Source organism: Hippocampus zosterae, chromosome 6 (assembly GCF_025434085.1).
Source record: "Hippocampus zosterae strain Florida chromosome 6, ASM2543408v3, whole genome shotgun sequence".
Lineage (NCBI taxonomy): Eukaryota > Metazoa > Chordata > Actinopteri > Syngnathiformes > Syngnathidae > Hippocampus > Hippocampus zosterae.
The window spans coordinates 16,422,202-16,544,097 of record NC_067456.1 but is presented as its reverse complement, the minus strand read 5'-3'; the positions used below and the strand labels follow the sequence as shown (position 1 = coordinate 16,544,097).

The 121,896-nt window shown below is 41.5% G+C and overlaps 10 protein-coding genes across 16 annotated transcripts; 6 read left to right on the top strand and 4 right to left on the bottom strand.

The window, feature by feature from the left end:
• The first annotated feature begins 1,088 nt into the window (after window positions 1-1,088).
• star (steroidogenic acute regulatory protein) lies at window positions 1,089-4,147 on the top strand. Its single transcript, XM_052068123.1, has 7 exons — window positions 1,089-1,509; window positions 1,629-1,736; window positions 1,869-1,999; window positions 2,834-2,992; window positions 3,075-3,259; window positions 3,330-3,423; window positions 3,519-4,147. Exons 1-7 carry the CDS (start codon window positions 1,446-1,448, stop codon window positions 3,636-3,638), a joined length of 861 nt encoding a protein of 286 aa, XP_051924083.1. The 5' UTR covers window positions 1,089-1,445; the 3' UTR covers window positions 3,639-4,147.
• Window positions 4,148-5,166: 1,019 nt separating this feature from the next.
• Window positions 5,167-18,043, top strand: elmod3 (ELMO/CED-12 domain containing 3). Its single transcript, XM_052068120.1, has 13 exons — window positions 5,167-5,290; window positions 7,262-7,973; window positions 8,459-8,530; window positions 8,627-8,701; window positions 9,169-9,238; window positions 9,492-9,554; window positions 9,666-9,754; window positions 11,350-11,473; window positions 11,554-11,676; window positions 11,780-11,910; window positions 12,521-12,597; window positions 12,699-12,826; window positions 14,590-18,043. Exons 2-13 carry the CDS (start codon window positions 7,938-7,940, stop codon window positions 14,838-14,840), a joined length of 1,239 nt encoding a protein of 412 aa, XP_051924080.1. The 5' UTR covers window positions 5,167-5,290; window positions 7,262-7,937; the 3' UTR covers window positions 14,841-18,043.
• A 4,409-nt stretch (window positions 18,044-22,452) lies between these two features.
• aebp1b (AE binding protein 1b) lies at window positions 22,453-38,475 on the top strand. The gene is made up of 22 exons (XM_052068108.1): window positions 22,453-22,831; window positions 24,884-25,060; window positions 25,140-25,202; window positions 25,604-26,236; window positions 27,934-28,008; window positions 28,532-28,597; window positions 28,823-28,906; window positions 30,947-31,018; window positions 31,106-31,215; window positions 31,709-31,848; window positions 31,937-32,021; window positions 32,114-32,258; window positions 32,390-32,478; window positions 33,943-34,066; window positions 34,255-34,451; window positions 34,552-34,728; window positions 35,008-35,168; window positions 35,246-35,724; window positions 35,828-35,967; window positions 37,087-37,186; window positions 37,268-37,434; window positions 37,518-38,475. The coding sequence occupies exons 1-22, from the start codon at window positions 22,627-22,629 to the stop codon at window positions 37,899-37,901; spliced, it is 3,873 nt and encodes a 1,290-aa protein (XP_051924068.1). The 5' UTR covers window positions 22,453-22,626; the 3' UTR covers window positions 37,902-38,475.
• Window positions 38,214-48,318, bottom strand: pold2 (polymerase (DNA directed), delta 2, regulatory subunit). The gene is made up of 11 exons (XM_052068118.1): window positions 48,168-48,318; window positions 47,761-47,990; window positions 47,277-47,398; window positions 46,263-46,386; window positions 45,832-45,946; window positions 43,916-44,114; window positions 41,847-41,927; window positions 41,528-41,685; window positions 39,407-39,534; window positions 39,219-39,320; window positions 38,214-38,826 (listed from the first exon to the last, which is right to left on the bottom strand). The coding sequence occupies exons 2-11, from the start codon at window positions 47,981-47,983 to the stop codon at window positions 38,666-38,668; spliced, it is 1,413 nt and encodes a 470-aa protein (XP_051924078.1). The 5' UTR covers window positions 47,984-47,990; window positions 48,168-48,318; the 3' UTR covers window positions 38,214-38,665.
• Window positions 48,319-48,763: 445 nt separating this feature from the next.
• Window positions 48,764-50,893, top strand: nono (non-POU domain containing, octamer-binding). Its single transcript, XM_052068119.1, has one exon. It carries the CDS (start codon window positions 48,890-48,892, stop codon window positions 50,156-50,158), a length of 1,269 nt encoding a protein of 422 aa, XP_051924079.1. The 5' UTR covers window positions 48,764-48,889; the 3' UTR covers window positions 50,159-50,893.
• Window positions 50,894-51,047: 154 nt separating this feature from the next.
• Window positions 51,048-68,610, top strand: npc1l1 (NPC1-like 1). Its single transcript, XM_052067963.1, has 21 exons — window positions 51,048-54,381; window positions 56,073-56,237; window positions 56,318-57,226; window positions 58,637-58,930; window positions 59,003-59,226; window positions 59,315-59,415; window positions 60,008-60,180; window positions 60,359-60,487; window positions 62,340-62,522; window positions 62,610-62,724; window positions 64,595-64,860; window positions 64,947-65,036; window positions 65,152-65,342; window positions 66,250-66,377; window positions 66,479-66,608; window positions 66,694-66,749; window positions 66,845-66,995; window positions 67,399-67,630; window positions 67,779-67,892; window positions 67,982-68,144; window positions 68,381-68,610. Exons 1-21 carry the CDS (start codon window positions 54,340-54,342, stop codon window positions 68,608-68,610), a joined length of 4,086 nt encoding a protein of 1,361 aa, XP_051923923.1. The 5' UTR covers window positions 51,048-54,339.
• A 1,102-nt stretch (window positions 68,611-69,712) lies between these two features.
• Window positions 69,713-93,241, bottom strand: LOC127602181 (rapamycin-insensitive companion of mTOR-like). 4 transcript variants are annotated; one of them, XM_052068104.1, is made up of 38 exons: window positions 93,108-93,241; window positions 92,935-92,982; window positions 89,806-89,903; window positions 88,161-88,225; window positions 87,806-87,937; window positions 87,621-87,684; window positions 85,544-85,670; window positions 84,975-85,144; window positions 84,142-84,209; window positions 83,689-83,756; window positions 83,529-83,611; window positions 83,135-83,222; window positions 82,906-82,996; window positions 82,715-82,781; window positions 82,116-82,196; window positions 81,424-81,524; window positions 81,166-81,331; window positions 80,776-80,877; window positions 80,562-80,608; window positions 80,332-80,467; window positions 80,007-80,206; window positions 79,797-79,923; window positions 79,171-79,335; window positions 78,835-78,911; window positions 78,676-78,754; window positions 78,459-78,568; window positions 78,296-78,383; window positions 78,114-78,206; window positions 77,678-77,784; window positions 77,110-77,339; window positions 75,940-77,029; window positions 75,385-75,465; window positions 73,859-74,118; window positions 73,559-73,765; window positions 72,482-72,634; window positions 72,249-72,372; window positions 71,519-71,657; window positions 69,713-71,428 (listed from the first exon to the last, which is right to left on the bottom strand). In XM_052068104.1, exons 1-38 carry the CDS (start codon window positions 93,154-93,156, stop codon window positions 71,348-71,350), a joined length of 5,262 nt encoding a protein of 1,753 aa, XP_051924064.1. In that variant the 5' UTR covers window positions 93,157-93,241; the 3' UTR covers window positions 69,713-71,347. The 4 variants fall into 4 exon arrangements, with proteins under 4 accessions (XP_051924064.1, XP_051924065.1, XP_051924066.1 ...); XM_052068105.1 differs by lacking the exon at window positions 75,385-75,465 and having other exon boundaries at window positions 73,859-74,166; XM_052068106.1 differs by lacking the exon at window positions 75,385-75,465.
• A 347-nt stretch (window positions 93,242-93,588) lies between these two features.
• On the bottom strand, window positions 93,589-98,640 carry c6h5orf34 (chromosome 6 C5orf34 homolog). The gene is made up of 11 exons (XM_052068117.1): window positions 98,309-98,640; window positions 98,102-98,191; window positions 97,666-98,028; window positions 95,343-95,602; window positions 95,152-95,247; window positions 94,592-94,718; window positions 94,406-94,497; window positions 94,264-94,330; window positions 94,096-94,193; window positions 93,958-94,004; window positions 93,589-93,835 (listed from the first exon to the last, which is right to left on the bottom strand). Exons 1-11 carry the CDS (start codon window positions 98,513-98,515, stop codon window positions 93,636-93,638), a joined length of 1,647 nt encoding a protein of 548 aa, XP_051924077.1. The 5' UTR covers window positions 98,516-98,640; the 3' UTR covers window positions 93,589-93,635.
• Window positions 98,641-99,927: 1,287 nt separating this feature from the next.
• On the top strand, window positions 99,928-107,064 carry rnf34a (ring finger protein 34a). 2 transcript variants are annotated; one of them, XM_052069186.1, is made up of 8 exons: window positions 99,928-100,111; window positions 100,521-100,739; window positions 101,684-102,100; window positions 102,783-102,845; window positions 103,012-103,213; window positions 104,267-104,296; window positions 104,440-104,481; window positions 105,570-107,064. In XM_052069186.1, the coding sequence occupies exons 1-8, from the start codon at window positions 100,106-100,108 to the stop codon at window positions 105,755-105,757; spliced, it is 1,167 nt and encodes a 388-aa protein (XP_051925146.1). In that variant the 5' UTR covers window positions 99,928-100,105; the 3' UTR covers window positions 105,758-107,064. The 2 variants fall into 2 exon arrangements, with proteins under 2 accessions (XP_051925146.1, XP_051925147.1); XM_052069187.1 differs by lacking the exon at window positions 104,440-104,481 and having other exon boundaries at window positions 99,935-100,111.
• Window positions 107,065-107,461: 397 nt separating this feature from the next.
• Window positions 107,462-120,598, bottom strand: kdm2ba (lysine (K)-specific demethylase 2Ba). 3 transcript variants are annotated; one of them, XM_052069183.1, is made up of 10 exons: window positions 120,431-120,598; window positions 117,154-117,378; window positions 116,794-116,937; window positions 116,072-116,158; window positions 114,761-115,048; window positions 113,743-114,554; window positions 112,128-112,291; window positions 111,854-112,015; window positions 110,631-110,849; window positions 107,462-109,587 (listed from the first exon to the last, which is right to left on the bottom strand). In XM_052069183.1, the coding sequence occupies exons 1-10, from the start codon at window positions 120,482-120,484 to the stop codon at window positions 109,406-109,408; spliced, it is 2,337 nt and encodes a 778-aa protein (XP_051925143.1). In that variant the 5' UTR covers window positions 120,485-120,598; the 3' UTR covers window positions 107,462-109,405. The 3 variants fall into 3 exon arrangements, with proteins under 3 accessions (XP_051925143.1, XP_051925145.1, XP_051925144.1); XM_052069185.1 differs by having other exon boundaries at window positions 114,761-115,039; XM_052069184.1 differs by having other exon boundaries at window positions 117,154-117,375; window positions 120,431-120,595.
• Window positions 120,599-121,896: the final 1,298 nt, after the last annotated feature.

Below are 121,896 nucleotides of genomic sequence, written 5' to 3'. Positions count from 1 at the left end.
GTGACCGAACCTGATTAGATGGATGTAATTTCCATGCTGTCCTACTGCAGCACCCATTTCAAGGTTAGTGTTTATTTACAGGTATTAAGAGGAATCAAAACAAAAGACATTTTTCATTGAACAAAAGAAAAAATTGGAACACACATTTCGTCAATCAGACTTCATATGTAACATTTGTACATCATCAATGAAAATTGGTGGCAAATCTAAACCCAAGCCATGACATTGCCTCTACTGTGTTTTGCAGATGAGCTTGCATCCAGACCATTTCTTTCTCCGAGCTCGAATTTTTCCATCAGGTTAATATTGGTCACAACGGGTGTCACTTTTCCCCATTTTTCTAATTAATGAGTGGCTAGGATCTTCACATTTTTCTTTTCAACATCATGGTATCTTTTTTCTTTCTTCCATTTGGTTTGTTTTTATTAGTATTATTCATGGGATTTTACAGTTTTAAAAGGTGTATTCAATCCAGAGATAAATACCCAGGGGGAAATAAAAACATCCATTTTTATTGATGTAAAACCTAAATGTTTCCAGTACCGGTAATGTATATTCCCCCAAAAATTAAGGAATTGGCCTCACCGTTCCAATACTGTTGGAAGAGAATGTCCAAAGTGAGCAGAATAGGATCTTATGCAAACTGTTCCCAGATTGTTATTGTCAATGGTTTATTGTATGTGTTCTGTTTTTTTGTTTTTAATATTAAATGTTCTGGAAAGTGCTTTGTTACATCTGTTGTGAAAGTGCTATATAAATAAAAATGTATGGTATTATATTGTATAAGGTTGGATTGCCCAGTAACATTGGGAAGAAATGAGCATGGCCAAACTTGTGAATTATTGGTTGTTAGGATAATTTGAGGTGTGTCCCAAGACTTTTGTCCATATAGTCTTTCAAGGCAATCAAGCATTAGATAACACAGAGTCTGCAGACCACCCAAACAGAACATCAGGGTTAATGGCCCACCATCAATTACAAATGTCATGCGATTTAAGCCTGTGGAAACATATCAGTTGTAATGAAGGTTAGCCGGGAAGGAGCCAAACCGAACAGATACCGGTACATTTTTTTGACCAAAGGTTTGAAATGTTTCAGACTATGAAGGGATGAATGATTTGAGTCACTCTCAACCTGACCTTTTTTGAGCAATACCGTGGGCTTTGGGCACTTGATGTTAACTGACAACATGTGAAAATCAGAGAAATGCTTGTCTCGTACATGAAGTAACCTTGGCGACATGGACCTCGGTAGGCGGTGGTGTGTGTGTGTGTGTTTTTTTATCAACGCGGAGATAGCACGGTGGCCTTGGGGGCATATCATGTATATATACGCAGGCCCACTCAGACTTCCACAGTCAGAATTGAACGTCATCGCGAGAGCACCGACATCCTAATAGTTTCTCAATACCGTGATTTAATCTTTGTTCTCCCCGTATCAACAAAATGCTGCCTGCAACTTTCAAACTGTGTGCTGGAATCTCCTACCGACATATGAGAAACGTGAGAGGTGAGTGAAAGATGAACATTAAGAGATTCACTAATCTCCATTAATGCTTAAAATTGCTTGATTTGTGTCTTAGCTGAAAGATATTTGCTCCTTTTGTGCCTTTTGTCTCTATCGTCAAGGTTTAAGAAAGAATGCAATTGTGGCGCTACACCATGAGCTGGACCGACTTGCAGGTCCGGAACCCAGTAACTGGATCAGCCAAGTCCGGAGAAGAAGCTCCCTCCTCAGTGAGTGATGAAATCTTTTCCCTCAAACAAAGACGTGCAATCATGTAATCACTTTTAGGTTACGAGGCTGACAAATAAGTTAAAATTGTTAACCTGAAATTTTAAATTCTTTACCCACCTGATTGTTGGAAGGTTCTCCGATTAAGGAGGAGGATGGATACAGCGAGGAGGAAATGTCGTATGTAAAGCAAGGTGAAGATGCGCTGCAGAGAGCGATTGGCATCCTCAGCGAGCAGGAGGGCTGGATTGTTGAAACTGTCGCTGTGAGTATCAAGAGAGGAACCATTGTATTGATAAATAAGGATTTTGTCAAGTACTACATTATAGCTGGTGTGAATAAAATGTGAGGGTTAAAAAGCTAAACCCCCCCACCACCATCACCACCTTTTCTTGACTACCAGTAACCTTTTTTCCTTCAACAATCATGAGAAATCACAGAAAAATATATTCTCTATAATATACGTCCCTGAATGTAAAAAGGACAATTGTACCCTTTTTTTAAACTTGGTCGAAATATTAAATCATGATATTCAATTACAATACCTATCTTTCAGTGTATTTAATTACAACTCACTCATCATCATTACAACTTAAAGGGGAAGTCAAGTCAAAAATGGTCTTTGTTCTATATGCGCCCCCACTCGTCTAAACATTTGCAAACACTTGTGAATGTCACATGACCAAACGCAGAAACATGTGAGCCATGATTTTTGTCACCTGAGCCTTTTGGCAAAATGGCCATTGCCAGAGATGAATGAAAATGGGTGGATTTTTCTGCTTATTTCATATTCCACAAACGCAATATTAATCAGATTGCATTGGGTGCATAGAGAATATTATTGGAAAGGATTTTTTTGATTTGACTTCCCCTTTAAGAAGAAATTGCAATTTAATCGCCTAGTGGTAGTCAGGCAACAGATTTTTATTCAGCTGATATGAGATCAATTCCCCTCATTGCCCTAATTCACAGCTGTGTGATGGATTGACCACCATTCCAAGGTATCGCCTGTGTCGGATGGGCTTCAGTCCCTACTGTGACCCTGAGCAGAATATGAAGTATGCTTTATGGATGAAGTGATGTTTGTGATGCTCCTCAGGCAAATGGAGACAAAGTTTTGAGTAAGGTGTTGCCTGGCATCGGAAAGGTGTTCAGGCTCGAGGTTCTGTTGGAGCAACATCCTGACAGCCTTTATGGAGAGTTGGTGGGTAACATGGAGCAGATGAGTGAATGGAACCCAAATGTGAAACAGGTCAAGGTGAGGCAGCATCATGTGGATGCAATTACTATGGTACTCCTCACCGAGAACGAGGGTTTGTGAAAATTTCACATCCCTACAGATTCTTCAAAAGATCGGCAAGGACACGATGGTGACACATGAGGTCTCAGGAGATACACCTGGCAACGTAGTGGGACCTCGGGACTTTGTCAGTGTTCGCTGTGCAAAGCGACGCGGCTCCACCTGCTTCCTGGCTGGAACGTCCACTAATCACCCAAAGATGCCTGAGCAGAGGGGTGTGGTCCGGTAAGGGATGACTCTAACGAATGAGTGAACCGCACGACTTTACAATGTTAAAAGTGATTATGTTTGACAGGGCACAGAATGGCCCCACCTGTATAGTCATGAAGCCCAGCAGTGAAGACCCGAATAAGACTAAGTTCACCTGGTTACTAAATATAGATTTAAAGGTACACTAGACTCTTCTCCGTGATTCGTTTTTCATGCAATGGATTCTACTCCATTGAGCGTATTGGAAAATAAACGCGGCCTTTGTTGTTTGCAGGGCTGGATCCCAAAGACTATCATTAACAAAGTACTGTCCCAGACGCAGGTGGACTTTGCCAACCATCTCAGGCAAAGGATGGCCAGTCAGGTTTCCGAGGAGATGGCTCACACCTGCTGACGCAACATCCATCCTGTGCTCAGTCATGGCAGAGCAGAGACTAATGCACCATCAACCTTCGCAAATACGCTATGATCCGCAAAGAAAAGATAATTATTAGGGAAATTAGAGGAATATATTGCTTGACGTAACATGGGGGCAACCTGAGCACACCTGTTGTTTTCATTTGACAAAAGTGATTTTCTCACACCTCCTAATAGCCAATCTTTAACACCAATCCTATGTTCATTCACATTTAGCCACGCCGCCTTGAGCTTGTCTGAGCAGTAAAACAGCTAATGAACTGCACATTGTTTCAGAGTGATAACACCTTGGGTATCATCTATCGTTCTGCTGTGAAATTGCACATTTTATTGCTGTGCTTTATTTATTGATTTTGTGCTGTTGCAATAGCTGCTATGTGAATAAACAATTTCTATGCCATTGATATTTATGATTGTATGCAAAAAGACACTAAGGACACTTGTCTCCTGATGCTTGAAAACTCAAATAAATGCTACAAGACAGTCCATAGTCTTGCCTGACTATACAGTTGTGTTATAGACAATATTCTGGGGAACATACACATGCACAGTAAGACAGTGCACCTGCAATTTTTAGCAGCATTCTTCAAACTGGAGAGGAAAGATCCCAGTACACACGATGAGCAACCATCTTTCAAATTCTGGTAGCTTGGTTCACTGACAACTTGCCAGGGAGCAAATCATCAGTCCGTCTTGTAGTGGCACAGATGCCAGCGGCACATTTCATAACAAGTAACAATAGCTTTCAGTGCTGAAAAGAAATCAGTGGACTCTTGTCAACTTTGCACCTTTTTATATTTTTGCAAATCCAAATTAATGCAAAATGTCTTCAGCTAGACACCTTTCAGTCCAGGCTACAGTACCTGTTATGCCATAACGCATCCTAAAATCGAAATAGTGCTCGGCATCGTCTCTGCTGAGTCTCGTGACTTTCTACAGTATTTGTACAGCATTTTTGGATCAGAATTTTTCATAAAGTCTCACACATTTGATTCATTTTATTGTGATCTTTTACCAAGATGTTAGGCCTTTTGTACATTTTCAACATTTTAAAATAAACATAACACACATTGAATTGCCTGTAATTGTTGCTATGCTATGCAAATACACTTCCCTCCTCAAACAATTCTTTTGTGCATTTGTTAAATTTGAAACTCATTTGAATGCTTTTCTGTAAGGTACCATAAATGCAACTTCTGTATTTTTTGATATACAGTATTAGATAGGATAGATGCATGATGCTATCATATATTAAACAATAGCAACCCCGCAGGGGCAAATATGAAAGTATGGCTCATATTTGCATTCATTTGACAAAATGTGTTAAAATGATGGAAATATGAATGCTATATATATATATAAATATATATACAGTATATATTATGAATATTATCGGATATGTATTTAACTGATTCGGGGATGGGAAATGTTATGGAAATTATGATGTCTGTACATAAGATAATGTGTGCAAAGAAACACGCCATTAATACCTTTGAGCCAGAGAAAAATGACGTAATGAATTCAGATCGCGGCAGAAAACGACAATTCCCATGATGCATTTGTACTACAGTGTATCCTGGACGGGGGAAGGGAAGCTGAGATTGGAGGGAGAAACAATCAGAAACTGAGGTACTTTTAAATTCGTCTAATCGCACAACACGCTCAGGCGGGTGGGCATCGCGTTAAATTGCTGTGTTGTTTGAAGTGGTGCCCAAGCAAAATTTGTTTGAGTTGCATACGTTTTTGGACTCGGACTTCATCCTCGTTACAGTTGAATAGAGGTACAGTTAGCCCGTTAGTTAGCGCTGACAGCTGGCTTTTCTTGCGAGAACGAGCCGCTGTCAGCCACGCAACAGGACATATTTTTCATGACATGGTGTCCCTCTTCCGTGCACTGCGAAAATAGACGGCCCTTTTCGGAGACATTGCTCAAATTGCATTCGTTGTTTGAGCAGAAGCCGTACCTGCGTCTTTGTGCCTGCGGGGTTGCTAGCTGACATAATGCTAAATTGCTGGTTGCTAGCTGCCCTGACAGCTCCTGTACTGTGGTGACGTTACAGCTATCTATTTAGGATTGCCAAAAAAGTCATTCTATTTTTTTTTCAATCACATAAGCAAATGTACAGGTTAATCAGACATAGTCAGAATGGCATTTTGTGATGTATTCTTCATTTTGTTTTTTTTAGCAGTTATGTTGTGTGTACAGTATTCTATCCAGTATTGGATTATAAGTGGAAACCTTTACGGACGGAATTGAAATATGAGTACACGTACTGAAATTAATTTTTTTACACGTGTGTGTCATAATGCATTTTTCATTGCTTTTCATTGTTTGCAATGCCTCCTCAGTGCTTCTCAATTATTTTATGTTATCAGTTATTATGTGATCAAGCAGAAGAAACTCTGCGCCACGTACATAAATGGAAAAATTTATCTGTAAAATTGTTGTAAGTGCATAACATTGTATCCTTATTCACAGCAAAGAAAACAAACGAAAAAGAGACAGAGATCAACTAACAACAAAGAATACATTTATTAACATTGTTTTTAGTCTCTCTCTCTCTCTCTCTCTCTCGCTCTCTCTCTGCATTTCTTTTTTTTTTGTTAATTATTTTAGCGTGGTGTCTCCTGAGGGGTTGTTTCACAGTGATTCATATCACCTAAAAGAAAAACCTACACCTTAGAGCTAATTCTACCTGCACACACTCTGACATTGAGATTGCCACCGCCCCCCTACAGTGGATGTGTACAATTGCACTTTTTATTCTAGTACTATCTTTCTATATATGTATGTATGTATATACACACACACACACACACACGTGTTTGTGGGGTCAAACTGCTCCCCGTGGCATCACTCCTTGCCTAACTATTTGCGAAAACCAAGTTCTACACATAAGTATGTCGTCTCATGCTGTAGGGCTGGGCAAAACAAGTTTTAAGGTTTTCTTATCTTTAAAAAAAAGGCCAATAATAAAGTGTTACTTTTTTTAATGTTGTATATTGTTTGTAGTTCAGTTCACTATAATGAACCAATTGCTGTGATGAACAGCAAATTTTATTCAGAATTTATTTGTTCCGAAAAGTATTTTTGATGCTGATTTAAAAAATGGCAATTTTTTTAAATAGAGCGCACCATGTTCTTGATATATTGTCATATTTTGTTTTTAAATTTGACCTATTAAAAGATTGCACACTAATTTATGGCTACAATGTGTCAGAAAATAATTCCCTGTTGCTGAACCTAACCCTTGATTTGTAAATACTACTATATTGCACATTATTATTAATTACTAAAGTAAAAAAAGACAAGTGATGACGACTGACAGGGGCCCTTGAAAATTGGATTGTCAATTTGCAGGATTGAAGTGGTGGGGCCAGAGTGATAAAGGGTCATTTTTTTCATAGTCCTTGGACATTTAACTGTGTTGCAAAATTGATTGTAGAAGTAATTAATTCAATTTGTTTTGAATTTTCTAGGACACATGTTTGACAAATCTGAGTCTATTATTTTGTTTTTCTCACCTTTTTTGCATTGAGTATATTTAATATCTTGTGTTTGAGAGCTTTGTGATTGATTTGTTTAATTTCACATTGCAGATTCTCATGCAGAGGAGACCTCCTCCAAAAGATTGTTGCCAAAAAGAAGACAACTCATGATCCACATCTGGACATTTGCCCTTTTTATTGTTTCACATGAGGCTGAAGATCACTCAGTCAATTAAAGTGTGCCGCTATCGCCGCTGCACTTATAGGATTTGTCTTGAGAGCCAATGTAATGACGTGTCTGTTCTGAGGAAAGCTCAAGCCTGAAGAGCAATGTCACTATCCAGCTTCTGGGCACCTCTGTTGGCGATGAGGAGCGAAGCAACTGGCCAAGCAGATCTGTGGAGGGGAGGAAGAAGGGAGGTTTCCGGGAAACGTGCCATTTCCTCTCGGCGCTAGACTGATATCTGCACATTCCTCTCCGTGTGCGCACTCAAGGTTAGACTATAGGAGGAGGCTGCCACTTGAACCAACGCTCATCACGGTTCAGACGGAAAAGCAGAGATGTGCACTATCTGGACTTCTGTAACCTGCTTGGTGGAGTCTTAACTTGTCACAGTGGACATTTCCATCCATATGAAGCATAAATCCCGGCAATCACTCCACATGTGCACTCAAGAAATCATGGTTGTCCTTGTAGCAACTTGTCAGCCCAACTCAGTCCAGGATTTCAGAATCCTTTAGACGCTACAATCGGGAAGACACTTGCCAGATCACAAATTCATATGCAATGGAAGAAGACACTGATGTCACTTTCCACATTGAGGTAATACATATGTAGCCTTCTACACGTCATGATTTTAATTTGGGCGATTGGAACAAAGTCGAGACTGCTCTGTCTGTGTTAGTGATTACCGGTACTTGTGTTAGGAACCACAAATATGGAGTCATGTTCTCCTGCTCTGAGCTGTTAATTAATTAAGAGCTAGTTTGTTTATAGCAGTTCACCGACATGTTTAAGACCTAAGGTCAAGAGCGCTCTCCACTGCTTTAGCTGTAATCTCTGCTCTCGCTCGCTTGCCATATTACCATGGCGGCAGCTGACAGAGCACTTCTCTTATCCTCAGCGTGGTTTCTCTCCGTAAGCTTCCTTCGTTTGCCCGGGGCCTCCAGTCTCTGCATATGACTTTTTTTGTTTTAATCGTTTATGGGCTTCTCAATGAGTTAAACAAGATTTGTTTTCTCTGCGTATTTTTGTGAGTACATCTCTTAACCATCTGCTGCAATCGGGCGCCCTCTTCCTACTTTTAGGGCCAAAATGGTTTGTCTCTTGAATGTAAATCATCAGAGGAGACCACCAATGGACACTCGAACCAAAAGCCTGTGAGTACAATTCTATAATCCCTTCCGTTTTATTCACCTCCTTGGATTCAAGATTTCCTGCTTCCTCTTAAAACTACGGAAAACTTATCTTTCTAGGTTATGAATGGATTGATTATCAGTCAGAATGTCAAAGACCACACCAACGGTTGTGCCCCCCTCACATCCCTGCCGGTAATTACCGCCGCTAAGGAGTTTATTTTCTCATCCATGAAGTACCGATTTTTTTTCTTTATTTTGCGACATGGCGAGTACAGTCCAGTGGGGGAGGGGAGAACGTTGAACCGCATTTAAGTGGGTTATGCACAACTGCAGATTCAACTTCCAAGTTTCTGTATGTCATTTGTATACTTTTTGGTCAAACTGCAAAAGGTATGACTTAGTTTTCAAAGTCGCTGGGTGCACTAAATATTTTGATAGGGACTTTGCAATGCTACTGATCATTTTTTATTTTGAATTATTATTTATTTTATTTATTTTTTCATTAATCCAGTAACCGGTCTTCATGACAACACTTGCACTATGCAGCATACAGTTTGACACTAATGCAAATTGGACATGAGACTTTGCTTGACTTTATCACATGACATAAAATACTGTGATCTTCACGTGGAAGTTGATTGTGTTTAACTTGTGTCCAGATTTCAGCTCTGAAGCAGAATGGTCTGCTGCAGACTCTTGCAGCAGGAGGGGACCGGACTCAACCTCCAGGTAACACACTCTCACATGAACTCACTTTGGTCTCTCATCCTATTCCTACTGGAATTGAGGAATAATGTGTGGTAGACACTGGGCCGATGCTGTACAGATAGAAACGTCCTCCGGTTGTTCTCTGGGTGCTGCAGGCGTCTGAACGATGCAGCACCCCAGATGGGAAAGATGGTCGTTTGAATGAGAGATTTGAACCAAACTATCCAGTGAACGACTGTATTTTCTAAACTTGCCTTTGTGTTTTTCTCCACAGAGGCAAGTGTGGAGTTGGAAAAGGCCAGACAGGAGTGGGATGCTTTGGAAAACATCCAACCAGGTCAAAATTGTCAAAACAATTTCACCTGTTTGCATCAACACGATTATCATCAGGAATTTTCCAAGCTAAATTAGATTTCTTGTTTGGTCTTTTTTTTTTTTAATTTGCCAGCTCTCGCTGAGGACTCGAACCCTACGCCACTCATCTCTTTCAATGAAGCTCTTCAGTACTTCCAGACGACAGATCTCGGGGACTTGATTGTAAGCTTTTATGATTGAAATTCTTAGATTTTGTCCCCCACCTCAAATTTAAAATATGTTTTCGGACTATACAGTGCCCTCCAAAAATATTGGAACAGAATGGCCTTTGTCTTTGGGTTTAAGATCAAAAGATGAATATGAGACAGTTCAGAATCAACCCAATTTCTTAGCACCTTTTGTCTGAAACCACCCAAGGCGAGCAAAAATTAGAGTCGCAAGCTGGCTGACTTGCCTAAAGTGCAATGAGTGCCTCAAGCACTGATGAAGGCGGCGGCTACTACAAGTCCAAAGGACTAATGTGAATTGCCCAAAGCATTGACCATCGATCGACATGCCCTGTGTACGCCGCAGTAATGTGATTTAATTCGGTGAAAAGACAGGCTCACACACGAGTGATGCCGTGCCTCCAACGTCCCACAAGGAGTGAGCAGAGGGAAAACTAAAGCCTTGGGTTACAGCAGCTACTCTGTTAATCATGATGTGTTATGGGCAGAACGAGTTAGCGTTCAGTTTTTCACATTAACATTTTCCACCTGTGCCTTTTGCCTCAAACAGCCACATATACCGTACTGGCCCGAATATAAGACGGCCCTGATTATAAGACAACCCCGTCTTTTTCAAGACTCAAGTTAGATAAAAGACTTTTTGAACACCAAATTAATTTTTATACAAAGAATAATTACAGTAGATCTGAAACAAATGATTATAACAATATATTTGAGAGAAAAAGCATGTTATTTTGCCTCATTCAAATCTTAATATCTGAACATTTAAATATCTAAACTAAAGTGCAATTACATTTATAAATGAATGGGTTCAGGTTTTTAAATTGTAAATTACATCATAACTTCTCCTCAGCTGCCGGTTAACCTGGCCGATCTTCGACATACTTTTCTCCAGATTGTCATTAGTTTCTCCATTTTCTGTTATCTCTTCTATTATTTTCCTCTCTCTTCTTTCTTACCGCTATTTTTATTTTTATTCTTGGTGACAGGGGTTCACTTTGGCCTGGGGAGTGAAGTTCAACATTCGCTTCAATGATATCTGGCGCCATCTAGCGTCGTGAATGGGTATATTGTTTAGACCCCGAATATAAGACGACCCCCACTTTTTATTATTCTTTATTATCTTTATTATTAGTCTTATTTCAATGCAAAAAACACTGTCTTATATTCGGGCCAATGCGGTAGTTTTGCGTTTGTGTTTGATTGAGGCACAAAAGGCAAAGAGTGATCCAAATCTAGTCATTTTGAGCTTGGTAATTATTCCTCTCTTAGTGAAAGTGTACAATTTTTTTGTGTAACCTCACCTGTTTGAGTGCTTGGGCATGCCATGCAGCATCTGTATGCCTTTTTATACTGGAACAGTTTTTCTATTAACAATGTGGCATTTTTATTGATGTACTCCCTCTAGTTATTTGTATTGTCATGGATATTTATTGGCAGAAAGAGTTTGAGAGGGGACAGAGAAAAGACTACATCATTCAGCCGCCCCCGCACCCCCCAAAAAAAAGTAAAACATGGGTATTTAGTTTAAAGTATATCAGGTCAGAGAGTTGAATGTTGTTTCTTGTTTTGTCTCACACCAATTTTCAGAAGAACATCCAGCCAACTATTCGCAGGACAGGTCTCGCTGCCATCACACACTTCCTTTTTGGGCCACCTCGACTGCACAGGGAGCTGACGGAGGAGCGGGATCTCGTCTTTGCCATTGCGCAATGTGAGCAGTTGTTCGCCGTGCCTGTTTTCGCAGTCACGCATGGGTTTATTTAAATGCTGACGTTTGCATGTTTTCCTTAGGCCACGTGGACAACAGCCAGATAGTCCACATGCGTGTTCTCCAGAGCATTTATAAAAAGCTCATTGGCTGCAGGCTGGACTGTCCTCGTTATGGGTCACACTGGGAAAACATTGGCTTTCAGGGTAAGATGCTCAAACTTTGCACTCTATTTAACATGCAGTACATGAAGTGACTTTTTCTCAAGATTTGAGTGTGAAATATGGTACTGCATATTTTGATTTTTAGGTATGGACCCAGCTACTGACCTGCGTGGCACTGGTTTCCTGGGTCTAATGCACACTTTGTACTTTGTGATGGACCCAGAGACTCTGCCTTTGGCTCGAGACATCTACAAGTTGTCCCAACACCCTACGCTGGTATTAATAGCTCATAACAGGATACCCCACTAACTTATTATTGGTTGTTTCAGATGTACTGTATGTTTGATGGACACTGTGAGAGCGATATTCTCATTCTTCGAGGTGGAATAATGGCTTTCCCCCCAAAATTGGGGACATGTTTCGATGTAATAATGTAACAATAAACCACTGCCACTACAACTATAAATGTGCCCTTAAAATGATATCTTTTGGAAAAAGTCAATCCAAATGAAGAGTTTATTTATCAAGTTTATGCATTTATGCGTGCTTGATTTTTTTTATTTATTTATATATTTATTTTGAGCAAAACACTGATTCTGCTTTGTATATTCACATTCTGTTTATGACCATACTTCAACATGGGATAAAAATTACCCTTTTGAGGAATGAGTAACAATAACTCAAAGGGTCATTAAAAGTCATTTACAAGTTACTCTCTAAATTGGGTAAAATTAATTTTCCGTCTTCTGGGGTACATTGTGGTTGTCTCAGTCCCTATTTCTAGTTTTTGCAAAGGGTGATTTTGGATACCGCGATTGCGCTGGATTTCATTCAATTTTATGTTTACTATGTATTGTAATGTTATTGTGCATATGTGTATTTTCAGAACTTTCCTTTCAGTGTGATGTCAATCAACATGACCCGCATCGCTCTGCAGGTGCTCAGAGAGGAGGCCTTGTCCAAGTCAGTCTATTTTATGTATTTACTTTTTTTTCTTCTCCATCACACCCTTGCATAGTGCATGAGTCATTCAAAAACATTCTTCTCTGCCCTTGCCTCACTAGGGAGTGCAATCGTCGCCAGCAAGTTGTTGGCGTGTTGAATGAATTTTACGTGGCCACATATCTGCACCTGTACCAACTGTGGAAGACACAACAGAAAACCATTGCTGACTCTGGCTATGTGATCAAAGGTAAAGATGAGGTTACCTGCATTCTTAGATATTGTGTGTTTATAGCATTGTTCAAAGTTGGAGAACAGCAACCATGGTAAAATCACAGAATGCTTTATGTACCCCTCCATACTACTGCACCACGTATGTCGAGACCAGTAATTCCCAAACAGCGTGCCGCGGTGGGGAATGATCCAACTTTACTTAATAGTTCTGAAATTCATTCATTCATTCATTCATCTTCCAAGCCGCTTGATCCTCACTAGGGTCGCGGGGGGTGCTGGAGCCTATCCCAGCTGTCTTCGGGCAGTAGGCGGGGGACACCCTGAATCGGTTGCCAGCCAATCGCAGGGCACACAGAGACGAACAACCATTCGCACTCACACTCACACCTAGGGACAATTTAGAGTGTTCAATCAGCCTGCCACGCATGTTTTTGGAATGTGGGAGGAAACCGGAGCACCCGGAGAAAACCCACGCAGGCCCGGGGAGAACATGCAAACTCCACACAGGGAGGCCGGAGCTGGAATCGAACCCGGTACCTCTGCACTGTGAAGCCGACGTGCTAACCACTGGACTACCGGGCCGCCCTAGTTCTGAAATCTATTTCTTTATTGCAAATAATGTCTTTGTGTAATGATAGGCACAACAATTAACTGCTCTTTCCCTAAAGGCCAGAAACTACAATTAGCTTTTGCATCCATTATGGCCTTCGGCAGCATAGAGGATAGACTTTATGTTCAACTAAACAGACCCAGATTTTACAAGTATGAACATTTGTTAGTACTGTATATTGAGACAAGATATTCTGTATTCTCTGTACACAGCATATTGTCACTGTCCTGCCTTTTGGATATCCCATTAAAGTGAAAATATTTCAGAAACGACAAAAATTAACGTGTATTTTTCACAGGACAACTACGGTTCACTTTTTTTATTTTAGTTTGGTGCGATGTAAAATGTTTTCAATGTTAAAGGAGCCTCCCTTGGCTCATTAAAGATTGGTAAACGATGGTCTTGACAGCAGCATTATTTTTATTTAGTCTATATCACATTAATGTGCCTTTTACACTTCCTCATTTCACCCCGCGTTAAATTTCAGATTTTCCACTGAACTTCATATTCATCATATTAAGTACATGTTAAGCTGTTAGGAATGCTTCACATAATAAGACATTTAAAATAAGTTGCACAGTGAAAGAGATTTATAAGCAAATTAAAGAAATGGCTTACTGAATTTAAAATACTTAATTTTGGTGAACTGTATTGGGTTAGCTGGCACGTTGGTCGACTGGTTAACATGTTGGCCTCACAGTGCAGAGGTGCAGGGGTCGATTCCAGCCTTGCTGTGTAGAGTATGCATGTTCTCCCCGTGCTTGCATGGATTTTCTCTGGGTCCTCCGGTTTCCTCCTACATTCCAAAATCAGGCATTGCAGGTTAATGGAACACTCTAAATTGTCCCAAGGTGTGAGTGTGAGTGTGGATGGTTGTTCCTCAATGTGTGCCCTGCGATTGGCTGGCAACCAGTTCAAGATGTGCCCCGCCTACTGCCCGAAGACAGCTGGGTTAGGCTGCGGCACGCCCACAACCCTTGTGAGGATAAGCGGTTTAGAAAATGGATGGATGGATGTATAACAGTATATTGCCAGCTATTGGCATGACATGTACGAGACTTCAACCTTATCCAGATTATTTGTACCTGGCAGCAAGAGAGAGCGTTATCACAAGACATGGCATGGGACTATAGAGACACTTAATCTTGATGTATTTTCTAACCCTTCAGAAGTGGAGCTGTTCGCCAAAAAGAACCCAAAGCAGATGCTTCGCCGACTAGAAGTCTTCCTGAAAGAGAGAAGGGCGGGTGGGGTCCCCCGTGGGACTTCGCCAGAGCCACCAGCCCAGCAGCCTTCTCCCAGCCTGGAGGAACAAGCAAGCAAATCGGCCAGCGGACAGGGAAGCAAGGCAAAGGAGATGCACTTCACAGGGGTGTGTGAGTTACCAACTGACATCGAGGGTGACGCCAGACTCATCTAAGCTTGTGCATCTGTCTGCATGTGTGTCTTTACGGAGAGATCGATGAAAGAACACACTATCCCCTGCTATCATGTCCCCCAATCCTCTGATGTTAGGGCCCTGCACTTTGCAAACATTTTTTTGTCCTGGTGTTGTTTTTGTGGTTGGTCAGAGCTCCATTGTTTCAGCTATTTATTTGAACACAGAACAGTCAAACAAATGGAGCTGGTGCAGGCTGTCATAAAACAAGACTTGTCAACATTTGCACTTTCCTTAAACTTGATTGGTCAAATGAAATTTCAAGTACCGGTAAGTCGTTGTGGCCAAAACTCCACCCATGTGGACTTTGTTCTTCTCAGCCCAGTTATGTTGGCCTTACGGGTGGCCTGAGGCACACTCTTGTTCAACTGACTAGCCAAGTGCAATTCATCGGAGGGGCACCACCATCGGACATATTATCAATGGTCTTCACACGGTCAAAAGCAGCAGCACAACACTTGACCAGGTCACATGCAGTAACCTTTGAGCAGGGAGCAAGTTCCATGTAGGCTTGCCATGAAGATTTGACCCCTTTAGATTCCCTACTAGTAGGTTAAAGATGTATCAACAAATGTAAAAAAAATATATATAAAAACAGACACCCCAATCCAGATTGGGATTAAATTAAAGAGACACTGTTGGTGTCAATGAATTGGTCCACAGATTCATTCATTTGATTAATATATTATTGACCAACAAAAAAAATGTTTTAATTGCTTCAATTCAATTTTTTCTTTTTTCAAAAATAACAATAAGGATTTTAACAGAACATAGGTAAACCCTACACACATTATCAGCCTTTCATAAAAGTTTGATAAGGCTTACAATGAAGGTCTAATATAAGCTTTGTAGACATTCCGTGAGTAAGTGTGTATATATTTTTTTCTGGTTAGATTTGTATGAGTGGTAAAATGAGCTGATGTTGAGGGCTGCCTCCCATAGATATAGTACAGTATGCAATTCCAGCTCACACTATGATAATCAAAGTCAGTGCTGTGTGACCATAGACATTTCAGACTTTTCAGGGCTTGTGTGTTTGTGCAAGTGAACATCCTCGTGTGTGTGTGTGTGTGTGCGCGCGTGTGCGTGTGTGTGTGTGCTTTTTTGGGGGGGCCGGGGTGAGAATTTAACTCCGACTTAGTGAAGACATTTAAAGAAAAAGTGATGACTTTTTGCTTCGTTGTCACCACTTAAAGGGCAGAGTTTGAGTTGTCTGGTTTAGCTCTTTATCAGGCAACCCAAATGTCAATAAGTTAGCGATTGAAAGTGTGCATGTGTGATTGTGTGTCTTGTTTGACGGGAACTGATGGGGTGCTTTCCAATGCACACAATAAGCCAGCTTTACTAAGTACTTGACCCATCCCTCTGCAAACATGGTACTTTTGTCTTTTTAAGATGGTACTTGGAAGGAACATGAAGAGAAATCCGATTGGACAAAGAAAAACAAACATTGCTGGCCAAGAATGGGTTATGGCTCCTCGGCGAAGCTGGTTCGTGCTTTGTGCTCCTGTGAAACTGTCTCCCATGTTTGTAGTCTCAATCTGTAGCATGTTCAGGTAGCACTAGTACTGTAGCATCCTATCTATAGCCTCCTCCCTCGTGAAGCTTGTTGATGTCAAGTTGACGTTGGTCTGTCGTGTCAGTGGGTGCGCGGACCTTTACTACGATAGCACATTCATATTTCATGAACCCCTTCGTAGAAACACTTTAGGCAGCGAAGCTTGTGGAGACTTGCTTGACATGTAAATGAGCTCAACTTTGTCTTCTAAGAAGGTAACAGTTAAAATGGTGCCTACATCCCATAGAATCTTGTAAGATCATGTTTCATCTTTTTTTTTTTGGCTTACAGCCTCAGTGCCACAGTAAAGCTGTGTTCTTGCAAGGCAGTAGGCAGTTAGCTGACCTCAGTCGGCCCATCGAGCCGTTTCCATTTTTCATTTTCTTATGAACACGATAACACAGTTAGGCCAATGGTTTGCAGGCGTTGTGCGACTGACGAGGAACTTTGCACTGTTGTAGATAAAACTGTGCAACGTATGCAAAAGGGGCCACCTTCAGGAGCCATAATGTTCATTTGCGGCCACCTCATCATGTCAGGTCACCTGAACCCTCCCGCCTCCTTGTCCCAAACATTGCACCACACTGATCCCGCGCTTGGTTTTCTTCATTTTGAAGCTGAGGAGCAGTACAGTGTATGTAAATCAGGAAGTTTGTACATAGAGAATTAATGATTGTAAGATGTATGATTGTCTGTAGGGCATTATACTAAAATACATTGCTTACCTCAAGAATTTAAGACAAATCTCTCCTTTCTCTCTCACTCTGTCCTGGTATTTGTTAGGCCTCTCAGTACATGTTTTGATGTTTGCTTGTACTTTGGCCTTCTCTTTCCCCAACTGAACTCGTTATATAATGTAAAGGATGTTAAACAGCTCAAGCACGACATACTCGTGGCAAACTAGAAGAAGCAGGTCCATATTATGTGTGTACTATTTAAAAAGACGTTATCACTATATAGGCCCATAGCCGTCTGCAAATTAAAAGCACTTTCTACTGAATTTTGATTTGGTTTCTCTCAGCCATGTTGGAATGAGCCAGTTTTCTTGTGGCTTCGCTGATGGTGGAGTATCATTTGTTGTGATTTAAGTGTTCGGTGTGAGGCAAACACTGACAAACGATCCAGTCTTTGGGGTTACAAACTGCTCAGCTAGCTTATGATTGTAAAGCTCTGGTCATTATACTGCGTATGCTTTCAAGTATCCAGACAAATGCAAATTCATCTTCTCGTTTCCAGCCAAACCTTGCTCATCAGCAGATGTCCCAGAATTTCTATTTGGGTTTTGAACTCTCCTCGTGTTGCATGACTCTTATCCAGAGAGAAACGAGAAACAAACGGGTTTTACCAGGATGCCAGACACACCAAGAGGTGCCATCTGAAGTTCTGATTGCGATCCAGCAGTGGCTCGGCAAATACAATCACATCTCTACAACACCCTTACGCTTTATACTCTTTGAAGGTGTTTTGCTGTCACGGTCTTTGTCATGTCCCTCTGAGCATTTTATGACTGTACCTTGACTGTAGATGCCCTATTTTATACTGAGAGTTATTTCAGAATACAGTATGTGCTGTTGTACATTAAATGTATTGTATGGAGAAAATTAAATAAACGCTGTTGAAAACTAAAGACTTTCGCCATCCTGCGTGATTTGTTTTGTACATGGTGTTTTACACTTTGGCACTGATTTGAATGGGAAAATGTTGTAAATCCAACTGTTCTTGGTTCTGACTCTGCATATTTTTAGGAGAGGTAAGCAAAATTTGTTGGAAAAACTATCTTGAGCCATTGAACGGTACGTAGAATATACAGTGTGCTATTTAAGTACTGCTTCTCCACTTGAGGTTCGATACCTTGTTCGTGTGATGCGTAATCCCAATAGACTCTGAGGCTTTCTTGATGTGCTCCAGTTTAACCGCTAGAGGGTGCTATTTGATACGAGCCCAACAAAATCGAATCGGCCTGAAAAAAAACGGACAGAGTTGAGAGCAATGTAGGACACAGCATAAACCAAACAAACATAAAAAATGCTTACAATTAATCAGCCAATGTTGGTTTTTGACTGACACATCCACGCAAATATTGCATCTAATCGTGTCGCTGTTGTCAATGCGAACATTTATGAAAGTAAATGTTCTGGGATTGTTGTTCAATTTCTACGTCTTTGTGATTGCAATTGCTTTCATATTGTTGTAATGAGCCTTTTTGTGTTCTTTTTATATAAATGTGATGATTTCCCGACAAAGTTGGTTTAATGTGTCTCCCAAAGTCGTTCTAAGACTGCACTGAAGTTAGTGAAACAAAACATCTGAGTCTTCCCCAAAGCTTGTCCAATTACAACAATATGTGCAGTGTTACATTTTTAATACCCTCTTTTTAAAATTTGATTTATTCTCCGACAGCGTCAATCAAAACTGTGGACACTCTACACTGAACAGATTTTAAAAATGATACTTTGTGTGTAAGATTAAATGTCATTCATTTATGCTTAATGATATGGTTGTCAGTATGCTACTATCTACAGAGCTACTTATTAGTGCAGGGGTGTCCAAACTTTTTGCCAAGGGGGCCAGATTTTATGTGGTAAAATGTCGGGGGGCCGACCTTGGCTGACATTCTTTACATTGAACAACAATATTGTTCAACAAATTTTAGTATGCCAGTCTGTTTCACATTTCCATTTTTATTTTAATTTCAACAATCTTAATAATTTCCTTTGGTTCATTTGAAACAGGTATATCACATGCAACTGCTTATTCACTTGACTTTTTCTTAAACAGAAGTCTCCTGAGTGCAAATTGATTGATTTGAAACATAAAATGTATCACCATGACTTTTCAATAGTCACAAGACCTTTGACTCGAACAACAGGGAAATGAACAAGCAATACACATATCCACAACTGCAAGGATCATTTGAAATATGACATATCAGTCAATATAAACACGGAGTGATGTCTTGTTAACTCGTGAGTGATGCCCTCTAGTGTCTAAATGCTATTACTCATTTAGTGAATGCTATTACTCATTTAGCCACTAGAGGGAAGCAGTACTCTATGAAACATCACTCACCAGTCTACGAGACCTCAGTCAATGCAACACGTGTTCCATTGCGCCCAACCTGCGGGCCAGACGGCACTGATTTTATGACAGGGGCCGATGGCCGGATGAAATTCGACCGCGGGCCGGACTTTGGACATGGGCTGTATTCATTTCAGTCAATTTTTTAGACTTTCATGTAATGTTCGTAAACTCTTGTTTCTTGTTTTTTTTTTAAAGAGACATTAGAGACATGTAGGCCACCCTCATTGACTCTCGTTTTGACTATGGAGGCATTGACCCTTGTAAATTCCCATGAGGCCATCATGCTGTTCCACTGATACTATTTTGTTGTTTCAATACAATTTAAGGTCTCAGTCTGTGTTCCAGCTTTGTCAGTCCTCACTGGGGAAACATTACTCAGACTCACTAAAGCTAGCCCTCAATAGTGCTTGTACTGCATTTTTCACAACCCCAACCCCCGTTTCAATATAATATTTAGCAGCGTGTGCAAGGGGGATTTTAGTGCTTGGTCATGAAGTTAGTGTGCCTCCAAAGGAATCCGAGGGCTGTTTGCAACTCCATCTGTGCTTAATCAGAGCCCAAAGCCAGATGACTGCGCTGTAGCTGACCTGCTGAATCACTGCACACACACCATGGAAAAAATATTTCTGGCATTTATCTCATCCCAGTCAAAATCATATCCATAGCCTATTCTTAATGCAACTATTTATATGCTATGATTTCACTCCTTGCATGTCTTTTTCCAACCTTGGGTCCGTGTGTGTGTGTGTGTGTGATTTTGGAAGATGGAGCTCGATAAAATGTGACATTCTCATGGAGAGTATTAATACTTCAGGTATCTGTTAACATAAATCTTTGTATCTAGCGGGAATGGGCAGAATATTACGGAATGGAGATTTGTCAACCTGTTTGCCTGTTTCCATTCGCACCTTGTGAGCCTGCTGGATTACTGCACTTTTCTCTCACTCATACCCCCCTCCTCTCCCGTCTCCCTCCTACTCTCTCCCTGATGTCATTGTTTCCTGCCTGCTGGATGCTGACACGCCACTCGAGACCCCAAACCTACAGCGCTATGACCGATCATGCACATGACCACCTCCATATATTAAAAGCTGAAAGGGGACATCAGAACACTAATTTTGTTAGTCATTCAAGTTTTGTTAGATTTCTGTACTAATTCTGTTCTTTTTGTATAAGTCCATTCTCTGTGCGGCATACTCACATTTAAATGGTGGTCTATTGGAAGTTCTGGAAATCTTTATGCGAAAAGACTGTTTGATTGAGGTGCTTTCGAGGTAATGAGAGGAGTAATTCAAGGAGTGTTCACGCCCACTTTGCAGTCTTTTGATGTTGACTTGAGTGGTATACATTATAGGTTTTCCCTTCATTGCGTGCCGCAGCTCGGTTGATTATCACTCACATTGTTTTGCTCGGCTGCAGTAGAGGGCTTGCTATTTTCTGTAATCTGTTCCAATAAGCACTTTATGCAGCATTTAAAACTCTGAAAAGTGAAGTATTCATTTACAGAGGAGACTGATTTGGAGCTAAAGGACGTAAAATATATATTTTTTTACCCTGACCTTGACCTTTTTTATTGACCACAGAAATTTTATGGACAGCAATATTTGTTAATATATTTACTAAAGAGTTTACAGCCACTCACTTCAAGTACAGTTTGGCCTCTCTCCTTATTACCTTACTATTACTCTCTGTCGAGTGAATTACCTTAATGGGAACAAAGTTAGTGTGTCTGTATTCTGCGCATTTGAAAGTCCTCCGCTTGACCTTTCTGTATCTGCCTCATACATCTCAGCCAAAGTCAGAACCCCAACATACCTTATCTGTGGTTTTATTGTTCTTGTTTTGGTTGTAAAGTGTCCTTGAGTGTTTTGAAAGGCGCTTATAAATGAAATGTATTATTATTATTATTATCTTTCTTTCTTTTGCTCCACTGCCATCACAATGTCGGATGGTATAAACATCGTGTTTTTGTGCATTTGACTGTGTTTGTGTCCCAATTGTTTAATCAAGCACAGCTGTTAAAACACTCAAAGTCAATCTGGAATCATTTCAAAGTACTGGAATACTTTCTGAGTTCACATTCATTGGCGGACACTTTTATTTTCTTTGTAATTTTATATATATTTTTTTGTAAGGCATGAGAACACGGTCCCTTCACGTGATAAGAAATCTTTAGTCTCTTAAATGTGAGTTTCACAACAAAAGAACACTTTGTGCTGTCGATCAGGGGTCAGGTGCTTCCGTGTTCACTTCCGAAAACATAAGTTCCGAGGAATTTTATTCATTGAGAATTGCCACATACAGTGAAGGGTCAACTCCTGCCGAACATGACAGAATTTACATAATCATAAGAAGGAGGGCAAAGAAAGCATCACCTTTTCAAATGTTGTAATCCCGTGTTGGGCTCAAACAACTCTGAAGTGCTGAAAGAGCCGACATGATTTCTTGGGTGGAAAGTTGTGACAGACACCAGACTTCCATTCCCAACTGCAGAGGACAAGTCATTCGTGTCTGTTTTCATTTACTAAAAATCCCCGCTCTGATGTTTGGTACTTTATGGTTTTATGAAAACACACACACACGATCCCTATCGTCCCACTAATGTTTCTCCCCCCTGCCTCCTCCCCCATCCTTTTGTGGAGAAGCACAAGCAAGCAAGAAGAAGCACTTCCTGCCTCTTTCGGCGCAAAATGCAGGAGTGTGCACGTTTTGCTTTTACCTGCCTTCCCTCATCCTCTCCACCACACCTCCCGTGTGTGTGCGCGTGTGTGTGTGTGAGTGAACCCTGCACCTGTTGTGACTCGTCTGGCAGGTGACAGCGACCCTCTTGCCTTTCGTTGTCTTTTCAGCTGACCTGAGCTTCAGGGCAGTTAGCAACAGAAGCTTTTCATTTGACTGAATGTCTGCTTTGCTGTCTATCTCTCTGGTGTCTCTGTTTAAGCCACCTCCTTCCCTCCCCTCTATCCCTACCCCCATCCCACTCCCGTTCCGTCGAGCCCAGTCTGAGTCTGTTTGACTCTGGGGTTCCACACAGGAAGCAAGGCTCAAATATAAAACTTCTGCTGGATAAAGGATAGAAGGAGCTCCGAAACAAATTAAAAGGATACTGCGATCGGAAGAGCTGCGGGCATGAGAAGCCAGACGGTGCTTCTGTCTGCGGCCCTGCTGGCCCTCTGCTGCCTGCTGACCCCCAGACAAGGGGAGAGCGCCGGGGGGATTGTGTCCCTGTTGCAGCGTGAACAAGATGAGCAAGAAGGGGATCTCCTTCAGGATGAGCCTCAAAGTGAGACAGGCCAAGTGGAGAGCGTCAACATTGAGGCCACATTGGAGGCAGGTCAGTAACGTTCAGGACTGTGCACGACAGTGCCCTACCAGATCCAGCAGATGGTGTTTTTCATTCCAATGTGTATTTTTTTTTTCACTCATTCTAAATGTCAGTTGAATGTCAATCTGACTTTCCTCCGGTTTGCCATTCAAACCATCTAGTGGGTGTGGCAAACATGCCAACTTTTTTTTTTTCATTTCTTAACCCAGGAGAACCCATGGTGTCTCATATGGCCCCGATAAATTCTGATACTCAAATGCTACCCTTAAATCCCAAAGGGTCAAATTTGGCCCTAATCCTAGATTAGAATTAAAGCATTGCATATTTGAAAAAACATATTTTGGTGTTCAGTGAACAGATAGCGGTCATTTAATGTAGAATTCATCATTTTCCAAAGAAGGAAGGGGTTCTTGGGTTCTCCAGGGTTAAAAAGTGAACCACGGGAATTCTGCCAAGAACCAGCAAAAATATCATGGGCAATTATGCTGATCCATGTAGCCAGTCTCATAAACTACAGACGTCTGTTTTGTGTCACACATTGCTATTGAAAGAGAAACTAGATGAAATAAGAGAAAAAAAATTGTCTTCATTTACAAATGAACTGTTCTACTATTCTATTCACAGTTCAACAGATTTTAAAGATGATCTTAGTTACATGCTGGTTAATTACAAACACTTTGATGCGCACAGACGACAAATAAAAGCAGCGCATTCCGCTGCTTCTATTGCTTTTACCCTGTATGTTTAAACACGCAGGATGTATGAGAAGAAGAGAAGGGCCTCATGTGTAATACACATCAGGCCCAAGTAGCTGCGTAATGTCTCCCACAAATGGCTGTACCTTTCAGCGGGCAAGATGTCGCTGAGGTGCCGGTGATGTATTTATTGTTGAACCGGTGGGATTTGTGTGATTGAAACTGTGTGTCTCATGGAAAGAGGGGTTTTCCATGGAAATGTCTGAGAACGGCAGGCAGCCCCTGGCCTGAAGGAAATACTGAAGAACCTCTGCTCAGCTAGACCACTGTTTTGCCATCTTGATTGACAGAAGGCAACTACTATTTCACAAATCTCAAAGCACACCAGCGTATAGTGAAAAAGTGTACAGACAAAACGGCGACCTCTCAATTTACTCTGCTACTGCAGTCATTTAATATTTTGCCTGTCACCATCGACTGGATGTACAAAGTCTACACATCCCTGTTCAAATGCCAGGTTTTTCAAAAAGACTGAGACCAGGATAAATAGTTTACAAACTTTTTCCACCATTAATGTGACTTTTAAGCTATACAACTCAATTAGGGTATCCACGCCCTTCTAAAAAATGAAGTAAAAAGTAAAACAAAATCTCCCCAACATGTGTGGAAAAATGCATTATGGTGTGATATAAAACAATGGGAGTAAAAGCCTACTACAAGCTGTAATTTATTTGCAGGTCAATCAAATGCATTTTACATGGTAGCAGGTGTGTGCTAACTCCCATTTAACATGAGTTTCAACATGATTGGTTGATTTGGAACACAAACACAACCCAGTGGGTGCACACTTGTGCGCCTACATTATTGAAGTCAGCTATATCTTTTTACTTCCCCTCTTAAAGAGAGAGAGAGTGAGGTCCCATAAATGGTGAACAATGTTTCTAATTTCTATATTACAAAATCAGGCATTTGAAGAGGGGTGTGTCGACTTTTTATTATGATAATCATGTTTCACTTAATTGTTGTCAAAATTGTTTACTTGCCACAGATAAGATATCTTTGTTCAGCTATCAATGGCGGCAAAACAGGTAGATCATTTAATGTTCTTCCATCGTATGGAAATGAACCACTATATGCACTTTTTGCTGCATTTTTGCCTGTTAGATCAGGCGTAGTTGGCACAAATAAGTTGACAGGTGACTTAAGCTCAGCCATCAGGTTGCGGTGACCTTTTGTCTTGGCTCTCTCATTTACATTTTCTTATTGTGCGACCTGTTTTGCATCTATGTGTAAAGGGAGCATTTGCTTCATTGAGACTCATGTTTATTGGTGGACAAATCATTTTTTGATGCGTTTCTATATGAAGGTAATTTTGGCAGAGTGAAAAGAGCACCGCAGGAGGGCAAAAAGAAGAAAAAGGACAAGAAAAAGAACAAAGAGCCCAAGGATCCCAAAGCCACCAAGAAACCCAAAAGTGAGAAGAAAGGGAGGAAGAAGGACAGACAAACAACGACAACTACGACTCTTCCACCCACCACAACAGGTCAAGCCGGGAGCCAAGTTTGTACTTAGAAGCGTGTCAATGAGAGGTTGTTGACTTTGTGTCAATGTGCCGTCTTCAGCGATCCCAACCGAACCGCCCACAGAACCTGAGACTTACACCGACTATGTCTACCCTGATATTGGTACGTTGCTCATTGAATCATTAACGACATGCTTAAATATTAGAGAAGTTGATTTTGGACTATAATATACTGTACATTAGTATAGGGCTAATGATAGGACTCTAAGGTAACTTTCCAGGACGAAGAAGGTGCAGTATGCTTTCAAACTGTGAAACATCTCATGTCAAGTTACTGCGTTTGAGGCTAAAGCTTAAGAGACACAAACCATCGTACCCCTATTTGTACAAAATTTGTGTAGATGTGTACTGCGAGGAAAGATTGTGAATTGTGATTGTGTGCATACCAGGGGACTTGAATTGTTCGAATGAATAGAATCCATCAGCATTTTATTTTTTTAAAAGTGGCAGGCAATGAAGGTATCTCTTAAGATCACTGAGTCTCTCTGTGTGTTTCCCCGTCAGACAATGACTACTGGAAGCCAGAGGATGACTACTGGGAGGGTGACCCCACTCCATCCGGACCAGCGTCGGAGGTCACAGATATTCCATACGACTACTGGAAGCCAGAGGAGGAAGATTCAATGGCTCCAGTGACAGAAGATGATTTCGACTGGGACCCAGTGAAGAAAGAGCCATCGCCCCCAGTGACGGACGCAGAAGAAGAATACTGGAAGCCAGAAGAAAAAGACCCATACAATCCGGTGACAGAAACAGATGAGACATATTGGAAACCGGAAGAGAAAGACCCATCGCCCCCAGTTACAGACAATGAAGAAGACGACTGGAAACCGGAAGAGAAAGACCCATCACCCCCAGTTACAGACAATGAAGAAGACGACTGGAAACAAGAAGAAAAAGACCCATCACCTCCAGTGACGGACCCCGAAGAAAAATACTGGAAACCCGACGAGACAGACCCATACCCTCCAATAACGGACATCGATGAAGACTACTGGAAACCTGACGAAACAGATCCGTCGCCAACAGAGACCGATGACTATGAAATCTTCTGGAAAGAGGAAGATCCAACACCCGCTGGACCGACGGTTGATAAGAAGACTGGAACAGACGACAGCGATTACTGGGATTCCACATGTATGTCTGCTACTTTCTTTCTTCTTTATTTGTCACTTCCAAGGAATCGTCCTGCGAGTGGCTGATTGTTCTGTGTGTGTGGATGGAGAGTGAGAAAATAGCGGAACAAGAAAACTTCTAATTCAAATTCAGGTCAATGCCTCGGGCAGGTGAGGATTTGGCCTAGGGCCCCAGTGCCGCAAATCCAAAATACTATTTTCTAGGGACCCTGTAAATCGTGACCCATCATGAAGTTCGACAAGTCTTCACACACATTAGCAACTATTAACGATTAATGAATAGCTCTGAAGTCACGTATATTGGCGACTTTGGTGTGATATGAATGTGCAAGCTCATTGACTGCGGCTATAAAGACAAATAATATAAGATAAGATAAGATATCCTTTATTCGTCCCACACTGGGGAAATTTACAGCCTCCAGCAGCAAGAATGTATGTAGAAGGAAGAAAGAAGAAAGAGAAAAAAAACAACAAACATCTTTCAAATAAATGCAACAATTATAAGACCAATCAGTAGATTGCATGGACCTTCGGGGTGAAAGTGGACCCTGACCGTCTGCCAAACTATTTTCAGAGTCACTCAAACATCTTGCACATTCACGTCGATCCTGCTGGCGAGCACAGTGACAAGAAACGCCTTGAAGCGATGAATGTGAAAGGTCACTCCTAGTGTCAAACTCATCGCCTGCATCATTCTTGACGGCCAGCCTCAAACTTGTAAAGAAGAGCATTTTTGAGTTGTGCAAAGAAAACAAAAAAGTTGGCTAATTTCTCTAATACCGGCGTGCATCAGTGGGTTAAGAAAAAAATACCTTGTAGGCTCAGTCTACTGTGCTCTCAAGTGTGACAATAAGCGTCGCAAAGGTGTGCGCGGGTATGTGTGATGCATGCATTATTATGCGCTGTGTTAACTGATTGTTGTCTGATAAAGATGTGTACAATTTTAGGCCATCATACAGTTATTTTCCCTTCATATTTTTCTAAATATACAACATGGATGTTGTACCGGTACTGTATTGCTGTACAATATTTGTAGTGTTTTATCCACTAAGTGAAAAATCTTGAGCAATACTTTTTCCGCATATCAAGCTGGGCAGTTACTATCACCAAGTGTACTATATAGTAACTCAAATATGCCAAAATATTTGGGGAAAAAATTACTCTATTAAATTCCTCACAGATTTGGAAAATCCATTTTCAGTTTTCCATATGTACTGTATGCGAAAGTCAATTAGGCATTGCAAATATGCTCTACAGCACAGGTGTCAAAGTCAAGACACGGGGGCCAGATCTGGCCCGCCACACCATTTTATGTGGCCCGCGAAAGCAAATCAAACATGGCAACTTCCATGATGCTTGCTAAAATATGTACCAAAACGTCAAATTCTCATGTGAAATAAATAAGAGAGACATTGTAAGCATTCTTGTTACCAAACACCTCATTACAGTAACTGAAAGAACAGTTGAATAAACTGTTATTCTTGACTTCTTTATTTGATTTCAGTCATAATGGCCCTCCAAGTGAAATGTTAACTAAAATATGTCCCGCAACAAAAATGGGGTTTGACATCCCTTGTTTACAGTATTAGTTAAAATTACATCGAAGACTATAGGAATGTACTTGTACAGTCAACTTGAACACTCATGTAAGGCTTTTTGAGTTGATTGAATCCCTGATTTCGTCTTTTGTGGCTGCAGTTGTAGTGCCAGAGAAAGTTCCACTCCCAGATGGTGAAGAAGTCAGCCCCGAGATAAAAGTGGAAACTCTCCCAGGTAGACGCTATCACTCAAACATGCCAGTGAGGTGAAAGGACCACTCATCAATCAGGATGCTGACATTGTGATGCGCACTCAGGCGGAGGGAGGCTCTCACCTCTCGACTGACCGTGCAGATAGATTCAATATTGCCTCCATCTGTGTTGTCGGGATGAAAGCTTGTGAGAAATAATGACTAATTCAGCACATGAGAATAACGTTAAAATGAGTCGGTCCTACTTTTCAGACAGGAGGGGGCAGTTGCATGCCTCACAGACCAAACTTTCCAGAGTGGTGTGTGTGTGTGTGTGTGTGTGTGTGTGTTTGTGTGGTTTATTTTTCTCAAGCTTGAGGTCCGATCGAAGCGTATACTGTTGTCATTCCTGTAAATTTAAACAGATAAAATTTTTAAACAAGACCGTGTTTATCTTCATCCAAACAGATGTTGTGGTTGACCAGTTGAGACGTTTTATGAATCGCAGAATAAGTCATCCCATGAAATGAAAAACAACTTCATGTTTGCTCATCTTTTTTTCTGTAGAAGAGACGACAAATATTCCACCCTTTGAGGACAATTGGTACGAGGAATACGACGAATATGGAATGAGTATGTGACACACGTGTGCTAATCCAGCCACCCACTCACACACGCACAATGACTTTTCCATGACCAAATGTTTCATATGAAGCACTGTCTGGACACTAACTTTCCAAATAAATCTTGGCTTAAATGGCACGACCTTTTTCTACGATTATAGAATCCCAATAGCATACACAGAGATTCGATGAATCAATAAAGGCCAATTATCCTCCATTTTGTCATTGTCTGCAGGGAAAAAGGAAGATGAAACTGATGACAAATGGATGGAGAAGGAAAGAGAGCGAGCTCAAAAAGAAAGGGAGAGGGAACAGAGAGGTAGGACTCCAAACTTGGAACTTCTTTTCTCTTTTTACTTTTCTTTGTTTATCAGCAACATACCAAACTACTTGACATGTGGTCCTGTGCTTGCCAGAGTGAACACGGCCTGTGACCCAAGTGCAAAAGTAATAGATAAAAGCGGCATTCCCTCCCTCCCGTTGGATCACATTACCCGCATAAAAGAAGACAGATGTGATTTGCCGATATGCAAATGGACTTTTGCCTTTAACAGCAAACGTTCTCCTCAATTGTTTGCCACATGACTTGAGTGCATTGAGCTCAGTGGGATGACACGGCTAAACTATTGTTCGTTCCATAATGAAAGCATTACATTCATTTTAAGTCATCGCTTACTCGATGTTAAATTAATCTAGATATTGGGTGAGAGCAATTTTCCAAAACGGCTGCCAGCACTAACTACAATATTTTATGAAAGCCACTTGAAAGTGGAAAAGACTTTTATTATAATGTAGCACAATGGAACATGAGTGCTAAAGAAATTTGGACAGCATCTCATTCTCCTTCACATTCTGTCGACCTCGTCTTTGGCTCGTAGTCTTTGGTTGCTCCTTAAAAAAAAAAGAGAGGAAAAAACTTGCCGGATTACATTGTTGGACTCGTTATTTCCAGCATGCTGAATATACAGAATAAATGGAACATTGACCTTGTACTTTGAGGCAGGGAGCGATATGGACCACAGGACATCTCGTTTTGTACAAAAGCTGTTGCCTCTTTCAGATGCTTGCCACACGTTCGCATCGAGTTGGTGAACTGCATGTCGGCAAACAGGATTTGATTCATGAATCGATCAAAACATTTCTTGATTCAATTCAAATGTAACGGTCCTGGTCATCTTACTGTTCCTATTGTGACCTCATTGAGACCAAGATGACACCTAACACTTGATCAGCAAGACCTCACCATTTTCACCCTTCAGACAGGATTTGTGGTCACAGAGTGTCATCAGCGCGTTGCAACGGATGTACAAAGAGACTGGAAGAGTCACAGAAAGGCATATATGTGAATGTGCTTGAAAATAAACCTGAAAAAATGTTCATGTTACCATTGAGCTCCTTGTCAGTAAACAGCAAGTTGAGCAAAGCAAACAGAAACAATGGACAGTTTGACGTGCATTCAGATAATTCGAAAGTGTCAAATGAAGTTCACCTGTAAAGTTTATCATCTATTTAAGGTTCATCTTGAAAGTTCACCAGTTAGTCAAATATCCCCAACTTGTCGTGAGCACTGTCTGTGCTGCACAGCAATTGTTGTCATTTTAAATGATCAAATGGCTCCGATGGCCACTACTGGTTGGGAACGAATGACCCAATATGTTTGACACACATCCATCAACACATCTACCAAATCTTGTGCTTTTATCACAAAATAAGCATCTTTGTAATATATTGGCCATCTCTAAAATGACCAAATTATAATAGTCATACATCATTTCCCGACTGGATATTTTCCAGCTGTTTATGAGGCAATAGTTGTAAAATATTGAACACATTTTCAGCGAAACAGAATATAAAAACAAAACATAGTGGGTGGCAATTCCTCACCACTAATAACAATACTAAACATACTTTGGATTGTCAAGTGAATAACTGGACAATAACTCCCTCAATACCAATGGAGAATAATTATCTTTGTAAAAGCAGAATTTTTAAGAATCTGACTTATCTGCTGGAGAGTCATTTAACACACTTTTAAAATGAAATAATAAAATCATCAAAACCTACAAATGGGAAATTCCCAGCGCAAGATCCAATTCTAATTTTTTTTTTAAAGGTTCACTTTGACCAGAGCAAAGGTTCGTCCCCCCACACCCACCGCCCCACCCTCTTTTTAACTTGTCTCCTTTTCATCTGGACTTTTTGCACATTACTGATGTAATGTATGTGTGATGTGAGTAATGTGCAAAAAACAGTGATGATTTCCCCCCCTGATGAGTTCTTGGTTGAGTAAGCAGAGGGGAGATTTGGGACCAATGCTGCGGAATTTCTTTTTAAAGACTGTTTTTCTGACCTCTGCCAGAGAGAGCAGAGAGACTGAAGGAGGCTGAGGAGCGAGCCAGGAACAGACCACGCGTCTACAAAGAACCAAAGAGTGAGTCAAACGTCGTCCACGGTCAGGGAAACTTTTTTTCCACATGCTGTATGACTATTCATTCTATATGCTGTGTGTGTTTGTCAGAATGTCCTCCCCTGGGAATGGAGTCCCATCGGATCGAGTCAGATCAGCTTTCCGCCTCCTCCATGTCCCAGTATGATTTTGCACCTCAGAGGGCACGTCTCAACATGCAGGTACACATCAATCAGGGTGTGCAAACAGCTCAGGCATCTCTTACTTCACACTCCAGTCTGGAAACACTCTAGTCATCAGACCCATGTTACCAAATAATTAACTGCAGACTCCATGACAGTATTTATTTATTTATTTGTTTGTTTAACCGAGGAGAGCTTGGGGGGTCCATTTGGGATGACCCCCCCCCCCCCCCCCATGACATATTGTTAGTGATTCAAATGACACTTTCTACAGCTTTGATTGCAAGAAAGACAGGAGGCCATAAGATTAGGTAAACCTTCACAATGTCCAAAGCAATTCCAAAATACTGCATCACAGTATACAGCTTCTTGTTTCTCTGGAGGTGCCCGTCAAAATGACAAAGAGTGATTATATCGCAGCAGAAGCATGGCACCAGTGGGGAATTAATGTTTTGTGCAATTTTTAAGAAATGTTTAACGTATAACTCAACTAAGGCTTTCCAGCAATATTGACTTGTCCCGCTGGCTCCAGGGCTCAGATGATGAAGATAACCCTCGAGGCGGAGCATGGTGTGCAAACTCAGAGGACAGAGTCCACTGGTTCGAAATTGACGCTCGGAGCGAGACTGAGTTCACGGGAGTCATAACTCAGGGTCGGAACTCACAGAATGAGTGAGTCGTTAAAACACATTTGAAAACAATTCCTATTCTCTTCCTTTGGGCCTCCTTGAAATCAGACGTGCCCCTTGTGTCATTGCAGGAGTGACTTTGTGACGTCGTACTTCCTGGCTTTCAGCAATGACAGCAGGGAGTGGACAACCATCCACGATGGATATGCTGACTGGGTGAGCTCACCTAAAAGGACGTGACTTTCCCAAATCCTACCATCTTGTGTATCGTTCCACTTCTCAAATCCCATTTTCCCTGTTCTCTCCAGCTGTTTTTTGGAAATAGTGATACAGACACTCCAGTCTTGAACCAGCTAGCGGACCCTGTAGTGGCCCGCTACATCAGAATAATACCTCAGAGCTGGAATGGCACATTGTGTATGAGACTAGAGATTTTGGGCTGCCCATTGCCTGGTGAGCATAACACACACACACACACACACACACACATATATATATATATATATATATATATATATATATATATATATATATATATACACCAATTTGCGCTGTATTTATGTCATTCTCTTCTGCTCACACAGATCCAGATGTTGTCCAGTACAGGCAAAATGAAGTGACTCCAGTAGATTATCTGAAGTTCAAGCATCACAGCTACTCAGAAATGGTTACAGTGAGTATCTCATTAAATGAAAGTAACTTTCAGACATATACCATAATTATGTATTTCCCCCTGCTAATTGAAACAGTTTGTAGTCTTATAACATGTCAGGGACATTCAATCATCCCAGAGGATAAAGAATTGTTGCATATTTTATATAGTACTTACACCCTAATTCTTCTGTGGCGGAAATTAGCCTACTTTGGCAAGGCGGCTCCATATCACACAATTTAGCAAGAGATCACCCCACTCCCATATACTGCCCGGTCAATGACAAGCATGGCTTCCATTGCCATGATGACCAAAGGTGGAGCTAAGGCATTGCACGAGGCAAGCGGCTACTACTAGGAAGGGGAACTCAGAGTGGGGAAAAAAAGTGAGTGGCCATGAAAATATTAAAAGTGTTTTCACTCATGAAGGCAGCAATGTATACACTACACTTCTATTATCAATTAGTGTGTGCATGCAGTGGACACATCAATTCGACAAGCAATCAAGTATGTGCTGGTTACCAGAGGCTAATGCTGTTGTGTTTTACAGTAATAAATCCCAACAAAATCTATCGGGATTTGAATTTGATACCCGCCCCAAAAAACGATTGTTAGGAAATGTTTCATATATTTTATATACTGTATATTTGTGTGTGTGTATATATATATATATATATATACTAGCTGGTTCGCCGCCCTCCGGGCGGCTCATCAGCTAGTTCCTGCGGAAGGCTGGTAAGGTGGGCCTTCGGCCCACAAAAGTGTTGTTGCTTGGTTCAACTTTTTGTTCATCTTCATTGCTTATCGCGAAAATAAAGACATGTTTAGCTCTACTAAATAACCAACAATTTCATTGCAATGCTTGTGGGTAGACAACATTTTTTCGCTAAGATGCCCGCGCGATCGTAGTGAGCCACTGCCTGAGCGGCGCAGTGGCGGCGCGGTGAAGTAGGTAAGTTTTGAAAAGGGACAGACGGAAGGGCAGACCGCGTGCAGGACGACGCGCAATATATATATATATATATATATATATATATATATATATATATATATATATATATATATATATATATATATATATATATATATATATATATATATATATATATATATATATATATATATATATATATAGGGAGGGAGAGAGAGAGAGAGAGAGAGAGAGAGAGAGAGAGAGAGAGAGAGAGCAACATCCATTTTTCAAAAAGGTGTCATTAATTACCAAGTGGAAGCGACATCAAGCCAGCCACTGTCAGCCTCGCTGTGGCAAACATGTCCATGAATGCAGGTTCATCAACATATCTAGCTTTCAACGACTGGAGTGCAATATGGTCTTCCATGCGCTCGCAAGTTTTCAGGGTGGAAGCTAATTAAAGACAAGCTGTGTGAAGATTCTATGGATGGTTGAATGAGCTGCAAGCATGTGAAGACTTGACACAGTGAAAACAAAACATAGTGACACTGAGTGTGGCTTTGTGCTGTCCAGCTTATGAAGTCAGTGAACGAAGAGTGTCCCAAAATCACCAACATTTACAGCCTGGGCCGCAGCTCCAAGGGACTGGACATCATGGCCATGGTGATCTCTGGAAATCCCACGGAGCATGAAATAGGTGAGCACGGGTGGGAGAAAATAGCCATTTACTGTCTGTTGTTAAAAGTTTCGGTTTCCAGCAGTTCAAAGGGAATCGATTTAATGATTGGCGCCCCTTGCGTTTCTTGTTTGTATACATTAACATCAGCTTGTGTCATTTGTTTATCATTGATGGAGAACTCCAGCCCTGTTTGGTATTCTGTGCAGGGGAACCGGAGTTACGCTACACGGCGGGTCTCCACGGGAACGAGGCAGTGGGCCGAGAAATGATCCTGCTTCTCATGCAGTACTTGTGCAAGGAATACACAGATCGAAACCCTCGAGCGCAGCGGTTGGTGGATGGAATTCGCATCCACTTGGTGCCCTCGCTCAACCCTGATGGACATGAAGAAGCCTTTCAAGCAGTGAGCTTTAAAAAAAATAAATCAAGAGGAGATACCTGACATTGGTGGTGAATGATGATCATTCGGTTGTCCGTGTCCTCTTGCCTTCTGTCCGCTACAGGGCTCAGAGCTGAGCGGATGGACCACCGGCCACTTTACCTATGATGGATTTGACATCTTCCAGAACTTTCCAGATCTAAACAGCATCCTGTGGGATGCAGAAGAAAGAGGCATGGTGCCCAAACTATTCCCCAACCACCACGTTGCCATACCTGACCACTATCTACATAACAGCTCGGTAAGTGTCATGGTTTTCTTCAAGGTGGAAAGAACGTATCTGTGGTTGGTCCGCCTCCTCTGGTGGATTAGAAGTATTGACCTAAATTAAACATTTTTCTTGTGAAATACTTTTGGCCGCACTGCTTCTAGTACTGTGCTGTATGTGGATGTATTTTTGTATTTTCGTCAATCTAATCTGCCTAAGGCTGTCAGAATGAGTCGTGCTGGCCTCTGTACTGTACATACAGGTAGGTGTCAAATTCACTAGTTTGGCCCTAACACTACTGTTTGTTCCCAGATTGCAGTTGAAACCAGGGCCATCATCTCTTGGATGGAAAGCCACCCGTTTGTGTTGGGAGCAAACTTTCAGGGTGGTGAGTCATTTGTGGCCTACCCATTTGACAGTTTACATGCCAACAAGCCCGCTGAGGACAGGCCCCACAGCCGCAAGAGGAGACAGTATGACCTCACGCCTCATGGTTGGACGTCATTTTTATTTTCTGTGCATCTGCCTCATTCAAAATTCTTTCACACAGGTATGAAGAAGAGAGTTTCGATGTGTCCGAGTGGGGACACGGATACCAGGAGCAACCGGATCAAGACTGGAGAAATAGAGGCTATTCGGAGCATGAGTGGAGAGGACATGGCTATGACCAGGGACACGGTTATGACCAGAGGCACGGTCAAAGATATGATCACAGCCAAGGTTACGACCACGGCCAAGGTTACGACCACGGCCAAGGCTATGACCACGGCTACGATCCCAGCTACCACCAGGGTTACGACCACAGGGAGGAGGAGGATGACAGGGAGAGAAGTGGCGGCTACCGTTACGCTGAGCCTGAGGAAGACCTGCGAGAGATCCCAGATGAGTCCCTCTTTAGGTGGTTAGCCGTGTCCTACGCGTCCACACATCTGACCATGACACATAACTACCACGGGTCCTGCCACGGAGACGTCAACGCAGGGGCGCACGGAATCATCAATCGAGCCAAATGGAAGCCAATCACCGGAAGTAAGTCGAGACCAGTAGGCTCAATGTCTGCTGCCTTGGAGATTTAACTTCTAGTGCAAGCACACTAGATCTAAAGTTTTTCATAATGTCTCTCTCTCCCCAGGCATGAACGACTTCAGCTATCTGCACACCAACTGCTTGGAGCTGTCCATTTTCCTCGGCTGTGATAAGTTCCCTCATGAGAGTGAGCTGCAGCGAGAGTGGGAGAAGAACCGAGAGGCCATGCTCATCTTCATGGAGCAGGTTGGACCCACCCACTGACAACAAACTACTTGGAATTAATGAGGTTGTGAAGGAAATCTTGGTCAGGGCCAGTGAGTTCTTCTCTGCTCCAAATACTATCAGAAGCACAGACCTACATTAACATGGGATGTTAGCTGTTATTGGCCAATCAGATTTCAGCCTCAATGTGTTGCCATGTCAATTTAATCTGCCCAAGGCCTCCAAAATCCCTCGTGCTGACCGATTTAATTTAAATGATGTTAGCAATGGGAATGAATCTTTCACCAATTAGATTTTACATTCAATAATGTCAGCATGTATTTTAACCGTCATCAGATTGGTTTGTCAGAGAAAGATAAGTTCGACCAGCAAAACACATCAGTCGAGGTTTGCACAGTACGCACATGAATACATTTAATAATTAACATCTCTGGTGATGTATTTTATTTGAATTTTGGTTTTGTTTATTTAAAAATGGAGTCTGACCTGCCCCAAATGATGTATGTGGCACACATTCCTGCTCTTATTATTTTGTATTTTTGTATACTATTTATGATTCCCTTAATTGCAACATGATAGAAGTGGTATAAAGATGTGGAATAAGTCTGCAAAGTCCCCACCGAAGGAAGTCATCTTGATTTCGATCCTGGCTTACATTCATCATTATAAATCATGTGTCAAACTCAAGGCCCAGGGGCCAGGTATGGCCTGCCACATCATTTTATGTGGCCCGCGAAAGCAGCTCGAACATGTCAACTTCCATGATCCTTTCTAAAATGTCTACCAAAATTTTAAATTCTCATTTGTAATAAGAGATATATTCTAAGCATTTTCTTGATACCAAACCCCTCATGATAGTAACTTAAACAATAGTTGAATTCTTGACTTCTTTCTGTGGTTTCAGTCATAACGGCCCTCCAAGTGAAACGGTGGCTAAAATGTGGCCGGCACCAGAAATGAGTTGGGCACCCCTGTCCTAAATGATAATATCCAAGAAAAACTGGGGAGGGGAGGCAAACCCTTAATTGTTTTAACATTGTTGTAACAGAAGTGTAAAAAAAAGTTTACCTTTGCGATTGTGGGTTATGCAAAAGAAAAATTATCTTTATGTATCACTAATTCAATTGTTTTTGTGCATAGGTTCATCGTGGAATTCGAGGCATCGTGAAGGATGAGCAGGGCAACCCGCTTGGAAACGCCACCGTGTCTGTCGAGGGGATAAACCACGACATCACTACAAGTCAGATGAACTGCACGAATCACACGTGATGGCCGAATTTGTGCTTAAAGCAAACATTTGTTCCCTTCTGTCTCACTGTAGCTTCAACCGGAGACTATTGGCGGCTGCTAAACCCTGGCGAGTACCGCGTAACGGCCAAAGCCGATGGCTTCGCCTCCGTGACCAAACTTTGTGTGGTGGGTTACCAAGCAGGAGCGACCACGTGCAGCTTCAACTTAGTCAAGTCAAACTGGGACCGCATTAAAGCGGTGAGCACATCATGTTAGCATGCGACAGAGTGGTACTTTGGCATCGAATGAAGAAACAAATCTATTCTGTCATTTACCTGCAGATTTTGGCTCTCCATGGCAACAAGCCAATTCGCCTGGTCAGCCATGGTAACACGATAGTGCAGCCCCCGGTTTTCAACAGCAATGGCCGTGTGGTTAATGCGAACGGCGGAACCTCAACAAACGTACAACAAAGCAAGGATCACTTGAGGAGACTCAAAATCGCTCGTATTCGCCGTCTCCGGCAGCAAAGGTTATTGCGGTTGAAATCAACGACGACAACCACTACCCTGCCACCAACAACTACGCCAGTTGCCACCACGCCGGGGACCACCACGCCCTGGTATGACTCATGGCAAATCGCGGAGGGACAATCATCAACGCCCGGTGACTTCACAGACTCACTCCTGGACTTCAATTACGAGTACAAGATTGATGACTATTAAAGCAACCTCACTGCGCTGATAGCTGTCAAGTTCTCCGAACTCCAGTTCAATCATCTAGAAATATTTCCCTCAATCAAGCTGTACAGTTCAATTTAGTATGCTGTGCTTGAATGTCAGTGAACTAAATGCTGGAAATATGTCTGTGACGTCCATAGTTTGACATCGCAGTAACTCGTCAGTGTGGCAACAGCTGTAATCGTAGACTAGAAAAAAAATGCTTTTGGATTTCACATGTAGAAGTGCCAATTCAACATAATGTCCTGGCTCCCAAACACTACCATTTGTGGTATGGATAATTTATTTTTGGTACCCTTCACAAATATTTACAAAGGAAATGCAACTGAACAGAAGTGACACAAACTGAACTGCTTGGTGGAAGCAGGGCTTTCAAGTAAACAAAGTTCATGTATGCAACTTTCCATCTTCAAGAACTGTATATTCTATCACACCTGGCAATGATTCGTCATTGACAATTAATCATCTTTTCTGTGTTTGTGCTGCATCTTTCTGACACAATATCCAGTGTTTTTATACAGTAATTTTTATTATGGATGCACATTAAAAACATTTTTTTAATTCAAGATGTAATTATTTACAGTGTCGTCCTCCATTAAAAAAACAACATAAAATACATTTTACATTATGTATTTTAAAGATGGTCGGTACATCTCAGGTGGAAAAAAAAATGCAGCTATAATTTAGGCAAACCTTATAATACTGTCACGCTCAATACGTATGAGATTACTGTACTGAGAGCACTCCTCTCAGTGGCTGACGTTCATCTCACTCTCGTCATCATCACCCGCAGAAAAGGCAGAGAAACTCATCGGCTCACATTCAAGAGTGCGCAGGTTGACGAGACATGCCGTTTGGGTGCTGTGGAATGTTGGCACAGCCACCAAAAGGATTTCTTGGCCATCAGCACCTGGTGAAGTGAAAGCACGACTGATTCACACTGAATTTCGAAAGCAATGCAAAGCTTAAATGAAAATGATCGTTATTACAGTGATATCTCGACTTACAGGTTCAGTTATGTTCTCAATGTCCTTCTTTGATTTATTACTGACTTTGTGTCGATGACTGTCAGTAAGTTGTAATTAAAAAGCTGCACTTAGCACATCCTTTTGGACTGATATTTAGCTTTTTCCTGAAGAAAATGCTGAGTTTTCACACAACGCATAGTAATATCATCGTATCGTTCTCGAGATATCTGGCACGAATATCAAGATGTTAAATTTTATCCATATCATTCAACCCTACTATAAAGGCGAGTTAATTCCCCTTGTTAAGACAATGACTACCTGTACACACACAAACCTGTAAGGCGCTTTGACTCAAATGTTGGAGCGTTCCCGCTGAAGTACACATGTGGGCACTCTTCCAAGATGAACGGATCTTTCATGTAAAACGGGTAAGAACCTAACAGAAAATCCACAGATATTACGTGGAGTGATTAGAAAGTGGTTATCTCGATGATTCGACTAACTGCAAAGAGCCTGTCACACCAAGGGTATCTGGAGCTGTTGGAGCGAGATGGCGCAATCGCAATGTTTCTTCCAGAATCTCCAGATGGCTGTTCATGCTGCTGTAGCGCACGATGTCACTGACATTCTGACCCGAAGTGCCCAGGAACCTGGATTGAAGAAAAATAACTGCTTTCAGACAAATCATAGAGACCTCGGGCAGAATGGAGACAAGAGGGAAAGTCCCACAAGGACAGCTCCAGTAATTTACCGGTACATTAACACGCCTGTGACATTAGATCATGACACCCACACATGCCTTCTAAATGTGGTTTGCCAGTAGTGATAAAGCAACACCTGGAACATTTCAAAGATGCTTTTCATTGGCCGTAGGCCAGGTATGCCAATTAATGGGCAAAGAGTGATACGCAAGGGTATTTATTATTACTCATTTTTTTCATCAAAGATGCAAGTAAACTTTTCTAGATGTTGAATATTTTGCACCAATTCAGAATGTTCCTTTGTTTTTACTCTAACACATCAGGTCTTCATAACACTACTATGACGAACAATAATAAAACAGCTTCCTTGAATGGGTGATGAGTCTTTATTATTTGCCTTTTTAGTAAGAGAAGCGACTGGTCCATAATGGAACGGAGACTGGGTGCTTTTGGGAGTAGAGGAAAAAACATGCAGATGTTCAAGGAACCCAAATCAGGGGAAAAGTGGTGAGCCAGTTCCCACTCCTCTGACCCCAAACACACTGTGTGTAAAACAATTTACAATTTGATGAACCAAAGTCTCCCAATGACACTGACATCTACCAGGCTGCATCTAAGTAAGCAGACTGTGCTGAACATGACGGACACGGAGATGGACCAGCTGGCTTACTTTCTTGGGCATGACTTAAGAGTTCAGATTGAGTTCAATAAACTCATGAAGAAGACCACGCAACTTGCCAAGATCAGCAGATGTTGGCGGCACTCAAACAAACACCATTAGACAAGGGGTTAAAGTGTCATCTTAAAATGCATCTCGTTCGAGGTCATTGGATTGGACTTTTACATTTTTGAATATTTTTACAACGTAAATAGTATTTGTTCACATTCGTCAGGGGTACCCAAACCTTTTGCAAACAGGGACAGATTTGGTGAAGTAAAAATGTGTGGAGGCCGACCAACCATTCAGGATCCATCCATCCATCCATTTTCCGAACCGCTTGATCCTCACTAGGGTCGCGGGGGTGCTGGAGCCTATCCCAGCCGTCTTCGGGCAGTAGGCGGGGGACACCCTGGATCAGTTGCCAGCCAATCGCAGGGCACACAGAGACGAACAACCATCCTCGCTCACATTCACACCTAGGGACAATTTAGAGCGTCCAATCAGCCTACTATGCACGCTTTTGGAATGTGGGAGGAAACCGGAGCACCCGGAGAAAACCCACGCACGGAGCTGGAATCGAACCCGGTACCTCTGCACTGTGAAGCCGACGTGCTAACCACTGGACTACCGGGCCGCCCTCCATTCAGGATCCAGTTGCTTTATTTGTTCACGGTGTTTGTTGCCAGTCATCTTGTTGTAGATTGTATGTTTTTATCTATTTTTTTTCCAAGCAGCCACAGGCTCTTCGCAAAGCAGGCCAAGACAATTATTTCTTATTTCACTGAAAAAAATGTACCAATTTCCACTTGCTCTTGGAAACGATGGACTTCTCTTCAACTTTCCTTTTCTTTGCGGCAGTTTTCATTTTAGAAATAGGCTAGAAAGGACCACACATGGGTCATGCAGCCAGGGGTGCGTCTGTAAATTCACTTTGACGCCCAACAACTGAAAGAGTGAGTTCTGAGAGGCAGAGTGCGCTCCAAGTATATTTCCACACATACTCGAGTGTGGCTACTGGTCTGCTGCCCTCTTCTGGTGAGATATAGAACAGCATTTTTGGTCCACGTACCGGTATATTTTATACTGTGGTCAAAAGTGATGGACCACAAATGGTAAATTTTTTTGCCAGATGTTGTGGGCCACAATTGGTTTCCCGGGACAGATATTCTCGAACTGTAGCTGGACTCGAGTGTTTTCTTTCGCCATCTTGCATAGAGCTACCACAAGATGTGGCAGTTGCTTTTCAAAAATCAAAGTGTGTGCGTGTGTGTTGTTCCTCACTTCACTCCGTCTACGGTGGCCTGGTAGGGGTTAGATGCCAGCTGCAGTGTGGGGTAGACAGAGGACAAGGGGAACATACAGCGATGCAGAGGCTGCTGAGGCAGTGTGTAATTGGTGGGGTCATACTGGCCAGGCATCACATCCACTGGGACTGAGGTCTTGAAGGGAAGGGAGATATACACACACTTTGGTGACAAACAAGCACCTAGATGCTCAACACTCATCTGAAAGTATTTCGTAACATTGGGTGGTCAACAAGTTGCAAGTAAAAAATAAATAAATAAATAAATTAACATTTGAGGGGGGTGGGTAGACTGACCACCAGCTGAAACAGCAGCTCGTCCAACAAGCGAATGGCCTCCACGCTGCCTGCCTGAATCTTTTTGGTCAGGTACTTGGCCTAGACACACAATCAAGAAGATATACAGCAATTAATTGATTTATACTGTCATTCATGAAGACTGACGGAGGAAAACATATATTTGACTTGGGGTCAGGAGAGCCGATGAAGCCGGTGACACTTAGACAACAGTGATTTGTGTGGAAAAATTACCACCATCCTACAGGACAAAGCTATTAGTGCATTGTCTTCACATAGGTCAAAGATCATATGCAGGTATACACGCTACAGTGGACCTGTCAAACACAATACATTCCTAGACCTTTAATTTATCCGAAACACTTAATCATTTTCCCCATTACCAATGATGGAAATGAAATCTGAGATGGACTACTGGAAGTAATCCACCTTCATTATTATGAAGTATACATCAGCGAGAGGCAACTGGTGGCCCACAGGCCGCACGTGGCCCTCGCCCACACTCTGAGTGGCCCTCGGTTAATTTTTGAAAATATGAATGTTTACTGCTGCTGAGCCGTTGAAAATGCATTATCAGTGCTGTGATGCCATTGTGATGGACTCACCTGCGGGGATGCATTTTTGTCAGACACCAGGTAGCGCTGATGAAAAATGGTGGGTCCTCTATCATTTAAGTTGCCCATCCTTGGTTTATATACTGAAGATGTAATATTTTATATAAAATTTGACCTCGGTAGATTGTTTTTGGTCAGCACAACAAGAGGTTCTGAAAGTAACAGTTTTAATAGCAAAACTTTAAAAAAAAAAACATTAAAAGGGATAGTGTACTTAATCTGATATTTGTATTGCTTTTTTTCCTTTATATTAATGATACCCTGAAAGAGCACGTATACACCCACCTACACACACACATACAAAAGTGCAAAAAAACGAAATGCAAATACACATTAGGCAATCTGGGCCATGGTTGGGCCCATTTGACACTCAAAGTCCAGTGATGTATGTCAATAGGGGTGTTCACACGGCAAGATTTGGTCCGGTGCTACGCCGGGGCTGCCCCAGTAGAGTGTTCACACGTGCAAATTAGCTCCGGCGTAGCCCCGGGAAACAGCTTACACCGGACAAAATTTGATCCACCTCAGGGAGGGTGTTTAAGAATTTGCTCCGGAGCAAATGCTTGTTTGCGAAGCAGCACCGGTGTAAATTTGCACGTGTGAACGCAACTGGGTTAAATTTGCTCCAGAGCAAATGCTTGTGAAGAGTTTACGTACAGCGAGAATGCATTGCTTTCGCGCTCTGTCTGACTTCCGTCATGTGTTTGTTTAATAACGACACAAGACTTGGCTGGTAACATCTTTCCGTTTGTATGAGACTGGACTGTCTCGGAGTTGTTTGTGTAGTTTGTTGCTTTGTTGTGTGTTCACAACCCCCCGCGCCCCATATAATTTATTTTGTGATTTCCTCTCTTGATTTTCTGTTTGGCGCACTACATTTTTGCTTTTCTGAGTGTTATTGAAGTCATCGTTGATTTACGTTTTCGGATGCGGTCACTCTCGAGCAGAAGGCACAGAGACCGAGAAGGACGTGCCTGGCCAGTAGTCACTCGAGTTGTGTATATGTTTTAAACAGAACCAACACGACAGCTCATTTGTTTTCTGTCGTTTTGCTCCGCTGCAGAAACTGCCGCGTGAACGCAAGTGGGGCTGCACCGACGCTGTGCCGGTGCAGAAACGCTCAGCGGCTTTGCACGTGTGAACGCTACACACAATTTGCTGCGGTGCAAAATATATCGCAACAAAATACATCGGTGCAGCGCCGGAGCAAATGTGTGCTGTGTGAACACCCCTAATGTCTGAAAGAAGTGGGTGGGCTACGCACGCTGCATGTGCACTTAAATAGACGGGTTTAATGTCTTAGTTGTTTACTTCTGGACATCTCACAGTGAACCGGTCTCTATGCAATTAATTTTCCTTTATCGTAGTCGGCTGGCACCCTCAATGCTACTTGTAGTCTCAGCCCGACAACATGCAGCCTGCAAGGTGTGAAGCTATGACCCATGCTTGACTCACCTTAGTTGAGCCATCCTTGTCCTGTGTGCTTTGACTGAGGAGGTTTCCCGCCATCAAGACCCTTGATATTGTCGCCGCTCCGCTCTGTTCCCCCTGGTCCCCGAGCTGACCTGTTACCATGTCAACCAGCAGCTGCAGGCCTAGCATGCTGTCTGCATGACTACTACCGAGACCCAAACCTGAGACGAGCAGCACAAATCTGTGCCAAAAAAAAAACATTTTATATATATATATATTATATATATATATATATATATATATATATATATATATATATATATATATACAGACATTTACAGTAAAACACAGTACTTTTTTAATATAACTTATCTTTGTTTGGCAGTGAGAAAAAAGGGTGTTCAGATTTAATGAAGAAACCGGCAAAACTGCTTTTCACAAGCGGTTTCCTATACAAGTATGAACCAGATCAACGATATCAGGAGACACATTTATACAGGTATATTTGTTAAATGACGCTTCAATAATTTAACAATTTTTTTCCTATAAATAATATAAACACAAGACAAAGACGAGGTTGCATTTTCAATTATATCAATTTGTTTTGGAAAATTAGAAAGTAGATAAAAGAAGAAAACACACATCATCACAGTTGTATGCTCAAAGGGGTAGGAAGAAGTACGTAACTTATCTAGTCCTACCCCTTATTTTGTAGCAATTTGATTTGATCATTTTTTCAAAACAAAGAAGAAAAGAAAAATGTACATGATGTAACGTCTTTGGACGAGATTTATGTTCAGCGCTCACTGCGGAGAGCTCATTCAATCACACAAGATGACTCTCATCCTGCTAACGAATTTTTTGAAGAACTTCCATCCGGTAGAAGATACAGTTCGATACTTGGTAAAACTAGTCGCCATCGCGAAAGTTTTTTCCCTAATGCAGTCCGTCTTCTGAACAAAGATTTAAGCACAGAGTGTTTTAAGCATTTTAAGCATTGACTAGTCCAGTAATGTAATGTTTGATCCTAGCAATTTATGCATGCGTCCGCACCTGTTGAATTCTGTTATGTGTATACATATATAGCTAATAAATGATGATGATGATGATGATGACATATCATCAAATGCTTTTACCCTTACGTATACTGTACTATTCTATTTATACACCTTTTGGTTTGTATATATATATAGTTATTCTTTCTCCTTTTGTATTTCAATTTTCTGATATTCATTATAATTATCATTTGAAATTGCCTACTTGAGGCACGACAAACTCATCGTCCGGAAACATTTGTAAATAACTAATCAAGGACCACCTCTTTTTAATTTTGCAGTATAGACAGACACCCCACCCTCACCACAAACCATGGTGTGTCAGTGGAGGAACTGCACACAATTTGTAGTCTAAATCACTGAATATGCATCACTTTAAATGTCCTACAACTGCAGTTAATCATCACCATAATCCATGTGGGCATCTTTACTTATGCCCACTTCAATTGATATCACACCAAATAGCCTCTCGATGCGTTCACTTATAAGAAATGAGCCGCTCACCTTTCAGTTTCTCGTTTGCCAAATCTGTTTTTCTTTGGCAATAATAATAAAATAGATTCATCCAGAGCCTGTCAAGTCATCAGGGATGCTTAAAAATACTAACTAAATATATCCATCCATTTTCTGTGCTGCTTACATTTACAACATTTGCATTGTGAACGGCCATGCAATTTTAACCTGGCATTTTGGCCATTTCAACATCTGTGTTGCTCCAACGCCATTCACACGTGCGTCAAAATTTGGACTCTCAGCCAATCAAGTTCCATTCTGTAGGTAATGAACAAAATGTTGTTGCAGAACCCTGCATACTGTTGGAAGTGACTGTATTGTTCAGAAGCATTTCGTCACGTTGCTCAGTGTTCAGCAGGCTTTATAGATGAGCATTTTTTGTGAGTTTACCTGTCAGAGTCGAGTGCAGGTCTTACACTCTGTGCTGGGATATCCGCTGTGCAGAAGTCCTCCACTGTGAACTTCCCATCATTCCTCTCAGCTCCATATACAGCAATAACACTACCTGCAGAAAACATCAGCAATCAAGGAGGTCCATATATCCATACATTTTCAATACTGCTTATCCTGAACAAGGTGGTTGTGCTGGAGCCCATCCCAGTTGATTTCAGGCGGAAGGCAGAATACACTCTGAATGGGTCGCCAGTCAGTCGCAGAGCACGGAGAGAGACAAACAACCATTCACACTGTCGCCGAGTGGGAACTGATTGCACGCTGCCGCTCACAAGTCAGGTGAGTGTACCACTATGCCATCAGTGACCAATCAATGAGGTGCTTAATCAATTTGTATGACAACCAGCAAAATGGAAAAGCCCTCTCACCTGTGACACACCGATCTCTGTTAATTTTGCCCTCCAGTTTAATCCTCTGCAGCTCATCTTCAAGAATCAGCTCATCAGTGTCACTGATATATTTGACTCGCGGAGGCTGCGGCAGCAAGTTGTGCTGTTGGCAACATAATATAGAAAAATAAGTTAGAAGCTCATTTCACCTACATCTCGTTTGTACGGTGCCATTGCTCACAGCGCTCCAGTCTTTCTACATTTAGTTTTTTAGCTTACGACTAGAGGGACTAAATTATTACTGTATTTCCTCAAAAATATTGTACAGTGGTGCCTCTACTTACCAACATCTCTTCATATGAAATTTCCATGTTACGAAATGCCTCAACAGGAAAATATTGCCTCTAGTTCCGAAAGAAATTTCAAGATACGAAAGGTAAAAATAATCTACGGGCAGCTACTCGCAGCTCCGAGTTTCCTGAACGCAACATAGTTACTGCTGCTCTGCCATTGGCTATTACCGAGCATCATCCTGGCATCCCATTGGCTAAGAGTGTCCTCTAGCGTATGTGTCTATGTGTATAGATAGATAAATAGATAGATATGTGTCTATGCAGCGTTCTCGTCATTCGCCCCTTGGCGAATGAGGTGTTTCGATTAATGTGAATCTCCCAGAAAAGTGTTCACCAGTCAGGCGGTCGCTCGCTATGCTGATGTTTGCTTTGGACATTTTCAAAGAATTGTTAAAAGCAGACAAAAGCAAATGAACCAATTCATTTCGTAAGTAGAGGTACCACTGTACACAATATTTCATAATGATAAAATCTTGGCCATCTTGCTGATTTAGGCCATTGTATCCGAATTATTATTTTTTGTTACATTTACAGAATTCTCCAAGAACCTTTTTACGCAGTCAATGGGGATGTTGTGTGTAGAATTTAGCAGTAAATTTAATGAATGAATTTTGGACTAAGGTAGTGTAATATGAGTAAAAAGTGAAACATAAGGGATACTTTCTGGATGCAGAAAGTGTTGATTTGATCTACTACTAACCTCCTCACTGATCTCTTTTAGGATAGATGGCTGCAAGTCCATGCGCTTAAACAGAGTTCCCACAATGCAACACTGTTCCCCTGCCTGAAGATCACACAGTTTCCGGACAAGCACATCTGATCCTGTGCACACAAAACACAAAACAAAACATCCATGAGACAACAATTATGCTTTATATCAGCGATTCCCAATCAGTTTGTTGTGAGAGATTATCCACATTCAATCGACTGGATTGAATAATGCTTACTACAAGTAATGTATCTGAGTAAGTTTACTTATGTAAGCAACGTGTGTAGTGACGATAGAGCATTTCCAGATGTATTTCCAGTAGATGGCAGAAGGTACAAAATTAACCGTGCATCCAGTTTTTGTAATATTTTTGTTTGGTGTATGGGGAGAATATGTTCGAATGTAAAATATATACAATAAGGATTGAGAAACACTACAGCGTGTGTGATCGTGCACTCAGTCATGTAACACATACCCCACTTTTGTTCGGCTTTTTCAGTGAGTAAAGGCCTCATCTGCATGAGTCGCGCTGCATAAATATGTGCATACTGACGACTGAAACTCCGCTCCCCGACTCCGAAGCGCTCGAAGCAGGGACTGTAGGCCGGGGAAGCTCTCTCAAACACGGGCGCCAGGTCCTCGGTCGGGCGGCAGAGAAGAGAAGAGTCGTCCCTCGGGGCGCTCAGGTCGGAGAACATGGTGGTCCTTTTAAGGTGTTACAAAAGGTTGGAGTGAAGTAATTTGTGTCGCCATGCGGTAAATGAACATCATGTCATTTTCGATTATTAGCAACGCATCAGACTAGCTAAAATGAAGAAGTGGGCGCTTCCAAACATGTTTTACTTAAAGAATGAAACGTTGGCAGTTGAAGCTCTTTCTTACCGTGGCTGTCTAAGAATGTTATACGCCCAAATCAAAAAACGTGATACTATGAAGTCAGTGCAACGTTTGTTATTACCGCGCAAGATTGAGAGCGACCTCTCGCGAAATGCCCGCTCTACCAGAGATGTTTTGGAACTATGAAGATTAATCTCACGTAACCGCTGATGGCTATGCAATCACGGTAGGTTGTAAATCTTCTGCTACTGCCTGAAAATTGTAACACATAATGGTGCACTCCTACAATACTGCGAATTATAGGACACTAATTTAAAAAATGAATTATGTTCTTTTTTGGGGTCATAGACTAACTCGGTAATCTTTATTTATGAAAGTTTCTGCTTTTACGTATATCCGGGCTTTTGTGTATTCTCGCGAGAAGCGGTTCTGTGCAAGAAAAATACCCGACACATTTTAGGAAGATGAGGCATGCTACATACGAAACAAACACATTGATGGTTGATGCAGCCAAAAAGGTAAAAGAAAATACCCGCTTCCCAAAAAAATGGTCATGATTGTTTTCCGCTATTGCGATACCAAGTCAAGATTCAGCATGTATTGTATTGTATTGTAAGATTCAAATATATTCGTCGCGTTGGTTTGACGTCACAATAGGGTCGCCGCAGCACAAGGGCTCGCCATTTTAGCTGGCGTTTGTATGCCGCTCTCTGCACAGAGATTCTGGCGATACATCGACTCGGTTTCTAAGTCACTTGCAACAAAAAATGCAAGGAAACAGGGGTCCTCACCAGAATCATGGTCCAAACCGCCAGTCTGGCCAGGGAGACCAGAAGAAACAAGGTGGAAATGCTAACGGTCAGGAGCCGAGCGACACTTCTCGCCCGAACGAGGCCTTCACGCTGGACTTGCAAAGCTTCAAGAAGCCCGGTGAGAAAACGTTCACTCAGCGCAGCAGGCTCTTTGTTGGAAACCTACCTACCGGAGTCACGGAAGAAGACATTCAAAAGCTGTTTGCAAAGTACGGCAAGGCCACCGAGGTTTTTGTCAACAAGGACCGAGGCTTCGGCTTCATCCGCCTGGAGACAAGAATAATCGCAGAGATCGCCAGAGCTGAGCTCGATGATGCCCCGTTCAGAGGTAGACCCATTCGCGTTAGGTTCGCAACACACGGTGCTGCTCTGTCTGTGAAGAATCTGCCAGAGTTTGTGTCCAATGAGCTGCTGGAGGAGGCCTTCTCAGTGTTTGGGCAGATAGAGCGAGCTGTGATCATCGTGGACGACCGAGGCAGGCCCACTGGAAAGGGGATAGTGGAGTACACTTCCAAACCAGCTGCAAGAAAGGCTCTGGACAAATGCGGCGACGGCGCTTATCTGCTTACTGCCTTCCCTCGTCCCGTTACAGTGGAGCCGATGGAGCAGCTGGACGATGAGGAGGGTCTGTCCGAAAAACTGATCAACAAGAACCAGCAGTACCATAAGGAGCGTGAGCAGCCTCCCCGATTTGCTCAGCCTGGCTCCTTTGAGTATGAGTATGCCATGCGCTGGAAGGCCCTGATGGAGATGGAGAAGCAGCAATACGAGATGGTGGACCGCAACATGAAGGAGGCCCAGGAGAAGTTGGAAGCCGAGATGGAGGCGGCCCGACACGAACATCAGGTGATGCTGATGAGACAAGACCTGCTGAGGCGGCAGGAGGAGCTGCGCAGGATGGAGGAGCTCCACAGCCAAGAAGTGCAGAAGCGAAAGCAGGCGGAGCTCCGTCAAGAGGAGGAACGCCGGCGGAGGGAGGAGGAAATGCGCATCCGCAATGAAGAGATGATGAAGCGTCAGCAGGAGGGCTTCAGGGGCAGCTTCCAGGGAGAGAGCCGGGAGCAAGACATGAGGATGCACATGGGCCCCTCTGGCATGGTGGCAGAGAACGCTCCCCTCATGGTGGGCCAGGGCAATGCCAACATGCCAGGAGGTCAGGGTGGCTTCCCCAGAGGCCTGCCCGGACCGGGGGACTATGTGCCAAACAAACAACGTAGATTTTAAATCCTGTTTGCATGCCCAACTGTATTTTTTTTAATTGTTATTTTTAGGTTTGCGTATGTCACAGCTCAAACATTTACTTTTGGTCTTTAAAAAGTGGCATCTATGTTTATTTTTCCTTTATATTGTACTTTTGATTCATCCTTTTTAGAAGTAAGCTTCTCACTTGAGCCATCTGTTTAGCTTCTTACTCTTTTGTATGGATATAAAGATAATTGTTTTGAATTTATAATTTTCTTTTATTAAATTCTGGATGAAAAAGCCTCTGAGAGTCAAAGCTGATATTTTTTTTTTTCTTTTTGACAAGAATAAACACTATTCTCGGATAGCTACGGTAAATAAACTGAAGGTGTCACTACAGTTAACCTTATTCTCATTATGGTCCTGACAAAGATGAATTAATGTCGTTGAGGAACTAATCCATCCATGACAATTCTTGTAGTGAGTCATAAAATAGGGCCAGTAACGTATTACAAAACCAAAAAAAATGTATGATGTAACTTCAGCCATCTTTTTGAGAGAATTTATAGCAATGACTTCGTCAACTACATTTGGGACCATGAAACCCTGACAGGGAGTTTGAATTGGTGGTTTCTAATTTATGATTGTTGTTGAGTGAAGTCTTTATTGATCTGAACATGCAGACTTATTATGAGTCATTACTGCGGGAAACCTGTTACTGTGAGGTGTGTCACACTCTGCGCAATATGTGAGTCATTAAAATTTTATTTCCTCATATGAGATGTCTACATTTTTTAAATCAGACAACCCCACCTCAACCCTTTTGAAATATGTTTTATACATTTACACAAGAAATATGAACAATTTTGCTCTTCATTAAACTCATCTGTGGATGATATTGTTTTCCTTCTAAACTTTAGACGAGACTTTCATTCAGATTCAGAATCAATGTGTACTCAGATTTACATTAATAAATTAGTGAAGTTTTGTGTGTTTTTAGATGCACATTGACAAATGTCCTTTTTTTTAATCAATGCCTCACTTTTGTGGCAGTATACTATGCCATAGAAAATACTAGTTCTGAATGAAAATGTGTTTTTTTTTGTCAAAACTTTGGAAGTGTTCTCTATAAAATACAATACAATACATGCTGATTTATATAGCGCTTTCACAACAGTTGACACACACAATTGATGGCAAGTGCAGATTGCTAAGGGCCTTATCTTTACTGCGTAAAATTCTGTATCTTCTCAGACAGTTTAGTCGGAGATAGCTCAAATCTTGCTGAGGAAGCCTCCCCTCAAGTCCATCCTATAGTGCAATGTACAGAATGATTAATGAATTGTAAAAAAAAAACGTGCTTACCGGTAGTCTAAAATCAACACCGTCCGTCTATGACAGTTTCATCAGCATGTTTCGCAAAAAAATCGTAATCATTTCTAACGATACTGACATACACTGCTGTAATATGGAATTTTAAAAAAAGACACCCCATCCATCCATTTTCTAATCCGCTTTATCTTCACAAGGGTCTCGGGCGGGCGTGCCGTAGCCTATCCCAGCTCTCTTCGGGCAGTAGGCGGGGGACACCCTGAACTTGTTTGCCGGCCAATCGCAGGGCACACAGAGATGAACAACCATCACCTAGGCAACCCATAAACTGTATATTTATTCGGGTTCTCGTTTAAAAAAAATAGCATTTCTGCATTTCGTTAAACATTGTGAAGGTCAAATGAGCACTTTTCTGGTGACTGTATATTGTGTCGCTGTCATCGAAACACAAGACAATGTAAATCTGCCATGTCAATGAGGAGTGTTCATACATGTGTTAATGACTGATGTTTAAAATGTGATTTTTAACATGACCTTCTCCATTACAAAACTAAATCATACTGTGAGGTGTTCCTTATGTTTCATTATGCTGTTTGACTGCGTTGTACTAGTGGGGCAACCTCCTCTGTAAATGATAATGATGCTGCTGTGATTGTACAGCTCCCATTAAGAAGGTCCAAATATTTGATATTATGATGTTTTAATATTGGGCAGTACTGTAGTTAGTTTTTCAGCCTAAAAATTGGTCTACCAGAAGTTGTGTTTCCACCAAAAATCCAAATGATGAAGTAGTCCTTTGCATTTTCATAAGAGGACTTCATGTATTCTTTATCTCAAAGCAATGCAAAGATGATAACGCTTAGTGAAAATGTATGAATGTGCAAATGCAATTTGAATATTCTTTGAAGTTACAAATCTCTGCATTGTGCTTTGACCTTCCAGCGCTTAAGCAAATCAGTCCCTATCTGGCCCTTTTGTTCTCGTCTTTTTCTACCATTAAGTTTTATCATCGTTCCAAATGCTTGCGCACCTTTGCTCTTCACAGACATGCAACATGCAGCTTGCCTTGCCGGTTTTATCACAGCTTTGACCTTGACATGCGATAACAATGTCAATTACAGATTTAATCTTTGATTGTAGGATCTAATTGAGGATGTGATAATACTGACTTGAATTGGCTGCCCGCTACCGTCATTTTTGTCCACAGATTTTGTGACCACAGGTTTGTTTGTGAACAACAAAACACTACACCCATCGGAATCATACCGATGATGGTCTAATGTGGTTTCCTAATCAAGGCCCCTGTTTTACATTAGAAAAATGTCATGGTACACCGCAAAAGAAAGAAAACAAATATGAATACTAAAATAATAACGCCCTTGTCTAAAGTCACAGTGGACTATGTATAAATCGACCGAGTCATCTATGCTGCATGTCATACGTAAGCATATTCGACAATAAAGATGACCTTGACCTTGAAATTTAGGCCTTTTTCATTTTGATATTGGCGACTGTACTTGCAAAAAATCATGACTTGTTCTGTTGTGTGAATGGCAACAGGTAACTGCACAGTGCACACTTTTGTCACAACAGTGCTGGCATAGATCATGTTATAAAGATATCATCTATTTGCAGAGGCACAGCCAGAAAAGCTTGGGTGGGGAGAGGAACCCATGACTGTGGATGGGATGACAAACACTGACTTCTCTGCCATGTTGTTTACCCACTATTGTGTGGAGGTCGTTGTGATTAATGATTGACTGATTCCAGGTTGCATCCACATTATTCTTTCAACATGTGTCCAGTATTTAAAAAAAAAAAAAAAAACTGCGTCCGAGTATCAATGTGTTTAAGCATACAGTACTACAACCATGTGAACATAGTACAAAAATACCAGCTATCACAATTTTCCGTGGTGTGGAGGTCTCCACGTTGCTCCGTCCTGTGTATTTGTAATTCATAAATCGTCTATCCATCCATTTTCCGATCCGCTTTATCCTCACAGGTGGTGCTGGAGCCTATACCAGCAGTCTTTGGGCAGTAGGTCGGGGACACCCTGAACCCTAACACCCTGGTTGCTAGCCAATCGCAAGGCAGATAGAGAGAAACGACCATCCACGCTCACACTCACACCTATGGACAATTTGGAGTGTTCAATCAGTTTTTAGAATGTGGGGGGGAAACCGGAGTACCCGGAGAAAACCCACGCGGGCCCCGGGGAGAACATGCAAACTCCACAAAGGAAGGCTGGAGCCAGGATCGAACGCAGGACCTCTTCACTGTCAGGTTGATGCGCTAACCACTGGACCACCGGGCCTCACAAATCATTTTCGTACAAATTAATCAAATTAATGGAAATTGGAAAATTTATCCCTGACGATATCTACACCATGCGGGTCTGCCACATCACGCTTGTACAGACTTGGCATGTGGATAATTTATAGCCCCGACGGTGTGTGCAGCAGAAACAAGTTTCCTGCAGGAAGCTCACTGATAATAATGACCTGATTGAAATTTGTTCACATTTTATTTGATCTCTGCATAGTTTCAGAATGGTCGTGTACAGGGTGTGGTTGATATTCCAGATTCTGCCAGTTGGTCCGTATCTCCCGGCAACCCTATCAACATCCCTCTCAAGTTAATCATCAGACACAGTTATTGATCATCCATAACTGCCATTGGCCAGGCCTGGAATCAGACCAGATAAGACATTGACATCATAGGAGTGCTGAAACTGTCATGTCAGGATGTTTGTGCATTCCCAGCTGTGAACAGTAAGCGGGAAGACAGGCAGACAGGACGACACGGACTTCAAGTGGATGTTCAAATGCAGTGACAAAAGTGATTAAACTGTGCTCGAAGACCTTTTTGTAGCTGAAACAGCAAAAGTCATGCGTCTTGTCGCAGCCCTGATCGCTTTTCTGACATGCACGGTGAGACTACCGAATGGATATGAGTATAACTGACACTTTTATCGCACTAATCGGTTTCCACTTCACATGTTGTACCGAGAAGCTTGTGAATCACAAATTTAGACTGTTTAAAGAGGCGTTTTATGAACCAGTTTACATGAATCAGTTGCTGTAAATTGACTGCAACAGTATGATACAAATGTGGTGTAAATAAGCGGAATATTTTATCATCATATTTATGATGACTGTATTCGCTGAATATGTGAGTGAGTCAGTTAGGGTTTTGTAGTTCTGTATTTTGTTGACTTTTTAAAAAATATATCTGTTGCTATCAATACATGTATTTATTTAAGTGTACTGCTTGACCAAATGCTTTTAAATAGATTGGAAAAACTGTGATTGCAATCAAGCGATTTATTCAAAAATGCGACACACAATGACCAGATCGTAAGGAGATGTAGACACGATAACAAGTTTCTGTAAATTTACGGTGAATTTACAACAGAATCTCCTGGGGTTTTTTTTGAATGAGTGTAAGATATTGTTAAATATTCATCCATAGCATGTAAAATACACAGTGGATAGATAATTGTAATTTGACAGCATAAAACTATAGATTGCTGTAAATATCTGGTGTTAGAAGTGCTGTATTATTATTATTATTATTATTATTCCTCCTCCTCCTCCTGGGCAATTGGCCCCCATCAGGGACTTGCCTCCCACCGCCCCTCCCGGGTCCCACACCCAGTACGACTCTCGCTGGTTCCTCGCGAGGTTCACAGCTTATTATTATTATTATTAATATCATTATTTTTATTATTATTATCATCATCATCATCATGGTCATCATTAAAGTTTTAATATCTGCACGTGTACTGTACTAATACCAGAACAGTTATCCTGCTGCCATGTACTGTAATCCAAATTACAGTAGTATACCGCATAAATAAAAATAGAAATAACAGTAGATGCTGTGTACATTTACCACCCCACCCGCTGTTATCGCATGATAACACTGTAATTCAAAATGGTGTAGTGTACTGTTAAAATATATTACATTTGGCGCATTGTAAGATAACAGTATTTTCCTGTTATTTTATAGTGAAATTCTTTGCAGTGTAGCATTATTTAATGTTATGTCAAATTAATGATCGTACTTTTGTACGTCGGTAGAGTATCGTAGGATGTAATCATTTGTTTTAACGTTCATAAATGTCAAATTAATCAATTTGAATTCTGCTGTTCAGCATTTCTGCGAAGACGTTGATTAGGTCGGGGCACAGTACAGTCCCGAAGCCACGATGATAACCTTTTTCAAATGTTTATGGGGTTGTCGTTTGACATCACTAGAAGCGCAAAGCTACGTAAGTCATGATAAATCTGAGCAACTCTTGTTTCTATTTGTACATATCAACGATTTTAAAAAAAAACAAAACTTTCAATGGCAATTTAAACAAATGGCGTAAGATAAAGACATAAAGTGGAATAAAAGTAGAAAGGAATTGATGCAGATGACCATATTCTATCCCAATTGGCATTTAAATAAGTTTGAATCATTTAAATAAAACAGTCTTTGTCCTAGCCCCAAAAATATCTGTGGCGGACACATGGCCACGACGCCAAGGGCTCAATTAATCAAAATGTGGGGCCATTCAAACACCAGCTGTCATTGTTCCAGTATGGTCATGTAGATCCTGTTTCATACTGTGCAGGTGCTGTCACAGGCTGAGCATCGAATCGGCTACTGTGCTTTCTACGAAGAATGTGGCAAAAACCCTTCACTGGGAAACCACACCCTCATCCCTGCCATGGTCCCGTGCCGAAATTATAGCCGAGCCCGGGAAGTGACGGGAGAACACTACCATAAACTCAAAGAGGTCTGTAGTCATGGCAAGAAAGCGCAATTAATATCAAACAAAAGAACCATCGCCTCATTAAACATGTTCCCGATATGCAGGTGTGTCCCATGCTGGACAAGGGACCTAACAGCACCCTTGCCTGTTGCTCCATGAAGCAGCTGAAATCCTTGGAAGCGAGTTTGAGTTTATCAAAGGCCCTGCTGGTGCGCTGCCCTTCTTGTGCCGAAAACTTTGCCCACCTGCACTGCATCAACACCTGCAGCCCAAACCAGAGCCAGACAGTCAAAGTCACAAAGGTCATGAATGTTACTACCCGCCCAAATATCACCAACGAGGCCGTGGTGGCGTACCAAGCATATCTCGCCACCAGCTTTGCAGACGCCGCCTTTCAGTCGTGTCAAAATGTCCGGATCCCCGCCACTGGAGGTTTCGCCATCGCCACCATGTGCGGCCGCTACGGTGCCAAGCTGTGCACCCCCCAGCGCTGGTACGACTTCCAGGGAGATACGAGCAACGGTCTGGCCCCACTGGACATTGATTTCAGACTCATAAAACCCGGAGAAGTAGAGGGAGTACCCGAGGGTGTGATTCCCTACAAGGGGCGAGCTTTGAAGTGCAATGAGACCACGCCTTCCGGCGGTCAGGTGTGCTCGTGTCAGGACTGCAAAGAATCATGCCCTGTCCTTCCACCTCCCCCGCTGCCACCAGGACCCTTCAGACTTTTGGGCACAGATGGCTTCCTTGTCATTTCTATCATCTTATTCTGTCTCCTGATCTTTTCCTTCCTCTTCTTCCTCTTGGTCTCTTGTTTGGTCAAGTCGCAGAAGAAGCAGGATCAAGAGAAGAAGAAGAAGAAAGGCAAAGATCAGAACTGTAATGATGTCAGTCAGCGGGTCATTCATCCAGCAGAGGTGTCGTGCGCCGACAGGAACAGCATGGCTGCTCAGGCCTTCCTTAGCTCCGCGTTTCAGAAATGGGGAACATTCATGGCTACCTATCCCCTCATGGTTAGTGTCTCTCAAAGCATCATCAGATACTCATGTATAGTACATTATTGTTGTTTGGTCTCATTCTGTATCAAATCAAACGTATGGGTAAACGATTCATATTGCGTAAACGTATCGTTTAGTGGGATATCGTATCAGTACACCAATATATCGACAAGATTGCTATCAAGAGCGATCACATCATTTGAAACACTCATACAAAAAAAAAAGGAAATGTGATGTTCTGTACGATTCTATAATGACACACGCTTGTAGCCAAACGATAGATCAATATGTATCCTATATGTTAAGTATAATACTGTCAATACAGAAAGCGCATTGATATCAAGACGTATTGCTTGCTCCGATACTATATCGACAACAATAGCATATAGACAAAAGATTGATATCGCTAAATAAAAGAGGAAAATGAATAGGGGGGGGGGGGGAGGAAAGCTACCTAATTGCTTGTACTTGTTTGCTGCATTCAACTTTGAATGATTTTGCACCCAGTATGTATTAATACACTGTATAGCAGCCAAGTCACTTGATTTCCCCAACACCAACTAGAAGTGTCAAAATTAATGGATTAATTGGAATTCGCAAATTAACTACTAACTATTTTAATAATCGAGTAATTCTTTACCATTTAAAATTGCCCACATCTCAGCCTTTAAGAAGTAAGTATTCATTGATTTCTGTGGTCCTTCATGAAAGCAGAGTGATTATTTTTGTTCAATCAAAATAAGACATTTGCTTTTACTTGAGAAAATGACCGAAAAAAGATTGCTGAGTATATCTTCAATCCCTCTAATGCACTGCATCTCAATTATTAATTGTTATGAACAAGTAGAATAAAAATATTGACACCCCCCCTCCCCAACCCTCCAACAAATCTCCGCTGCGACTATAAACACTATCATTTATCAGTAAAATGATTGGAAGTACACTTCGGCAGAGGAGCTAATACTCCTTGCCAACTCTCTGACATTGAGGGTGCCGCTGCCACATACTGTAGTCGATGTGCAGTTGAACTTTTTATTCTATTACGGAAAAAAAAAAAGTTCCCTGGGTCACGTGCGACCCTCATGCCTCCACCACTACCAATTTGAGAAGTACTGCTTTTGTGTCATTTTGTTGAATTGTTGTGTAGTAGTTGTTGTTTAGCCACTAAACAATACCAAATCAACAACTATATTTCATGAATGAACAGTAATTGGGGAAAATGGGTTTATAAAACACTTGAACACAAAGTAAAATTGGATCCAATCATTCGATTTATCGATGGAATAATCGATAGAAGCGCTGTAGTGAGGTTTGTTTGTGCAGCCGTATTTTAGCAGGTTCACATAAGATCAACCACCAATCTTCACGTATTGGTGGTTGTCACACGTGGTCGTCTGACTTGTTCATCCGTCCTCCCCATCTAAGGTGCTCCTGGTGTCGGCTGTGGTTGTCGTGGGCTTCGCCACCGGCCTCATATTCATTGAGCTCACCACTGACCCAGTGGAGCTCTGGTCAGCTCCTAACAGCCGAGCTCGTCAGGAGAAGGACTTTCATGACAAACACTTTGGCCCTTTCTTCAGGACCAACCAGCTGATTTTGACAGCACCAGGCAGGAAAGGTCACATTTATGACTCTTTGCTCTTTGGACTGCATAACTTTAGCGGCCTCGTTTCCAAAGACCTCATCATTGAGTTGGTGCTTCTCCAGAAAAAAATACAGGTAAACATCAGAGAAGCGGGAACCGGGTCTCCCAGCGAGGTTGGCCATTCAATACCGCTCTGATTTCTCTAGAACATTGAGTTCTGGTCAGAGGACCTAAATCGCACAGCAAGTCTGAAGGACGTGTGCTTTGCGCCGCTGAATCCCAACAACCCCTCCCTGACCGACTGCGCGCTCAACAGTCTGCCGCAATACTTCCAAAACAGCCTGGACAACATCAATGCCAAGGTGAACATGACTAAACTGGGGGTGACCAAAGAGGTGGATTGGCGAGATCACCTCATCTACTGCTTCAAGTAAGTGCTCTCACGCCGGAATAAGTGGACGCAAACCTCTAAAGCGTGTACTCGGTGACATTCATCTTCTCTTCTGTGCCTTCTCAAGTTCGCCTCTATCGTTCAAAGACATCACTGATTTAGGACTGAGCTGCATGGCTGACTATGGCGCTCCGGTCTTTCCCTTCCTGGCTGTCGGCGGCTACCGGGGTGAGTAGCTGGTAGTGCCAACCTGTGGAAACAAGACATTACCAAGTGACCAGTTTTAAGAAGCATTTGTATTGAAATGTGCAGGATTTATTACTATGAAGAGCTCCACCAGGGTTCCTTGTCCATGAGCAAAACAACCCCCCAGCAAACTCCCATTTGACTGCCCCTATTGAATCAGCAAAATAAATCAGATCACATGTTGAATCAGATTCCAAAAATGCAAGGCTTAGGACCAGGGGTAGGGAACTCCGGTTCCTCGAGAGGCATATTCTGCCTGTTTTCGATCGCTCTCGGATTTACACCGGATTTAAACGATCAGCTCATCAGCAAGCTGTGGAGAAGCCTGAAACGACCATGATCAATTGAGTCACGTTGGAGTCGGCAGTGCTCTAAAACAGGCAAGATATGGCTCCGTAGGAACCGGAGGGCCCGACCCCTGCTTTGGACTAGGCACAAAATGGCAGTTTTTATTCGTAAAATCTTGAAGAAATTGACTTTTGTAAGCTGTGCATGTACACGGTGTCTCGTACTGTGAATTGTGACGCGGCAGTGATGCGTATCTTCCCGTCTATTAACGCGTTTGCTGTCCCAGGTGACGAGTACACCAATGCGGAGGCTTTCATTTTGACCTTCTCCCTCAACAACTATCCACGAACCAACGTCAAGTTCAATGTGGCCTTGCAATGGGAGAATGAGTTTCTGAAAATTGTCCAAGACTACCAGAGAGACCCATCCACCAACTTTACGTTTGCATACATGGCAGAGGTTTGTTAAAAAGTCACCAATAACAGCAATTTCCAGTAGAAAAATAACATTTGTGGAAATCATTATGGAGCCATTTATGTCTTATTGTACTCTTTTTATTTCCACCGAGCTCCATATTTGCCGCAGCATCATATACACAAAGAGTGGTTGAAGTTTGTAACTGTGTTTATGTCTACAGAGGTCACTGGAGGATGAGATCAATCGGACGACTGCAGAGGACATTCCCATCTTCATGATCAGTTACGCCGTAATCTTTGTTTACATCGCTGTCGCTCTGGGGGAGTATTCTTCTTGGAGACGCATACTGGTAAGCCTTCAACATGCCGTTGTCCATAGACCAGTGGTTCTTAACCTGGGTTCGATCAAACCCTAGGGGTTCGGTGAATCGGTCTCAGGGGGTTCGATGGAGCCTCTGCCATGGAGGTTAAGGCACACCCGACTCAACATGTCAATTAATTATGACACACCCACTTGGTCATCACTAGCTGGTTCATTTTGTGACCAATTTAAAACAAGTATACGTGTGTCTTGAAATTGTATTTAGGTTTTCTTTCTGGTTTTAATACATGTTTTTTATGTCTTGAAATTGTAAAAAAAAAAGTCATTTTTTTTAATTTTTCACGAAATAAGGGTTCGGTGAATGTGCATATGACCAGGTTGGGTTCGATACCGCTAACAAGGTTAAGAACCACTGGTCTAGACAATCGTGCTCCCACCAGGAACTGATAATCGTCTTCATTTTCACATTTTGGGTCGCTGACATTACACTGGTTCAAAGGAGTGAACCTACGGTAGAAGATGAAGCCACTGTGAAATATTTGTAAATTCCCACTCAACCTCGGTCACGATCACCCTGTGATTGAGCAGACTATGATAAGGATAAACCATTTTTCAAATGGATTGGAATTATTGTATGGGAGTGCCACATGATTTCTGTAGCTTGATGCGCATAGTCTTTAAAGTGCCGACGGTGTTGAAAAGCTGCCTCTTCACACTTAGTTTGCTTCAAACAATAAGCCTCCAACAAGACAATACCAATACATTCATTCATTCATCTTCCGTACCGCTTGATCCTCACTAGGGTCGCGGGGGGTGCTGGAGCCCATCCCAGCCGTCTCCGGGCAGTAGGCGGGGGACCAATACAATGCAGTGCATTCATGATGTTCTTATCACATGGGTGATGCGAAGTACAAATAGAATACAGGGGTCGGGACCTCGGGTTTCTCGAGAGCCACATCCGTTTTAAATCTCTCCCTACTCCAACACACCTAGTTCTGTCACGTTCCGTATTTGACAGCAGGGGCCAGGCGTTCTTGCTTGCCGCCTGCACACCTGCCACCCATTTGGTGGTGATTGCACCTGCTATATTTAGGCGCTCCGGCAGTCGACTCACTGCCGGAGGATTCCACGCCGTGCCATTGCTATTGCCTATTCCTTCTCGGTTAAAACACTGCCTTAAAGACTATTGACAATTGTTGCGTTCCTAGATATCCTCTCGTGAGTGATCATAGTATTTTGCCTAAACTTTCTCCTTGCCGTTTTTTTCCGCAAGCGTTTTCTGTTGCCTCGTTACAATTATTTCCTGGTTCTCTTTTTGACAAGTGTTTTCTGTAGTCCGTTTAGACGGGGATTTTGTGTTGTAATATATATCCTTTTTATGATAAAGTTCCTTTCTGCGTCTGCTATTTCGGTGATCCACTTATCTCCAGTTTGTTGCGCACAAAGCGATTACCCTGTTGCTCCGGGCACAACGTGACAAGTTCAAATGATCAGGATCATTCCAGCTTTCTACAGCGCTTGCTTATGACCTGATTGTTTGAATCAGATGTGTTGGCGTAGGGCGCTATCTAACACATACAGCATATGGCTCTCGAGGAATGAGAGGTTCCCAACCGCTAATATAATACATCTTGATTAATCATGTGCTGTCACAACAGCTGCAGCTGTAACAAAGCGCTTGACAGATAATTGAACATGAAATAACAGTACTCCAACAGAATACGTAATGTAAAACATTGACAGTAATACAACGGACACAACTATTCCTACATGCCATATAGTCATTATCTCCGCAAAGGGCCATACGTTTCCTGATAAAATACAGAAGATAGGATACAGGGAAAGACATAGACTGTTATTTGCTCTTTTGCTTTCTATAGGTGGACTCAAAGTTTCTAGTGGGTCTCGGTGGGATTTTGGTGGTTGCATGCTCGGTGCTGGCATCCATGGGCTTCTACTCTTGGATCGGCATTCCGTCCTCCTTGGTCATCCTGCAAGTGGTACCGTTCCTGGTGCTTGCTGTTGGAGCTGACAACATCTTCATCTTTGTTCTGGAGTACCAGGTGTTTATCTTTCTGTACCACGACTCTGCTGCCTAATGGTTCTGACCATGATGAGACTGACACAACATTTGTGTTCACATTTGGCAGAGAGATGTGCGGAGGCCCGGAGAGGAAAGAGAGCAGCAGATCGGACGCGTGCTTGGAAACGTTGCTCCCAGCATGCTCCTGTGCAGTCTCTCTGAGTCTGTCTGCTTCTTTTTAGGTGAAGACCTTTTGACAAATCCACAAACAAAAACAACTATTGCTGGGGGGGTAAAAAAAAAAAACGTGTTTATCAAGTAAGTCTATCAAAACGAGCAGCCAGATTTGATTGGAACCATCAGAGAAGTATTCATCTAACAGTACATACAATAACTGTTGCTTTTGGCAGTAGTGAGTACATTGTCGAAATGTAATTCTAATATCTTTTCATTCAGATGCGATGCAGTTTCACGCCACTCAATTGAAACCTCTCTGAATTTGTCAACCAAAATCGAGCACGATGATGTTTGCAAGGCAGATGTTTTATACCTTTACACTTAGCTTCCAACAGATTGTCCGCATACATTTGTACAAACTGAATTACAATGGCATTGGGATATTTTTTTTACACGTCAATACAATCAGAATACAATGATTTACAAATCACGTTCACCATACATTACAAAAACAAGATATTTAATGCTCAAACTAATAAACTATTGTGCTTCGCAAATAATCATTAACTTGGAATTTTATGGCTGCAAGACGTTCCAAAAAAGCTCTGACAGAGTCTTGTTTACCACTGTTTTACATGACATTTTCTTTTAACAATATTCAATAAACATTTGGGCAGTAGATAATAAAATCCTTAAATTCCTTGTAATTGTATGTTGAGGAACATTGTCCTTAAACTGCTTTGGCTATTTCCTCACACAGTTGTACACAAAGAGTTGAACCTGGTCACACCTTTGCTTGTAAATGACTGAGCAATTCAGGGAATCTCCTTTTATGCCCAATCGTGGCGCCCACCGGTTCCCAGTTAGCCTGTTCCCACGTGGGATATTTCAAACAGGTGTTTCATGAGCATTCTTCAACTTTCTTAGTCTTTTTTTTGCCACCTGTCTCAGCTTTTATGGGGAACGTGTTGCAGCCATGAAATTCGAAGTTAAAGATGATTTGCTTCAAAAAAGGTTTGGCAGTTTGGACATTGCATATGTAGTGTGTTCAGTTAAATAGAAGCCGAAGATGATTTGCAAATCATTGTATTCTCTTTATGGGTCACGTCTAACAGAACATCCCAACTTGATTGGAATTGGCTTTGTATCATTATTGAGCTCCTCCATGGAACTTCTGATGTTCTATACCAGGGGTGTCATACTCATTTCACATTGTGGGTCGCATAAAGCCTCCGTAAATGTCAAGTGGGCCGGACCATTCAAATCATACCATACTCTGCTGTAAATGACCAAAATCTCATGCCTTTCCCTGTTTTGGTATAGTGAAGCACAAGAACATTAGGAAACTGTTGACATTTAATGAACATATCTTTTACAAAACATTTCACGAAACACCTTAGATTTCCTTAGATAAATGTGCAATTTACTTTCATCATTTACATTTATCCATTGCAACTGATCCCACTGATTGTACAAAGGCACAAAACTTTAACAATTGGTATTGAAAAATATAGTAATGTCATGTATTTTAAGATTAAATGAGATTTATAAAGAAAGGGATTTTAAAACCATTTACACATGTGCATATAAAATCTAAATTTAATCCCTGCCTACGCTTTACAAATTAAGGAAAAAAACAGTGTGCCCCCGCGCCCCATTGGATAATCCATAACTTGTATTTTATTAAAAATATTCTTTCTGTGTCCTTTCTGCATTTTTTTTCGCTGTTAAATTATCCTGCGGGCCTGATCGAACCTCCCTTGACGAACAGTTTGACATCACTGCTCTATCCAGTTTGATCTTTTTTAACATATTCCCATGATCTAAATGTCTGTTATGATATAGTATTGTTGTTGATGTTTTATTGTGTCATGGAGCTGTATGCACCGGATTTCAGTTTCTGTACAACGTGTCGTGTTATTTCTCTTCTCCAAGGGGCCCTGTCCACCATGCCCGCAGTGAAGACCTTTGCTTTGTACGCCGCTTTGGCTGTGCTTATGGACTTTGTTCTCCAGATGACAGCGTTTGTGGCACTGCTGTCGCTGGATGCCCGGCGCCAAGACAACAACCGCTGTGAGCTGCTCTGCTGCGTCACCGTAGCCACCCAGAAATCCAACCAGCCCAACGAGGGCTTCCTGTTGCCCCTCATGAGGAAGTACTACGCCCCCGTACTGCTGAACCGTTACATGAGATTCATCGTGGTACGACCTCAAAGAGTTACGTGCATGATTTTTACAACACAAGTTTATCATGCTCAAAAGGTGTTCTCCTCCCTCATTCTCTCCAGATGTTGGTGTTCCTCTTCATGTTCAGTGCTTCTGTGTACCTGATGTTCAACGTAACAGTGGGTCTAGATCAGGAGCTGGCTATGCCCAAGGTCAGGGCAGCACACTCGTGGTGCTTGCTTGTCTATACTGCATATCTGGTACAGAGTATGAAAATCATTTGTGATTGCTCTCTTAACTCAGAAATGTGTTTTTTGTCTGTTGCAGGGCTCATATATGCTGGATTATTTCCAGTATTTATACAAATATTTGGAAGTCGGAGTCCCGGTTTATTTTGTAACAAAACGAGGCTTCAATTTTACCTCAGAAGAGGGCATGAACGCCGTGTGTTCCAGTGTGGGCTGCGACCAGTTCTCAATGATCCAGAAGATTCAACATGCCGCCAATCACCCCGAACAGTGAGTTCTTTGAATTTAAATAATGGCCGTCTGGTTATATTCTCTTAGCTGACACATCCTTGAACCTTCTGATATCACGGCAGCGCCTTTTGCATCCTCGCAATCAGATCTGATAGTAAAAAAGTCAGTTACATGATCTGCTCTGGCCCGATAAAGGTCACCTGTCACTGACTGTGCCAAGATTAGAAACAAACATATGTTGGGAGACTTAATTCAAAAACACGATGAAGCAAAATTGACAGAACTTAAAGGTGACTACCCAGGGGAGGCACAGAATTAAAATAAATGTGAAGGCCAAACCATTTTTTCCCCATCCTGCACATGTTACATAACATTTTCAAAATTCATGGCTGCTGTATACCTGTAGCATTCACTGTGCAGTCAGTATCCATTATGAATATGGGAAAATCAACATATAAATGTGCTAGAATGAGTACCGGTATGTATATACAAACCGAAAGCTGTAAAAATAGATAAGTACAGCACACTAAGGTTAAAAGCATTTGTTGATATGTAGACTTGTTCCTTTTCTTTTCTGTATTGAAAAATGATCAATTCATATATTGTAGAACAAGGGGTAGGACTAGACAAGTTTTTTATTACTTCTTCCTACTCCGTTGAATTGTGATGACTATTTTCTTTTCCTTTTTACAATTTCACTTATCTTCACTGTTGCCAATTATTGCAGTTTTGTATATTTTATATGTTCAATAAACAAACTGTTATTACGTTGTGATGTAAAACTAATTCTGAGTAATTCTGATGCCAATTTTAGAGGCTGATGGCAGAGTAGCAATGCTATTTACTTTGTAACACAAAGGAGTTTCTTAATAAAGCCACATTATATTTGTCAGTCATTTCAACTGTGTCATATATGATTTTTATCATGTTATTATGTGGTCTGTAGGTCATACATTGGCATCTCTGCAAACTCCTGGGTAGATGATTTCATTGACTGGTTGAACCCGGGATCCAGATGTTGTCGACTTTATACCATTGGTCCAAATTCTGGAAAGTTCTGTCCTGCAGACAAACGTGAGCGTGGCTGATGACACAACTTAACATTGAAGCACATTCTCTACTCGTGTGCTAATTGCGTCTTTAGGACTTTTTAATGACCTACGTTGTCATCACAGATTCTTTACTCTGTGGACAAAAGTGTATGGCAAAGCCTTCAAATGGCGTCCTGCGGCCCACCGAGGAACAGTTCAACCGCTTTCTTCCTAACTTCTTGGGTAATAGGCCTGACCTGCAGTGCCCCAAAGGGTGTGTATTGACCATATACACACGCACACAAACGTAGCACAGTGGATAAACTGCATACTCACTTGCCTGTGATGTTATCCTAAAGAGGACTAGGAGCCTATGATACGGCTGTGGTGAAAGACGACAGCGGAGAAATTATTGGTGAGACATTTCAAAAATCAGATAGCAGTCCACAACGTTTTCCCAAAGAGATTCACCGCACACGTGACGCGGCTTTTCTCCCTGTGCGCGCGCAGCCTCTCGCTTCATGGCTTACCACACACCTCTGACCAACTCTCAGGAGTTCACTGCGGCACTGCTGAGGGCCAGAGAGCTGGCCTACGACATCACTCAGGGCATGCTCAAGATAAATGGAACCTCTCCGGACTTTGAAGTCTTCCCTTACACGTAAGAACTCTTGTTCTTGACATCATCCATTCTTTCCTCATGTTTCATTTATTTGCCAAGTCTCATGCGGGACCCAATTTGGTAGGCTACATGCAGAAAAAAAAAAAACAACTTCACTGCTGTATCTTACTGTACTGTCTGATAGCTGTTTTTAATCAAACATGTTTTCTTGGATAAAAAGTGGTTAAAGAGTTGAGTTTATCTTCATATTTATTCCAATGTTAGTCTATTAACCCTTTTATGCACCCTGTTGTAACCTGCTAACATGATAAGCTGTCCACTGTAGCAACCGTATTGACTAAAAGCTTCTTGAAAGTGTCATGTGCTGTATCTTTTGGTTCACTGCTCCGTTTTCAAAATGACATTGAAACCGCATGAAAATGATTGCGTGTCCATCTCGCAGGGTGACCAACGTTTTCTACGAGCAGTACCTGACGATCGTACCAGAGGGTCTCTTCAACATCTCACTGTGTCTGCTGCCAACATTTGTTGTGTGCTGTCTGCTTCTGGGCTTGGACCTGCGCTCCGGTCTACTCAACCTCATCACCATCATCATGATCACTGTGGACACTGTTGGGGTCATGACACTCTGGGGAATCCATTACAATGCCGTGGCCCTCATTAACCTGGTTACAGTAAGTGCACAGATTTGACAGTCAGTCAATGAATCGAACAATCGAAGCAGTCTGATACAACTATGTGACAGACATTAATCCAGTATTTTGTATTTGGTGTTTCTCTTTTTTTCTATGTTGGTCATCTTTTGATTGCAATTGTTTCCAGGCAGTGGGCATTTCTGTGGAATTTGTGTCCCACATGACGAGATCGTTTGCTCTCAGCATAAAGCCCACACATGTGGAGCGAGCCAAAGAGGCCACCGCCAACATGGGCAGTGCAGTAAGTTGCATAGTCTGCTACAGTTGACATCAGGACATTTCCAAGTGTGTATCCACGGCTGTCTAAGAGGGTTCGCTTCGACCCCAAAGGTGTTTGCTGGTGTTGCGATGACCAACCTGCCCGGCATCCTTGTTTTGGCCTTTGCCAAAGCGCAGCTTATCCAGATCTTCTTCTTCCGCCTCAATCTGGTCATCACACTTCTGGGGATGGCTCACGGCCTCATCTTCCTCCCTGTGGCGCTTAGTTACTTTGGTAAGTGTCCTTTTTTTCAACGATCATAAATATTTTGCATGTCAAGCTTTCGGGTGATATTTCCGGATTTAATTTGACCTTTTTCTAAGCTTTTTGAATGCTCACCTGGAAAGCTTAGAGTGCATTTTAGGATCAAACTGAAAGTTCAACAGATAGCAAAATATCCTTTACATTTTCTGAGTGAAATGTGCATGCTGGACAAACAACATATCATCACCATTTTGTGCTTTAAACAGGGCCCGGTGTGAATAAAGCCATGCTGGTGCAAATGCAGCAAGCACAGGCAAAGACCCGCCAGGAATTGGAGCTGACAAACAACATGAGACAATTCTATGCTAACATGAGCTATGAAGACGATGAGACAAAGGAGGAGCCACACGCCAATGCTACAAAGGCTACCGTGTATACCGAAGTCCCACCACCGAGTGTGAAACACAAACCGGAAGAGAAAATTGATTATTTTTGAGCTCCAAGAACGAAACGGACCATTATCAAGCTCTGATGAGTAAATAAATACCTCGATAATAAACACAACTGGAAATGGACAAGTAATAGCAAAAAGAGGAAGTGGGAGGGTGTATTTCGCTCCATAGGAAATCATAAACCTGACTACCGTACATTCCTCCATTATAAGTGAACAAGAAGGCCTGAAGTTGGAATTGGACTACCTTCACACTAATATGACTATTGTGAAGAGATTTAGCACATATCTCGTCACTCGCACTACAGTGTTGATCCTTCACTTTTTAATGTACGCCAGGACAAGAGGTGGACAGATGTTCTTGAATTTTGTACTTTGAGGAATGTAATTATTTTGTGCACTGTATGTTGTGATACTTAATATTAGCACTTTTTGGAATTAATGAACACACTCCAACAGTTTCTCAAAATGCAGTTCAAAATCACAAGTTGGACTCTGCACTTTTGTGACTATGCTGCAGGAGCTTTCTAATGCATTGTCACACTTGATTGTATTTGCTTGTGATGAAATTAATATACAGGGTGCTCATGAAGTCTGGCTACCAGATGAACCCCCCCTCCCCACATACTTCTGAAAACAAAACAATTTTAATGTTGATAAAAAATATTTTTCAAATGACTTGCATACATTTTCAATGCATAATTGGAGTGAACTCGATGGAATTGGTCTGCGTTGCTGTCGATTTCAGCACATTGACAGGTAATGTGTTCCCTCGTGTGGTTTGAATCTGTAATCATCACACATCTCTTTGATCGTACCCCAGAAAAAGAAGTAATGGGGAGAAAGGTGTAGTGAAATAAGGGACCACTCCGAACGCCTCTGGATTCAGACTTTGAGGACACCCTGTGCTGTTGCACCCAAACTTTGTTTTGTTTTGTTTTGTCTTACAAGACAAGAGTAATAAAATATGCTTCAGGTACGAGCTCCAGATACAACCTGTTTGTCGGGACTCACATTACTGCTTCAGTGTCTCCTCTATTTTCGAAAATAAGACTGATCCAAAACAGTTTTGTGCACTGTGATTTAGTGTGCCTTGGACACATGTTGGACACAAGTTACACAAAACGGGAACAAAAGAAAAAAAGGGTATTGCCATCTTTTTTAATTAACAATGCATCCCTTTAATAGGATTGTATGTTTCTTTAGGTCATCAATGCCCCCAAAACATACTGTACACAATATACAGGGGAAACCACGACTCAGGCAACAACAACAAAAATAAAAATAAAATAAAAGGAAAAGAACTTATTAAATTATAATACAGTCTTGAGGAAAATATAAATAACTTTTTTTCTTCTCTGGTTGAGCTCACTATGGTACAGACATATAATAGATCAGATCTGACAGAACGCAACTGATCTATGAATCATCTCTCTATGAGTCCATTTGTGTAGCAGCATTAGAGCAAAAAAAAAAAAAAAAAAAACAAGCCAATGGAAACAGATCAATCCAATCCCGTCTCCCTGGCAACCTTGTACAGATTATTTAGTCACCCCCTTCCACCTCGGCCACCGATAGTGATATTGCATTGTGGGTGGGGGGGGGGGGGGGGGGGGTGGGATCAAGGGTATTTATCGACCTACAATGTCATGGCAAACGTGAAGAAAAAGGAAACTAAACAGTGTTACAAGCAAGAAACAAGATGACAACTTGACCCATGCGTGTTACACATGCAAAGGAAGTGAAGCACATAGGTAAGGCATAGTGTTGGGTAGCTGCTGGGTTGATGCAGGTTTTGGTGCTAAATTTGTGTTCAGTCCTTCTACACAATAAATAGCAAATACAGCAACACTTAGTCAAAGATCATTGCACTTCCTGACTAAAAAACACAAGCTCACCAAGAATGCAATGGCTAAAGGAGGACATTAAGCAAAAGGGATGGTACTAGACAGCATAGAACTACATGCTATTCTCCTCGTGTATTTTCTAAGGGTGGCAATATACTGAATAGTGCTTATGATGACAATACTACGGATGCTTGATTGTCTGATACACAAGAAATAGGAAAGGAACCCGTTGTTTGTGCTGACAGTAGGCTACAAGTTGCAGGAAAGTAAGGAAAACGGAAGCAAAACACACGTGGCTTGTATAGATCACAGGCGGGTGAATGTGAAGCACAAAGGCTCCAGATCCTGGAAAAAAAAAATAAATGCAACAGAAGGACCCTTTTTTTAGTGTTTTGTTTTGAAGGGAGGAAATAAAAGCACACACGAACTGTGGACTTACTAAGGGGACAATTTCTGTCATGACAGAATACAACCTCTGGAAGGAGACACAGTCAATCGATTTTTTTTGAAGTTTTTGAAACAGCGCGATTCCTTTGTCCTTTTGATCCAGTTTGTTTTTGTGATGCATTATTCAGTGTTGCTCAAGTTTGCCAACCCTCTGAAGACAGATTTTGGTTAAGCTGCTCCTCTTTTTCGCCCATTAAAGAAAAAAAACAAACAAAAAAAATCTGCAACAGCGTTAGGCGGAAAAACTTTGTTTCGAGAGAATGATGTTCTTCATGTTCAGCTGTTGCTTGCGTGAAGAACAGCGAGTGATGTGCCGTTCCCCTCCTCCTTCACTTCTTCCTTGGCTACTTGCACTCTGTTTTGAGCAACAGTGACATGCCAAACCTGCTCGCACCCTTCGAGCCATATCTGTTTGTCAGTCTTTCATGGTTCATTGTTGGGTGGCGTGTTCAGGGGCTGGTAGGCAAGACAGGCGGGGAGGAGGATGATCAAGATTCTGCGGGAGGGTCCTCTTCCTTTTCAATAGGTTTTGGCAGCTTTGTCAGGATTGCCTCTGCCTCCTCATACATCTAAAACAAGCAACAACACCGCCGCCACCCCTGGATAAGCACCGCATCTACGCTGATTTCATCGGGGTGGGGAAAGAGAAATAGACTTACTGGCATGAACTGCACATCCTGGAAGAGCTCCTGTATGAAACGTCTGGAGGTCAGGCGAAACATACAGTGGGCTAAGAGGTGAGACACCTCCGAGTACAAGCAGATGTCATCAAACGCATACGGAAACTTCTCCTTTATCCTAAAGAGAAATACAGGTAGCGCACAAAAGTAACAATCAAGGATACATCAGAAAAAAATGTATTGAATTTAAACTGCCCCAAAGTATAGGTGGCACCAGTCAAAAATGCAACATGATGAAGACCAAAAAAGTCCCATTCTTTTGTGGAATTTAAATTACTAAATATGAGACCAATACTGGATGCCGCATGCTAAAGAAGGTGGCGGTAATACACCAAAGGTATTGGCCAACCACCGAGAAGAAAGGGAAGTAGTAGTCATCACCATGGCAACTAAGGAGCGGCGTATCACTAGTTTACCATGCGGCTTCCTTTCGCCACAACAAAGATTTACAGCACCAAATGATGCAATAACTGAGCAGGATTCTACCTTCGGCCACAAACCAATGAGGGATTCTAGTTAAAGTCAGCCATTTTAAAATAAGAAGAAAATACTATTGTACAGTATTAAAGATTTGAATCCAACCAGAACTCATTCGCTTCGGTCAACATGATTAGGGGTGCATTTGGAAAGATGCTCCAAGTGCACACTGCTTCACTTGGACTGTACGGACACTTATGTCTAGTGAAAAAAAAACAAACATGGCAATTACGTGAGAAGTCCTGTTTCGTGGCCTTTGGTCCCAACAGATGAGCTGAGGTTGATGATGAGGCGAAGCACCTCTTTTCTTAGCAGCACTCGGGGGGCAGGGCCATCCTCTGATATTGCCTTGCCGCCTACAGAGGATGACATAACATAATTGAAAATATGACTCGTGGCAATCGCTGCTCAAGTGTTTTTATCCAAAATTGAGGCTCTGTTTCTCTTTTTAATCAGACTATTCACCAATGACAATGTCACTCGGCGTGGGCGTGCCGCAGATGGAGCCTTGTGAAACGGCGGCATCACTGCAGCCTGAAACGCCAGAGAACTTGGACTGAGGCATCACCTCCAGACGATGCCCGCTCTGGCCTCCCCAGGACGGGAAGTCCACATAGTCTGGAGGAACAAGATTGCACAGAGCAAATCAACAAATGAAGAGTTATATTGAGACAACATCCTATTGAAAATCTGTAGGGGGACTTGAAGACGGCTGCAACTCAAGCAATTCCACAATGTGTTTGTGTTTTTTTAATAAGGCAAAATGTCGCTTTATCATATGATACTTTGTAAACACATGGAGTGAGCATAATGGAAAATTAATTCTAATTCTAATGTAAGTCATTGTGATGCACCTTCTCGTGCGACCGTCTTGGCCACTGTGAAGCAATATAATAGGCATGTCATGCAGACATAACCAAAGAAGAACAGTACCTCTTCCATTGTTTCTAAACCTGCGACTATCGATGCTAACCGTTAGCATGTCAATGGCATTTTGCCCAGCCGTGTCGTGGTGTGTTGCTCTATTTAACGCTGCAGTAATTTAGCACCATAACTCATTCGTTTGCTTTGTGACAAAAAAACAAAACAAAACAAAACAGAAAAGGTCATATTTTTTCCTGTAGCGGCGCAATGCATAAGGGCATATAGTGTGTTTCTCATGACTGTAGGTTGTTCACTCTACCTTTTCACTTTTGGGGGGCATATTTTTACGCCACTGTGCAAACTAGTTTGTGGGAACCTTAAAACACTATACCTGTATGACGGCTGTTGGGAACAGAAAGGACCCCTTGCAAAGCAAAAGCTGCTTCAACTAAGTATTTGTTTCAGGGGTGTGCAGATTTTTATGCAACAGTCTTATTGCACATTTTTTTCTCAGATTTGTTTTTCAATCAAAATAAGTCGTACCAGTTCCAGCTGACATTGATAATTACCCTTTTGATGAATGACATACCATTGCCTCGTGTTTACATCACCAAAACTAATTTGAGAAGGGTTGTGCTCACAAATCGAATTCATGCGCGTGTGCGTGCGTATAACCACCTGTCCGAGCCCGTGTACTGTTGATTGGTGGCTGTGCTGGGTACCCAAGGACAATGGCCCCTACACAGTAGAGGCAGTTCTCCTCAGTGTGATCCTGTAGTCCCGTCTCATCCGAGTCCACAGTGTGGTTCGGGCAGTCGCCTCTATTCGCGATCAGCTCGGAAATACTGAACTGCTGCTTCAGTAATGGGAGGGCGGGACGATCACCTACAGGGTTTAATGATGCAGAAATGAGCATGATTTCTTTTTAAACACCTTGTTGCTTTTGCAGACACGTGTCAGGCAGTAAGAGACTGTTACCATTATCGTCGCCAAACAGAAAGCGTTTCCTCTCCTCTGACGGGGGGCTTATCCTCTGCTGGAAGTACGCCGTGTCTCTGATGTGGAACATATCATTGATGTCCACAGGCAGCGCGAGACCAATGTAGTCATCGCCACACCCATAGGTGGCGCTGGAGACCATGGAGCGCACTGAGGAGCAGCGTTGCAAGGTGCTCTGGTTGATTGGGCTGAGGAGCTCCTCTTTGTCCAGGGAGGCAAAACTCAGAGCCTTCAAAAACCTAGGGAGGCCAAGAGGAGAGGTACGTGAGAGGATCCGGGGGGAGAGACTGGGAGGGAAAGATGAGGAGAAACAGCAGCAAAAAAAAGGTGGATAAAAGCACAGAGAGATTTGGTGAGGAGGTCGCAAGAATGACGGTGGGCAAAAGGGCTAAAACACATGAGAAGCTGTAGCCCATTCAAGTATTGAATCACGGTAGAGAAGACCTTCAAAAATAAAGCTGACTGGAGTTTCAAATGGACAAGGAGAAATCTATTTCATATCAAATTCAACACTTATTTCATCACAACAAATGTGCTGATCGTGTTTTTCATCAATTGGCCTGGGTGCTTAGTTACTGAACTGCATAGAGTACCAGACATCCATTAAGGGTCCCCTAAGGTAACCCATGTCCGAATTGCATGCTCTAAGCAAGAGGCCTGCACGTGAAAATGTTGAACAAGCACACCCGCGTTCATCTATTTCGACACCACAGAACAAAAACTTTGTCTAAATCCACCAGCATACAAATGTCTCTGGCAAGCATTGAGAGTCAACACTGCATTCGACAAACATGCTGAAGACCCTCAGAGCCAATGCCGGCCCAAATGGCAGGTTCGAATACCAGAGATGGGCATTCAGTTCCTTGAACGGAATGGTCAGTCCGTCCGTCCTAAATTTTCGGGACAGAGGAAGGATGACGAGTAGTTTTTTTTTAAAGCGAATGAATTAAGCAAGGATGGAAGTGGATTTTCCTCTGTCCCTTTAATCGTTCTTAAGTATGTGGTGTCGGGAGACAAAATAACAAGGCCAGATTGTAGCCAAACACTGCATTTTCTTAACAGGATAGTTCATCTCTGGTTAGCCTCAATGAGTTGATTCTGGATATATTGCTTCCATCCAGGCAATGTACAAAGAATGGCGGTCCACATACTGTGCAACAAAAGTGGGATCCACCAATCTACCTACCTACTTTGCTGCCGCCACCACATGTCATTGAGGCCTGTGTAGCTGGTGAGGCCAGGGGGCCCCCTCCCAGTGAGAGATACTGAGCGAAATTTAAAAGAATTGGCTCACTAGACATAAACATGCTTGTGTTGATCTGCGGTTATAAGTCAGATAATCGGGTTTGTAACTAATACTAACTAACAATCTACTTGTTGTTGACAAGTTCTACAGGGGTCGAAGCACAGGTGACAATTCCTGTGGGCAAAGATACAATACAAGAGAGCGAAAGCAGACTCGAACTAGGATCTAACTAACAAGGACACTGGCAAGGTCCACCCACCGCGGCACCAAGGTTCTGGACAGTCTGTGGTACGGACTTAAGACACTGGACTCGGGGCAGGTACTTCTCCTGTCTGATATCCTGACAAACACAGCACAATGTCCACGGAACACACAAACTGATGATGTAGACAGAAACTCAGACCCTCCTCTTAAAGAGTGATGCTGTATGAAAAACAGTATTAGGACACATGGATATCAATACATTGACTCAATGTAGAAGAAAATATAGAGCTGCTTGTCCCTTTTTTTTCCAGTTCATCCTCCACACCATTGTAAACGGGAGTACATCTGTGGGAATATTTGTCCATTCATCCTGAAGACCGTTTGTGAGGTCAGGGGTTAATGATATTGGATGAGCAAGCCTGGCAAACAATATCTGTTCAAGTACATCCTAAAGGCTATCGATTGATTACGCATAATGTGTCCATCACGCTTCTACAGTGAACTACTACTCCGCTACTTTGCGGATTTTGGTCCCCATTAACCGCGATAAACAAGGGATTACTGTAATCGAGAGTGCTTTTGTGACACAGTTTCCAAAGCCAGGCCTTACCTGCGAGGTGTGAGTCGAGAATCCAAGCTGCCAGTCTTCATGGTGATGGTGTCTGTGAAGAGCACATCTTTTGCAGGTGAAGCCAGTGCTTCACTATGGGACAAAGATGGGTGTATTCTTTGTTGCTGCAGCCGCTTCAGTGTGGCATAGCCCAACGCATCTCTTGGGCTGGTGTACATGAAGCTGCAGTCAGCCAGGCTCTTGATGGTGGTCACTGAGGGGGATTTGAGAGATTGAGCTCGACGGGGGAGCGTGTGCGAGGAGCCGGGTGGTACCAGAGAGACAGTGGAGGTCTTGGGTGCGGAAATGTGGTTTGTCTGCGCCTGGGGCGTGAGAGGGGACAGCGTCTTGACAGTCTTGGCTGAGACAACTGTGTTGAGGCTAACGCAGTCAGAAGAGTCTGGTTCGGGTTCGGAATGCTCAGGGTTTCCAACGGTTTCCCTTGATGGACTGGAGCTCATGGAGCTGATGCCACTGGTTGTGGTGTCAGTGTTAAAACTCTGACTGCGGCTTTTGAACTGAGTACCTCCTGCGCTTCCTCCGCCTCCCACATTGCCTCCGCAAGAGGAGGAACCTCCATCTCCTCCTGTCAGACGCTCTCGGCTGCTCTGTTCCCGTTCTCGACAGGGATGCTCTGCGTGCCCTCCCAGACCGCTGAGTGCCAGGCCTGAGCCTCCTCCCCTGGCCAGCTTTCCATCTACAAGATGCTCCTCAGATCCCCCCCTGGTCCCGACAAACGATGTCTCCAGGCTGACAGTGGGACTCTTTGGCATTGCTCTGCCATTTAACACAGTGGTGAAGACATCACCCTGGTTTGGGCTGTAGACAGAGGGCTCTGTCACTGTCCGGTTACGCCTCATCTTAAACTCAGTCGGCGTGCACGAGCCCGTCTGGGTCTTGGGGTCACTTGTGGAGCGCAGTTTCTTGCTGGGGAGGGACAGGGAGTTGAGGAAACGTGCACGAACAAAGCGTGTGGAGGCCAGGATAGTAAAGGGGCTGCGGTCCTTGACTGGCTTGGAGTGTATAAAGAAAGGAGCCTCATCTGACTGGTCCAGAATATCACATTTGTCGTCGTCTAGGATGTACATGTCTGAAAGCACAAAGGAAAAGATGAGTGTCATGTTCTCCAAGGATGAAGAGTGTAAATAGTCATATATTTGCCCGACATACTTGGTTGGGACTCGCTCTCACTGTTGTGACGAGAGCTGGTGGATTCAGAGTTGAGGCTAAGCGTGCTTGGCACGGACGAAAGTTCAGAGGTCAACTGGGTTTCAACCTCATCTGGAGTGACTGGCCACAGCGTCCTGCGACTGTGTCTGACTGCATCCCAACCATACTGCTTCAACATCTCACACCCCTGCCTAGTCTTGGAGATCACTCCCAGCACATAAACACACGTACTGCGGAGATAAACAGATTCAGTCTTGAGTGAAGCCACAGAGGACTCGCAGAGGGTTAGTTAATAGTCCACACTAATGTATTCATATTTGTTCTAGTGAGTGTTACTGTTGACCAAATATATACTAAAGGAATTCTATCGAACTTTCAAGAATTAACAATGGACTTTATTTTAAAATACTAAATGATATGCAGCCTCATCAAAGCCAATAATGGCACCTCGTTTTCCTTTTTGCTTAAGGAAATGAGGTTTTGAATATTCATATATTTAAACTGAAGAGTAAATCTGAAGAAGTTTACTGCTTTTGTGAGTGCAGTATAGCACAAAAAAAGGCCGTACCCACGTACTGACAACACCTCGCAGTGCTGAGCCAATGCAAGCATGTCAGGGATGACATTCTCCTCATGGAGGAGATTCAGGCCCCAGTTTGAAGAGCCAATGTTGCCCTGGATGGAAATGAAACAAAAATCAATTAGCGATCGCTCTCAGCCATCATTGATCAAGTAAGTTACAATATGATCTGATACGTTGAGTATATTTTTTTAAGAAGAGATAATGGATTAAACTGTAAAAGTACAGTACGTCTTGTATTCTTTCAACTGTAAATCTCCCCAGGGTGGGACAAATAAAGGATATCTTAATTTAGCAAGTGTAACCAGAACCAGAAACCACTCACATTTTGTACCAGAAACTTTCAGTACTACTTCAACAAACTTTTCTAAATTAAATTGTGTAAATTCCTTTGAAACATTAACTTGTATTAGGTGTTGCTGACCAGAGCCCAGAGGGCAGCCTTCAGCTGTTTGATGCCCTCCCAGGTGTCCAGCATCGGGGAGCGAACCGTATAGCTGAGGTCAGGAACTATACTCTGGAAACAGAAGACAGACAAAGCGAAGGCTTCCAAATAAATCTACATTAGAAGGAAAACATGTGGCAAAGTTTCAGTACAACACTTACCTGAGTCTCCAATAGATGGCAGCCTGTCTTATCATGGACTAGCTGACCATACAAGTGCACAGGGAGATAGACATTTGGTCTTTGTAACCTGGAGATGGTCAATGAAATTAGAAGTAGTATTAGCTGGCAATTAAAATGGATAACAGTATAATCAGCGTCTTACCTTTGGTTGCTGCGTCTTACGTAGTTATCGCCATCAACAGGTTTGCGATAGGTTGTTAGTGCTTCGTTTAGTTGCTCCTCTATCAGGTCAACATATTTTAGGTTGTATTCCTAGAATTCAAAAGGCAATCATGTCTTGCTTGCATTTAAACGAGACACTCTGGTTTCAAACTAGTACAATGGAAAAATATATCAAAGCAAGACGCTGCTGTGCATACCTTCTGCCATTTATCGAGCTGTTTGCTGACATAACCCCTCTCATTGAGGTAAGAAAACCCTTTAGGTATGGACAGGAACCTGCATGAAATAAAATCGAGTATGATTTTCAGAAAACACAATGCGAGTATACAATGAAACACCTTGATGAAACCCCTTACCTAAGGAGCAGAAGAAGGCCTTTGTCTCCCAGGTGAGACAAAGCTGGTTTCAGCTGGATGAGCGCATGCAGATTGGCCTGTAAAATGAATGAAAAAATAGAGTCACACAACAGAAGTATTGTTCACACAAAACCGTTGGTGAAAATATGAGTCACTGTGTTTACTGAGCAGGCAATGATTTATTTATCCTTTGGGTTATTTCCTCTCGTTGGTGGGATATATTTTCAGCCACCGCGGGCTTTTGGCAGATAACATTTTACAGCTCAAACATGTAAGAATGTGTCGGAAAAAGTATAAATGACTGTGAGTACGAAGTGGATGCCTCTCCATTATCACCTTGTCCTCACAAGCTTCGTCTAGAATATCTAGGGCCTCCATGGACACAGCTTTGCTATGGTCATGAAGCTGTGTGACCAGCAGCTCCATGCCCCAGCTGCTGAAGAACTCCACACCTGCTCGCAGCAACACACGCAGATGTTTGGTGGCATACAGTCTGCAGGTCTGCTCACAAGAAGCATTGTTTGAAAGAAGAGGAACAAGACATAACACAGTATTACCAATACAGGCCAATAAAGATAAACGCTTAACTGCTACATCAAAAAATTTGGGGCAATACAAACAGTAATTACAATGTACAGTGGTACTTTGACTTAAGGGTTTAATTTGTTTCGGGAACAAGCTTGTAACTCAAGCGGCATGTCAGAAGCTTGCTCGCAAAAACAACAATAACAATAATAATAATAATAAAAGTAGATCAGACAAGCTACAGCTCGTAACTTGAAAAGCTTGAAAACTTGTATGTCAAGGTACATTTTACGAATTTCCTAGGTCTTCAACTCAATGTCCCGCATCACAGAGTTTAAAAGGTCATATTTCAATTAATAACATCAGAGAGCGTGCCAAATTGTCCCTCCTTCTCACAGCCTGACAGATATACTTGTGTGTTTATGTATTTGGCCTACATCAGTAGCAGCGGTAAGGATTTTGGAGAGGATCACTCTTGCGAGACCATCTCTGCTGTAGTCCAGTGTGGCTACAGCAAGCTTAAGCACAGCATCCTGGTTCTTCACAGAGCATAGATTCAGCAGGCTGCAAAATATAAAATTAAGTTGTGTAAATGTGTGTTGACGAGAATACACAGAAAATGTGTTTGATTGTTCTGCAAAACTCACCACTGAAACAGGCCACATTTCTCCAGAAGTTTGACTCCCTGAGAGTGTGCAGAGAGCGTCCCAAAGAAGAGAAAGTAATGTTGGCTAAGTGTGGTGAGCAATCCGTTACTTTGCAAGCAGCGCTCAGACTTGAGGCCTGCAGACGAAGACAGCCATGACACCATATCCCTCACGAGGTCCTCCAAGTAGCCCTGTCCATCCTAGTAAATAAAGGGAGAAGAGGAAGACCCAACAGAAAGTTACACACACCCACACACACACACACACAGAAAAAACCCTACATGGACATGAACATGTAAATAATGGGTTTCTGGATTTTTATTACCTCATCTGAGTCCACGAGGAACTCAACAAACTGACAGCCAACTACAGTGAGTTGTCTTGCCTTAATGTGATCCAATGCCAGCCCTGCATACAATTTACTGCTGGGCTTATAGAAATATAGCAGCCTCCGCACAAACCTGTGATACAATAACAAAAGGACAATAATCAGAACCAAATACCGGTACATTTACATCTCAAGGTGATGGTTTAGAGTTTCTCACTGGATCTCACCTGTGCATCTGTTCATCTTTGTTGTTCCTGAGATTTACATTTGGCCACTAGGATGAGGAAATAACATATTTCAATACAACTATAATCCAAAAGGACAAAAGAACGCATGTGAGTTGAAAGCGAGACAGAAAGAGATATACAGTAAAGCAAGAAAAAGACAGAAAGACAAAGAGACACAGCAAGAAAAGGTGGTGCAACATTGTAGTTGCCTGACCTTAAGGATCGTTCCAATGAGCAGCCAGTTCCACTCTAAGTTTTGCTTATGGTTGAGAATGTGACTCTCTCTCAAGTTCATCATCAATGCTTCCTCTGTGTCCTGAACAGAGAAATACAGAATTAACAATAACACTTTCATGTTGGTTTAGCATTCATGTGAAATTGGCAGCTCCTTTTCATGAGCTTGATTTAACGAACCATCAAAATGAAAACCAGTTTAACTGATGGCTTTAGTATGTAATCATCACACATTGTGCCAAACAGTAGATGCGATCATAATGTTCTTAATCCTAAAATTCTTTATTAAACCAGTAGTGCACTTCCTCTCCTTAAGAGATCAAATATAAAAAGAAGACATGTAGACCAAGCTCATCTATAAGTAGGTTACCTTAATGACAAAGATGTCCCTTTGTACCCGTGAGTGTGACTCTCTGCGGCTATGGGAGGATACAGAGTTGCGGATGATGTGATCTAGATAGAGGCTGTGTGGTTTAACACCTTTCTTCTTTCTCTCGTGGAAACGCTTCAGATTGTTGACAGCTGCACTTGCCCGACTAAATCAAAATTGAAAACGAATCCATAATGGGATCAGGGCTTGAGTTCAGCGCACTCAAAGAGGAAAGAATTTAAGCATAAATGTACTCACAGGCGTTTTTCCTGTGGGATGTCAAAGGAAGCTGCCATGTTAATGAGGGTGGGAAGGCAGTGCAGGTGGTGACTGTGAGTGTGTGGAAGGATGGTGTTTGCCTAAACATGAGACACAGAGGGAAAAGCCGAGATTACATACAGTATGCTATTCAATCCGGGTGTTCCGATCAGGGTCCCCCCCCCCCTGTTTTTTGTTTTATGCTGCCTGAATCCAATCTTCCACGAATGAGAGCACTCGATTCCGATAGCACACACATGGATGAGCTGCACATTTCTCAATTTTAGAGCTAATGACCACTAACAATCTGCCAACTATTTTTTTCAATTAATTTAATGAATCAGACATTCTATTTCAATTTCCATCCCTTTATTTATATAAAAAAACTGTCGATTACTTCAAATTGACAGTGCAGAAAATGGACAAACATATACTTTGATTCAGTTACTGTTCTGTAACATGCAGTGTAAAGGAATGGGGGAACGGACACTACACTGCACACAAGGCTCATCTCTCGTTGGCTGCAAAGTACTAGCTGCAGGTGATCGGTTCTTGTGATCACTGAAAGGCATTGATTGATCATGGTCGAGCAGCACTACTATTTATTAATACTTATTATAGAAAAGGATTTTCTCACTGTATAGGGAAACATCTTTGACCAACTACAGAATTAAGCAGAGACACTGCCTTACCATATGTAAAAGCTCGCCCAAGATGATGGTGGCCCTGACAGCAAGCGGATCGTCGTTGCTTGTCACCACCTCTACGAGACCCTGAAATGAGATTAAGCAATGTAATTTAATATGTAATTGAAATATGCAAAAGCTTTTCATCAATACTATGAAAACAAAACTTTAATGACCATTAACATTTCAACCAAATTAAATCTATCCAGTATAAAAAAAAAAAACGAAAACCCGAATGAGACAACAACTAGACATGCATAGTCGTGGATTAACAATATATTACCGGTACACGTGGCGTCCTTCAATTGGTCGCAATAATGTACTGTATGTGTAACAACAACAAAAACTAGGATACAATAATCAGGTGAGCTCAAATAAAACCGTGAACTTCTTTTTGGAATGGTACCGAATCTATGAGATAAAAACATCAATCTTGAGTTTTGTCAAAAACACAAAACTGAACATGATCAAACATGACCATGTGTTTTCTGTACATTGAAAAAAAAAAAAAAAAAACACATCTGGGTTTCCAAAGCTGCAGACGGACAACTATGAATCCATTGTCCCTTGTTGGGACTCATGCTTATTCTTCCCAAGGCACTCACCTCAAGCAGCCCACTGGTGATGAAGGCAGAGAGCACAAATGCTAAATAGTTATCCATCAAATCAGGTCTGGTCAATGAAAAATATTTTTTTAAAAGAAGAAGAAAAGAAAAAAATACTTGATGAGTAATGTAAAGGGTCAAGTTATTAAAAATATGTCATCTTTCTATATCTCAAAGGTTTTATGTCTCACCGTGAGCGAGCCCTATGGGGAAGGACAACTTTGGCCTCAGCAGCAACAAACCCATCAGAGAGTCTCCATGTGTCCTGAAACCTTGCCGGGTCTGATGGGAAAGAATTAGTTGCGTACTGTGTATAGAATATGTGTTATATGTGATCTTTACGGGCCAAAACTTTGTCTCACCACACCCATACTAGATACATACCAAGGGTAAGTATAAAGGTTTGGAGCCATTACTCACCAACACTTAAAAGAGCATCTGTGAAGTCTTGGGTCACAATGGGTACAGGGAGTCTGAATATCTCATACAACACCTCCAACAAGCCTTTCTGAAAAGAAAATATTGATAGAGATAAAAATGAGATTGAAATTCTTAAAATACATGCAGCAAAAATAGCTGTTTAATCAATAGTTCCAAAAACTAAGGGCAGCCAAAGAATGCACAGTTCATTTACGTTAATGGACAGAAACAGTGTGTCAATTTTCACAAGCGAACATTTCCTAGTCTTCCTTGATCTCCAAATGTTATTCATCATAAAACCCCACACTGTACAATATACAGGAATGTCATATATTGCAGGGGGGGGTTTGGTTACATTTTCAAAAAATTCTATCATTAAAATAATAATACTCACCCTAACTTCCACATTTGGTATGCAAAGTAAACCAATTAAAGACTGGATTCCAGAATTTCCAGACTTGCATAGGTTTATAATCCCTATTAGAAAAAACAGATAACTTTAAAACCAAGTTTTAAAAAGGGAAACAAAGTTTTAATTACAGTTGAGGCCTTACCAGACCAAGAGTGAAACGCTGCCACTATGGCCATTCTACTTGATAAGAAACGTGCCTCTTTGTCCTCTCTGTAAAAATGAAAACATACAGCCATTAAAAACAGAACACAGTGTTCCTCACACAAATAAGAAATGGACCAGAGAGTCTTTTTTGAAGAATGGAAAGAAAATGTTTCATACAAGAACAAACTTGCACAAATAAAACCTGGGAGTAATTTTATTTATATTTAAAAAAAATTAAAATAAATCATTACAATAAAAGATAATCACACAGAGCGACTTTCAGTGGTTAACATGAATTGAAAAAATGTAACCGACATCCTCAGTGAGTCATTGAAGAGTGAACAGCCCAGATAATACAAAGACATTTTAAACCCCTTCAACGTTCATAGCGATCACCAAGACACGCACGCACGCACACACACAATTCACCTGAACCCACTCATTCACTCACTTGTGTTGCCCTTCAGCCATGTCTGCATTGTGACGGTAGTGAAAATCTGTGAAAGGTGCGAGGATTTGCTGGAGGAGAGAACACAAACAGACACAAAAAAACTGTAACAGATCAAACACACTTGCTTCGCCTCAACCAACTTAATAATCGTTTACTTGTTTTCGGACACTATGTGGAATCTCACTGAAAAGTTCAGATAAATCCTCGACTGATGTCATATGACATCCATGTGGCTAGTGTGTCTGGTGGAGGGACGCTTTCATCCAAATTGCCTGTTTAAACAATGAGGCCATGGGGAAAACACTGTTAATAACTAATGAAAGCAACATGGGAAGGAGAGGCCAAGCTTCGGCTGCTAATAATGACACCCACCACACTGGATCATTCACATACCGTATTTTCTGCACTATAATGTCCTTCAGATAAGGTGCACCTTCGATGAATGGCCTATTTTAAAAATGTTTTCATATACAGGGTGCACTGCATTATAAGTCGCATACAATAGTGTTTGAGGTTGCACTATGCATCCACTAGATGGTGCTACAGTCGAAGAAATACAATGCAATAAAGCTTTATTTATACAGACCCTTTACAACTGCTGCAGCTGTAAAAATGAGAACTGGTCACAAACACGGATAAGAAACATAGAAATACAAATGGCATTACAAAACAAAAAATGAAAGAAAAGTTATGAAGACAATTCAACAAAAAGGCACACAAACCTCCTGCTTTATTGTGCGAAAAATACGGTACTTTAAAGTGTGTGTGTGTGTGTGTGTGTGTGTGCGTGTGTGTGTGCGTGTGTGTGTGTGTGTGTGCGTGTGTGTGTATACCTCTAACTCTACATCGATTCGCACATACTGGCGGGTACGTGGGTGGTTGAGAAGGTGGAGGATGGTTGTGATCAGAGCTTCATTGATGCGGCTCAGCTGACAATCAATCACACTCTTTAAGATAGTGCTGAGGCCCCCTCGTTTTGCGACCACCTCTGGGTTTTTCAGGGCTACAAGGAACAACAACACCCAGCCCCCAAAAAAAGGAAAAGAAAAAAGAGAAGGCATTGATAAGGACGGGTCCTTCACACCTGGGATAGGCTTCAGCACGTCCACAACTGTCGTGGGCATAAAGCGGTTCAGATAATGGAAAATATGTTCTACGTGGACTCAATTGTCTAAACACTGCATTCTAATTAATGTTGCCTGTGTAGAAAATAAATTATGCAGCAAAATCTATCCATTTGTATCCATCTCAGTGACTAGTAGGGCTGCATCGAACATATTGTAAAACATTTTGGCGGGGGTTGACTTCCACCAGGTTTGTCTACTAACAACTATCAGTAGGCACTTTTTATATATTATATTATACTGATTAGGGGGTCCATCGTACAAGAATATCTTCTCACCTAGCTCGCAGACAATCGCGATGGCTGCACGGACCATTCGGTCCCTCTCTTGGAGTCCATCAGTACCCACAGCGATAAGCGAGTTTGCAACAGAGGTGGGGAAAAGCATTGCATTGACAGTGATGATCTACAGAGGGTAAAAAGGGATGGAGGTGAATCCAATAAATTTGACTAAAATAATTTTTCATGATATTGTTTAAAATATATTTCTGTAAATTAGCACTGCAGAGACATCAAATGTAAGATGAAAGATGGTTTGAGATGCTGTCTAGTAATTCAAGGTAGTAATACCAAAATTGTTTTGTTTTTGTGACAGGTCACAGCATATACACCCCGCAAAATGTATTAGAAATTTAGTAATACTTTCATTTGTGCTGTACACCAAAAAACATTTTAGGTTTGACATTAAAAGATGAATATGAGACATTTCTGAATTTGCATCTGCATTTGATACATGACTTAGAGCAACGTGTCAAACGTGCGGCATGTGGGCCGGATCCGGCCCACAAATGAGTTTAATCCGGCCCGCGAGATTATTATGTAAAGCAGGGGTGTCAAACACACAGCCCGCGGGCCGGAACCTGCCCGCAAGGAGGTTCAATCAGGCCCGCAGGATAATTTAAAAGTGAAAAAAATTCATAAAAGACACAGAATTGATATTTTTAATAAGGTGCAATTCATTGAGTATCCGCTACGGGACACTGTTTACGGGACACAGAGAAGAAGACAACAGCCGCCTCAGTCAGTCACTGAGACAGGCCCATGACAGCAGACGCTATCAATAACACTCTCACATTTACACATTTAATAGCACTCTCCTTAGTTTGTAAGGTGTAAGCAGGGATTACATTTAGATTTTATATGCACGTGCAAATGGTTTAAAACTTCCTTTCTTTATAAATCTCGTTTAATCTTAAAGAGCATTACTATATTTTTCAATACCAATGACTTATTAAAACTTGTACAATCAGTGGGATCAGTTGCAATTCATATATGTGAATGATAAAAGTAAACTGCACATTTGTTGAAGGAAATGTAAGGTGCTTCATGAAATGTTTTGTAAAAGATATGTTCATTAAATTTCAACATTTTCCTAATGTTCTTGTGCTTCCTTCAAAACAATGGAAAGACATATTGTTTTGGTTATTTATAGCAAAGTATGGTATCATTTTAATGGTCCAGCCCACTTGACATCTACCGAGGCCATATGTGGCCCACCATGTGAAATGAGTTTGACACCCCTGACTTAGAGGTAGGAATACGCCAGTATTAGATTCTACTATCACGTTGAGCAAAAATATTGCAGTATCAAGGTACTGTATTGGAATTACATCTCTAAAATGCAATATTTTCAAGTATTTGGGTAAAAGAAAACAACTGTTTTTCCATTGATAAACGTGTACCATATTTAGTTAAACTCAATAAATATCAACATTCTTAGCGCACCAGTGATTATAGAATACATGCGGCACAAAACATTCAAAACAGCTTGCTTCCAGATTTTTCCCCCCAAAAGAAGTATTTATTTGCAAATCCTTTGCTTACAATAATAGCATTAAGCCTGTGACCCCCTGACATCATCAAATCTTTGTATTCAACTTATGATGATTCCCTTGGCTTTCACCACTGCCTCTTTCAGTCGTTGCTTCTTGTCTCATATTCAACTTTTGATGTAACCCAAATGTTTTCAATCTACAGCAAAAATAAGACAACTAGCCTCAGTGTTTTAATATTTTTGGAGGGGGGTGCGTGTACATCATTAACTCAAGTTGTCGCCTTAGGTCGATCGCACTTCCCTAAGTACAGAGCCTCCCTCTGTGTGTTTGTGTGCAAGTGTATGTGTGGAGAAGATTTACAGTAAAGGACTGAAGAAGCTATAAATAGCCTTGACTGCAGAGTTGCGCAGACCATCCACACAGTAACATTGCTGCGAACCCAATGATCTTTTGTGATAGTAACACGGCAGAGGAATTTATCATGACTGCAAGAGGCACATTCCGCCAGGAACATGACAGCACTCTTACAAAATAATTAGACGCAGGATGGTTCTTGACGACCAAAAGAAGTGAGTGCTTACCTTTCGGACTAGTCTCAGCGCCTGAGTCCTTTCCCCTTCGTTGCTCTGCTGGATGTCGATGCACCTAAATATACATGATACCTTTTAGCACAAGTGAGCAGTAGGAGAAAACACGAAATAGCCCCGTTTGAACGATCCAAGTTCTAGATGGGTGGAAGGCATTTAATCAAATTCAGCACTTTTACCTGGCTATCAAATAATCCACTTGTAGTTTGAGGACTTTCTGCAGCACAATGGTGTCACGAATGAGGTAGCGGAGTGCCCGCAACCCAGCAGCACGCACTTCCTTAGCCTCATTCAGTAAAGCTAGTCGCAGACTAAAGGTGACAAAATACAATCAGGTAAGTCCAACCTTTAGAAAAACTCATACATTTTGCATATCAGTATGGAAGTGAATCTATAGAGAAACACAGGCAATTTCTTCACATTTCTATATAAAATAATGAATCCATCCAAAGCAGTACTTTAGAGCGCCTGAGTGATGTTTTTTGGGAGCAGTAATTCAGAATTGTTACCGTAAATTACAGACACAGCACTTACCAAACAATGATTTCTTCGTATGTAAACCCAAAGATTTCCTCATGATGCCTAACACTGCATAGCAGCTGCAACACAGAAATATTTTATCACAATGGCATTGTTCAAAATAAATAGGAGCACTATTTATTCGGCATCGACTTGAAATCACTTCTTTATTGTATTCAAAGTTCACTTCTTTATTGTATTCCACATGAAGGAACGAAAACTCAATGACTCAAACAAAACCCTTCTCAGAGGGAGTAGCATTTTTGCACTAAGTGCCTTCACTGCTGATGGATCTTGAAAGTTCTAATTCCAAAATGCAGAGGCAACATATCACACTGGTCACGTGTAGCATCGTGTGTTGTATTGGAAGTATAAGAGCACGGCAGTGTGCATTTCGGCGACAGAAAGTCTCCGCGCTTTGCTTTCTAGCCACAGGTAAATATGAAATTATAAATATAATTTAGTTTTATCATACATTACTGACACCAATGGGCCAGAGAATCGTAATTTGTCCCTTTTAAGAGTTCAATGATTGTATTGGTAGGTCCTAATTTGGGCCCTGCAAAACTATCCGAAGACAAATGGGATGGCTCCAGCAATATCACCCATCTACAGTCTCCATCATGGGGCAGCACTAAGAGGGAAGCTGTACGAGAGTAAGACAGGTAGTGACATTTATCTTTGAATCTCAACATGAACCCATAAAGCAGAAGCAGCACCACTGTCTACAAGAAGAAAGCGGTAGTGGAATTGGATGAGGCATCGAGAGGTGATGAAAAGGAGGCTGTTCTAAACTAACTCTGATGTCAGAACCCAAGCAAGCAGCAGGAGGGGAGAAAAGACTAGAAAAGGAACATGCGACATTCTCCGGGGTGGGATTAGGGCAACATCATCCAAGAACCCTTTTAAGGAATCAGAAGCAACAGAAACACTTGCAGAGATATGGAGGACGTCCCCTGTCTTGTTGTAAACAGAAGAATTAAAAAGGTCCGTGAGTTGTAGTCAGATTCGCACTTGGCCTTCAACCCATTACGCTGGCACTGGCTGAATGATCAGTCACAATACAAATATTTGCATGAGTTGATGAATTGGTCTGTTCTATCAATTTAACAGGACATTCCACATTGTGGTCTTAAACTTGGCCCTACTATTGTTGTTAATGTTTATCTTAAGAGACAGTTAAGGAAATGCTTGAGGAGATGTTTGTTTGGATTCTGGAATATTAAAACAAAGAAGAACAGACAAGCAACAACATTGTCTCAATATTTGGATGGGTGCCAAACCCTCTATTTTAAGAAGTAACAAACTTCAGGTTTTCTGATTCATCATTCAATAACCCATCACCCCAAAAGCCGTGTTTCATTTCAGCTCAGCAAACAATTCCTAACTGATTGAAAACAAACTTAAAAACTAATCAAACGATAGGTTGACACTATTAACAATGAATTGCACAGGGGTACACTGTTTTCTTTGTTGATGTAAAGATGTTAAAAAAAATCACAAAGGATTAAATGTAATGGTGCTAGTTAGTTATACAAACGGCCTAAGTATCTTCACAGCCTCAGTGTGGTCAAAGAATGTTTTTTAATAAAAACACATTGCCAGTGGTGTCAACGCTACTTAAACAAATTATGAAAACTGCACAGTTTAACAATATTACCTTGACAAAGTTGTTCAAATGGCCAAGTTTTCGCATATTACTGACGCCATGAGGTTTGGCCACATTTTGAAGGATTTCCCTGAAGTTTTCTGGTGGTTCTGCAGAACAAAGAAAGGGAAATACAATGAACTACAATACAAGTAATAGGCCAAATCATTGTATCAGTCAGGGAAGCATCGTTGACATGTTGCAGGAAGGAAGTTGGTTTTGTTGGTCAAACTCATTTTGCGCATCCAGTGAATACACAGTCCAGAAGGTAAAACGCAGGCCTGATAGGGGAAGTGCTTTTTGTTTTCAGTTCACTTCACTATTTTATGCTCAGTGTAATATTGGTGAGGTAGTTGTGAAGTAACAAAATATGGCAAAAAATATATCCATATAATTAAACAGTAAAAAAGACAACATGTGGGGTCTGTTCTTCACTGCTGCCGATCTTGTTCAGTCACAGAGCAACAGACTTTTCCATCCGAGTACACCACAGTCTCACCACCAGAGTCAGACAATTATTCATACAAGCATTGACTCCTCTGAGCAAGTCTTCCTGCCACTACAAGTGCTTACATATGAGTGTCCTACAATACAGAATACAGAGTACTGATACTTGAAAATGTGATGAAAAAAGTACCAAGTAGAGCACTCCAATTTTTTTGTCAAGTATTGTTCAAAACATTAATATTTCTTGAACACGGCACATTTCACTCAAATGTATCACTTTTTAGAATAGCAAGGTGCCATTCAAACATGACAAAGCTTACAAAGGTAGATCAACAAATCATTACAGCTGTGATTGTACAGTGTGTTAACTAGTCAAGTCAAGTCAAGTCAACAGTATTTATAGAGCACTTTCAAACAGACATCGCTGCATACAAAGTGCTGTACATGGAGCGATTTAACATATACAATAAACAGTAAGACGAATCAGTAATAAGTAATAAGTAATAAGGCGGTAGAAAGCACCAAGCAGTAAAATCAAGAGCAAATCTAAGTCATGCTGAGTCAAACGGCAAAGAATACAAGTGAGTTTTGAGGAGGGCTTTAAAGATGGGCAGCGAGGAGGCTTGCCGAATGTTCAGTGGGAGGTCATTCCAGAGAGATGGACCAGCAACAGAAAAGGCTCGATCCCCTCTGAGCCTCAGTTTAGTTCTTGGTACGTCTAGCAAAGACTAACTGATTGAAAACAAACTTAAAAACTAATCAAACGATAGGTTGACACTATTAACAATGAATTGCACAGGGGTACACTGTTTTCTTTGTTGATGTAAAGATGTTAAAAAAAATCACAAAGGATTAAATGTAATGGTGCTAGTTAGTTATACAAACGGCCTAAGTATCTTCACAGCCTCAGTGTGGTCAAAGAATGTTTTTTAATAAAAACACATTGCCAGTGGTGTCAAAGCTACTTAAACAAATTGTGAAAACTGCACAGTTTAACAATATTACCTTGACAAAGTTGTTCAAATGGCCAAGTTTGACCAACATTAAACTAAAGCATTATCATACAATTATTATTTCCCCTCGTAATCCATTTCAAAATGCAATAGTGACTTGAGATTCAAATAACCCGATTTATAGCTTTTATAGAGCTATGACATCCACAAGGCTGACGTGGCTCCTACTTGGTAGGTCTATGTCATGTTGTTGATAGAGTATTGGTGCATACAGTATCAGAGATTTTTTAGAAGTACCAGTCCCAATATCGGTACATCCCTACATGAAATTAATATACACTCTATGATCTAAGACTGTAGGACGAAAGTGCCCAGAGAGAACCCAAACAGGGACAGCTACATCAATGACCACCTATTCTGTGAATATCATAAAATATTTGATTTTTACAACAAAGGTCTTAAAAGACAATCACACTTCACTCCAGCTTGATCAGTCATTCATGATTATGAATAAAAATATAACCTGTGTTAAAACACATTATAGAGCCATCAGAACACAAGGTGATATTATGTACTGCATATTTGGAAGTGTACTTCTTTTGACCATCCATGCATTAAAGAGCCTAAATTAAGTCAAAGAAGCTCACCCAATTCCTAGGTTTAAATAAATAATCAAATGACATCCAAGAGATTAAGAACAGTCCAACAGACAGTGTGTTTTGTTTCTGATCAGTGAATATGACAATAGCAGTAATTCTATGTAAAACTTTAATCACTCACTAAAACAAAGCAAGTGTAAACTACATATTTATATCAATAAGACAAAGAACTGAGACATGTCCATTTCTAATGCTACAAAAAAACAAATACTAAAAACTTCAACTGTCATGTAGATGTAGTTATTATGATAAATCTTCAACATGCTTGATAATTTAAAGAATATCTTTACATTAAATTAATCGGGTTGCTTTTCAGTCAAATTTATATGTTGAGCTTGACGATTCCAACAGTGTCGAGTAGCCCTTTTACAGCAGACATACTGTACAGTACAGTTGATTTCATACATTAAGTATGAAATAACTCATGCCCAGATTCCAGCCATGCTATCAACGTTGTGTTCGAAATAAGTAAAGTATAATAAAAAAAGTATAATATTTCTCAATGCCAGTGCATGCCTCGCGAATTTAACATTAGAACAGAAAATGTCTAAGGAGTGGCCTGAAATGTTATTATTCGAAACAGAAACGATCTTAGGTGTATATTGATATTGAGATCAACCAGCAATAATGGGAGTCAATCTTAACATCCAGTGCAGCACCAGCTCATCCCTGCACACGATCATGTGTTGCTTAAATGCGACTCATCTGTCAACCTCAAACCCCGATTTCACCTGGTTTGACGAATGCGTGGCAGCAACAATCGTGGATGTTTAGCCTAATAACAGGCTATCCTACCAACTCGCCAATCAAAACAACAGAGTGTCGTCATGGGTGGTTAGCTGTGGCAGCTAGCTACCGCTAACTCAGCTAGTTAGTTAGCTCTCGAACGTCTGTTATTCAGATGTGGCTTGAAATGTTGTTACTCTAAACAGAACTGAAAGCAAACCAAGTGGCATTAGCAAGGAAATGGCAAGTACCAGCGACAGAGCTGCGTTTTTCGTGGCTTGTGTTTAGAAATAAATGTACCCATCCATATTGAACAATAATCGCTTTCAGTGGGATGTGAACAAGCCTTTGCTTACCTCTGGTCAGATCCAGCGGTACGTTCTCTTCCCCGCTGTCATTCCGACCTGTCAAAAACATACACAGTAGGCATTGAGGGTGACGACGCCCGAGTCATCAGTTGCCTCGGAAAATCTACATCTGCGTTATCCCAACAATAAACGCAGCATTGGGTCAGGTTCTTCATGCTTACCTCGCATCCGAAGACTCCGGATAGGACGGCCGCGGAAGCTGGCCGCCATGTTTCCAGGAACATCCACAACACCGGAAACTTCGTTGTTTCTCGCGAGAAAACAAACAACGGGGGCGGATGTCACAAACAGAACAACTCACAGATTTGAAATCAAATGCACCAGTTTAACTTAATTGAAACAGCAAAAGATAATCTGACCTAGTGCCAGTTTAGTATTGGGAACGGAAACAAAAACAGCTTAGCAAGAATGATTCGTTGCATTCACTTGAATGAGCAGTTGAGATAAAAGTCATTCACTTTGAATAACTAGGAGCAGTGTTTCGGGAAAAACAAAGACTATATGACAGAGTGTTTTGATTGTTGTGATTCAATTGAACCCGTCTCTTGTAAGAAAGTTTGGGAATGGGTGTTCCATAGATGGCTGCTAGATACTAAAACATAATTCTGGTGTGAGGGGTACATCAACACATGCCATCAAACATTTATTGTACTTGTGTTTATTTGAGTCACACACACGCACACAAATTTTCAGCAATCAAACTGTGCAATCCCACTTAAGGTTTGCTTGGCTGCAGTTATGAACGCATCAATATCCTGTATGGCTTTAGATGTCTTCTGTAGAGCTTCTGCAATGCTGCCTTCACTCACTGGCTCATGAGTGATCTCGGTCAAACCATTCGGTGCACATCCTTTCTCCCCTCTTTCCTTGTTACTGTCTTCTAAGGAAACTGAGCACACAGTGTTAAAGAACACCACTGACCTTATATAAATTTGAAACCTATGTAGCTGAGATGACATCGCTGATGGTGATATTTATGTATATCATCATCACTGAAATGCTGAAGGATACATATGAATCGCTGTATCTTTGCAAGCTCTGCAGCAACCAGATATGACCTGAGATTTGTTTAAAGGAGAATCAAAAAATCATCAAGGGTATTCAGGAACTAAAGTACAAATACATATACATACATATAAAACAACTCACCGACTTTCTACGGTCTCACTATTATTGTCATGCTGTCCCAGAGGTGAAGGACTTGACAGGATTCCATCAACCATTGTTGGTTTGAACAATACATTTAGCTATAAGCAAAGAAAATGTGTTCAGGCTATGTATATACCTATAAATATCCATGTAAAAGTCAACCATCACCTGTAGCAAGCAGCTGGGTATAGCAGGGATCCTCAGTTTTTTTACCTCATTGTATCTGGTGAGAAGTCTTCAAAATACAGTAATGGTGAGATGTACTACAGTTGACATAAGTGAACAGGTTCACTGGACGGTTACATCTTACCTGCTTGCACAACTCAAAACAGAGCAAACAGAGTACAACTGCCCAGGCACGTTAGGTGGAAGGCCATTCATATGATATGTTATCTCTTTAACCTGTAGTGATGAATTAGATTTTAAGCAGCTAGGTAGAGATCCCATGCAAGTGAATGATGGAAATTTGAGATGGATAAAAAGATGAAAGGCTGACTTTTGTCTGCACTGATTGGCACTCAGGCTTATAATGAATAAAGTACATGCTGAGGACTCCGTTAGATCGGATGACCGACCCATCCCCTGGAGAAACTTCTATGACTGGGACATCTTGGTCCAATATCCTACAGAAGCGACATTTAAGCAGTTGTCATAGCTGACACAATGTTTTTGAAGTTCTCCTCCAAATAAAGTTTAAATCCAAATGTTGAGTAGCCGTTTCCATACCAATAAAACATTGTCTCAGAATGAAGAACGTGAATGTCATGCATAACAATGATGAGGCCCGAAAAATATCACTGACATAGGACAGTTGTGCACTTCCATTTGTGGCCAAACAGTATTCATGAACAAATACATGCGGGTCTAATTTACATGGCACAACAGAAGGTATGCAGTATTAGTTAGTTATCATTAGTGAACTCCACTTTAAAGACCTTGATAAAGATTAAATCTGAATGCAAAGCCCACGAGTTCCAATTTGCCAGGATCGGAGCAGAGTCACGTGAACTAAAGAGTCCAGTTAGTGTCCACCACGAACAAGGATTTTCTACACACCTGTACGTCACCCCTTGGTGCCACATCACTTTCACCATTTCTGCTGGAGGGTCTTGATCAAGTTGGTTGTTTGGGACTGGGTCTTGAAATTTCCACCTTTAAAGTCCCCACCCGCACCCCAAAAAAAGATGTGAAACAGTAATAGAAAAAAGTGATAAATCTGCAAAATTCAAGAGAGCTTTGCAATGAACCTGTGAAAGTGAGGTGATGAGCAGTTGAGAGGCAGAGCTTGAGGGAGGAGAAACGCTCTCTCTTCATTACTTAAGTCTGAGGTATTCAGAGTTTGGTCAGCCTTTGAATGTCTGGTGCGCTCTTCTCCATCACCGCCAGGGTTGGAGACACGTGCTCTCCAGTGACGGAGAGCTAAGGAAAGAGGGTAGCACCACTGTGGTGGAACTGCAAGACAGGAGTGATGCTGAACGAGTGCGACTGACTGGTACTTTTCCTCTGGCTGAAAAGACAAGCCCAGTAAAACACCATACATGGTCAATGTTGCAGTTCATATCACAACAACATTCTCGTAGGCTGATTGACTTAAGCAGGAGAGACATAATTGGTGGAAAAGCAAGGACAATCCGATGAGTCTCTGTCTGGTACACAGGAGCCCAAGGAAATCGCATTTTCAATATGCCGCATTGAAGTAGTTGGGTTCATGTGATAATTTTTTCAATTTCAGTTTTTTAAAACAAAACTTGGGTTCTATTAATTATTAAGATGAAGTCCAAGATGGCGCTCGGCAAGTGCTCTCATGAGCCTTGCTTTTTTTTTGTGTGTGTGTGTGTGTGTATGTTGTGTCGTGTGGACCGGATGTGGATTGTTTTTCAGCATTTTTGGCCACGACATTCATCAAGAAGGAGACTCGGTGCTTGGTGGCTGCGCCTTCTCGGCAGCATGGGTATACTAGCACAGTTTTTGATTGGGAGAAATATTGGTGCCATTTGACTGTCATTGCTGGACAGCTCTGGGCCGCTTGTGTTTTTTTGCACCTATAATGGGCAGCATTTTACACAGCACCACTTTTTTCAGCGGAGAGATTGGTGCTGTTGGACGGTCTGCGGTTGTATGGATGCAAGGCTTGAGGCGCCGACAATGAGAAGAAAGGAGCGGCAGCGCAGAGCGCCGATGCGGATGTGGAACTGGGAGTCGCGGCTTGAAGTTGAAACGGATTACGTGGGACAGGGGATGTGAGCTAACCTGTTTTCATCAATGGAAGCTACAGCTTCATGTTTGCTTTCAAAACTTAGCTTGCACCAGACGTGTCTACATTTTCAGCATGACGGCTCTGATCTACTGGTGAAAGGACACATTGATCCTCTCCTCTTCTTCTTCATCTATAACTGCTTCAAACAACAAAGTGTATGCAGGAAAAGTGATTAAGATTGCATGACTGTCTGTGTGTAATGTGTTGTGTTGTTATTTTGACTTCAAGATGGCGGCCCAAGATTGGCTGCCTTTCCAGCAGCTCCTATATTTTGTTCTTCTACTTCTTCCTTTCATAACTTTGCTGCTGTGAAATGGAAATGTCTCCATTGTGATACTAATAAAGGATTTCTTATCTTATATTTCCAGGAAAAAAGGGTTCCTTTGAAACATTTAATTTCAAGGTTCCGATGTATATGCATACATTAAGTGGGCTTTTCAAGTTAAATTAAAAGTGGGCCAGATCAGAATTTTTGACATTTCAACAACATATATTGCAAATATATGCCATTCAACATATTGTTAATCAAAAGGCATAATTAGGTGGATCTTTTTTAACTTACTGTCACAATATACAATACAATACATGCTGATTTATATAGCGCTTTCACAACAGCGGCAGCTGTAACAAAGCGCTTAACAAAACAGTTAACATCAAGGAAAATAATAAACACAACACATAACATAAAACACGGACAGTCGTACAGTCCTAACCACTTTTTCGTCACACGCTTTGTTGTTTGAAGCAGTTTGAGATGAAAGAGAGATTCAAAGTGTCCTTCAACCAGTGGATCAGAGACGTCATGCTCAAAATGTGCACACGTCAGCTACAAGCTAAGTTTCAAAGTCAACAAGAAGCTGTAGCATCCATTGCCGAAAAAGAGATTGGTTCACTTCTCCTGTCCCATGGAAATCCATAAATGATCGAATATTGTAATTATTTGTTTTTCTTGGAAGTAAATTTAGCCTACTTGTGCTAAAAGAGAAAATATGGGCTATTCATGGTGCCTTGAAATAATACCGGCTTAATATCAAAAAAGAAATACTGATGCTTGCTAAATGTTTTTTTTCCCTTCATTTATGTATATATATAATCAAACAATATTGTTTGTTGAATGTGTTGTGTGTTTTTCTTGTTTTATGAAATAATGAAGAAATGACTTTGGCAATTGTGCTACTAATTTGATGAATGACTTTTCCTGAAAATGTAATGGTATTAAGGATACCTACTATTAAAAAAAGCTAAGTTGCTCATCCACAAACAAACCCACAGTGATGAAATCGTAATATCCTGGGCAAAGGTAATAGTCTTACCTTGGCTTCATGAGTGACCATTTGAGGACAACATGACGTTTTTCCTTCCTTCTGATGAAACTCTTGAACGTCATCACTGGAGGTCTGCAGACATTTTACCTTCAAATGGGTCAAGCTGCTTCCATGCTGCTGTTGACTGACTGGGATCCTTTCAGGATCTCGATTCAAATTTTGTGCTTGCTGATGTAGAGGTTGGCTGAGCATGCTTGCATACTCCACAAAGAACTCTTCACCCGAGGGTGACAGTGTCAGAAGAGTGAGTTTGTCCTCTGATTTGATGATGGTCTCCCCTCCAGGTAAAAACTCTGCATTACAGGAGGACCATGCTGGCCACTGCACTTCCAAGTTAATGCTTAATAAAGGCTGGGGGGCGGGGGAGGTGGAATAAATGTATGTACAGGGAGAATGTATGAGAAGATACTGAAGATAATGGTACCTGTTTATGGCTAGGAGTGGTGAGTTCCTCCGGCAGATATGGTCGACTGGCATACTTATTTCTAAATGCCAGTGCAGTGATGATCAATTCCTGAGTTGAGAAGAATGACGCAGCTTTGACAAATAATACCAAATGACTGTACAATTATTAGTTTCAAATTACATCAGTTAACGTTTAAAAACAGGGTTAATATTTTTTTAACTGTACTTTATAAGCGCTGGTGGTGAACCGCGTCCTCTGTCGAACTCTGACGGGAGTTTGAAGCGGATGTTCAGCAGGGACTGAGCCTCTCGCCAGCATGAACTCGCTGCCACAGGGCGAAAGTTGTAACTGTGACCCGTTTTCATAGCGAATATCGACAGACTCGTCCGCATACATGATCATCGAACTCAAAATGGAGGCGCCGGCTTCCATCGTTAACACGACTGACGTTTAAACCAAAAGAAATGTTCTCCGTCAACTTCGCCTGAGTAGATCACTAGACACCAAACGCGCACAATCTCAAAACAGAAACCGACAGTGACGTCATCAGAAATGGACGCTCACATTCTGTTTGACAGCAGTGGCAATAACATATCAAAGATTTTCACGTCATCATTGTTACAAATTACAAGTATTTACGGAAGAGGGTCAATTAAGAAAGAAAAAAATAAGGTTGGCAAGATTCTCACTTTAATCTCAGAATTCTGACGAAAAAATAAGGTTGGCAAGATTCTCAGTGTGGCTCTTATAGTGACAGTGCTACATTTGTTAAACAAGTAAGCCTTCACTACAAACGTCTAAATAAGGTTAACCTGGTTACATATAATTTTTTAATGTTGAAAAAAATCCACAAATAGTCGTATTTATTGTATTTGGTTGTATGGGACTGACATACATTTGCAAAAACAATTTGCTGACCATACGGTAAAAAATTATGAAGTCTCGTGTATGCATATGCTGAGAATTACCACGGTGAAATTAGCCTCCAAAGAAGTCTATTCTAATAATACTCTGACCACTGTTAGTTACCTATACAGTATTTCTCATAACACTGATAATTCGATGATAAATATCCCGTAATAAAAATAGGATCAAACCTTTTTAATCGTCAAATTAAAAGTTATTCAGTAGGTTGTTTTTGATTATTCTAATTGCAGTATTTGTACTAGTATTAGTGAGGGCCATTAATTTAGTGCACTTTGTCGACTGTCACTTGATGTCTGGGGTCTGTCCGTCACCGAGGCCATTTGCGGATCGCTGCATGCATTTTTTAAACTGGCCCACCGCATATTATAATCATGAACTAAAATCATCACCCCTATCGGGTTGTGGGGAGAAAAGGTTACAATGTTGAATTATATTGCCACGATTTCTAAAATGCTATACTATTTTATTTTCTCAAAACTGTAAAAGAAAAATGTACTTTGTATTTAACTTTTTTAATCGGGCCTAATTGAGCTATTTTTGTAAAACAAAATCCATGGGTAAAATGGAAGCTCTCACACATTAAATTAGCCATTAAAACACAGTTTATGCTACAAGCTATCACATAATACTTAGAACACACGCAGTAATAATTAGAGTCTTTGTCGGCGAGAACACAGTCCAGGTTTTTTACACAATCAAGTTACTGAACAGCTTAGTCTGCGATTGGCTGACAACCCTACTACCCGAAGACACCTGGGGTCGGCTCCAGCACGCCCGTGGCCCTTGTGATGATCAGAAATTAGAAAATGGATATATGAACAGTTTCGTGTATGGTGATACTGTATGCTTACAGCAAATACGTATTACAGAGCAAGGACGAGTTCAACCTTTCCGGTTGATGGCGATAAATAACTGTCTTGTTGTGTCTGTGGCCACGTAACGAAACAGAAGAAGAATCCCGAACGCTCGCTGGCACTGTGCAGCGTAATCACGCCAAGACACCGTTGGACAGTTCAGCAGTTTACCAACAGACGCCCACCTTGCAATGAATACACCGTCAACCTGCCCATTCGCAGTAGACATTCCGGAGCGGCAATGAAGGTGCCTTTTCACTTAACTCTCGTTTAATTCTCAGCTTCGTTTCCTGCTTTGATGGTTGCTAGCATCCAGCTAACCTTAGCAATGTAACCCGAGCCATCGGTGGCCACTTTATCCTGATGTTAACCAGAGCGAATGCAGTGTTGGTTTACATGATTATCTTGCCAGTGACACCAAAGGGTGTCTTTTCCCTGCCACAAACATCTCGTTCTGTGTGTAAATGTAAATATTTAAATGGTGTTGCTTTTGGTTGTGAAGCTAAATTAATGGTACTGCATATTTCTTCCTCTTAAATTTCATTGAGCAGATATTCACTCACGGGGACATATTCTGTTCCCTCCTCGAATTTAAGAAAATATACTCAAGAAAATACAAGTTAATCTGAACTGAACGTGCTTTCTTAAAATATTAGGCAGGAGCCTCGTCAGTGTGGGCTTCATGCTGCGGTCTGCTGAATGAAGTTATGGGTACCGGAGCCGTCAGAGGTCAGCAGCCAGGCTTCGGGGCAGGTGCTGGACCCTTCAGGTTCGCCCCCAGTGCAGGATACTCTACATACCCTCCCACTAGCTCAGGAATTCCCAGCCTAGTTTGCAAGTCCTGTGGTCTGGCGTTCTCGGTCTTCAGGAGGAAGGTAGGTACCACACCAGGGGCTTTTGATGGCATGTTTGTTTATTGAGTACATGTGAGGAGCAAAGTACACAAAACTTGACAAGACGCGACAAGTGAACCTAGCACGTCAGTTTTTGCTCAAATAATTGATTTCCCAGTGTTAGATGTGTGTTTTTTAAGAGACAATATTTCAGACCACATTGAAAAAGTGACGTTTCAATATTTGATTTTGGACATTGTTTTTTTTTTTCAAATTTAATGTTATTTCGATATACGACTCAATTTTAAGTGGCCTGTGAAGCGAATTACTAATCATTACATACAAGTGTAGTGCAAATTGCTATTCATATGCAATTAACCTTTATTTAAAAAGTTGTAGGCTTCAGTGTTTATCAGCATAAACCATAATGCATGTCATCATATCAGTTTTAATGTCATGGATGTGAATAAGACAAAAATCATAATGCTTACAAATCCTCTTCTTTTGTTTTAGAGCTAAGGTTTAATGGGTTAAAGTCCATTTCGTTTACACCAAGATGCCAGCAGATTTGTTTTAATTGGAAGCACGGTGTGGTCCCAGCTGATTCTTGAAGCAGATGCTAAAACACGCCCCACCCCCTTGCCTCGAACTCAGTGCTCATGTTAATTTATGGCAGAGGGTCTCCTTATGTCAAGACCTCGAGCTTGTCTCGCTCGCGTGCCAATGGAATCCCAATCCATGCATGTGTTACTTTTTGATCTTTGTCAGTTAAAATCATGCAACCTGCTGTTTCTGTGCATGAACATCTTGAACAGATGTTCTGCTTCTGCAGGGCTCATTAAATATCACCTTTATTTTTATTCCTTTTTTTTGTCCAAATGCAGGTTGTTGTTTTTTTTTAATGCAGCAACTTTTAAACACCATTAAATGCCTAGAATGTCTAATTTCCAATGGCTTTTTTTTTCTCTGCTATATTTTCCCTTCAGCACATTTGCAGCGACTGCAAGAAGTGTTTCTGCTCTCTGTGTTCCATGCCTCTCGAGAATGTGCGCATCTGTGCCACGTGTCATTTGCTGAAGGCAACAGCCTTCCATCGGCCACGGCTAATGCGACTAAGGGTCAGGGACCTGCGACAGTACTTGTTGCTTCATAATGTCCCCACCGACACATGCAGAGAAAAAGAAGACTTGGTGGACCTGGTGCTCTGTCACCAAGGCAGTGAGGAAGAGGAGGACGAAGAAGAAGAGGAGGAGCAGGAGCAGGAGCCTGACACAAGTAGTCTCCACTCTCGTTCCATGTATACTCCACCACCTTCGACCACACAGTCTGCCTCAGAGCTGTCTCCACTTGCTGCCTCTCAGGCGGAACCTCTCAGCAGGAGTGATAGTTCTGACAGCAACCGGGTTAGTAGATGAATACCTTTTTTATTAACTCTGATAAATTGAAGACAAACGTAGTATTCGGAATCAATCACATATTCCCGACTGCATAATCACTGTAATGAATTGGGTATTGTTTATTGGGATATACAGTATATAGTCCATACATCAGTTAAAGGAAGGCTTCATTAATTTTATGTGAGTGGCTTGATTGCTAGTATTGTAATTTATTTATTGAGCTTTGAAAAATGCATGAGCTGCAAAATACACCTCAATATTGATATATTTCACGCTTATGGTTACATTTTTAACACATGGGTTCCTCTCTGTCAGGTCCAACAAGACGTAACACACACACGTAACACACTATATACATACATATAGGTGCACTAACCATCAATACAGTGTACACACAGAAATGTCATTACATTAAGGTTCAACACAGATATGATTCTGAAAAAAAATCACCAACTTTGAAAGAGAGGTAAATGGAAATTGAACCAATCGAAGTTGACAGATCCACTAGAATTATGTGAACAGCTTTGGGACTACTTAGCCTTACTTAGCCTTCCTTAAAAGGAGGAGGGTGCCATTGTGCTCAAGGTATCATGCTTCCCAACTAAGAATGACTAATTTAGCTCGTCAGTATGCTCTCTGTTCCTTTGCATGTACTGAAAAGGAATGTTCTCTTTCTGTTCTGATGCAGGACATCGGTGATGCCACATCAGTGTCACTTCTCAACTTGGACCCCAGTGAACACACACCTGAGGTAATCGGAGCGATGATCTTTTGTGAGCATGTCTATTTAGTGCAGTTCCAGGTTTCTGAGATTGAAGGCATTTTCTATTGCAACACATCACAAGAGCAATGTGGTTTGATGTTAATTATGTGGAAAAGGGTTATTACTGTTTGACTCGAGCCTTGTGCTACTTTAGACGAGCCCTCAGACGCGGCGTCTGCTCCGAGCGTCTCTTTCGGACATCTCCAATGTGAGTGACATCGAGGGCCTCTCTGTCAGGCAGTTGAAGGAGATCCTGGCCAGGAACTTTGTCAACTATTCAGGGTGCTGTGAGAAGTGGGAGCTGGTGGAGCGGGTCGGCAGACTCTACAGAGAAACAGAGGAGAACAGGAAATCATGTGGGTGTTCATTTGGTTGCTCAGAATCAAACTCATGATTACTGAACATGTACTGTAATAGGCTAGGTTGAGAAAGTCTTGTTTCTATTCGACTATTATCAGCCTAACATGTCATTGCCATTGTATGTTTTCAACTAGACGATAAAAACGAAGTAGGACACAAAATATTATGAGGCCAGCAACTTCAACGACAGAGAGTCACACTTTTTCATCAGTGATACATAGTGGCCACACAGGAACGCACACTTCTTAACTAGATGTATGTTATTTTAATTATGGACAATATAATTTTTTTTTTTTTACATTACAAAGGCCTCTCATTGCAAAAATTATCTTTCAAGGATGGCACAAAATTGCTTAACAGCAAACCACCATTAAGTGCAGAATTAATATTGTGCAATTTTTTTTGAAAAATCAACTCATTCAATATTTCAAGTTTATTTATCTATTATGTTTGTCCTGCATTTCATTCCAAGTCTGCGAAACAATGATGAGGCCTACCTACTCTCGTCATATTATAGGGCACCATAAACAGTTATGCGATATCTGGCTTCTACTGGTGATATTGCAACTAAATACAATACAGAGCATCCACACAATTCCCAGGGGATTGGTCCCTAACCCAGCCACCCTGCAAAGAGCGAAATTTCATATAGAATTGATCAGGTGCGCGTGGACCAATTACTGGTTTGATGGTTTACCATGGTTTTAAAAAGGCAAAGTTTCAATAACCACTAATGCTGTCTATGAGCTGTTTTCTTTTTTGAGGAGACTTCTAAAATAGGCACGATGGCTGCATTCAGAATCCAGGCATATCTGATTCAAATCAGACTCCTTCTCAAACCTGATTTTTACGGCTAGTTGTCCACACAGTTTTAACAGTCATTTTATGATTGTAATGTGCGATTTGTTTTTAGTATATCCCATGCGACATGGAATACATATTCGTAGCCAACCGTATTGATTTATATAAGCAGTTTTCATGCTGTCACTTCATTGTTGCTCTTGTACAGGTGGTCGATATCTGTGATTCATTTCCTTTCTTTCTTGCAGTAGAAAATGTGAGCAGTACTGTAACCAAAGGTAAGCACTTAATTGTCCAGAATATGCATACTCTGCTTTTAACCACACTTGCTGGACTGTATGGTTAAAACCTATATACACTTATGTTTTTTTTTTCTTAATCATGCTCCAATTTCTCTTACTTTAATTCTTCCACACTTAAGTGGTGGCCTTCCCCCCTCCTATCTACAATGGGGCCATTGGAGGTAAGGTGGTCTCCTCGATGTGCTCTGTCATCTTATAAACTGCATCTGTTCTGTTCATCATCATTATCAACCCCACTGATGCGTATTCCCACCGCATCCCTTTTGGTGAAACTCCTGCATGTAGTTCCTTCGGGCAGAATGCAATTAACTGCAAAGGTCTCTGGTTTACTTGCGTAAAGCATATTGTCTTGCTTTTCCCCACAAGAAGGCTAATTGAAACATTATTTTAAATTGTCCTCTTTGTGATGTTCCTGCCACATTGAATTCACAGTCAAACATAAGTCATCTTGTTAGCTTTTGCAAAGCTAATCATGGAATGTACACTACTCACAAAAAGGGATATCTGGCTTTTTGGTGAAATTTATGGAAACTGTAAAACGTTCACGCTACAGTGACATCACGTCATGAAAATAGGACATTTAAACATAAGGATGCCCTCGGGAGTTCCTCATCTAAAATAATTCATTGAAACAAAAAGACAATGGTGGGTGGTACACCACCACAAAAAAATCGCAACAACCAGGACATGTTTATGTCGTTCCAAGGATCAAATGTCTGTTGTGAATTTTGCCAAAAAATCGTAACAACCAGGACATGTTTTGGTCGTTCCAAGGATCAAACGTCTGTTGTGAATTTTGCCTTTGATCTCCTCGTTAGAGAATAGTTACTTGTGCAAAAGGCACTGCAACATCATTTGGACGTGCATTCAAAACCTTAGCGAAAGTCACATTAAGTTCACCTGTAAAGGTTTGAATGCATTTTAGGCTCGTCCTGAAAGTTAAATATCCCTAACTTTTTGTGAGTACAGTAATCCATGTCTACTCCCTGTCTATAGTCACTGCTGCACACGCAAATTTCAAATCCATGAGGTTTTCAATTCCAAGTGCATTCTTTAATATAACCAGCAGGGGGCAATTCTACCACAGTATAGTACTGTACTATCATCTCCATCTTTGTAATGTGGTGTTTCTGTCTTTTCCAATTTATTATCAACCAAATTACGACCCCAACTCCTCATTAAACAAGACGAACAAAGCATTTACATTTCATATATGTCGACCCCCGTCCCTTTTTTTTCTTTTTTGCAGACGGTGAGAGAGTTCCACAGATGTTCCTCGACGAAAACCTTTGCAGGATCTGCATGGATGCTGTGATCGACTGCGTTCTGCTGGAGTGCGGCCACATGGTGACCTGCACCAAGTGTGGCAAGAGGATGAGCGAGTGCCCCATCTGCAGGCAGTACGTCGTTAGGGCCGTGCACGTCTTCAAATCCTGATGCAACACCTACGCTCACTTCAGCTTCAACGCAGCAACTTTGACTCAGATGGTCTCTTAAATCAACCAGGGCCATCGCATCCTCTCAATTCCTTTCTGTTCGTGTTTCAAGTTTGTCGCGGCCCTTCTTTTTTAACCTGATTTGCACACATGGACGTTTTTGCTGTTCTCGTAAGAATCATTCCTGACGTAAACATGTCTCTGTCTATTTTACAACAAAAAGAATGTTGAATCTGGGTGCACTCCTTTGCCTCGGTTCTGCCTACAAAGTGTAGCCAGTCTTGTGTTAACACAGGACCTCATTACACAACTGCTACAAGTGACTACAAAACTTAGTAATAACAAGGACGCACACTCTGACAAGACGGTACGCACATGGTGCCAAATAATAGGTGCGATTTAATGCTCCTCACCCATCACTTATCTTCCACTCTTAGTGGGCGAGTTTGTGGCTTAATAGCAGCAGTAGTAGGGCGGCTGAGATGGGATGTTTAGCAATTCTCCAATACGTAATGTAGGCCACTAACCAGATGACATTCAAGTAAGATGATTAGAAATCACAGTAGGGGTTGGTGATGGACAATGATTTGTTTTTAACTGATTTGTAGTACAGTATATGCTTTAATCAAAATGCATTAACATTGAGATTCTAAATTTAGGTCTGTCATTACAGCAATAGTTGGTCTTCGCCGCCACTTCTGTCTCAGCATGAGACAAAAATCGGTGCTAGTCATCTTATCAACTTTTTCGAGTCAAACTGTGGATATAACAGAATGTTCATTTGTTTTTGTTTACGGTTTGTGAAATAAAGTAATTTATTTTCTCAAGTCAAATCAATTAACTGAATAATTCACAGTAGTGAAGATGAATGGATATAGGCATACAAAAATGATGTACTAATTCATATTTGCATAAATTATTGCACATGAGATATATATATATATATATACACACACACACACATATCCCCCATTTGATTTAACTTGTGCCAAGTAAAATAATTTTAAACAACCCTTGGAGTTTTTGACAGGTAATCTTGTCCCTGTTGGAACATATTTGGGTACCCTTTCCACCTTTATCTCAAATATGAGATAAATATACGTTTTATTTACACAATATACAAATATACGTTTTTCTCCAAATGTGTGCAAACCTCTTTGAACCTTACTGGCACAAAAAAAATCACAAGATTTCTGCCATTCGAATCAACGTTTCCTTCATGAACCGCATCAGAGCAGGACACGCTTTTCCTGCTCTGATTTATTGTGCGAATGTTTTATTTTAATAAAGAGCTATATATACAATATATATATATATACACTCTACATACTGTGTAAATATATCTCACACGTGTGTACAGTGATCCCTCGCTATTTCACGGTTCGTTTATTGCGGCTTCAGTGCATTGCAGATTTTTTTTCAAACATTCATTTAAAAAAAATCCATATACATGGAGTACAGTACTATATATGTTGCTCTATGTGACTCGCTGTTTTGCAGCTTCTCGCGGACCGTTTGCGGACTTAAAATTTTTTTTTAAACCTGTATGTTTATTGGACTCTACTTGGCGGATTTTCGTTTATCGCGGGTGGTTTTGGTCCCTATTAACCGTGATAAACGAGGGATTACTGTAGTTTCCTTTCAGTACATTGATTCATGCGAAACGTGTGAGGATGACAAGTTCTTACGGCAGAGAATAGACAACTTCATGGTACAAATGGAAGTCTTTTAATGCATCTTAGCACTGAGCTTTTGAATTTACAAATATAAACATTATCACATTCACCTGAGGCGATAGCAGGTTAATCACAGCACAATACATCCCAAAATACTGTACACACAACATCAACTGCATTGCGCCATTTAAACATGTTATTTACACAGGTAATGTAGATAAATTGATCATTTGAACCGGTGTGCAGAACCAGATATGTAGCTTTCATTGCATCAGTGAAATCAGTGCTAAATGTGTTCAGACAGCTTCCTGCAACTGGCTTGACCATTAAACCAGAGCCACTATTAAGAAGCCTAACAACTTTGTCCAAAAATATTTGCAAATGTCATTTGACCTAGCTCTTTCAGATGGCTATTCCGAAGACCAGTTGTTCAGCACACAAATAAATACAAGCTGTAGTAAAAAATAAATAAATGCTTAAATGTCAGGGAACCCCATAAACCACAACACTCAAACTGTTACAAAAAGAAAATTGTAACTGAAGCTGAAAATGAGGCAGGAGTGTGACATTTGTTTACTCCATTATTGAAATACATCCGAGATGTCCAGGAACTATAGCATAGCAATATTTGTATGTACAATGAATTATGTTTCACGTGATTTTTAAGTGTCCCCATGTCAAAAAGATTTTTAGGCCCGAGTAAGGAAGAGAATTTGTACAATGTCACTAAGTTGGAGTGGCACACTGGATTGCCGTACCCCGAAATTTAGCTCCCAAGCAAGAGTGGACAGACTGTAAACTCATGTTTGTATAAAAATACTGCTTTCAAATATTTAAGGAACAAAATCAAAACAACCGAACTGTCGGTTACGGACAATATATATATATTATATACTATATACACATACACTGTGTGTGTGTGTGTGTGTGTATATATATATACATACATACAGTCAGATTCCGCTTACTATATATATATATATATATATATATATATATATATATATATATATATAAGAGAACTACGATCTCAACACAAACACATGCTAGTTTTTTCTGTCTTGCTCTGGTCCTCAGTCTTTTGATTATTTTAATTGTGACATCGTTTAAGACAGGGGTCCCCAACCTTTTTTGCCCCAAGGACCGGTTTATGTCAGACAATATTTTCAGGGACCGGCATTTAAAATGTGGCGGATTAATACAACAAAATATGGTATGAGCTGCATCAAAACTGTAGTGTTTTCGAAATATAATAATAAACACAAGGAGCGTCTAATCTGGCCGCAACACTGATCGCTATGGTAATGTTTAATGCCTTCAAAATACGATACAACGCAAATTGAAAGTGCATGAAAATGACGACTCACCACAGCCCCGAGCTTGATTTTCTGCGACTAGACGGTCCCATCTCGGCGTAATAGACAATGACACCTCAAGTGTGTGGTTTATGTCCAGTCTACTTCGTAATTTTGTTTTAGTGTCGCCGTTGCTGCAGAAACCCTCCACCTCACACAGGTAGGATGTCAGAAAAAGCAACAGTGCTATTGTGGCGATCTCAGAGTATTCAGCCATAACTTTAATCCAGTTTTCTCGAACGTACTTTTGAGACTGCAGTCATTTGCGATCGCCAGCAGTTTTTTATCTCATTTTGCGACCTCCAACGTTTTGTTTTTAGCGTAATCGGTCACGTAACGGAGAAGCGTGGTTCGACGTGAGTCAAGCGTGACACAGAAGATGTAATGGAGAATCCGATAATTTTTTAAAATAAAACATTTTTCGTATTCCGAAATAAAACGGAATTAAGGCAAGTTCTTTCTGTGCAGTCCGGTACCAAATGCCCTGCGGACCGGTATCGGTCCGCGGACCAGCGGGTGGGGACCCCTGGTTTAAGAGATCTACTGCAGGCCCAGTATAAAAAGAAAAACATCCCAATTAAGTGCAAATTGTCATTCTATCTATTTGATTCTTATGAACTAGCTGGTCTTCTGCAGCAATTTATCTTCCTTCAGTCTAAACGGGACGCTCACAGACATTTCAGCGAGGAACCTCTCGCAGCCCGCCTTGGTCACCTGCTTGCAGAAGCGAAGGTCAATCTGGCAGATGCTCCCGCAACGCTTGAAAAAGTTCAGGGAATGATCGGTGACCCGGTTACAAACTAGTTGGGGAAGAAAGAACACTAATGAGTGAATTTGTATTCGGAGAAGGCAAAACAATCTGATATTTGACTGGTAGATTTGTCCTAATCTAACTGAACTACATGAACTCAAGTACTGTTACACCTTGCATAAATCCATTTATGCGATTCATTATATTTTTTAGTGGGTATTCATTACTACATGGTCATTTGACTTGTTATTAATCTTTCTGTAGTATGTTCACTTTGCCTGAATCTGCTTTTGGGTTTAATATCGTTTATGCATTCCCTGTGAATTTGGTATGTCAAAGAAAGTCTGCAGAGGACAAACTACATGCTTTCAATGTGAAGGTGCTAACCGAATTCTGAACTAACTTTGAAGAAAATTTTAAAGACGCGCCTTTCAACAAGACGTAGCTGGACACATTTGGTAATCATGATTAAAAGACCAACAGGCACATTTCAATAACTACAAAATTGCAGTAACCTTAATTTATTCCAGTAGTTCAATTCAAACAGTGAAACTCCTATGCAGTGTATATATATGATTACTACACTGGAGAGAGAAATGTTTCATGATTTTGTTTTCTCATTTTGATGATTATGTCTTACAGTCAATGATAATCCCAAATTCCCCATCTCAATACATAATCAACATTTTATTTCTATTATAGAAATGAGGTAGGAATTGGAATTCTGAAAAGTACCTCTAATTGGCAAGTGCACAGTGAATCTGTGTGTGTTTTACGTTTGAATGTAAGGACTGAAATAAATCAATGTTTCTAGAACGTTCAAAATTTCCAAGACCCCTGTGTTTCTTTGAAGCTTCTCTGATCGTGCTCTGGAAACGCATTCTATCATATGGCGGCTGAATCTTCCGCAAGAAAATGGCCAGGATCGATCTCCAGGCCTTCCTGTTCTAAACATGGCAACACTGACTACATTGTACGTATATGAGAGAAACTTAATTTAGTGACTTACGAGGTGTGAGCCAGCTAGTGGAGTAATGTAAGTAACTAGTGTAGCTAACAACCCGGATCAACCTCCTTGGCTGCTGTCCTAACCTGACAAGTTGATTTCTGTGAGTGAGTCTCGAGTGGTGGTCCCCGCCGCTGTTAGCAGGTTGACTGACTGGTCGTTGACGTGGTTACAGTAGCTCAGGTCCAGCCGGGAAAGCAGAGGCATCTGGCGAATGATGAGCCGTAGGGATGTGTCAGTGATGTCCAGGCCTGCCAGACGTAGATCCTCCACATTTCGCAATTTGCAGCGGTTATCCAGTTGACCTGTCCATCAGTGACACGCACATAGACATGTTCAGTCACTACTACTTACGGTATATGCTAAAGGTACAAGTTAGCAGGCGTGGAAGTGGGTCACACATGTGCAAGTCGAAGCCAAGTCTCAAGTCTGAACTTTCAAGTTTCAAGCAAGTCCGGAGTTACACTGTGGTGCAGGGGTCGGGAACTCCGGTTCCTCAAGAGCCATATACTGCCTATTTTAGTGCACTCCCGACTTCAACACACCCGATTCAATTGATCATGATTGTTTCAGGCTCCGACAGAGCTTGCTGATGAGGAACCATGAGTTCCCTACCTCTGCTGTAGAGGGAGAGGGGAATTAAAGAAAAAAAATGTCAGATCAATTTCTAGCTAGTCCAGTAAAGTCATTACTTTATGCTCAGTCACAACATTTTTCCATATCCATTATTAGCCACTTTTCATTCCGGGTTACAACAAGATTCAAGCACATTTTTATTGCTTTTGATCAGGTGTCTATTGCGATATATGCTGATATTGAATTATATCGCTCAGCCCTATGACAGATTAAATTAGAGGAAAGGCGGACTGGAATGGCCCTTTGAGCTGGGAGGTCCAAGCTGCGAAGTCAGAACAAAAAAATAAAAATAAAAAATAAGACCCAGAGTTCACCGACTGACTTCAATCGACGATGGCGACCACATGGGGACACGGACCATGAATGGCGAAATATAATTGACAAGATGATAAATGTACATTTATCTTTATTTTATTATTATTTTGCTACAGCTGCAGCTGTTGTGAAAGAGCCATCTAAATTGAGATGTATTGTATTGATATTCTAAACTTCACGTAAACAACGTGATTAGCACTGACTGCGTGAAGATATCCCCTTATCTCCCTGCATAAGTTATTTGGTGAAATGAATGAAATGCTTTGTAGATATTCCTTTTTTATATATGAAGATACATTTCAATTGCTGTAATTAAACTAGACACTTGGATTGGTTCACTTTGTGAGTTCCAAGTTACCCGGCCTGTTGTCTGTGGGAGGTGACAGGAGATCTCTCATCTGTGCGTCCTTGAGCCCTTCCACCCACTGGACGTCCAGCGTTCGTAGTAGTGGGCAGCTGGAGGTGCAGAGTGCAGATACAGCCGCCCACGAACACCCCGATAGCTTTAACACTCGCAGACCTGACAGAAACAGCAACACTTTTAGCGCACTGAGGTAGAGTCAAACTGGGGGGGAAAAAAAAGGTCTGTATCTTAACGGGCAAATAGCAACGCCCGGTGATAAGGTAGGTACCTGGCAATCTGTTAATCAGCCAGCTTAATTGTTTCTTGGAAATGTTGGTCCAGCTGAGGTCCAGAGAGAGTGGCTGTCGCCGAATGATTCCGCTCAGCATGAGTGGCGTGATGGACGTGCAGCGGTTCAGGTCGATCTTTGTCCAGAGTCTTTTATCGCAGCACCTGGCCATCAGAAACAGACAGTTGCGGTGCGAAGTGGTGTGGATCCTGGCCTCAACATGCATCACAGTTAGTGCATGAGGCAGTCCCCATCAGCCCAAGTATTTGCTGACAAATGGCTGAATTTGATGATGAGTGTGTTAAACACCTGGTAAACTGGTTCAACTGGAACAGGTTAAAGGCTAAGCCTGGTTTCTACTGTTCGGCTTGATGATTCTGGCACAGTGCAACAAAAAGACTGGGTGATTCCGAACCATCAGGGCTTCTTGACGAAATGTCAGTGTAATTGGCAGAAACATGCATGCGTTTGTCTATCGAGTTGGTTACAGTTCAGCCATGTTTTTAACCAAGCGGTTCAGGTTTGGAGCTGAAAAATGCCGATTTAGTCATTTCGTTCATGTCATATGGACCTAATGATGTCCTGCTAGCCAAAACCTTTCTATTTTGTGCTGCTTTCATTTTCAATCAGCAACTGAAAAAGAAAAAAAAGTGAAATTAATATTTGCCTGATTTTTCACATTTCCATTTGGGGCTCAGATAAAAAAAGACTTCATTGACAAATGGACGAACGGTACAAAGAATTGGGTTTCATTTTACTCGTTAATTAGCCATGTTTTCATAACCTGAAAGTTTGACAAAGAGCATTAGTACAGCTAGGTTAGCTTGGCTGCCATACCACAATCAGTAAAAATATAATGATCCATCAGCCATATTATACCAGGGTCAAAAGTGTTTTCAAACCTTATTGTAATTGGCTTCGTGCTTTCCGTCTGACACAGAAGATACAGTGTGCCATTGCTGCGGTCAGAACCGGTTTATGAACGTTTGCCTTGGGTGTGGTCTATTTATTTACACCAGACTTTATTTAGCCAAGCGCTTCCAAACAACCCATTTGTCGACAGTTTTTCTCACACCATTGCACAATGGTTGACAAAAGGATGCAAATAATGGTGTTGTCGAAGTGCTTAAATGCCCCAAAATGTACTAGTCCACATCGGGTGTTGCATGTGGACATGAAACAGTGGTGAAAGCAACTCTTACATTTTCCTCCACAAGAGGAAAACGTTTTGTTCCAATAAATACCAAATTCTCATCCAAGACTGATGGCTCTTTCCTGACGCTTGTTACCAAACGTCTGGGTCGCATGAACACGTCAAATTATACATCAAAATCTAACCCAGTTCTGAGGCTTGTTTTTCAAATTTGTACCATTGATATCTGAGCAAAATAAATAAATGTGGGGAAATCTGCATTTTAGGCTTTTTGTGTATGATTGTAAGCCGATATAATGAGTCACTCTCTCATTTTTTTAATTGCCAATTGAAAATGTAAACATTTAAATTGATTTTGAAATCTTGGACGTTTCCAGGTCTGACAGTATCCCTCAGGCATTCTCCAAACATTAGCACCTCCACACATACTTTATTGCATGCTTCGCTGTGTGTTACATTTACCATCTGTTCCAGGTCTTGGACACTCTCATGCAGGAGCATAGTTCCTGATGCGTGAGGTGGTTGAATATCTTCATCCAGACCTCACGCTGGAGGACATGCATTTTGCCATCTTTAAGAGGTAGTCTATCGGGCGGCGGGCTTATTGGCGGGGGCCTAATGACGTGGCGTTCCATTTGGACACACTTGGGCGGCGAGCGCGGAGGCACCGGGCGGGTGGTTGGTGTGCTCCTGTTGAAGCCCAGCGGAGTGATCTGACTCGGGTAGAAGTGGCGCAGTTCCCAGGGGGTGCCATTCATCTCCTTGGTCTTAAGGTGGGGCCTCTGCTCGCCAATGTCATTGCTGTTGTGGAACAACCTCTTGGGTTCTTCGTTTTCAGACTCTGGCTCCACCTTAAGAGGCTGGCGGTTTTCATTGGCCAGGCAGTCCTCGGTTTTCTGAATTTCCTGGTTCAGTGCTTTGCTGAGCTCTCTGCTTAGCTCCTTGTTAGGTAAACGCCTTTTGCGCCGAGTTTTGGGTCGAGGGCCTTTTTCCTGGGTCTCGCTCCCGCCTTCGCTGCTTGGGCCGGCTTGCGGAGAGCTGCAGTGGGAGTGGTCGCTGTCCACAACAGGCATTTTGAGGGAAGAATTCAAAAGATCACTCTTATAGTCTCTGTCATCTGCCAGGTCCTCCGCTCCACCCAAACGGCCATTTCGCTCTACAAAACCCCGGAAATGAAGCTCCCTTCCATCATCATCATCGTCCTCATATGCATCATCCTCTTCCATCTTAATTTGCTGCAATATTTTTGAAAAACAAGGTTCTTCGGATCTTTCCTACAAGGAAGGAAAAAAAAGACAGAATTTACTTTGGCTTAATGTGTGTAAAATTGTTTCTCCACATTAAATCTGTGATTCATTCGTTACTAAATTAGAACATGAACACAAAGAAACATTGAAGCAATACTGCAATGTTTTGTTGCCACTTAGAGGGAAGGCCCAACATTCCCAAAATGGGATGAAGGGGCTCTTTTGACACTAACCTGCTTCTTTCCTCTGAAATCATCTTCCTCCTCCTCATCAAAGAGCTTCCTCTTCTTCCTCAGCTTATCCTCGAGCCGGGGTCGGGGAACGCTACCAGGGGACAACATGGGTGGCGGCCGGTGAAGAGCCTCCTCGGGTCGATGCCTGGGTGTCTCCTCTCTGTCAGGTCTTCTCTTGACTGAAGAAGATGTGTCCCCCTCCTCCTTCATAGACTTCTGTTCCCTCAGCAGAGAGCCAGGGAGGTTGGAGGCGTACTTGAACCCTGGACCCCTTTTTTGCTTTAATACCAAAAGGGGCGAAACATGCGAGACAACTTTATACCTTTAGCCTATTGCTCCTCATACATTAAAGAGCTGTATATATTATTCTAACTATTAAACCATATATAAAGACAGGTGTATTGTAGTACTATAAATAAAACTGCAAAAATATAAAAAGCAATGATTGGATAATGATAAGATCCATCCTTCACGTGTGTGTGTGTGTGTGTGTGTGTGTTAGAGCTATGATCGGTCCTAAAAAAAAAAAAAATTATTTATATATATATATATATATATATATATATATTAGATATATACATATATATCGAGCCCGACTCGAACCAGCCCGAGGGTATTTAAGCCCGACCCGGCCCGAGCACTTAGCTTGATTTGCAGGCCCAACCGAGCCCGAAGCAAACCCGACATCTCATATTTTATTTGTGAGGACTCGGGACGAGGAGGGGTGATTTCTGATAACAAAGCCTTTTGTAACGAAATCCAAGTTAAACAAGACTGTATAAACATTTACTTTTTTTATATTTCTGTTTCTGAAGAGGACACATTAACCGACAATTTTCCATCATTGACGGATTTTTTTAAGAGTGGACGGGGAAAATTTAAGGCCCTCCGTCATTTTGACGAGTTGAAAATTGGACCATAAACCACCGCAGCAGTACGTCCTTAAGAATCTAGTGAGGCACTTTAAGAGAGAGAAGCAGAGAGACAAAGACGAACAATGACGGTTGGATACTCGACAAAGACTGGAAGGAGTTCTTTGAATTGTCATTCCAAGAGTTTAGTACAGTATGTGTTGTGATGAGGCGACTTCTGTTTTTTTGCGAACCACCGTCTCTCGTGGCCAAAACTATTCACGGCCTCGAAAAAAATAAAAATTAAAAAAAAGTCAGCGAGAGAGAAACCCAACCCGAAGCAATGACTGACATTTTAAGGCCGATCCGACCCGATCTTACCTCTTGTGTGTGTGTATGTGTAGTCGTATGTGTGTGTGTGCAATCTAAAGCCACCTCCTCCCAATATCTATGTACTCACTTTTCCACTCTTTCCAGCATGGTTGCACTTAGGGCATTCCCAGCAGTTTGGCAGCTCGTCGTTCACCACGCCAGAAGCGTCACTCACCTTAACAGCGAGAAATACAGCAACATTAAAACGACAATAGTTTTAATAGTGTCCCAGAGTACAGCTTGCTTTGACACAAGGAAGTGAAAGTGAGTGTGGTGTGGGTCTGTTTAACAGTTAAACCTCAGCCATCATTAATGTGCAGAATTTGACCGTGAAGCTTGTGTAAAAGAGAAGTGGATGTGCGGTCTGAAGTGTTACAACTGGAAAGAACTGCCAGTGATACACAACACCAAAATGGGAGCGCACTGTAAAAAAGTCTGCACGGAATGCATTGCTTGAGCAAGGATACGCTCGCAGCAAACTCTCTTCTATTCTATTAATGACAGTGTGTCTCCTGCGTGACATAATTTTGCTTAAATGTTAGTAAATACTGCGTTGCATCATTTTCACAACCCATTTCAACTTTGTCACATGCTGCAGTGTAGGTCTCACTTTAAGTGTGAAAGCATTTAATGATTACACTCACAAGACATCATACACAAACATGTTCATGTTCAAGAAGCTTAAGTCAAAACCACTGAGTCACTTCTGTGAGTTTATGATGACTTGTCATTCCTGGCGTAAAACTAAACTCACCACATGACTGATTTGACTGAGTGGGAGTGTATCTTTCACAGGCTGCGTCTCTGTACCTTGAGGCAGTTGGGATGGACAATTTCGTTGCAGATAGAACATTCCATTAACATGAAGTTGAATTTGTCTTCCTCTTCCTCCAGTGTATCCTCCTTCCCAGCCTCCTTACACACCACGCATACAGCTGTGTGGGGCAAAACAGGCTGCGATGGAAAAGACAGAGCAGAAAATATTTGATTTTGAAATGAATACTGTACTTTGTCAATCAGTACTCTGTATGTCTTAAATGTATTATTTACGTGTTTCTTTGCCACTTATTAATGGGGGTGAATGCTAACAGTTCCAAATAAAATTGACTTCCACCCCTGTCAATGTTATCCAAGCCATTTGAAAAAAGAAAAACAAAACAGGTGACTCACTGCTATGCACTGCCTCATAATGCAAGACTGTTTCATGCGGCCTGGACCACCAAACTTCTTCATGTCCTTGCAAAAGTGACACTCCCCACACTCTGTCCGCATGCACGCCTCGCACTTTCGGCAGCGTGTTCTCCTCCGTCTGGCTCCTGATGAGCTACGACTGGATGGTAGTTTAACAGCCGAAGGTGTTGCCATCTTGGGCTTTGGACGATTGGCTGCACGCTGCTGCAAGAGTAATAAACAACAAGGGATATATACAGATATATTATATGTATTATACATATAAAATAAGGAAAAACATTTGAATTGAAAATTATAAGTCCAACCACACAATACTATTTGTTAGCCTTATTCAATATTTTAACTAGTAAATGAGTTACATAAGCCTGCTATTATCCTCGAGCAGGATGTAGTGCATAGAGATTGAATGACTCAGCAAAACAATTTAAAAAAAAAGGCATAGCTGTAACTAAACTGTGACACACACCAGTCAAATATCATCTCCATGTGGATTTCTATCATCTCTTTTAATACCCCTCTGGTTGCTATGGAAAGATGGTAAATCACTGAAGGGGGGAAAAAAAAGACAAATCACAGGCCATTACACAGACTCCTTTTCCAACTGGAGACGTTACCTAGGCAACACGCTCGCCTTTCTGCTGGCGGATACGATTCTTAAGGACTGCGGGGATGCATGATAAATGATATTGCAGAGATTTATGTTTTACGCGAGGCATTCATTTGTGTACTTGTTATTACTGTAATGATTGTAATTAAAGCTCTTGGAAATGAGTGACATTTAATAGCCTGGGAAACAATTTAGTCATCTATACAACTGCCTTTTACGGATCACTATCACTCAGTGAAACGTATCAAAGGCTGTTGTGGAAAAATGACACATTAAACTGCTTCAGCAGGTTAGCCATGCAATTGTCTGAAAAAGTGATCCAGTTTGCCCACACTGGGAAACCAGAGTTTTGCCAAAAGTTGTCAAGCTGACTGTCAAGACATTCCAGGTGAACGACAACCAAGCATTGTGTTTAGCTGCCACTTTAAAACAAGAGCAAAGCTGCGTCATTTGACAATAACAAAGACGTTATTTAACCCGGATCATTTTTGCTACCCTGATTATCAAGTGAAAACATGTTCCTTCATGTTGAACAGAAACAATTCATATTTGGCCTCAGGAGTATTTTGTATGATGGACTTTTGTGTACATTTGTGCAGAAAGTTAAAATAAGCCCTCCAAAAACACAGCTACTTTTTCTTATGATTACATTTGTATTTACACACTCAAGAAGGTAATCGTTCTATTTTACTCAACTCAACTGTATTTATAGAGCACTTTCAAACAGCCATCGCTGCATACAAAGTGCTGTATACGGAGCAATTTAACATATACAATAAAGAGTACAACAAATCGGTAATAAAGACGGTAGAAAGCACCAAACAGTAAAACCAAGAACAAATCCAAGTCATGCTGAGTCGAATGCCAAAGAATACAAGTGGATTTTATGGTTATTAATGAAGATAAGGTCGTAGTGTGGGACTGAATCGTTTTAAAATTGCTTATGACGCTTTGCTATGCTCCAATGAAATATCAGAATAATCTTTAAATCACATAACACATCAATCTCCAGTTCAGGTATCAGCTGTCATTACAATATTTTTGGCAGCAATATTCTTCACATGTACTTAATATAATTTCACACAATGGCAAAACGGTGCACAGGTGAGAAGGTGAAATAATACGGTGTTGTTTAGGAACAGGGATAAATTTAATTCAGCCCGACATTGGGAAACTTACCTGACAATACGTGGAAACAAAAGACTGCATTATTTGTATCTGTGCTTATTACCAGGAGTCAAGCACCCATGCTTAATTGCATTTTGCAATAAAACACGTGACCTATAAATTTTCTTAGCCCAAACACTTTATGATGTGGCTATGATGTAATGGCATTTGCATTATATCACTCGGTAAATGTCCAATCAGACTGATCTGATATCTGCCCCTATGTTGTGAGCATACAGTTTGCAAATCAGATTCTTCCTCTGATATCTGAAGATACAATAACCAGTTTGCCTTACCAAATACATATCTGTGGATTTACACATCACAACTTACATTAATACGACATAAAAGAACCTTAATTTCCAGGACAACAATCTTTTGTACTAAAAGCACTTTCAAGTCGACGTTCTTCTACCACTTGCATGAGCAGATATTAGTTTAGAAATAGGTTGTAGTTATTCAAGAGTGAATATTTCAAATACAAGAGTGATAAGTAGGCTATGTTTATTTATATCTAATCACAGCAACGTGTAGTATGGAATACGGAAATAAGCATATCACCCCACGCCTATAGGGATGTTATGCATTGTGTAAACCACAAAAACTCGTTTTGATCAGTTGTTAACACACTTAACCTGCTTTATGTTTGAGGAGAGAAGCCAATGAATGCCATGGACACACACTTTTGCCACCGTTTCAAAACAGGTTTGTCCTCTCACTAGAGCACACTTGCAGTGGGAACACCTCAGCAGCCAGGTGCCATCCAGTTTATAAGGAGCTGCAGCGTTGCAACTTGTTCGGATAGCCATGGGGGTCACTCGGTTCTATTTGGACCAGTGTTCTCCATGCAACCGAAGGAGACACGCTTCATTGTTCCCTCTCCCCATCCCCCTTCCTTGGCCCCTGCTTTGAGAACATTTGTTCGGGAGCCTTCTTAAAGACAGTGCAACTTAAGGAAGTGGTTGAACTGCACAGTTTTGCAGGAGGAAAACGCGCCTCGCAAATCGTTTGGAAAGCCAGTGAATAGTAGCAGCAAGCTATTGTGGTCCCAGTGACATGGGTCGAAATGTCACAACCGTGTGAAACTTATGCGGTTGCTTTCAGAGGTGGACAGTACAAAATGGGTCAGTTGTGGCAGCAGATAGACGGTGACCAACGAGAACATTGTGTTTTGACGCTCGGAGTTTTTGCTTGATCAAGTGTACGGGTTTGTTGAACTAAAAATCAAAGTAAATGTTGGCGATTGCGCGTACAAATACATCTCATCCCTAAATAAGGGTTCCGAGCACATATTTGTCCTTTCGATTTGCCAGGACAGCGCAGTAAAGCTCATGGATACAACAGTATGCTCAGGTAATAGGGGGGGGGGGGTTAAACACAGCTCTCGTAACAATACTATTTCAATCCCATGCTTAAATTTACATTCTCATCACATATCAATATGTGCTAAGGTTGGACTTAGGTTAAGTCATCAGCTCTGACCTGTTCGGAGTCTGAATCATATTCCTCATCGTCTCCACTCAATGACAAGGCCATGGCTCCGCGTTCATCGTTGGTGAAAAGCAGAAAAATCTAACATGGCTGAACAAGACTCGAGAGAACACAGCACACTCCCGCTGCCCCTCCTCCTTCCTATCACACCGAATAGCAGCCAGCTGGCAGAGTGTACGAGGTTGGATTCAATGCATATACAAAAAGTAGGAAATATGATAATTTCCACCCGCTTGAGTAAAGCCAACAAAATATACAAAAAAAGACGTCTTTCGAAAAAAAGAGAGTTGTTAAATATGCGCCACTTTTTTGTTCATGTATTTATAAACCTAACTATCTTTATAGCAATCTGAAAATATCTCGCATCCACAGTACCGGATTGGCTACTGTCGTTACCGAGGACCATGTACGTCGCATTTAAAAGGTTAAAAAACGGAAATGATGATAAGTCATTAACAAAAGATTGTACATCATAAAGACGCGTCTGTTTTTGTTTTTGATGTTCAGTTTCGGTGATGTCATTTATTTACCTGCAGCACTTGATGTACCAGTAGAATTAGTCACAGATCATCAGAGATAATAACTATGTGAACCTTACGTTTGAGTGTTTTAGATAAAGAAATTAACATTTCAATCATTGTACGATAAGCTGCAAATCCTCCCCAGTAACATTGTTTTCTTTCCACCAACACACCAAGTATTTGATCCACTTCAGATCCACCATTTAATCCGCTGAGACAAAAATTATTGACATTATACGCAATGTCAATAATTGCCAATGTCATGCTGTGTTATGCAATGAGTTGAACAACATACTTAGCTACTTGTATATTCTGTATATATTTATTCGTGTATTGAGATATTTAGCTAGGTGGATGAGCCGTTTAGTGGTGGGGTATTGGGCCTTGCCACATCCGGGGTCAGGTTAGTTTTTTTGGTTTGGGGTTTTTTATTGGTCAACTTATTTTACATACAAGTTGTTGTTAAGCTGTAACAGCTTATATCGGTTTGTCGGTGTAAGACAAAGTTCAAACCTTATCTCTGTTGAATATTTTATCTGAGATCAAAGAACAGTGCTTCTTTTGGTGAAACTTGCTGTGCCAGTTGAGTTGATACAACCCTTTATTATTTTGCGCTTCCACAGCTGCAGCGGAAGATAGAAATATCCATTTATCTGTGTTGAATATCAGAATACCATAGTAATTTGACTCTTGTATTTGTTATCCATCCATCCATTTTCTATACTTGTGTGAAGCCTATCCCCACTGACTTTGGGTGTGAGGTGGGCTATACCCTGGATCAATCCGGAGTCAGTCACCAGGCACAAGAGAACCATTCACTCTCTCATATGGATAATTTTGAGTTTTCAATGAACCTAACATGGATGTTTTTACTGGAAATTCCCAAAACCATTTGGAATGACGAATGAAGATGGAGGACCCACAAAACCTGCACGC

Excerpts from the sequence above, each read along its gene's own strand:
- aebp1b (XM_052068108.1), top strand. The coding sequence starts at position 22,627 with ATGAGAAGCCAGACGGTGCTTCTGTCTGCGGCCCTGCTGGCCCTCTGC. Across the intron at positions 22,832-24,883 it reads TGAGGCCACATTGGAGGCAG|GTAATTTTGGCAGAGTGAAA; the intron begins GTCAGTAACGTT and ends TTCTATATGAAG. Across the intron at positions 37,435-37,517 it reads ACTGGGACCGCATTAAAGCG|ATTTTGGCTCTCCATGGCAA; the intron begins GTGAGCACATCA and ends ATTTACCTGCAG.
- elmod3 (XM_052068120.1), top strand. The coding sequence starts at position 7,938 with ATGGAAGAAGACACTGATGTCACTTTCCACATTGAG. Across the intron at positions 9,239-9,491 it reads GGACCGGACTCAACCTCCAG|AGGCAAGTGTGGAGTTGGAA; the intron begins GTAACACACTCT and ends TTTTCTCCACAG. Across the intron at positions 12,598-12,698 it reads AGAGAGGAGGCCTTGTCCAA|GGAGTGCAATCGTCGCCAGC; the intron begins GTCAGTCTATTT and ends TTGCCTCACTAG.
- nono (XM_052068119.1), top strand. The coding sequence starts at position 48,890 with ATGCAAGGAAACAGGGGTCCTCACCAGAATCATGGTCCAAACCGCCAG.
- pold2 (XM_052068118.1), bottom strand. The coding sequence starts at position 47,983 with ATGTTCTCCGACCTGAGCGCCCCGAGGGACGACTCTTCTCTTCTCTGC. Across the intron at positions 45,947-46,262 it reads CAGAGATCGGTGTGTCACAG|GTAGTGTTATTGCTGTATAT; the intron begins GTGAGAGGGCTT and ends TGTTTTCTGCAG. Across the intron at positions 44,115-45,831 it reads CCTGCACTCGACTCTGACAG|ATTTGTGCTGCTCGTCTCAG; the intron begins GTAAACTCACAA and ends TTTTTGGCACAG.
- kdm2ba (XM_052069183.1), bottom strand. The coding sequence starts at position 120,484 with ATGGCCTTGTCATTGAGTGGAGACGATGAGGAATATGATTCAGACTCC. Across the intron at positions 110,850-111,853 it reads TCCCACAGACAACAGGCCGG|GTCAACTGGATAACCGCTGC; the intron begins GTAACTTGGAAC and ends ACTGATGGACAG. Across the intron at positions 109,588-110,630 it reads CACAGAAATCAACTTGTCAG|TTTGTAACCGGGTCACCGAT; the intron begins GTTAGGACAGCA and ends TTCCCCAACTAG.
- star (XM_052068123.1), top strand. The coding sequence starts at position 1,446 with ATGCTGCCTGCAACTTTCAAACTGTGTGCTGGAATCTCCTACCGACAT. Across the intron at positions 1,510-1,628 it reads ACATATGAGAAACGTGAGAG|GTTTAAGAAAGAATGCAATT; the intron begins GTGAGTGAAAGA and ends TCTATCGTCAAG. Across the intron at positions 3,424-3,518 it reads TACTAAATATAGATTTAAAG|GGCTGGATCCCAAAGACTAT; the intron begins GTACACTAGACT and ends TGTTGTTTGCAG.
- c6h5orf34 (XM_052068117.1), bottom strand. The coding sequence starts at position 98,515 with ATGGAAGCCGGCGCCTCCATTTTGAGTTCGATGATCATGTATGCGGAC. Across the intron at positions 94,005-94,095 it reads AGTGAGACCGTAGAAAGTCG|GTCATATCTGGTTGCTGCAG; the intron begins GTGAGTTGTTTT and ends AACAAATCTCAG. Across the intron at positions 93,836-93,957 it reads AAAGATACAGCGATTCATAT|TTTCCTTAGAAGACAGTAAC; the intron begins GTATCCTTCAGC and ends CTGTGTGCTCAG.
- LOC127602181 (XM_052068104.1), bottom strand. The coding sequence starts at position 93,156 with ATGGCGGCCAGCTTCCGCGGCCGTCCTATCCGGAGTCTTCGGATGCGA. Across the intron at positions 82,197-82,714 it reads TCACCAGTGGGCTGCTTGAG|GGTCTCGTAGAGGTGGTGAC; the intron begins GTGAGTGCCTTG and ends ATCTCATTTCAG. Across the intron at positions 81,525-82,115 it reads TGGGCGAGCTTTTACATATG|GCAAACACCATCCTTCCACA; the intron begins GTAAGGCAGTGT and ends TCTCATGTTTAG.
- npc1l1 (XM_052067963.1), top strand. The coding sequence starts at position 54,340 with ATGCGTCTTGTCGCAGCCCTGATCGCTTTTCTGACATGCACG. Across the intron at positions 62,725-64,594 it reads GTCTGTCTGCTTCTTTTTAG|GGGCCCTGTCCACCATGCCC; the intron begins GTGAAGACCTTT and ends CTCTTCTCCAAG. Across the intron at positions 67,893-67,981 it reads CCGCCAACATGGGCAGTGCA|GTGTTTGCTGGTGTTGCGAT; the intron begins GTAAGTTGCATA and ends TCGACCCCAAAG.
- rnf34a (XM_052069186.1), top strand. Across the intron at positions 103,214-104,266 it reads AGAGGAGAACAGGAAATCAT|TAGAAAATGTGAGCAGTACT; the intron begins GTGGGTGTTCAT and ends TCTTTCTTGCAG. Across the intron at positions 104,482-105,569 it reads CTACAATGGGGCCATTGGAG|ACGGTGAGAGAGTTCCACAG; the intron begins GTAAGGTGGTCT and ends TCTTTTTTGCAG.